This window comes from Periplaneta americana, chromosome 14, assembly GCF_040183065.1.
Source record: "Periplaneta americana isolate PAMFEO1 chromosome 14, P.americana_PAMFEO1_priV1, whole genome shotgun sequence".
NCBI lineage: Eukaryota > Metazoa > Arthropoda > Insecta > Blattodea > Blattidae > Periplaneta > Periplaneta americana.
Genome location: NC_091130.1, coordinates 111,548,853 through 111,693,031, shown reverse-complemented (window position 1 = coordinate 111,693,031; position 144,179 = coordinate 111,548,853). Strand labels below are relative to the sequence as shown.

General features: G+C 35.4%; 4 protein-coding genes and 1 non-coding gene across 8 annotated transcripts; 4 read left to right on the top strand and 1 right to left on the bottom strand.

Annotated features, from left to right (window-relative positions):
- Window positions 1-40,702: 40,702 nt before the first annotated feature.
- LOC138713676 (insulin-like growth factor-binding protein complex acid labile subunit) lies at window positions 40,703-65,049 on the top strand. 3 transcript variants are annotated; one of them, XM_069845946.1, is made up of 3 exons: window positions 40,703-40,850; window positions 53,708-53,810; window positions 59,688-65,049. In XM_069845946.1, the coding sequence occupies exon 3, from the start codon at window positions 59,692-59,694 to the stop codon at window positions 61,888-61,890; it is 2,199 nt and encodes a 732-aa protein (XP_069702047.1). In that variant the 5' UTR covers window positions 40,703-40,850; window positions 53,708-53,810; window positions 59,688-59,691; the 3' UTR covers window positions 61,891-65,049. The 3 variants fall into 3 exon arrangements, with proteins under 3 accessions (XP_069702047.1, XP_069702046.1, XP_069702049.1); XM_069845945.1 differs by having other exon boundaries at window positions 53,708-53,849; XM_069845948.1 differs by lacking the exon at window positions 53,708-53,810 and having other exon boundaries at window positions 40,714-40,850.
- Window positions 50,832-50,903, top strand: TRNAY-AUA (transfer RNA tyrosine (anticodon AUA)). Its single transcript has one exon. It is a non-coding gene; the product is annotated as a tRNA-Tyr (tRNA).
- An 8,880-nt stretch (window positions 65,050-73,929) lies between the features above and the next one.
- Window positions 73,930-102,915, top strand: LOC138712960 (gamma-glutamyl hydrolase-like). The gene is made up of 7 exons (XM_069844644.1): window positions 73,930-74,340; window positions 85,171-85,318; window positions 85,857-85,907; window positions 88,786-89,015; window positions 95,315-95,421; window positions 97,641-97,869; window positions 102,652-102,915. Exons 1-7 carry the CDS (start codon window positions 74,175-74,177, stop codon window positions 102,771-102,773), a joined length of 1,053 nt encoding a protein of 350 aa, XP_069700745.1. The 5' UTR covers window positions 73,930-74,174; the 3' UTR covers window positions 102,774-102,915.
- An 8,119-nt stretch (window positions 102,916-111,034) lies between these two features.
- mRpS34 (mitochondrial ribosomal protein S34) lies at window positions 111,035-120,200 on the top strand. 2 transcript variants are annotated; one of them, XM_069845944.1, is made up of 4 exons: window positions 111,124-111,265; window positions 112,171-112,280; window positions 114,889-115,098; window positions 119,863-120,200. In XM_069845944.1, exons 2-4 carry the CDS (start codon window positions 112,188-112,190, stop codon window positions 120,055-120,057), a joined length of 498 nt encoding a protein of 165 aa, XP_069702045.1. In that variant the 5' UTR covers window positions 111,124-111,265; window positions 112,171-112,187; the 3' UTR covers window positions 120,058-120,200. The 2 variants fall into 2 exon arrangements, with proteins under 2 accessions (XP_069702044.1, XP_069702045.1); XM_069845943.1 differs by lacking the exon at window positions 112,171-112,280 and having other exon boundaries at window positions 111,035-111,265.
- A 7,303-nt stretch (window positions 120,201-127,503) lies between these two features.
- Window positions 127,504-140,588, bottom strand: LOC138713673 (IQ domain-containing protein K-like). Its single transcript, XM_069845942.1, has 4 exons — window positions 140,298-140,588; window positions 130,775-130,911; window positions 129,336-129,465; window positions 127,504-128,076 (listed from the first exon to the last, which is right to left on the bottom strand). Exons 1-4 carry the CDS (start codon window positions 140,409-140,411, stop codon window positions 127,831-127,833), a joined length of 627 nt encoding a protein of 208 aa, XP_069702043.1. The 5' UTR covers window positions 140,412-140,588; the 3' UTR covers window positions 127,504-127,830.
- Window positions 140,589-144,179: the final 3,591 nt, after the last annotated feature.

Below are 144,179 nucleotides of genomic sequence, written 5' to 3'. Positions count from 1 at the left end.
AAATGTTTTAAATATATTATGTTTAATTTTACTTACTTTCCATATGAAGAGTATACTCCCATCAAATCTTTCCGTTTGACTGGCCCACCTTGTACTGTATATTCCACTCTTCATTTCTTAATCCTTTCCTATTCATTGTATTCTTCACTCCGTCATTCCAGAAGCGACGAGGTCTTCCTCCTTTCTTAAGTAATTTTGGCTGTTATTTCCAAATTTTCTGATTCACTTCTCTTCAGTCATTCTCCATCTCAATCTTATGGCTTCGATTCTGTCAAGCATTGTCACATGGGCCTCTACTTATTTCATATTTCCTCGTTCCGCACTCTGTCCACTATTGGTAGACCACAACTTCTCCGCCAATAATCAATTTTCGGTACGAACTTCTTATCTCTGGTAACAACAATGTACTACTGTGCCTCATACAAGAATTAAGTATGAAAATAAACTATTTAATGCCCAGTTAATGAAAAGACAGTTACCTGTACATACAGAGTTATCTATGATTTAACGTGCTTATATATTTAAAATGAGTTTCCGAAACAGCAGTTATCGTCATCTTTACAGTTATCTCTGCTTCAACTGGTAACTATGCTTCGGCCTGTAGTTACCTGGCTGTTAGTACTGATTCGTACAAATACCGATATGCAACGCTACTGCATTACTGTTTTGTAAACTATAATAACCGATATTAAATAATATAGATCACAATAAATTGATTCACTATATTACCTGTATAGTTAAAAAAATTTGGCGTTTTATTTACGTAACTTACTGTAAATGTTTAACTTTCTATGACATATTAGGATAATAATGTGTGTTTGTAAACACAATTTTGAACATCACAAGTTTAATTTTCGTCACCGGCTAAAGATTCTATGTCGTCAGTCGAGGAATATTTTATTCTTGGATGTTCTACCAATGCCAATAGTATTTCGGACTCTGAAAAGTCAATTTGAGTACATGAAAGCATTCATATGGACGAATGTAAAATATTTTGATATGTTTATCAGTATGGCTGCCATAGCCACTACAGCTGAATATGGTTGCAGTTTTGAAGCAGAAGTTCAATCTAGCCCTCTTCATTAGTATTATTTACCTCGATGATCACGACAAATACCAACAATTATTGCTTTTTTAATCATATTATGATTGAGATAAAAGTGTGCATGTACACTATGGTTTATCACAAGATTCTTTAATTAAAAAGCCTTGCCCTACTAGTACAGAGCTCACTGTGTATCTATCAGCCATGTTACTGCTGAAAACTGCTGCAAACAAAAGTAACTATAAATATCTAAAAAATCACTAACAAAATACTAATGGAGTCATCTATGGACGACAATAGATACTGAACTTGAAGTTACCTCAACTGTTAGTTACAAGCACTGGTAAATCTATATTTAACTTTCCAGAAACTCATGAAAGTTATCAGTGCAGTTAAATTTCTAAGAGCAGTTAAGCAACTGAGAGTTAACTGAGGTGTATCAGAAACCGGGCATAAGATTCCTCTAAATTGCAAATTGATTAAAGTTCTTTTACTGCAGCTGTTGCGAATTGGATAGGAATTTAATTTCTGCTTGGTTCCTATTTGTAACCTAGTTCTAAAAGTTGCGGTGGCCAAACCAAACTCTCCTTGGAATCGCTTAGTGTGGTAGTAGAGTGTGACAGTGCGTTGCAAAGGATGGGAAGGGTTGAAAATGTCGATGGGTGCCAAAGGGAAGTAATTTCCAGCAATGATTTTTTCTTGCTCTCTCTTTTTAACCGTATAGAATCGTGCGAATAATCTCACCTGAACTTCTTCCTTCTATTTTATTTTCTCTACTCACTCCAAACGCTCATACCTTACAAACCTTTGTACTGTCGAACAAAAACTGAACCTCCTCGTAACTTTAACGTGTTTCATATTGTACTGTGCTGTAAAATCAAGGCAACACATCAGAAATTCTTTACAAAGTCTATTTAATAAATTAAAACTTTGAAAGATATTTAAACAAATAATTTCTAGTTTAATAGCAATAACTAGGGACCGTACTTTGCCCCAGGAGGACACAAGATTATCACTGTAGTTTTTTTTGCCGCGGACGACGTGCGTGCATTTAGCAAGCGAAGTACTTCTGTCTGCTCTCGCGACTCTTATTGGTAAATTTACATGGAACAAAACATAAACAACTTTAACAATCTATACTAATAATAAATCTGTAGCAGAAATTTTTCTGGTAATTTTCGATTTTCCAAAAATAATTGGTCCTAACATATATAATTAATCACCCTGAAACCGAAAATCGCTTTTTTGAAATTTTTGTTTGTATGTCTGTCTGTATGTTTGTTACCTTTTCACGCGATAATGGCTGAACGGATTTCGATGAAAATTGGAATATAAATTAAGTTCGTTGTAACTTAGATTTTAGGCTATATGGCATTCAAAATACATTATATAAAAGGGGGGCTATAAGGGGGCCTGAATTAAATAAATCGAAATATCTCGCTTATTATTGATTTTTTGTGAAAAATGTTACATAACAAAAGTTTCTTTAAAAATAATTTCCGATAAGTTTTATTCCTTGAAAAATGTTATAGGACTGATATTTATTGAGATAAATGAGTTTTTAAATTAAAATAATTGCCATCTAAGGCCGTGTAATGAATTAAAAAACAAATGACTTCGTCTATAAGGGGCCTTGGACAGCAACAATCGAAAGCTATGAAAGATAACCTACAGATAATGTTTCTGTGTTTGTATGAAGTAATATCGGAAGCTAAATTAACCGATTTGTATAATTAATTATTAATTCACCATTGGAAAGTGTAGTTTCTCTAGATGGACATAATGCTATAATGTTATTACAATAACTTCTGAGTGAATCGAGACAGGTAAGATTAAAATAGCTTCTTATGCACAAAAAACTTGATAGCCTATTCTGTACATTCGTTTCCTGTATTTCCTAAAATAATTTTTATGACCAAATGAGTGGTCTCTGAATCAAAATGATGGCATTTTAATTATGCAAATACAATTTAAATTAAGTAACATAATAAACGATTTATCTTTATATCAAACACGAATGTTCCCTGGATCAAATATCCTATTTTAATTATGTAATTACTTTATATTTATTTCTAACGGGTGCAGCGGAGCGCACGGGTACGGCTAGTTACATAATATTTACAATTTATTTACACTTTGTACACTAGAATACGCTATTTTTTATATTTACACTATGATAAAGAATGTAGCCATACTGTACAGTAGTGGCAAAAAAAACCGAACCGACCCTTGTAGCTGATACAAAAGAATCCTGTGCTGTGTATTGTGTCAAACTGTGGTAATTTCAATATGGATAGTGAAGCCAGAGGTATGTACTGCTATTTAATGTAAAAATGCGCAGTTATCTTTGCCGAATAGAGGTAGAAATGTAATATTGATGCCAGATGAAAATAAAACTCTCAAAGTTTTTTCGTATGTAAGTTTGAAGAAAACAAAAGACGGTAAGAATCGAACAAATGCAATAAATTTCATTGTTACAATTAATTATACAAGATGGATGTGTTTTGTGACTGCAAAATTTGAATCTGTGACTCTGAAATCAGCTACAAGTCGGTCCGGTTTTTTTTTTGCCACCACTGTACATTGATCAAACATTATTAACACTATTATGTACAGTGTTGTGTATTTGATTGCAAGGTATTGTATTTCATAATGGAATGGAATTTGACTGGAATAAAATTTACGGGAGGGGGACACTATGGTCCAGCATTGCGACCTGTTTCCATCTATTGCGCTAACCCTCAAGCTAGACGCATTCCTAAACTCACACCGGGTGACTATACTAAAGTTCGCTGCGTACCCAGGTTTCGAGCAGACAATCCCCCCACGTCCCTAGTCCAGATCCCTCCGTGCGTCCATAGTGATCGGGGAATGGTACGGAATGATGACGAAATTTAGAAAAAGTGACAGAATTATGTATATGTTTACAATACTGTAATTATGTTCAGGAAATAGTGTTGTCACTTCAGACCAACATGTGACTGGTTGCAGGAAATGGGACCTAAAGTCGGATTTATTTTTTTTTTTTTCAAAAAGAGGATGAAATACTGAGGATTAGAAAAAATTCATGGTTCTAGGTGCTATAGTTTTAATATATTACTTACTGAATGTTGATATTACATTATGTACTTTTCGAGAAAAATGCAAATTAAAACTTTCATTTGTTTCCTTAGCAACTATAAGAAAGATTTACGTATTTAAGAATCGCTGTGTAAAACTACGTTCTAGTTTAGTATGTAAAAAGCCTAAGGTAGCGCAAGATGTCAAAACATAGAAATGCAGTTTTTACACCGCAAATTCGTTATTTTGTTCTCCTGTAAAATTTCCTTTCACGACTTTAAGTCCCTTTTCGCGCAACGGGTCACATACACTGTACTTATGTTAATTCAGTCACAGAAGACGGTGATATTATGTTAGTCCTACAGAGAATTAAATTCATGACCGTAAAAAATGCTGCTTGAAAGAACATCATATAAGTAGCAAATTTGATTTAATTTGTTATATTGAATTATTCAACGTTACAATTCCTTGTTTATTAAAATGTGTATGTAGGCCTAATAAAGTTATGCAATTTGTGTTCCTTTGTTTTGTATGTTTTTGGAAAATATAATTTCAATTAATGCCCCGCCATAAATGTTGTAAGTAAAACCTTGTGCATCCCTCGTTTTTATCGTACAGCTCGTCCTCCCCCACACGTTACCAGCACTTTGTTTACGTTTTCACTGTGCCTAAACGAGACGCTCTACTGTAACTAACTCTCTCTTTATTTAATTTATTTATTTTATGTCGCTTTAACTTAGGAAGTCATATCGCGACAAGATAACTCGCTTTAAATTACTTTGAACAATGGAGGAAACTGGTTCTCTGGAAGTACTCGCAGTGGGCAGGGCATAGTTGCACCACAATCTACTATATACAGTCGCGAAGCTCAATATGTAGTAAAAATGCAAACATGGATAGTTGCCCACCACTAGGATCGCTACTATCGCCTCATCATCGCAGATCTCTATCCTAGCAGCCGACAAAATATGTTACACTTTCGTTGTGTTCTTTTGGGAAAATTAACACCTTCCTTCCATTATTTAAATATTAAATGCATAAAGTTAATCTATTATTTTAATGAAGTATATTAAATTCCACCATAAACTCGAAGATACCTGCATATTATTTTTGTTTGTGCAAAACGAACTGAAATTTACTATAATCGCTTCACTCATTCAAGATTATAGCGCTAATTAACTATGAAACCAATAAATATTAATTTGCATTTCCCTTTACAACAATAATAATGGAAATATGAATTAATGGATTAACTTACGTGTACCATTACTTGTAATATAGATTACGTAGTTGAGGTTAAGCAATAATAATCACACCAGAATTGGAAATAAAACTTGATTAATAAATTTGATTGTAACAGAGTTTTTTTACGTCTCTAGCAAAGTAACAAATAAAAATAACAACAAACTTAACAGCTATAATTAAAAACATATCCTTTGAAAAAAAAAAAGTAGGCCTAAGCAATAATAATCCCACCAGAATTGAAAATAAAACGTGATCAATAAATTTCATTAAAACAAACTTAATTTTTCTACGTCTCTAGTAAAATATTATTATTCCAATTATTGTATTTTAGCCATTAACATTTTCATTACAACCAATAACAAGCATTTCACAAGCATCAATGTGAAATACGCAACGAGCTAGCACTCGATGGAAATACGATTCAGTCCAAAGTCGACCGTGGACAGTCTATTGTTTCTAGTTGCCAACCGCTTGGAGCGCTTTATCACGAGCTTTGCAAAAAATCACCTCAAGCTTCGCGACTGTATATAGTAGATTGTGGTTGCACCCCACGGTCAGGTAAGATGCAGCAGATAAAAAAGGGTCCCTGTTTTGTGGGCATAGTTGCGCCTCGTTCCCATCAGGTAGAGAAAAGGGGCATGGCATAGTTGCGCCCCGATGAAATAGGTAGAGAAAAAGACATTACGGGAACTCGAGCCTCGTAATCAACCAACCTTATTGATTTCTTATCGATTTAATATTCATTATCGTTACCGTTAAAATGAACACCATGAAGTTGGCAGTACTTTATTAACTGTTTTTCTACTGTTGATGCAGTGATTATCGATAGCCTACCGTTAAAATGAACACCATGAAGTTGGCAGTATTACTTTATTAACTGTTTTTCTACTGTTCATGTAGTGATTATCGATAGCCTAGCATAAAAGTGAACACCATGAAGTTGGCAGTACTTTATTAACTGTTTTTCTACTGTTCATGTAGTGATTATCGATAGCCTAGCATAAAAGTGAACACCATGAAGTTGGCAGTACTTTATTAACTGTTTTTCTACTGTTCATGTAGTGATTATCGATAGCCTAGCATAAAAGTGAACACCATGAAGTTGGCAGTACTTTATTAACTGTTTTTCTACTGTTTATGCAGCGATTATCGATAGCCTACCGTAAAAATGAACACCATGAAATTGGCAGTACTTTATTAACTGACATATTCAAATGAGTGAGCCGTTGGAATATGGGGCCTTAGCAGTCTTGACATTTTATTAGTAATTTTCACACCGTCTGTGGCGTATAGTGAGGTTAATTTAAAATGAATGTTAAGTTTAGTGAAAACAGTAACGAGTTAATAATTCACAATGGTTCTAAGTTTCAATTTTCGAAATCCTGTATCGTAGGGTTAAGATATCGGTGTCAAACAAAAAATTTCAGTTCATTTATTGTGTGTGATCGATAATAAAGTGTTATTTTAAATAGCAAAATTGATCATATGCTAGACCTATCTGATTTCAATGCAGCTACCATTATATTTTTAAGTAATTTCTTTATTTTATGACAATCACTTTTGTGTGTACTATGCCCTTCGGAGCGCAACTACGCCATGTCCATTCTGCTACCTGATTCCTTCGGAGCGCAACTATGCCATGTCCATTCTGCTACCTGATTTCTTCGGGGCGCAACTATGCCATGTCCATTCTGCTACCTGATTTCTTCGGGGCGCAACTATGCCATGTCCATTCTGCAACCTGATTTCTTCGGGGCGCAACTATGCCATGTCCATTCTGCTATCTGATTTCTTCGGGGCGCAACTATGCCATGTCCATCCTGCTATCTGATTCTTCGGGGCGCAACTATGCCATGTCCATTCTGCTGCCTGATTTTTTTATAGGCGCAACTATGCCATGCCGCTCGCAGTTTCCTTCATAGACACCGCACACTCTTTCGTCTCGATTCTTCCCCAATCAACAGTATGCCTGGAATGATCTAAAAGTCCCTTTATGATTCTGGTCTCATGATACGTTACTGTTAGCAATGAGTTATACTACCACTCAAATCACAACGCCACACTACTCCACTTTTGACGGCTGCAAGTTTGGTAAAAATGAGACCATTATAATTTATAAGTTTACGGCGTCCTCGTTCGGTTTGTGTGTGTCTAATTTCATCACTCACAATTTTTAAAATACTGCGGAACTTACAGTGGGAGAATTAGTGAAAATACTTCGGATTTGGAAAATTGTAGAAACTATAGAAACACAATAAATTATTGTGGAAAAGAAAAAGTTTAAAATACTATAAAAAACACAATACAATTATTGTGCAAAGAAAAAAGTTAAAAATACGTTATATAAGATTTTCTTCCCCCTCCCCTTCCCTCCCCAATGCCACCAGGTTATTTGACATTTCTGGTTTCTCCTGGCAATGGCTTATTTGTAACCCACTTCTGAGGTTGGGGCGCCTGAAAGGCGGAGTTACGCTGCCCCTTTGATATTGTGATAGGATGATTATGAAGTGCCAGGAGAGGTCTTAAACCAGTGGTGACCAAACTGGGTATCGTGACTACATCGTGTAATCAAAGACATTCATACTGGTAAGGGAAGTTTCCTGTACATTGCTTTCTGTCTCGCTCACGTACTGAAGGTAAGCAGTGTCGATACCATGACGCTCTACAAACCCTCTGTCTCTACCAGCAGGAACAGAAGGTTTCGTACAGAATGGGAAGAGGAATTTATTCGCTGTTCTGTCGGAGAAAATGTAATATGTTGCTTTGCTCAACGGTTCAATTAGTAGTAGTATATAGAAGCGACATTACAGTGCATTACGCTCATAGGCGGAGTTATGGGGGACATGGGGGGCACAACCCCCCATAATTATTTGAACTCTTTTTTTTATATTAACGTTAGAAAATATTGAATTCAAAAGATCTATTTTTCTTTTGTTTATGATTAACTTTCTGTGCTTAAATTGACGAATTAATGTCCTCAGATCATGTGTCTGAACTATAATATTTATTTTAAATTTCTGAATGTATAATAATTCCTATACCTCATTTGAGGAATGGAAGCACTGTAATGTTTCTTTTTGTAACAGACTGCACTCATGTGTTAGAAGTCTGCAGGTGTTTAGGCCGTCACTTGGAGATGTATGAATAATATACTGCACAACAATGCCGAAAAAAGAAAAGTGATCCCGGTATAATGTGTAAACTTAAAGACGAGATTAAATAAAATAATTAGAATTTACATTTCATATGGTATCTTCAGGAAGGTAAGCTTCATATAAAAAAGTTTCTGTTAGCACTGCTACGTAGTTTTATTGATGCATGCATGTGTTTCTGTACGAGAGAGAAAAAGGACATTGTTTCAAGTTATACCCTATTATAATTTGAAGTAGACCTACAGTACAAGCACTATACAACTCAGTCCGAAACATCGCGGATATGGATGTAACCCTGTAAGAAACATGCCCCCCGAAAATACCTTTATTAAATGATCATATTCTGATATATTGTACCACGGTTAAGCTATAACGGGAGGAGGAGGTAAATGATGTCTCCTATAACCCCGTTAAATGGGGATTCTATGGTTTTGCTTTGCCCCCCCCCCCCAAGGAAACCGTTCTCTCTCCGCCTGTGATTACGCTGAACACACAGGCATAACAGGTATTATTATTATTATTATTATTATTACTTGTCAGCAACTGTTACCATAATTCTTATATACGTGCCTGAATATATAGACCTACATCTTCCCTTGAAGGATAAAATAATTACTAGACTACGCTATATGTCCATTTTATTATCTTTTTTTTTAATCTTTTGATGACTATTATCAGTTATTTACTAGTTATTGATTTATTATTAATAATAATAATAATAATAATAATAATAATAATAATAATAATAAAATAATAATAACAATAACAATACTGATAGCATTACCAGTGGCAGCAGTAGTAATAATAATAATAACAATAATAATAGTAATAATAATAATAATAATAATAAATAATAATATAAATAAACTGATTGAATATTATGTGCTAGTGTAGTAATGAAACGAGCTATTACACTCCAAGAACTGAAATCAGCCATAAATCACCGTCATGAAGAGAAAGATGACATAAATAAATGTAAGGAAGCAGCTATCTAGTGGCGAACGAAATAGCTCGTTCTCTTAAGCCTTCCAACGGAGGAGAGTTTTATACAAGCGTAATGATCAAGGTGGCTGAAATAATTTGTCCAATGAAAGTTGTTAATTAATTTTGAAAAACTGCGCTTTCTCGACTAAATATCCAGAAGAGAATTCAGGAGATTTCTGATTGTGTTCATGAGGAATATTAAAAAAAAAAAGAAAGAAAACATAGGCTATATATTTTTTTATATTTTTTTATTGTTTTTCACTTCTTGGCAACTTTCTTTTAACAAACTAATCCTATTTTTCTCATATTTTCAATAGGTTCTTCCACATCTATATATTTATATTTAAGTTTTTGGCAAGTTTCTTTTAACTTCCTTTAACAAACCAGGCTCATTTTTCTCATATACCCAATAGGTTCTTCTACAACTGTAAATTTGTTTTAACTTCTTGGCAACTTTCTCTCAACTTCTTTTAAAAATCTGAGCCTAATTTTATCACATTCCCAATAGGTTCTTTCACATCTGTAAATCTGTTTCTAACTTCTTGGCAACTTTCTCTTAACTTCTTGTAACAAACTAGCCCTACTTTTCCCATTTCTGAATAGATTTTTCCACATCTGTAAATTGTTTTTCAACTTCTTGGCAACTTTCTTTCAACTTGTTTTAATAAGCTAGGTCTATTTTTTTTTCATATTCTCAATAGGTTCTGCCATTGCTTTTCACTTCTTGGCAATTTTCTTTGAACTTCTTTTAACAATTTAGGCCTATTTTTCTCATATTTACAATAGGTTCTTCCACATCTTTAAATTTATATTTAACTTTTTGTAGGCTGACCAGACGTCCCCAATTTCCGGGGACAGTTCCCGGTTTTGAGTTCCTGTCCCCGGAGAGCAAATGTCCCCGTTTTTGTCCCCGGAAATTAATTTCGTCCCTAGAAGTTTTAATTTTGTTTCAATAACATTTTACACGTAACTATTTAAGTATCGTGATCAAACTGCTGCGATTCATGCACATTTCTGAACGGTTCTCAGTATAAGACAGAAAAACCATAGATCACAGTATGAGAAATTCTGCACACTTTGAGAAGAACATAGCATCTTTGTCTTAATTTGCATTGCGCGGAAGTGTCACAACTGCCGCAGTGTCCATTTTTAAGTAGTTAAAAAAATTAGGAGTTTCGTGACAAACCAACAGGTGAAAAGTGGTCTGATATTTTTCAACATTTCAAAAAAAATTCCATTCCATTTGAAAATCTTCTCAAAATAGTGTCATTAATCATATGCCTTTGTCAGTAATTCATCATTTGAAAGACTTTTTTTCTACACAGTGAACTCAATGTGGACTGACGAAAAGCCAAGAATAAAAATTGAAACAGTTAAAGCTTTGTTATATATGAAAACAAACTTTCATTTCTCATGTGAAGAACTTAGTGTGAAGCTGTATGGGAATGAACAGATCCTTAAAAAGATACATTCTTCAGACAAGTACTTGTAAAATGTTTGTTAGAGTTCAATGTGTACAATATTATGTGAAAGACTTCCATGCATGCGTCAGTACTGAAACTGAATTCTTAGTGGCTATAATTATGTATAGGAGCTACGTGTGTTCATGCATTTAATTTAAAAAGTTAAGATATTCTACAAATATAGTGCGCGAAGTTATATTATTGTATCTACTGTTACATATATTTTGTGCAACATTTCAACGGAGAGTGACTAGATAAGCGTTTGTGGTTTTTCGTGAAATTGCCGATGTCCCCTGCTGGACTATAAAAAATCTGGTCAGTCTAACTTTTTGGCAAGTCTCTTTTAACTTCTTTTAACAAACTAGGCCTATTTTTCTCATATTTCCGATAGGTTCTTCCACATCTGTAAATTTGTAAACATATTTTCATAATCGATATCAAAGACTGGCTCTTCACCTCTTACATAATATCTCTGTCATCTAAATTGTTACTATCCAAATTGAGTAGAAAATTTTAGTACACCCTGTGTATCACTTGAAGCTATATTAATCACATCGAACTGACGTCACAAAAGCAACGACGACTCGCAAACCTTTTACGGGTATCAACAATGCGCTCCGGCATGTCGGGCGATTCGTTACCTCATTCACTCGACCCTGCCATCCATACTTCCCGCAGCCGTCCTCATCCCTCGTCCCAAAATACTCTTCCTCCATTTTTGACAGAAATTTTCCTGACATTGATTAAAATTCTCGCATAACAACTTTCGTGTTACGACAAGGATCAGGGCTGTACATCTGAAATGTGTATTCAGCCATATAAACAACAAAATTTATTATAACTTCTGACTATTTCAACGTTCTTACTAAACGGATTTTTAAATTAAAACTACTCGTATTTTTTTTAAAAGATGTAATGTGGATTTTCAATACATGTATATAGAAAACTATTAAGGTACTTGGACAAGTAACTTTAACAAGAGAAACACTTAAAACTTCGTAAACAGTCTAACAATTGTAAATCTGGTTTTCAGGTGTGGTTTCAGGTGTGTTTTCTCCCTGTGAAGTTGATTTGAATAATTTCAAGGGAAAAATCATTCTAGGGACGGGTATTGAACCAGGGACCTTTGGCTTAGCGCGCCAACGCTCTACCGACTGAGCTACCCAGGAACTACACCAGACTTGGGTCTCTGGCGGCCTGTCAGCCCACTTGAGGTATGTGGACATAAAGGGAAAAATTGAGCCGGTGCGTGGCTAACGAGAAATTCAGGCTACGGCATGGCGTCACATTCTTAGTCATAACATGACCAACACTGAATAAGTTTATATATAAATGCACGTTTAACATGAGTTTAATATAGCAATTCCTTTGTGTTTTAGAACTTTGAACATGTATTTATATTAGGCAATTGTCAAGATGGCCATGACTAGACCATGATAATCACGTGACTCCAATTCCTGCTGGCGCCTGTCTTTCTCGTTAGCCGCGGCCGGTATCTGGTGTAGTTCCAGACTTGGGTCTCTAGCGGCCTGTTAGCCCACTTGAGGTACGTGGATATAAAAGAAAAAATTGAGCCAGTGTCTGGTGTAGTTCCTGGGTAGCTCAGTCGGTACAGCGTTGGCGCGCTAACTCAACCGATACCCGGACCCGGAACGATTTTTCCCTTGAAATTATTCAAATTAGCATAACAATAATTGTTCAAATCAGCTTCACAGGGAGCTATAGCTGAAGGCCAGAGTTGTATAATACACGTCACTGTTCGGTAACAGAAAACCACAAAATTTAAGTCACATAGAGCTTGGTGTTGACTCAATGCCGGGTTCCTATCCTGAGCAAGATTAATCTTCACCTTGCTTTTACTGTTATTATTATTTACTTCCTTACAAATGGCTTTTAAGGAACCCGAAGGTTCATTGCCGCCCTCACATTAGCCCGCCATCGGTCCCTATCCTGTGCAAGATTGATCCAGTCTCTATCATCACACCCCACCTCCCTCAAATTAATTTTAATATTATCCTCCCATCTACGTCTCGGCCTCCCCAAAGGTCTTTTTCCCTCCGGTCTCCCAACTAACACTGTTATTATTATTATTATTATTATTATTATTATTATTATTATTATTATTATTATTATTATTATTATTAGCGTATTGTTCCTGCATTGCTATTATTTTTATATTTTTTATGTGTTGTTATATTGGTTCAGTGGAAGAGAAGGCCTCGACAGTAGTAGGTTATTTTACGACGCTTTATCTTTGGTTATTTAGCGTCTGAATGAGATGAAGGTGATAATGCCGGTGAAATGAGTCCGGGGTCCAGTACCGAGAGTTACCCAGCATTTGCTCATATTGGGCTGAGGGAATACCCTGGAAAAAAACCTCAACCAGGTAACTTGCCCCGACCGGGAATCGAACCCGGGCCACCTGGTTTCGCAGCCAGACGCGCTGACCGTTACTCCACAGGTGTGGACGGCCTCGCCAGTAGAAGTAAATCTATTAAATAAGTAAATATTTCATGCTGGCTGCTGACACTCTCTTATATCAATGTGTTAGGCTACTGCTTGTGTTGAATCACCACAAAAACTGAACTCTAAAATCAAAATATCTGTTTATGACTAGATGTCTCATATTTCCAATAGATTCTTCGACATCTCAAAATTTGTTTTAACTTCCTGGCAACTTTCTCTTAACTTGTTTTAACAAATTAGGCCCTTACACAAGTTATTTGTTCTTATTCAGTGTTCCATATTTCCTCTTCAAAGATCCATCATTTTACTCAGCCTCCGTGCTTTTCTCTAGAATTGATTGTTTTCTTTTTTTTTTCAGGACAAAGTCAATTATTTATCAAACTAATCATCATACTTTGTTGACTGAAATTTTCACAACCACTGACAGATCGCATTCGAGGATAATAGCAGGTATGCATGGTATCAGCACAGTCTAGTATATACAGTCACGAAGCTTGAGTTGTGAGGGTGCTAGAAACAATAGACTGTGCCGGTACTATTTCGCGTTATCTGTAATGAGGTGATAGTAGCGATCCTAGTGGTTAGCAACTATCTACGGATGCATATTTACTACGTATTGAGCTTCGTGACTGTATGTACTAGACTGTGGTATCAGTAACTAGACGGTTGCGAACTTTTGTTTTCGTCAGCTTAATTTTAGAAAATACACGTTCGTATGTAGCACGTGAATGACGGTGGACAATAAAATTATCGTTTATAGGAGATAATCCTATGGACATTATCGTAAATCGTAAGGGAGTCAAAACTATCGTTCAAAACGATAATTATCGTACGAGGTGGCAACATTGCGTCTTGGGTTAGGGATTCAGAAATGAAACAATGGTTAAATTCAGTAACTGCATTTAATTGTTGCCAAAGTTACAGAGTCAGGATGACTTCTGTTGAGTACAGGCCTGAAAAATATGATGCAAAGGGCATACAAACTACGCTGACAGTGTTCCTCGATTTGAGGAAATTTCCTCAAGTTAGGGAACTTTTGCAAATAAGAGGGAAATTTTGAGGATTTGAAGAAAACGTCAGACTTTTGAGAAATTTTCGGTTTTAATTTAAATTTATGGGAGAAATGTGCAATAAAAACTGAACACTATATATTTTCGATGTTTGATATACAAGTTTTGTAAATATCCATACTTCTAATTATACCATTTGAATTAATAAGCTATGTTATTCATGAGCTCTACATTTTTCCTACTCCCCATTGCTGGTCTTTCAGTCTAACCAGAGCCATCTTCAGTTACAAGCCGGAGCATGCGTATGTTTGGCAACGCTGAGCGGAGGCTAAGGCGGACGCGAAATATAATACGAGGTTTGACAGTCCGCCGAGTTAGCTCTATGGTAGCATGTCTGCTTCCAGACTAGCCGGCCCAGGTTCGATTCCCGGCGGGGTTAGAAATAAAATTTCTACCTCGGACAGACGGCGGTGCACAACTTCTAATCACTAAATTGTGCACCAAAATGCCTGGGTTAAGTCCCAAATCTCTCCGCAGTGCATATGAAGGGAAGGCATATGTCACTGTTGACAGTGAATCGTCCGTAGGAGGGGGACGTTAAGTCTGGCGGTCCCCTTGGTGCTATTCGGCAGGAGTAGGCTACGTGCCGGCACCGGGTTTCCCCTTCTCCCTTCCTCACTTTCATCATCATCCTTACCCATTCCCAACACTACACTTACACGAACACTTAACATACACTCACGACATAACTCTTCACAGATACACATCATTCATAACGTGGCCGCCGAAGTGGTGTACAATTTGAAAATGGGTCACAGACCTGTCATCTATCCGCAGTATGCGGAACACGGATCACGCAAAGTGAAGTGGGTAGGCATTAAACACACAGACATACATTATAGTGCTTTGGTTTCGTTCTCAAGTGTATATTTTCGACATTAATTTATACAAAATAAGTGGATATGATCAAGATTCAGAGTACGGATGTACGTAATTTATTACGGAATCCGAAATGGTACTTTATTTTAGTTTCAGAATATCGCGTGTACTTACATACGAAGACTGTACCACTCAAAATAACTTAGAAAAATTGAAAGCATATGTGTTTTTATTGATGGTACAAGGGTAAATAAATGAATAAATATATAAACAAATGTTATTTGTACCAAAAAATATATAATTCAAAAAAGCAATAACGACGTACTTTCGCAATACCCTAGTCCAATCTAACCTATTCTCTCAAATTTGCTTTCCTTGTTCACCCCTGGAGGCAGAAGAATAGCGGAGACCCGTTGCACCTTGTGGCTAATTTCCCATCATCAGACTAAATGACGTTACGCATTGTTACAGAGCATTGTCACGCATGTAATGAGGCGCCGTTCTCTGAAACAAAAGAAGAAATGATTCATGGACGGGGTTGAAAAGATGTTTACTAAAAGACGAGATGAAAAGATATACTTAATGCTCTCATTTTTCTTCTGTTAGTCCTAATTGTTTTCTTTTCTGTACACGCGTTTTAGAATCTAAATAATTACTGTAATCGGTTGGAGAACACAGTATAGGAAATGTTGCTCTGCTTCATTGTTACATCCGCCTCATCTATTAAAATTTATGTTTTCGTTATGTAATAAATGTCCGACCGTTTCCACAGCGGGAAAAGATAACTGAACTTACCAGGAGGCAGAACTTAGGAAAAGTACTACGACGTATTGAATGAAGGAGAGGAAAAATATTTTGTATTCTTCTTCGAAGAAATAGACATCCGTCATTTTAATGTAAGCCCATGTTATTCTGAAAATGGATACATTATTTCTCTTTTCAGAGAAACATCAAGGGCTAAAAAATGCGTATATTTTAAATACAATAATTTTAAACTATAAAATACGTTTTTAGATAAGCAGACATTTATTCATTTAATTCTGATACTCAACTACATGCGTACATCGAATTTGTTACGCAATACATTTACCTTGGCCAGACCATATCATTTCTGAACAGCATGGATAAAGAAATCGATAGACGAATAACATCAGCATGGAAAAAGTTTTGAAGTCTGTCCTTCGTCCTAATGGAAAAGAGCCAGAAATTGCAGAACAAGAAGCAGATCTTCAACAGCTGCATTGCACCTGTATGGTACGCAATCCTGGTCACTCACCAAGAAACAGGCATTAAAATTAGGAAGATGCCAAAGAAGAATGGAAAGGAAAATACTCGGAATAATCCTGAAGGACAGAGTTAGAAACGAAGAAGTACGGCGAAGAAGCGGCATAGAGGACGTGGTCACACTAGTTAATAGGATGAAATGGCATTGGGGAGAATACTAGGTAAGAATGCAACCTACCAGATGGGCACACACGGCGACACTGTGGGATCCAAGAATTGGCTGGAGAAACCGTGGACGACCGAGAACCAGATGAGGGGACGAGTTCAAGTTGCAGCTAGGGGGACTGTGGACCAGAATAGGACGCCAAAGAACACGATGGAAGGACGCAGTCAACCAACTTTGAGCGGCAGCAACAACCAGTACTAGTGTAATTGTAGACAATAAAACTAGGGATGTAAATATAGACCACCAGGTCTGTTCTTCTGATGGTCAAAACTCGAGCCACCTCTGTCCAAGCAGGAGGCCTTGTATTATTATTATTATTATTATTATTATTATTATTATTATTAAATAATCTTTGGCGACCAGCCGGCTGCTTGCCTCACGCCCACATGCCGAAGCAGAGGTGGACGATCATCCAACCAAAATGGAGGTATCGTGTAGTTAGCACGATGATCCCCCCAGCAGTTATAACTGGTATTCGCAACCGGATTTCGCTACCTATCGTAGCTCCCCAAGTGCATCACGATGCTGGGTGGGCACCAGTCCCATACACTGGCCGAAATTTCATGAGAAAATTTCTTCCCCCATGAGGACTCGAACCAGCGCGCATTCCGTCTAGGGCATCCCGTCCTAGGCGGGATGCCTTAGACCGCGACGCCACGGCGCGGGACATTATTATTATTATTATTATTATTATTATTATTATTATTAAACTACAGCCATTATATCAAATCGTTGGGATGAAAATTTCAATATACAGAAAGAGTCAAGAGGAAAGGTACATGGTGTGAGGTGTGATAATATTGGTGATTCTGAACAAAAAAGTTTCTATGAGCATATGTCCTGTTCTTAACAGAATCGGACATACAGCTGTTTGAAAATCACGGGCGTCAGTCTCATGTCGTTCAATAGCACTCACATGCGGACATAACCAAAACGACATTAGGTTGTAGTAGGCTCAATGAAACGTATCTTGGGTGTTGGATCGGTCGCAGTGGAGTCATTTCTTAGCCACCGAGGTCACCCGACATTATTACTGTGCGTGGAGTTGGCTCAAGCGCAAAGTGGAAACTTCTCGCTCGCATTTTACATGCTTATGCTGAAGTAAAGGAATGTTCGGATCAGCTCAGATCAGCAACATAGCAGCTGCCTACAAGAACTGCAAAGTGCATTGAAGTTAACGGTAGACTTTTTGTACATGTCCTATAAAGAAAAGTACACAATTAAACAGAACATAAGGTAACAATGTTTTAATTTACTATCACCTGCACTTTTCATGTTCCTCATTGTTTCCATTAGTTTTCTCCGAAACCGTTAAGAACAGAACATAATTCATATAAACTTTTTTGTTCAGAATCACCACTATTACCACCAGGGACGACACTTTGTCCCAGCATGGACGGATTTTAGGTTGGTTGTTGCTTGCCTGTATTGACGTCACGGAGGCCATGGGTTCGAAGGTACTGCACTGTGACAGGAAAGGGCAACCTGTGTATGCTGCGCCGGGGAACGAACGTACGTACGTTTAATTTGTTTCGAACCTATGCTGCTCTCCGCCGCTGCCTGCTTCTTATTTTTCATTGTAGTGGCTTACCTACAGTTCCTACAGCACTCCTGGTGCCGTTGTCACTTAATGGCAAGGTGGTTGTGATCGTAACTCTGTGTGCAGTAGTGTAAACATAATACAACGTAGTAGTCAGACAAGAGCTCTGAACTGAATGCTATTGCAACTGCGTTTGGAAGTGAGTATATTAGTGTGGAGGGCGATAATATAAGCTGTAATGTGTGCAACACAGAACTAAAGGTAAATGTTTGTAAAGTTTTTCTAAAGCGTTGTCAAACGAAAAAGCATAGTCAACGTTTGCCGTTATTTCTCTCACAAACTTTGAGTTTTATAATGATTTGTGCGAGATGATGGTATCGGCGAATAGTCCAATACGCAAGCTCGGTAATCCACATTTTCATCGGTTTATGCAAAAATACACGTCTAGAAATCTGCCTAGTATAACATCAATGCATACAATCTATTTATCGTCTGTATATGAAAAAACTCTGAACCCATTCGAACAGCTATAGGTAGTAATAAAATATTTGTATCTATAGATGAAACATCGGGTGCTGTGGGACGGTAAGTAGCTCACGTTGTTGTAGGAGTGGTGTTCTCCAATGGAACAGGAAATAAATTTTTGTTGGCATCGGAAATAGTAGAAAAAGTAAACAGTGCAACTATTGTTAATCTTTTTGAGATGCACTTATGTATAACATCGTGCGATGTTGAGCGAGCTTTCTCGCAGTACAAGCATATTTTTATTGAAAACAGAAGGAATTTCTCTTTTTCACACTTAAAAATGCACATTGTTGTACAGCATACTGTAACGGACTACAGTTTGTATCAGACTAATGTACGTAACTCGATTGCAAATAGTGTGTGTAATATAACTAACTCGTAGTTGTTGTCAATATGTGTAAGTAATATTGTAAAGCTGTAAATAATAAAGGCATATGCTACGCGCATACATACTATATAGCAGTGATAACCTGTACAAACGTTGCATTTTCGTTCCGCCGCTCTGTACCAGCAAAGAGTCGCGTGCTATCGCTGGACTGCTCGTATCAACTAGTAAACACAGGTACTCTATACACCAGTACCAGTGAAGCTCGTGGCGAACTGGGACAAAGTGTCGTCCCTAATTATCACCCCTCAAACCATGTATCTTCCCTTCTGACTCACCCTGTATAATAGCCTTCCTCTACCATTATAATTTGCTATTTCTGCTATACTATGAACAATAATTCAACTAGTACTATTACAAAAGGTTTCTATTATACAATTTTTTCGAAGATTAGGATTTCGAAATTACATGTGGGAGGAACTGATATTTGGGACTAGTGAAAATGTAAGAATGTTTATGAACAGCAGCACATAGTATCTCGACGGAACTCCTGCTCGAGGAAGGAGACAGTATATCTCCACTGTTCCCTCCACCTTTATGGAATTACTATGATTCCGTACTACAAGATCTTAGTCGAATCAATAACTTATCTGAAAGCTGACATAAGTTGTTGTAGGGAGTTACCATCCAGGTTTTTTTCGTGAGCTCCATAAAAAATAAGCAGATACAGAAGTTATGATCCAACAACAAAAACTTGGTCAGAAATTCATAAAATTGAGAAATCCCCCCCCCCCCAAAAAAAGAAGAAATTCTAGAGCAATTCTTATGCAACATCATGCTGAAGTATGAAGAATATGTTCAAATTATTTCTAATTATTTACGGAGAATTTGGTTACAATTTTTTAATTATTTGTTATTATTTATTAATAAATAGGCTTGTAATATTGGGGACCGATAGGATGGGTTACAGTGGTTTCAAGTTGATCATCCGTTCGCCAGTCACTACCGAGCATGCGTAAACAGTGTACCTGCTGAATAATAATGCCGAAGTTAAAGGTTCTCAGGCGGATATTTTGCAGCGGAATTGGGTGAGTGTTTTGAAGTGAATGAAGGGAACATTTCATGTTAATTATGTAATACAAACATACGAGGTGACAAGCGATATTATATACAGAGACATTGTAGCACAAGAAAATAAAGGAGGAAACTCAAACCCACGAATAATTCTATGACAATTCTTCTGCACATAAAGAAATATACGTAAAAACATATCTTTGTAAAGCTATGTAGCGTATATTTATTTTAGAGCTGTCCGGATTTGTTTATATTCACCTTGTTATTCGTGTAATCGACCGCAGAACTAAGTGAATGTCCTCGTACTTTCTCATTTCCGACAGCCAATCACGTTGCAAGTCGGTTACATTTAAACGTGTGCGTTTTGCCATTCGCTGCTGATGACGTTATGCACTTCCTAAGGCTCGATAAATACTTAATATAATCGCCCGTCATTTTAGTTCTTTCGTTGGCGTTCGCAGAAAGCATACGAAGACGTTATTTGCCGCTCAATTATTTGCTCAATTACAGTGCGTTTGATTTATTATCATACGAGCTACCACATGATAATGTTTAACTATGCGGCAAATAGATTCCTCGTCTGGTAGCTAGGCTACGAAAGAATAGAAATGGCGAACGATACTACCTGCCTAGACTTTATAGAGCCTTACTTCCTAAGACTTAAGCAAAGAGGAGGAGTCACGCCGGGAATAACAGCGTCGCGACTATAGTTGCAAGTATGTACATACTGTAGTTATTCATTGTAACGCAAACTGCTTCAACGTCGCTAAGGGACATGAAAACTTGTGAGGTAGGCTATGTATCCTACTTCATTTTTCACGGTCACTAGATTGTACTATTATCAGTAGAATATAACGTAGCACATTGACGTCGTTGTTTACATTCACAGTATGTCTGTCTGCTATGTTCAAGGAACTCTCTAGTCAAGTTATGGGTGGATACATTGCTTGCTAAAGTGTCCCGGATCCTAAGCCTGCTGATAAGACATTTTCCCTCAAACTATCTTCCCTCTGAAAACAAAGCTATTTATCAACTTTTTCGCAAAAAAAAAACTTCACTGTCGCAAGCTATAGAAAACTCAATACAAGTATGGTCCACACATGTGGAGTAACGGTCAGCGCGTCTGGACGCGAAACCAGGTGGCCCGGGTTCGATTCCCGGTCGGGGCAAGTTACCTGATTGAGGTTTCTTCCGGGGTTTTCCCTCAACCCAATATGAGCAAATGCTAGGTAACTTTCGGTGTTGGAGCCCGGACTCATTTCACCGGCATTATCACCTTCATCTCATTGAGACGCTAAATAACCTTAGATGTTGATAAAGCGTCGTAAAATAACCTACTAAAATAAAAAAACCTACTCAATACAAGTATGCATAATATTAGGAAGGGTATACCAGAAGAGACATTAACAACTACGTTTTTTAAAGAAGGTCGATTCCCTTAGTTTGACAAAAAAGTACTAACTCTAATTTGGAACTAATTAAATAATTTTGATTACCTCTACCACAAGAGCGCTTATAAATTTTAACCACACGTATTGCTACTTACGTACAACGTATGTATTGCTATTGTAGGCCTACGTAGGTAAGTAATAATGGAATGGAATATCAGGAGTTGCATTACGATCCAGTACTGCGACTTTCAAGATCAATTGCGCTAATTTCAAGTTAGACTTACTCCCAAACCCACACCGGCTGACTACATTAAGGTTCGCTGCGTATCCAGTTTTCGAGCAAGCACCCCCACTCATCTCTAGACCAGCCCCCTCCGTGCGTCGCCAGCCGGCGCGTTCCGAGGAATGCTATGGAATGTTGATGAAATGGAGAAATGTTGACGGAATAGTGCGGATGACTAATATGGAAAAACTGAGAACCCCAAGAAAAACCCAACTACGATCTTGTCCGCCACCAAAGTCACAATGGATATCTCAATATTTCCTTAATATTGGATGTGTGAAAAGGTTTTTCAGTTCCATTTCTGATTATAGTGTTCATCAAATATGCACATTACATCTTTTTTCAATTAAAAGCACACAAACCCGGATGGCCTGTGTGACAAGCTGAAGATCTGACCACCACAGAAGGAAGTAGCAGTAGACATTCCTAAGTCTGTTACAAGTATGAACAAAATTTTCTGTGCTCTTTCCATTTAATCTGAGTTGCACTTTATAACGTATATTTGGCTTTTGTGACTGTAAGTGTAAACTGAAAACTTTTGTTTTTGGCGTTTTTTTTTCAAACGTTCTGTTCAAATCATCAGTATCAATTGCTTCTTAGTAATTATTTGTAATGTAGGCTTACATATATTAAATGTAAAATATTGTAAGGGCACGTGTTCCTCTTTATAACATATAGAATTATTATAAAATGGTATTAGGTATTTTTATTCATATCTACAAACTGTGTTCAAAATCAAATTGAAATTCGAATAATCAGTCGATTAAAGGCATCCTACTAATCGATCAAAATTTTTAGTCGATCATCATCTTTAATAAATACTTATCCGAACGACTAAAAAAGTAGTCTACACCAAAATCCGTATCAAATTTCCAGCGAATCAAACGGGAATTTATAATATATAGAAACGGTTCTATAAAAAGCCTTCTCGAACTCTTCAAGTAAAAGAGTGGTGGTCATCATTCATTCCACTGCAATACACGACAATATAACTGGTTCAGAAATGAAATGGGAAACTATTGAAGCCTGTTATCTTCCAGGAGATTATTTCAATAGGATATCTAATAAATATTCCAGGAACAAAGAATCGTAGGTATCCTCGAGATTTATCAAGTAAAATTATGAACACAACATGTTCGTCCTTGTGTGATGAATTTAAGTATAATCATTAACCATTAACCAAATACAGTAATTTATATAATTTCGAAGGAAATATTGCCAAAAAAATAGATAATTTTAGCCGGTTATACAGAGTGTTTCCGGGCTAGTGTTACAAACTTTCAGGGATGATGGGGAAGGGCACATGTATTAATTTGAGATGAGGAAATCTGATCCGGAAATGACTGAGTCGAAAGTTACAAGAAAAATAGTTGTGTGGAAATGAAATAATTTTATTCCTCTGTATACCTTATTTATGTGTATTTATCTGTACATCTTACACATACTGTATTCATCTGACGTTGTTTACGTTGTCTACTTACAGTATTCCTTTCAGTGCGCTGTCTTAGAGATGGGAACAGGAAACTACACTAAAGCAATGAAGATAGAGTAATGTGTAACGGACATGGTCGGTCCTGATATGCACATCTGTAGACAGCAGTGTATGTGTACAAGTAGCAGTGTTCAGTCGATCAGTCCTAGTGAAATGGAGTACACGAGAGCGGAATATGCAAACCTGATTTTCGAATACGGATAAGCCAATGGGAACAGTAGACAAGCTCACAGATTGTATTGGGCAAGTATCCACGTAGGAGACATCCAGCCCATACCATCTTTCCATGACTTTTCCAAAGGTTAAGGGAAGGAGGGCACGTGGTGCGAAATTACAATTCCATTTTCACACAACTATTTTTGCTTATAACTTTCGACTCAGTCATTTCCGGACCAGGGTTCCTTATCTCAAATTGATACATGTGCCCTTCCCCATCATCCCTGAAAGTTTGTAACACCAGCCCGGAAACACCCTGTATAACGAATCTGTATCAAGTACTAGGATATTAAGTGTAAATGTAACTAGAGTAGAACTCCAATTATCCGGACTAATAGGGGGTAGTATGATCCGGATATGCAAGAATACGGATAATTGGTTCGGAAATGAAAAAGTCTAGAAACAACAGTAATAAGCTACTGCATGTATTAAAAGTTTATAATGAACAAAGTTACACATATGCAAAAAAAATCATATTTTGAATGGATTAAAATTATAAGAATTTTCATATTCCATACTAAACAGATATGTATGCTAGTACAGTACACGAAATAAAAAAACCTAAACATATGCAACTTTGTCTGAATAGACAATTTCAAACTGTTCTGAAACGTGATCTGGATAATTGCCGATCCGGATATTTGTAGTTCGGATAATTGGAGTTTTGCTGTAATTAATTATTACGGATGGAAGTTCATACACCGAACCCATGAAGTTAACTACATCGTGTATTATACAAGTCATGTTGTTTACATTAACTCAGGGTGGTACAGGGACTTGTACAGAGCATGCTTAAATCAAAATATTGCTCGGTATAGCCAGGTAACTAAAACTAACAAAGTATAACACACATTTAGGAAAGCGACTAGTATCATAGGCCTAGTATTCTTTGTAGAAAATGGTGACACATTTTTGTTGCAATGTACAACTGTGTACACTCATAAAATCTCTAATATAAACCTGTTTCGATTGTCACTTAAATAAGGAAATGTCCTTTCAAATTATTGCACTATATTATGGGTGCGACATTTTGAAATAATTTGCATTTATTATCAAAGCTCGGAACTTGGGGACTTGTGTGTCGTGTGCATGAGTAAGGTTACAGGTACAACGTACACAAAGCTCACCCTGCAAGTGCTCAGGGACAGTCGTGTGTACTAAGAAAGTGGTCACATCGAATGACAGGAAGACGGACGAGGAAACTGTGTCGTGTCGAAGCCAGTGACATTCAGATAATTAATTAGAGGTAAACGGTCTGTTTGAAAATAAGAAAATACGTATTATTCGAATGGGTATTGTATACGTTTGAAAATATATTTCTTAAAATTTAGGTACAGAATTTCGTGGAGGAATTCTGAGGAGATACATTATTTTCTTCGAATGGAGAATTTATATTTTGTAACTTGTGTCAAACACAAACTAGTGATTGGAAACGGGCATTCATTGAAATACATTGCAGTCCCTTAAATCGGTGGAAAATTTGTCCATAGCCATGGATCAAGTCGTAGTGGAACCTTCCCTAGTAGTGACATAGAAATTGAAAACTATTTTCGAGACAAATTTAGGATACTTATCTTTCTCAGATACGAGATCAGCTAGCAACTGCTGAAAATCGAACAGAAAACAGTGACAGTGAAAACATTCAATACTTTATTTCGGCCTAAGACTTTATAATAAAATTACAAACCATTTTCCAAATTTGAATTTTTTTTAAATTGAAGCTTTTAAAAAATAAATTTGTAAAATTATCCACGATATAATATAATATTAACAAATGTATTTTTTTTACCTTTTATTTCTGTCTACTATATTCTTGTTTTTATTGAATATCACTGGCTTCTGTCGAATTGTCAATTTATATTAAATGTGTATTTTTCTCTCTTTTTCTCTTTCTTCTTTATTCTTGCTCTTGTGTTGTATTTATTGGTTTGAATTAAGTTACTTACTGTATTTAGTAAAGTGTCCTTGTAAATTTTATGTTATATTATTGACTAAGACCGCACCGTACACGAGCCTGGCTATTACGGTAGTGGCTAGAAAATTTTTGTTTTATAAATGTAATTTGTATTCAGTAGGTAGCTAGTTAAAATAAATAAAATAAAAAAATTAATTTTGCTCCCGTCACTTCATGCGATGTGGAAATAAGTTTCTTTCGTTTCAAATCATGTTTAACTAACAGACGAAGAAGGTATGGGTTCGAAAAATCTTCGAATGCATGTAGTCATACACTGTAATAAAATATACAGAGCAGAACTGTAAATTTGATGTATTTTGCATGTTTATTTATATATATGCTATAAAATTACGTGTTTCAACCTATCATAATATTATCAATATGTTGTTCCAGCCAGGAACCACTTTTATAGCAGACCTGACAGTACCTCTGTGCTGGAAGCGGGAGTTTGTTGGCATTGAAGTCCGGTCGCTTAGCCACGTTCAAAGACACAAGTCCCCAAGTTCCGAGCTTTGTTTATTATAATGTTGTAGTATATTATCTTGTGCCTGTTCACTATTTAACTCATATTGCACTTCACAGAGTTTCAAAAATACCCTTTCTTTTTTGTTAACAACAGCTGATCGTATAGAATTTAAAGTTATTTCTTAACACGAGATTAAGTATTGCGTACTCGAGGTTGTTGGAGTCCGAAATTTCCAGATGTATATTTTTCAATGAAGTGTTTAAAATGGGGAGTCTCAAGTTTATGAAACGGAATATTCGCACATATCAGCATCAGACACAAGTCGTAATAAAAAGTGAGCTGATGAAATCGAATTACTAAACAATTTTCAGATGTTCGATGTGTCTTTTATAGTCACTATGGTTTTCTAAATCAAGACACTTACTAACTTACAAATTTTAAACATATAATATATTTTTCTCCTTTATTGATCTTTCCTATTTTCTGCCTTCTTCTTAGTCTCCGCATATGATTAATGTATCTTAATGTCGTATATCCTATGATATCTTCTTCTGCCCCTAATTCTTTTCCCGTTCACCATTCCTTCCAGTGCACCCTTTAGTAGGCAGCATCTTCTCAGCCAGTGATCCAGCCAATTCCTTTTTCTCTTCCTGATCAATTTCAACATCATTCTTTCTTCCCCCACTCTTTCCAACATAGCTTCGTTTCTTATTCTGTCTGTCCATTTCACACGCTCCATTCTTCTCCATATCTATATTTCAAATGCTTTTATACCCAATGCATTTCGAACTGGCGGATCAAGGTCAAGTACAAACGTACAAACGCATACAAACCACGCACGAGTCACTGAACTGAACTGTGAACTGAAGCACTGGTATTGTCGGACCATCGGATCTGTGCCCCTTCAGCGCTGTCGTCGTTCTTGAAAAAGTTAACGCTTGTGCTCACTCCATTCCACCCGCTTTCCTCCCACCACGTCAAACAACAGACCACGAACCTTGCCGAATAGGGATGTTGCCAAACTTCCGTTAAACGGTGTCATAAATAACTGGTCCTCAATGCTACAATAACATTTCTTTCAATCAAAATACATCTTGTATTTCTACAATTTTTAAACCTAAACCCCATGTCTCGAATCACTTTCCGTAGCGTTTCTCTCCAACCTTGGAAATTATTGCTTCTCTCGCAACCTTCAGTAATTTCTTCAATGTCGGAACTCCTTTCTGCACGGTATAAAATTCTTGTATCTTCCTTCTTAAAATATACATCGGTTCATATCATCTACAAGAATTAAAGGTTCCCTTGGTCTGTTCTTCCCTGGTGATTCTAGCTTTTCATCTCCTGCACAGACTCCCTCTCTCCTGATTTTCTTTATTAGGCGCTCTGACCTGCCTATAGAAATAATAATAATAATAATAATAATAATAATAATAATAATAATAACAACAATAATAATAATGGCTTTATTTAACCTGGCAGATTTAAGGCCGTAAGGCCTTCTCTTACACTCAACCAGGATTAAAACTTGTTTACATAGTTGAACATAAAACTGAAAAAAGAAATTACATAACATGTTGTATTAGTTAAGTAAGTAATTTTAATACGTAATCAATTGAAATAAAATAAGTCTCACCTGTGATCGCAGCTGCTTTTTCGTTGCCTTATTTATAGGAAAGAGATATTGACCTGTTTGTTTCTCGTCATCGCAAAATGCTATTACTTACTTGCTTAATAATATTTATTTCGCCACTCCGTGCTACAGTATTCATGTTGAATTGACAACACTGGACTTCAAGTGCAAATAAACTGTCCCGCAAGAAGGCTCAAAATTGTGAGTAGTGGGGGACAGAAAGGGAGAGAGATAGAAAAGAGAGAGATAGGAATGCAGGGAGAGAAATGAATTACCGAGGCTGAGTAGGAATTAGGGTTCAGTTCGCATATCTTACGGGGGCACAGATCCGATGGTCCGATAATAATCCCGGCTGTTCCAGCTGACTTTAGTTGAGGAAAATGGTCCAGGATTGGGAGTAAGCACACATGGCAAATGCAGTTCATTGTTTGACCTTGATCAGCCAGTTCGAAATACACTGACAATAGTCGCTTCTTTTCACTTCGTCGTAATGTCCATGTTACTGTCTCATACAATGTCATACTCCACATAAAGTACTTCGCTAGTCTCTTCCTTAGTTATTTTTCCAAAGGCCCGCAGTAGATGCTCATTTTTCTATTATAATTAAAATAATTAACCTGTTCAATAGCCTAGTTATCAATTACTACATTAGATTTCATTGGTTGTTTTCCCTAAAATACCGTAACTTTCGATTTTTAACGAATATCTTCAAGTAGCAATAAACTCTGAACTACTTTATGTAACAGACTAATGCAACATGTAACATAGAGTGAGGTTGAGTTATGGGCTGCCTGAATGCAGCTGCGTACTGGGATAAACCAGTCGTCAAGGCCGAATGCATGTGCACAGAGCCGCTTGCAATATTTTGTCAGCGAATTGTGCATTCATGTGTTACTCGGTGCCTTCATTGTGTGTAAATTTCGTGCTAATTGTTCTAGTTTTTCGTTAGTTATGCCACTACATAAATATATTCTTGAAGAACGGGTTTTTATTTACAACACATAAAATATGTCAAAACGAATTCTTGCAGAGAAGTAGTAAGGCGATCCGAAAGAAAATATCCCAACAATTCAGAGAGATAAACTGTTCGCCAACTTGTCATAAAGTTAAAAGAAGCAGGAGCTCGTAATGATAAGAAACGTATTCCGAAACGTCTTGTTCTTACAGAAGAAAAGTTGTGTGAAATAGGTGAATGACTCGAATACTCTCAAAAAGATCTCTCTGTCGGCTTGCTCAGAACACAGGAGTTTCAAAATCCTCAGCACGAAATGCCGCTAAATTACTTCCAATTAAAACCAGCGAATAGGGATTATATAGAATGGACACTCAGCGAATTTTCCTGTTTTGTTTCTCTGTGCGCCGACGTTTAGTTCCACTTTCAAGCGCTAGAGGTTAGTGTAATCGAGCGCACGCTAAGATAATAACTGAATATAGGAGTTGAGACATAGGATCCAAACATCGCCTACCGTATTGCATAATGCAGTAACGCTTTGCTTCAAATGAATTCAAGTTAACAGCTTTTCCTTAGTTCTCAGTGATAAACTAGTTGTAATAATATTTTTTTATGTTTTGTATATAATAAATCATATTATAAAATATAATACATTATAAAATTATGTATAAAATTCGTTTAATATTTATATACAATATGTAGGCTAGACATATGGCTTTACTTCTCTTGGGAGTATTGTTTTTCCAATTTCAGCGCTATCAAATCATTACATACTAGGTACATCCAGAAAGTAAGTTTCCCGATTTTTTCCCCTTGAAAGTAAACGTAATTAGCCGTGTCAATTGCGCATGCGTAACACATCTATGACGTATCAATCATATGCCAGCCGGACAGGTCCCGCCTGGTGCCAGTAGAGTGGCAGCAGTGCTCCGAAATGGAAGCTCTTATTCCTTCTCCCGCCGCCTGCGAAGTTCGATCGGTGATAAAGTTCTTTAATGCACAAAGCATTGCGCCAATTGAAATTCATCGGCAGCTCTGTCAGGTCTATGGGCCTAACATCATGAGTAAGCAGATGGTGCATCGCTGGTGTAGGCAGTTTTCCGAAGGTCGTCAAAGTGTCCATGATGAAGAGCGCAGTGGGCGACCGTCCCTCATCAATGATGATCATGTTAAGCTGGTGCGGCAGTGCATCATGGAGAACCGTCGCTTCACGATTACGGAGCTGAGCAGCCACTTTCCGTAGATATCGCGATCCTTGTTGCATGAGATTGTCACTAAGCATCTGCTGTTCAAAAAAGTGTGTGCCAGGTGGGTGCCGAAAAACCTGACACCCGAACACAAAATGCAACGTTTAGGAGCAGCACTGACATTTCTGCAACGGTATCACGATGACGGCGACGAGTTCCTCGACAGGATCGTCACGGGCGATGAGACTTGGATTTCTCACTTCACCCCGGAAATCAAGCAGCTGTCAATGCATTGGCGGCATAGTGGATCTCCGGTCAGGAAGAAATTCAAACAGATGCTGTCGGTACGGAAAGTGATGTGCACGGTGTTCTGGGACAGGAAGGGCATTCTGCTCATTGACTTCCTTCCAAGAGGTGAAACGGTGAAAGCTGACCGTTACTGTGAAACACTGCGAAAATTGCGACGTGCCATTCAAAATAAGAGGCGTGGAATGCTTACTGCAGGTGTTGTGCTCCTCAATGACAATGCTCGTCCACATATGGCTCGGAGCACAGCAGCTGTTTTGACGGAATTTGGCTGGGAGTTGTTTGATCACCCACCCTACAGTCCTGATCTTGCTCCCAGCGATTTTCACGTTTTCTCGCACCTCAAGAAATTCCTGTCCTCCGGTGAGCGTTTTGGCAACGACGAAGAGCTGAAGACGTCTGTCACACGCTGGTTCCATTCACAGGCGGCAGAGTTCTACGACAGAGGGATACAAAAGTTGATCCCACGATACGACAAGTGTCTCAATTCTGATGGTGGCTATGTTGAAAAATAGCTGAAACATTGCTGTACCTGTTGCCAATAAATGTTTTTCTGAAAGTGTATGTTCTTTAAAAAAAATAGGGAAACTTACTTTCTGGATGCGCCTCGTATTTTAATTGTTGATGGGGTCAACGTCTCAACTCTCATTATAAAAGAACTCTAGAGTCTAGACATTACAGATAATGACGGATTTATTATTTCATCTGTCCAATTTATTTTGAGTACATAATGTACCTAGATGTATTAAATGTATGTCTGTTATATTCCGCTATGTCGACTGCTAACTGGTTTGACGTCAGCGCCAACTCTAGGGAAAAAGCAGAATCTCACGCTGGAGCTGGTTTGAAGGTCATTGAAATCAGTCCTGTTACATCAAAGGTACCGACGCGAAGTGACCATACTTGTAATTCCCTATACGCAGATGCCTCCATTACATTTTAATATAACACTATATGCCTACTGCTGCACATAATAATTAATTTCTATAATACTCATAGGCCTATATGCAAAATAAAGCTTCCTTTGATTATATTTTGTGTTACGTAATCCAAATACATGAACAGTATTCTATTTTAAGTTTCATGTACTAAAATTGCATAAAATGTTGTATTTACAGTAAGTTGTTTTTTTCCTTTCATAAGCGGTTTTTTATAAACATTTTCAGTTATATTTTATTGCAGAGGACATTTCAGTAAGTAATAAAATGTAGTCTAATATTTTTAGTCGTTTCCTGTATTGATTAATATAATATGAAGTCGTGAATTTGAACATATAACAGTCGCTCTGAGTGGTGCAGTGCTGACCTTCTGTTCCCGAGGTTCCGGGTTCAACCCCGGGCCAGGTCGATAGCATTTAAGTGTGCTTAAGGGTACTCCGAAGGGAAATTTCAATTTTCTAAACTAATCAAACTAGAAATCTCAAATTTTGCACAATTATTATGCTGTATATAAATAATGTGTAAAATATGTGAGTTATTAACATTTTTGTAAAAATTAAATTACTTTTCAAAAAATCGCTATTTCTCCTACAAATTTTAACATTTTCGCTGAAATTCCATTTTTGTAACTTTTAACCTTTCCAAACAAAACTTACCATCCAGCTTTTTCATTAGTTTGACCCAAAATTAATTTTTAAAAATATTTTGTATTCTCAATCCTAAAAACAGTAAAAAATGTTCCAAAAAAATTAATATATTTAAAAATGTGTTAATTAAAGTAATCCTAATAGTAAGTTCTGTTACACGCATATTAAAAAAACTCTTACAAAAAATCATTCATGTAGTACAACATTTGTAAGAGAAATAGGATTTTTAGTACAGCAAAATGTGAAAAAATTAAAAACCGAAAAAAAAATAGTTTTAAATTTTAAATACCTACCTAGAGCGCGTAGCCTTTTGAAAATGGTCCCCTTAACATGCAATGAGAGAAGCATAACGCCATGAAAATTGGCCCAGAGCTTCCTTAGACCATAAACAATTGTTTAATGCTAATAACAAAAAAGTGATTTCTTAACCAAAAATGACAAATTTTCACCTCGGTGTATCCTTTAATGCGACAAGTTCATGTCAGCAGATTTACTGGCATCTAAAAGAACTTCTGCGGGACACAATTCCGGCACACCGGTGACGCTGATATAACCTCGGCAGTTGCGATCGTCGTTAAATAAAACATAATTTAAAACATATAGGCCTAACTGGAATAATTTCTTATTTTCAACTTAAGATTTCGACGCTGAATGTGTCCTGTTTTTACACGTGTTCATGAAGGTCACACAGCACTTGCATAGTACTCCCGGTCGGGGCAAGTTATTTGGTTGAGGTTTTTTCCGGAGTTTTCCCTCAACCCAATTTGAGAAAATGTTGGGTAACTATCAATGCTGGACCCCAGACTCATTTCACAGACATTATCACTAGGGACCGGATTTTTATATAATTACATATTATATTCCTTTCAACTTAACAGTATATAAATAACAAATCTTTGCGAATCTCGTAATTACAATTAATATATTAAAATTTGATACTACATATTTTTACATATTTACCCCACATTACATGTTATGGCTTGGTATTACATAAATCTATATATTTAGGGGTTTTATTAATTTTTACTTCTCTAAAAAGAAAAAAAAAACTTCTGCTCGGGAAGTTTACAATTTGAAATACACAGATTTAAAAAGCCTTTTTACCTACCCAAGAAAGGATATATTTCGGGACGAAACATAACGTCCGTAGTTCCAGGAAGTAATAGAGGTACTCACCCCATACCGCCCACTGTAAATAAGAGTGAGTGAACAAAAGGCAATCTTTCTCATACAACTACCTTGCATTGTGAAAATCACTCAGAAAGTAGCGGTGGATGGGACGAGGACGACATGATTTGTCTCGAACTATAATTGTTCTGCACACGTCTTAACAAGTCGTTCGCATGCAATTTGCAACCTTACTCACCCTCTTCCTAATTCTTCCGGTCAAGTCTCACATGAGACTTTCAGGTTATTGCTTGACCTCTTTATTTTAAATTTAGTAGACCTATACGGAAATGGGATTTTCCGAGCAATTAGAAAGTATGGTTCTCGGCTGGAATAATCCTATCCTTCTGAATGAGACAGGAATGTCACTTTTCAAACAACAGTTTGTAAATGCCTATAGTTTGACGTTTTAGTAGGTACTTTGTTTCTTACAGGGAGGAGCTAAAATACATTTGTCCCACTTCTGCTCTTATTTTCTCCTAATCCAGTAAAGCGAAACAGTGCTTGCAGTTCTGTTGTATCATTCATTTCACTCAGTTCTCTAGTTTTAGTACTTACAGTAAAAAGTGCAAGTGAGTTTATCTACCGCTTTTAACTAACTAAAATGGCCCCTGTATCTTCAACCCTAACGAGAAAAATAAAATCATGGATTGCGATGGACAAGCTTTCACTACAGATGAAAAAATAGCAATGCGTCAAGTGTACTGTAAAAAGTCGGGTGTTCTATGAAATCACAACTGGAGAGTCTTAACTATCCTATACCTGCCAGATATTGATATTAAATATTTTCATGATTTTACATATTTTGGTACATATTCAGCTTATTTTTCTTACATAAATATGTACATATTTCACACCCTGATATTACATAAAAATCCGGTCCCTAATTATCACCTTCATTCCATTCAGACGCTAAATAGCGTAAGATGTTGATACAGTGTCGTAAAATAACCCACTAAAAAGCTATGAATGAATGAATACGGATGCAGTGCGCCCACAGCCTTCACAAGTTTCCTCTTTGAGAGTTAATAAACTGGCATAAGCCTGTTCCTATAGCACGGGTATTTCTGTTGTGATAAGCAATCTATTCCAACGTGCAGTCACCGTTACTCCGCCCACTGAGTCATGGTTACAATCTACATAAAAATAATAGCTCTGCTATAGGTCGACCAAGTTACAATGGTTCGACTTGTTGCCTAACAATGGCCTATGGCTCTTTTAATTTGATTAACGACTAGCCGTATCCGTGCGCTCCGCTGCACCCGTTAGAAATAGATATAAAGTAATTACATAATTAAAATAGGACATTTGATCCAGGGAACATTCGTGTTTGATAGAAGGATAAATCGTTTAATATGTTACTTAATTTAAATTGCACCCAAATAATTAAAATGCGATCATTTTGGTCCAGAGACCACTCATTGGTGCAATGACAATTCCTTTAACATGTTTCTAATTTTTATTACATGCAACCATAGTTTAATGAACATTGACATCATTTAGATTTAATGTGTATACTTTATTTTACTTGTTATAGGTTTCCATTGAATTATGGTAATAACTTAATTTTAACCCTTGTTTTCTACGTATTTAGTAAATGGCGCTTGGCCCACTATGGTTCTGAACCTTTCAAATAACTTAAATAACTTAAATTATATTATATATTACATTACATATATTATATTATATTATATTATATTATATTATATTATATTATATTATATTATATTATATTATATTATATTATATTATATTATATCAGAAGTTACTGTAATAACATTATAGCATTATGTCCATCTAAAGAAACTACACTTTCCAATGGTGAAATAATAATTAATTATACAAATCGGTTAATTTAGCTTCCGATATTACTTCATACAAAAACGGAAACATTCTCTGTAGCCTATGTTTAATAGCTTTCGATTGTTGCTGTCCAAGGCCCCTTATAGATGAAGTCATTTGTTTTTTATTTCATTATACGGTATAGATGGCAGTTATTTTAAATTTAAAACTCATTTATCTCATTAAATATCAGTCCTATCAAAATGTTTCAAGGAATAAAACTTATCGAAAATTATTTTTAAAGAAATTTTTGTTATGTAACATTTTTCACAAAAATCAATAATAAGCGATATATTTCGATTTATTTAATTCAGGCCCCCTTATAACCCCCCTTTTAAATAATGTATTTTGAATGCCATATATCCTAAAATCTAAGTTACAACGAACATAATTTATATTCCAATTTTCATCGAAATCCGTTCATCCATTATCGCGTGAAAAGGTAACAAACAGACAGACAGACAGACAGACATACAAACAAAAATGTCAAAAAAGCGATTTTCGGTTTCAGGACGGTTAATTATATATGTTAGGACCAATTATTTTTGGAAAATCGAAAATTACCAGAAAAATTTCGGCTACAGATTTATTATTAGTATAGATGTTCAATTATTAGGAATTTCAACGATACCCAATGCAGAATCAAACATATCAAATTCATGCTGAAAGAGTAGGCCTATTATAAATTATCAAGAGCTTATACGAATGCTGTAATACAATAAAGCAGTACTGACAGTGAAGAATCGGTAGAAAGGAGAAAAACTCTCTCTGACACCAGGACTCGAATCTGGTTTCCAGCTTTACGTGCTGGCGCTTTATCCACTAAGGCACACCGGATTCAAGTTCCAATGTCGGATTGAATCCCTCTCATTTTAAGTTCTATCACAGTCTAGTATACACAGTCACGAAGCTCAATACGTAGGGTATATGCATCCATAGATAGTTGCTAACCACTAGGATCGTTACTATCGCCTCATCACAGACAATGCGAAATAGTACCGACATAGTCTATTGTTCCTAAAGGCTGTGTAATGTATCTTGTCTCACTGTGAAAAGAGAGAGAAAGGAGGTATGTCTTACTTCGTCTGTGTTGTTATGGTAATGGGAGAGTGGAGCGATGCCGTCCATCCATCCAGTGGCGGAAGGGACTAGTTAATACATTCTATAGCGCAAAATAAAATAACAAAATATCTCTCTTCGTACTATATAGTTCCGTCACTGAGCTTGTCTTTTAAGAAACTGAGTTCCGGAAGCCTGTACAATACGATTTTGAAAGGAATCCTGAAAATTTACCACCCTCCTACAATCTCCACCCTCATTTGAAGGGACTTGGTTTTATTGCTACTGAGACAAGATAAACCTTACCATTTATACTACTCTCAACAACTCACGCTTCGTGACTGTATACACTAGACTGTGGTTCTACGTACTGTCATAACCGTAACATAAACACAGAAGTTTGCGCCCAGGCTACCAAATGGGATCATTCACAATGATTCACATAAGCATTGACATAAACATTAGACTACAGTAAGACGTTAACATGAAAGTTTGCAAACTCCAAACTTTCATGCTTATGCTTACATGATTTGCAAACAGAACACAATCGTGGACCGCTGAAGTATACGACAGAATATGAGGAAATGGCGTCGTTGTTATGTTTCCATGGTTACCAAGTATGTTTGCTGTTATGTTTATGTCCCCATCGTGAATGATGGTATGACTTCTTGATTTTACCGCAACGTTTATATTCTTAAGTTAACGCTTACGTTATGTTTAATTTTCATTGTCAATGAGCCTTCACAGTATGTGTGACAGTAGGCACAACGTCCAACCACAGAGATGCACTCATTACGAGTGACTAAGTGGCCGGGGTCCGACGGAACATGGCACCGTCTTGAATCACGAAATGATTACTGTGGCTTAGTGGATAAAGCGCCAGCACGTGAAGCTGGAAACCCGGTTTCGAGTCCCGGTGCCGGAGAGAATTTTTCTCTTAACCACATGGAAACGCAGAATTACTTACTTACTTACTGCTTTTAAGGAACCCGGAGGTTCATTGCCGCCCTCACATAAGCCCGCCATTGGTCCCTAACCTGAGCAAGATTAATCCAGTCTCTGCCATCATATCCCACCTCCCTCAAATCCATTTTAATATTATCTTCCCACCTACGTCTCGGCCTCCCTAAAGGTCTTTTTCCCTCCGGCCTCCCAACTAACACTCTATATGCATTTCTAGATTCGCCCATACGTGCTACATGTCCTGCCCATCTCAAACGTCTGGATTTTATGTTCCTAATTATGTCAGGTGAAGAATACAATGCGTACAGCTCTGCGTTGTGTAACTTTCTCCATTCTCCTGTAACTTCATTCCTCTTAGCCACAAATATTTTCCTAAGAACCTTATTCTCAAACGCTCTTAATCTCTGTTCCTCTCTCAAAGTAGGAGTCCATGTTTCACAACCATACAGAACAACCGGTAATTGTTATATAAATTCTAACTTTCAGATTTTTTGACAGAAGACTGGATGACAAAAGCTTTTGAACCGAATAATAACAAGCATTTCCCATATTTATTCTGCGTTTAATTTCCTCCCGAGTGTCATTTATATTTGTTACTGTTGCTCCAAGATATTTGAATTTTTCCACCTCTTCGAAAGATAAATCTCCAATTTTTATATTTCCATTTTGTATTATATTCTGGTCACGAGACATAATCATATACTTAGTCTTTTCGGGATTTACTTCCAACCCTATCGCTTTACTTGCTTCAACTAGAATTTCCGCGTTTTCGCTAATCGTTTGTGCATTTTCTCCTAGCATATTCACGTCATCCGCATAGACAAGAAGCTGATGTAACCCATTCAACTCCAAACCCTGTCTATTATCCTGAACTTTCCTAATGGCATATTCTAGAGCGAAGTTAAAAAGTAACGGTGATAGTGCATCTCCCTGCTTTAGCCCGCAGTGAATTGGAAAAGCATCAGATAGAAACTGGGCTATACGGAGTCTGCTGTCAGTTTCACTAAGACACATTTTAATTAATCGAACTAGTTTCTTGGGAATACCAAATTCAATAAGAATATTATTGCAGAATTACTGCACTGAAAACTCCATATCGTCGGCTTAGAGTGTAAACCTGCTAACCGCCAAAAAGAAAATTTTACGAGGGAAGCAAAAAATTAAGTTTAAATTAACTCTGAAATTTTAAGACCAAATCCAAAGTACAGTTGGCATTTGTACCTGTACTCTGGATTTGGTCCTAAAGTTTCAGAGTTAATTTAAACTCAGTGTTTAGCTTCCCTTATAAAATTTTCTTTTTGGCGGTTAGCAGGTTTGCACTCTAAGCCGACGATATGTAAACCACTTTGGTGCATCATAGTAGTACCGACAGTGCCGACAATACCGTTCTCAGTATTTTTAACGATTTAATTCACGCTTAAATAAAAAATGTATATTGAAGTATCATATCTAATTATTAATATCAAATTGAAACAAACCGGAACGGACCGTTAACTTTTCTTACGAGAAGGAACGGAAAGATTTCTGATATTCACGAACCGGAACGGCGTTCCCGTCCACTTCGGTCCATTTCGAGTCCTACAAGTAACTAATTTATCTGAATAACATCACATCTATAGTCTAATAAAAACGTGCACTTATATTCTATGACATCAAGGAACTTGGGACATCGTGTCAAAATTGTCTTTTAAATACACAAAATAAAGTAGTGAGGTTTGAAGGAAATAATTATGTTATTGTTCAAATTTAAAAGTCCTTGATTAATCGCTACCTACTTATTATAATCGCAGTGGATTCCTAATCCATCCAACAGTCCCTTAATATCATTACAAAAGTATATGAATCGTGAATTACAGAAACCCTACAAGTCACATTTTTCTCAAATTCAGTTTTTCATATGGTTGTAATATTCAAGTGGTGCAGAAATTCCATACGTCCAGTGCTCAGTGTACATTTCACAGCGGCAATAAGTAAAAAGATTGGTATCAAAGACGGACATTCGCCATTTTTGTCTCACCGTGAAAAGAGAGAGAAAGGAGATATGTCTTACTTCGTCTGTGTTGTTCTGGGGATGGGGGAGTGGAGCGATGCCGTCCATCCATCCAGTGGCGGAAGGGACTAGTTGATAATTTCTGTAGCGCAAAATAAAATAACAAAATATCTCTTCGTACCATGTAGTTCTGTCACTGACCTTGTCTTTCAAGAAACTGAGTTCCGGTAGCCTGCACAATAACAGGGTTTTGAAAGGAATCCTGAAAATTTACAACCCTCCTATAATCTCCACCCTCATTTGAAGGGACATGGTTTTATTGCTACTGAGACAAGACAAACCTTACCAGGTACAGTTAAGGAATGGTTCTTAGAGTACTTTTCGAGCTGGCGCAGCATCTTCACCGCTTCGGTATTTATCGAAATCCAACCTACACCCTTTGCGACCTTCAAGAAGCGATGAATAGGGATCATCTCCAACGCTGCCAGCTTTAAAATCACTGACAGAATGTGCCAGATACTGGGAAGCGAGAAGCCTCTTGCTTTTATTTAGTTCTTAGTTCTTTAAGAATTTTGATTAGTTACTTTTTCAGTTTTAATTTTAAGTTGTATCAAGTTTTATTGTTTTAATTATGAGGTTGTGATTATGTCAAAGATAAGTTATCTATGTAACTGTCATTCGAATAAATAAATAAATAAATAAACAAATAAATAAATAAATAGGTAAATAAATAAATAAGTCAGTAAGTAACTAATAAATAAATAGATAAATAAATAAATGAATACATAAATAATTAAACAGATGAATAAATAAATAAATAGATGAATAAATGAATAAATAGATAAATAAATACATAAATAAATAAATAGATTAATGAATGAATAAATAAATAAATAAATAAATAAGTAAATAAATAAATGAATGAATGAATTAATCAATTAATTAATTAATTAATTAATTAACAAATAAATACATAAATAAATTAATAAATGAATGAATAAATAATAAATAAATATATAAGAAGACATAAAAATAAATAAAGACGTAAATAAATAAATACTAAAATAAATCAATTACATTAATAAATTAATTAACATTTAAATAAACAAGTAAATAAATCAACAGATGAATAAATCAATAAATAGATGAATAAATGAATAAATAGATAAATACATACATAAATAAATAGATAAATGAATGAATAAATGAATAAATAAATAAGTGAATAAATGAATGACTAAATTAATAAATGAATAAATAAATAAATGAATAGATAAATGAATGAATAAATGAATAAGTAAATAAATAAATGAATATATAAATGAATGAATAAATGAATAAGTAAATAAATAAATACATAAATAAATTAATGAATAAATGAATAAATAAATAAAGACATAAATAAATAACTAATTTAATTAATTAATAAGTAAATAAATAATTAATTAATTAAATTCTTAAATAACAGATTAATTAAATTAATTAATAAATAAATAATTAACTGATTAATTAATTTAATCAGTTAATAATTAAATAATTAATTGATTAATTAAATTCTTAAATAACTGATTAATTAATTTAATTAATTAATAATTAAATAAATAATTAAATAAATAAAACTGTAGTATTTGATACAACAGCAGCTGAATTTTCACAGTATATCTGTGGGTATCAAAAACTTGGTTGACCTATAGCAATCAGTGTCCTTCTGAGGTGCTCACGCCAACTGAAAGCGACGAGTTACCAGCATAAGTATAATACGTCATCAAATTCCGTCATGAATAGAATCGCATATCTGTATGGCTTCACCTATTAGGCATCAATGTAATATTAAAAGCGCAATTAAATTATTTTAATATTACTACATTCCTACTGAAAGTTTCATATACAACAGACATAAATAAAATTATTATAAACTTGTTTACGAGCTTAGTCATAATCCACGGCATTCTATTCCACAAAACAGTTTGCAGTTATCTATTAGCTTCTTATCTGCTTAATTTTCATTCCACTTTCCTACGTTTCTGTACAAACGCGTCAGTTAACTAAGGACAGCTATTAGAAACCAACGTTTTTTGTCTTTTTATGTAGGTACTTAACTCACCGTCGAAAAACTACAGGAGCACCGCTGAAGAAATAATCACTTATGGTAAGAGGCTTTTCGTCCGTTTTATTGCATATTTGTCTTTTTCCATTTATTACTATTTACATTTTCACAATTAAATTATTTACTCTTAATTTATTTGAACACTATTTATATGAAATAATGTGTGTTCATTTTATATTAAATGTATTGTGAAACTCGTTAATTTATAAAACATGTATTAATTACGTACACAAGTAATAAGTTATGTAATAAAAACAAGAAAGGGTTGGAGTGAAATTATTATTATTATTATTATTATTATTATTATTATTATTATTATTATTATTATTATTATTATTATTATTATTATTATTATTTGATTGATACACGCTTTAACAAATGTAAACATATCGCGTGTGTGGGACCTTCGGATACAACATTAGCCCGTTTTTTTATTATTGCTGAGTTCCAGTTCCTATTGTCGTGTGTCATGGATGATTTGTGTTCATGTAACTGATTTTAATTTTGATTAATGTTTATAATATTGGTGATCAAGGCGGTATGTAAATTTCCAATCCGGCATTTGCCTTTGTGGCAGAGAAATCATGAAAAAGTCCAGATAGATTGGGCGACCACGGGATTTGAACCCGGTATCTCCCGAATGCAAGTCTCAAATGTTACCATTTCTGCCAACTCTCTCGACTAAACTGAAATTATTATCTTGATGTATAAAATATTTTTAAGTAAACAACATTTGCAAAACAAATCTAATTTATCGTGCTAATAAAAGAGTAAGTCTTTCCGTAAAAACATATTTTAAAATATGAAATCTACTCGGAGACAGTCTTCAATAATATTAACTATTAAAAACTGTGTAGTAACCATGTGTTTTATGGTTAAAATTGATGGACTAGGTGCAAGAAGAACACTTTGGAGGAAGTGCCCTGTTTGAGTAAAACTTTGTATTGTGTTTTCTGATCTGTAATACATATGATCACCAAGTTTTAGTTCAATACTTTGATCACAGAGATTAGGAGTAGCCGAAATGTAAAAGCGTGAATTTTCTCTAGCTGTCGAAAAAATCCATTTGAAGTTCGAAAAAACTCATCTCTCATCAAAGACTGGATACAGGTCTGAACACACTATTCAGAGCTCAGTCAAGAAGCAAAATTAGGAAGTTTCAGACCCAAAATTATGTTCGGATACACTATTTTCGTTTCGGCATAATGTCTAAGCAAAATCGTAAACAGTTGTCTTTGAGCCCTTCAAATACTGACAAGCCCATAAACCGGAACTTCTTAACTTTGGAGAACTTCAAGAACCGTCTATCAAAAATGGCGATCTTGACGACTGGAAAGATCTAATGAAGAAAGGGACTAGTATGATAGAAACATTTTAATTTGAAGTGCTCAAAATTAAGATGATGAAAAGGTCAAAATGAGGTTTATTCAGAGAGTGACTATCAAGATGAACATCTTGTAACATTTGAACATACTGGCACTTAAGTAACATACACGTCATTTTTTCTCACTTACTCACGGCTAGAGTACTTGTATTTATTTCGTTTCATATGGCCACAAATTGTTATAGGAATTCAATACTTTAATTTAGTATAATGTATTGAAAGCTAAAATTATTATTTTGTTTGAATTTTTTTCACAACCCTTGGTTTTAAAGTGTTCTCTGCAAGAAGAACTCATACAGTTTTTCATGCTACTCTTTTCAGCACTTATTTCTTATTTGAGTTATAGAAACACTTTTATGCTCGACCATGCCGAAATGTAGTAATTATACACCTGGTAGCAGACCTTTAATGTATGTCATTAAAGTACACCTACTCATTAAAGGTCAGGTCTTTCAGCCAATGACGACTCAGATTACAACTGTTCAGCCAATGACAGGTCAGATTTCTACCGTTATAAAACCGCAAGTATCGATTATTCTCGGATATGCAATCGAAAGAGAATTAGCGAAAAGTCACGGAGGCTGGAAATCCAATACTGTCGCAGAAGGTTATGTTCTGTTACTATAATAATTAGCGTTAATTGTAAATAATATTCAAATAAATTCAATTTGTCATCTCGTTTTTCAATGTCTAATTTAATTTCAATGTTATCTCTGTGGGTCCTTATGGCCTAGCAAGGTCAATGTGGACATCTGTTCCTCGGAAAAAATCAATACTTTCGCGTCTGCGCACATCTCACAACATACGGGACATTGATCCAGGTCAGATACAATAAAATTAATAATATCAAGTTAGAAATATGGTCGAGCATAAAAAGTCGTATGAAACTCGCCTATAATGGTAATTAAGAAGCTCGTATGAAAATTATGAAACTCGCTTGCGCTCGTTTCATAAATATCCATACTCACTTCTTAATTACCTTCATTATAGGCTCGTTGCTTAATGTACTATTATGGTTGTTACTAAATTCAGTATGACATAAACCTCTTTATTATCAAAGATGATTCAATAAAATTATTACGGTTTGAACATTCTATATCAATTTTCTCAAAACTTGTATCTTAGAGAAGTGCCTTTCTTGCACCCAACCCCTCAATTATTATTTATTTCTGGTTTTAAAATATTGTGAAGTTCTAGGAAAAGTTATTTCATCTTTTCGTCTGAGATTATTGTGTCAAATTTCTGGCCCTTGAGTAAAGTGAGCAGCCATAGGACTTGCTATTCGTACTAAGTTACAAACGAATATAGATAATACTAGTGGCTTGTGCAGCAAATACTGCTGCAAACTAAGTTCGTTAGACGTTCAAATAAAAATTTTTCAGATTTATTTTCAATGAAGAATACTTGTCTTTTTGATAGTTATTTGCTTCCATAATAATGAAACATACTCCCTCTCAATGGATTTTTTTAGGCCAAATACTTTTTCTTGAACCTATCCAACTTCAGTTTTTGAGTTTCAACGCGAAAACGCAAGTATCAATGTCAGGACGATAGCAGTAGCTATTTCAGGTCATTGTGGATTGTAGGCAAAAGTTAAAAAAATGTCAGGTTTGCTAAGCTTTCGAACAATAGCATTTTTGTATAGCTGCTGCATGTAGAACTTGAAGTGTAGAGCGTAAAATCATTTTATCCTACTAAGATATCTTGCTGAAATGATCTGGAGACTACAAAATTTTCTAGGCCTCTTATTTTTTCAGTAAGTAATACCTTTTGCTCTTTCCTTAGGAACTGTAATTTTTGCGCTCTCTCGAGCCAATACTGAAGACAATGACACATATCAATATCTACACTACACCGCCATTAAGTATATGAAAAAGACCCAACCCCACTGGGTTAATAAGTATAAAAATATGTTATTTTTAATAATAATATTATTATTTTACTTAAGTTTTGTAGTTATATTATAGCAGCCACTCAGTAAATTATAGAAATGAAGATCTAAATTAAGATATTCCCTACATTTACTTACATAACCACAAAACGTTTCACTTTCATGTCATCAATATAGCATCAATATTATGTACAATTAATGAAAAATAGATGCATCATGATAGTAACTATAATAATATTTAATTTCTAATGGTAGTAATGTCATCAAACCACCTAAGTTTCGTAGGTTTGAATATCCTATACACAGCTGTACTCAGAAAATTATACACTGCAGAATCAGTTTTTAATAAATTGAATTGAGCTCTAAATATGTCGGCAATCCTGCAGGTCATGGCCTTCGTGTAATAGCCTATTGTTTATTGTAGTGTGTGTTTTGTTCTGAAATTCAATCAAGTCGGCCGTGATTGAATAAAATTAGTTCTCAAAACTGACAACAGATGGATTTTGGAAAATAGGAAAATTATGGAGGAAAATTGACATTTCACTGAAAACTACTATTTTTCCGAAAAACTTTGGATGCCAGGCATGAAAATGAGGGGTCACTCATTAAAATCCGTTCAGCCGTTTTCCCGTAATTTCCATTACCAGTTCAAATTATATATATGGATTTTCATATACTATGTTTGAAAAATTTTAGTACATTATGTTGATATTTTCGTGTATACAAGGTTCATCCCTTTCGCAAATTACGTTGCCTTTGCAAATTTGTTTAGATCAAAACAGCGATATTTTATTATCAGCATCTGAATGTTCCCTCTGATTGAGATACAACTATTATCAGTAAAGTCTGCAGCATTACGTAGCCTATGTTTACTGCTGCCTCGTGCATCAGGACAGCTTGATTCAGGGATTTTGGCCTTTGTAAAAAGTAAGTAGATAGACTAAGAGCGAGTTACTCATCACTATTGGTTGACTGAGTCACAAAGGTCAGGCTGCACAGTCATAACACCTAACACTTCCTTCTTATCATGTCGCGGTACACTCCGTCTTAAAACACAATATTCTTCCACACGTCCCGTTACTAATCATTACGTTTGTTGACTAAAAAATGTTATGTTGACATAGTTTCTTGACACGAGTGTCTCTCAGCTACGAGCATAGGTATTACAGTGAAACCTCTCATTTACGGACATCGAAGGGACGTAACAATCTGTCCGCATCTGGGAGGTGTCCTTTATTGAAAGGGAGGCTCCCCAATCTAACAGTAAATTTATAATATCCATTATATATCCCTTCACGCTTTAAATGAAATGTATTACTGTAGTTTAGTTCTAAATACAGTCTACTGTACTACAGTAAATTCTTTGCAACTCTGAACTACAGTAGATAAGACCGAAAAAGGAAAATACAGTACTGTGCCATGCAATTTTATTCTACAGTTATGCAGTACTGTAATTTACAGTTTTCAACTGAACCTTTACGTTCAGGTGCCTTGTCTCTCGAAACAAGAGAGTGAAGAGAATAATCCTACTAACTCTAACATGTTTCGAATACAATTTCACGATCGCGGAAACCTTGGACCCCATCAGACAGGTTAAATTTTATGATTTTGTTTATCTACCCGCTTCCAGCTAACAAGGGGTAGCCGGCTAGGCTAGTGGTGGCCTACGAGACTCTTATTGTCTTCTTTCATGTTAAGGAATTTCTGTTCAGGTCTCAAAACTTAATTTTTCACTTTTGTAACACATTGGGTCTTGAAATCCAAGTTCTGTCCGCAGTCAGGAGGTAAAGCAAGCTTTAGGACTGTGAAACAGCTGTCCATGTCCTTGTCTGAGAGTGTCCGTAAACAAGAGTTAAATTTATCATTATTTCTATATTATTTTAGTTAGGACATAAAAATCTGTCCATATATGAGGAGTGTCCGTATCTTGGGGATGTCCGTAACGAGAGGTTTCACTGTATTTTCATTCTTCCTCTTACCTCTTATTCTCCTATGCACATTTGTGATTAAATTTCTTTCTTATGACGCAACACACAGCTCGCTCACTAGCCAAACAACTAAGGACAAGGGTCAATAACGTTGAATCGAGCTGTACGTACAGTCAACTCATAACACTCACACAACAGAACCTCAAGCTCCAGTCAACCCGGTCAGTTTTGCTTAATTGCCTGTGCTTAATAATCACAGTGCCTAAAGCAAAAAATTAAAGCCATAAGTTATGGAAGTTAGTGCAAGAATTTGGAAGTGAATATTTCACAACAAACGACAAACATATTGCGTACATAGTATATAAAGTACAGGTAAGAGGAAGTAAAAGAAAGTGTATGTAACAATGCAGCACAAAAAATATAAAATATATATGAAATTGTATTTTAATGAAAAATGATAACGAGATTTCATTACGCGAGGACTCTCCTTCAAGCACCAGATATTCTTAGTTTGTAATGGATTTGTGTAAAATATTTTACACTAATATAACATTTAATATGGCAAACAAAAGGTACTTTAAACAATCTTGAAAAAACACTTGGCAATACCTTCTGCGCACAACCTATTTAGTATTCAGTATTTATTTATTTAACCTGGTAGAGATAAGGCCGTCAGCCCTTCTCTGCCCCTCTACCAGGGGATTACAACTATAACATGAACAATAAAATTACAATTAATATTAAATTTACAATTACAATTTCAATAACAATTAAAGTACGACAAGAATACCTGATTAATGAAAGCTAGTCATTTTATCATAGACGTTAAGAACAAAGAATATTTTTGTATTTACTGAATTACAAATTAAACCTACAATAACAAAATTCTATAGTGATGAAATTACCGGATATTGAAATATTTTGTGATAGATTAAGAGAACTATTTACAAGAAACCATGTCTGAACGAGTCTCAATTACTGATCAAGTGCCTAGTGAGTTTGCGTTTGAATTGAATTTTATTTCGACAGTCCCTTATGCTAGCAGGTAAAGAATTCCAGAGTCTTGGCAGGGCTATTGTGAAAGAGGATGAGTGTGAGGAGGTGCAATGGGATGGTATTGTTAGTATTGTTTCATGGCGAGAGCGTGTGTTCAGATTGTGGTGGGAAGAAAGGTAAATGAAGCGTGACGACAGGTACGAAGGAATAGAAGAGTTCAAGATTTCGAAGAGAAGGAGAAGTGAATGTAAATTTCTTTTCTTATCTAGTTTAAGCCAACCTATTGCTTCCAGGGATGGGGTAATGTGATCATATTTACGAACATTGCTTACAAAACATACACACAAATTATGAGCACGTTGAAGTTTCGTTTTGTTGTCGCTGGAAAGGTCAGTCAGTAAAATGTCAGCATAGTCAAAATAGGGAAATACAAGGGTCTGCACAAGGGACTTTTTTAAGCAAGAGGGAAGATGAACATTTATCCTTTTTAGCACATGGATAATAGAATATACTTTTCTGCAGGTTTCTGTGATTTGCATGTCCCAGTTGAGATTATTATCCATGTGAATGCCAAGATTTTTTACTGAAGAACTGAAAGGGATATGCACTGTACTTACTTTAACGGGGGAAATGTCGAGTTGCTTTACAGCGTCGGTTTGCCGTTTGTTTCCTAATATAATTGCTTGTGTCTTTCCAGGATTGATATTAAGATGGAATTTCTTTGTCCATGTCACAATCGAGTCAATGTCTTCGTTCAATTTATCTATAGCGTCATTTATTCGATCTAAGCGGGAAGAGATGAAGCATTGAAGGTCGCCAGCATACAAGTGATAGTTACAATGCCTTACATGAGATGTAATATCATTGATATATATTGTGAACAACAATGGTCCGAGTACCGAACCCTGTGGTATACCTGATGTTATGTTAAGCCAGGAAGAGCTTCGATTCCCGGATACAACACATTGTTGTCTTTCCCGTAAGTAGGATTCGAACCAACTCACAGCAGTCTCTGACAAATGCAGATTTCTCTATTTATGGGTGAGCATGTCAAAATTTACAGAGTTGAAAGCTTTGCTAAGGTCAAGAAGTGTTAGTATTGTTACTTTATTAGAGTCGATTGCTTCACGAATGTCTTCTGTCACTTTAAGTAGAGCAGTGCTTGTGTTGTGTCCAGCTCTGAAACCTGACTGATACTTGTCGAATAGTTTGTGTTCGTTCACGTAGTTAGTAATTTGTCTGTGTACTATTCTTTCCAGTGCTTTTGATATGGCTGGCAGGATACTGATTGGTCTATAGTCGTTCGGGTCGGTGGGAACTTTGACTTTTGGAAGAGGAAGAACGAAAGCTTGCTTCCATATTTTAGGGAAAGTTGAAGTGATTAAGGAACTATTGAATATGTGTGCAATTGTAGGTATTACTATGTCTTGTATTTTCTGTATGAGTAATATGCTAATCTTGTCTGGCCCTTGAGCTTTCGTCTTGATGCGTCGGATGGCTTTCATTACATCAATAGGAGTGACGTCAGTAAAATAGAATTTGTCTCGAGTTGGGGTAGCTGAGTCAGGCAAAACTGTGTCTTGTTTCGTTGTGTTGTTTAAGGTCGGGTCCTTTACAAAGTGTTCGTTCAATCGGTCAAGTGGGATGGGAATGTCTGCTTGTTCACTAGCCCTTCCAAGTCCAATAACCTTCAGATTTTTCCATAACTCGGAAGGGGTTGTGTTGGGCTCTATAAGTTTGTAGGAGTATTTAGTTTAGCGTTTCTTATTAGTTGAGTCGTTCTGTTTCTTAGGTGTTTATATAAGTTAAAATATTTGTCGTTTTTATTGTGGGTGTATTTCCTATAGGCTAAGTCGCGTTCGGACATCAGGCTATGTATTTCAGTCGTCATCCAAGGGGCTGGGGTCTTTCTAATACGTTTGGTCTTTAATGGTGCGTGTTTGTCATAAAGTTGAAGTATTAACGTATTTAATAAGTCTGCTTTCTCGTCTACAGTTCGTAATGTCCAGATCATGTGCCATGGAAGTTGTGCAGCGTCTTCTTTCAGTGCAATATCATCTATTGTTTTAATACCCCTGTAAGTAATTACTCTAGGAGTCGATTTAGGACACTGCAGATTAATTGATAGATAAATGATATCATACCCTGATAGTCCTGGTGCAGGCAACTATCCATGCGTCAGTATTTTGTCGGCATTGTTAGTAATTATCAAGTCCAGTAATGTGTCTGTACCTTCCGTATGATGTGTGGGAGCTAGGGGTAAGATTACCATATCAAGGCACTGAAAGAATGATTGAAGTCTTTTAGTCGTACTAGAATGTAAGTCAAGTAAGTTTGAATTGAAGTCACCCATTATTATAGCGTTCTCATATTGCGGCGTTACGTTTAGTAAGGAGGTTTCGAAATCATCTACGTCATATATATGTGGGGGTTTATATACGACACACACTAGACATTTTGTAAATAAGGTGCAAATTTCAATGAACATAAATTCGGGTTTGGCAGAGTACTGGCTTGGAGAATGATGAATAATTTTAGGTCGCAAATCGGATCTAATATAACCAGCCACCCCTCCTCCTCTCTTGCCCTCTCTGTCATTACGGCAAAGCGTATGGCCAGGAAGGTTTACGAGAGAGGAAGGAAGATTAGGATGTAACCAAGATTCGGAGATAAGAATAACGTGAATATCTAAAGGTAAGAAGATAGAAGAAAATTCGTCAAAATGACACAACAGACTTTGAGCATTCACGTGAACAACATTAAGTGACAAAGGAGATGAAGAAAGCGCAGCCTTGAGTACGTCTGCGGTACAAGGCAGTGGACAGGTAGGTTGCTATTGTTCGTGTTATTACAGGGGACCGGTCTCTGTACACTGACCTCAGGGACTGTCGGGTGAACATGCTGCTTTTTGTTCTCAATGGTATCAACTTATATGCAATGCACATGCTATGAAAAGGTTTAACTACTATCAGAGCGATGTAGCTGAGAATAAAATTTGGGTGTCTGTAGATGAAACCACTGATGCCTGTGGTAGAACACGTGATTGTAAGAACTCTGTTCCAGAATAGTCCAGGAAAAGCCGAAATTTCATGAGAAAATTCCTTCCCCATGATAAGTCGAACCAGAGCTCATAACGCAAAACCAAGGCATGATGCCTTAGACCTCGACGCTAATGCAGAGGACACTCTTGAGAATAACAATAATAAAAGAATCAGATAGTTATACAAAGGTGAGAAGACCATCAGACCAACACTCGTATGGTTATTGAGTTGATTCCGGGTAAACAGAAAAAATTCAAACAATTTAATAAGTTTTTAGTATGAGACATCATTGACTTTAAAATGAGAAATTATTTCTACCCCGCATTCTACCTGGTGTAGTTCTTTCAGAACTTAAAATAATCAAAATTTCTGATGATGAAGGATTGGTGGAGCGCAGAAAAATTCTCTCTGGCACCGGGATTCAAACCCGGGTTTTCAGCTCTACGTGCTGACGCTCTATCCACTAAGCCACACCGGATTCCAATTCCGATGCTGGATTGAATCCCCTCAGTTTAAGCTCCACCTCTTAGTTTCTCTTTAGTGGCCGACCCTCACGCACTGTGTCACAGATGTGACAGTGGCACAATGTCCAACACACGGCGCTCATTCCGTCGGATCCCGGCCACTTAGTCACTCGTAATGAGTGCACCTCTGCACATTAGTGTGTTGGACATTGTGCAGTGTCACACATCTGTGACAACAATGCATGAGGGTTGGTCACTAAAGGGAAACTAAGAGGTGGAGCTTAAAGTGAGAGAATTCAATCCGGCGTCAGAATTGGAATCCGGTGTAGCTTAGTGGATAGAGCGTCAGCACATAGAGCTGAAAACCCGGGTTCGAATCCCGGTGCCGGAGAGAATTTTTCTTCCCTCCACCGATCCTTCATTATATTATAACGCAGAATTTCTGCACGGAAATATCATAATATGTACTGTTGTCACGCCAGGAGAAGTCGCCTGAAGTACTTAGACGGGGCGGAGGGGAAACAGTCGCGCATGCGCATCGCGCTGTTCACTGCAATATTCCTGTTTCACAAACATCTACTAAACGTGTCTATGAGTCTTTGCGACTTTGTGAAAATAATAGTGGGTTTTTTATTGTAGTGTTTTATTAGTTTCAACAAGACAATTGTTTTCAGTATACCGCAAATCTTTGTACTGCTTTAGTTATCCTTTGCTTTTCGTGTTAATAGTGTTGATAATAATATTGTTAATAGAATTTATGTTATTGTATACTGTTATTTAAGTTTATAGCAGTTTTTTTGTTTATTGTAAATATGTTGACAAAGAGGAAACAAGGATTGACAATCTATAGCGAAGAAAGAAATATTATTAGAAGTGCAAAATAATTCTGTGATGAAGAAAAAGAACAGTGCCCTTGCATTCCTCTTACGAAACCTACAGCAAAGGTAGAAAAGTATTCTAATCTATCCGCAAGAACAATAAGGAATGAAATGAAAGACAGCACAGAAGAAAGTGCGTTGTCGTCACCTGAGGGAGGAAAAAAAACGGAAACCTTCGACGGGAAATTGACAAAAAAGATATAATTGAGAACTTTTATTAGAAAAATAAAGAGGACCACCGGCGTAGCTCAGGAGGTAGCGCGTTTGCCTGCTGATCTGCAGTTGCGCTCGGGAGTGAGTTCGATTCCCGCTTGAGCTGACTACCTGGCTGGGTTTTTTTCCGAGGTTTTCCCAAGCGGAAGACGAATGTCAGGTAATCTATGGCGAATCCTTGGTTTCATTTCGCCAAATACCATCCCGCTATCATCAATTCAATCGACACTGAAGAAGCTAGTAGTTATTACAGTGTCGTTAAATGACAAGTAAAAAAAAATAGTACCAAGCTGCAACAAACTTCTACCCTTTTACAAGAGAAAATTGATTTGAAAAGAAAGACAACATTAAGACGAATATTGAAGAAAAAGGATTTCAGGTGGAAGAAGTGTGCAGCAAAAAAAAAAAAATGAGGAAAACACTGTAAATTAGAATACGTGAAGAAAACACTGTAAATTAGAATACGTGAAGATATCTACAGCAAATAAGAAAGCTTAGGAAGTGGAAAAACCGATTTTGTATCTGGACGAAATGCGGATAGATAGGCCTACCAATTTAACGTTCCCCAAGTGCTGGCATGATAAAAATGTTACGGGAGTTTTGACTACCATAAATGTCTCCAGAACACTCATTGTTGTCCATCAGGATGGGGGCGGTGGGGCTAATGGCTTTGTTGAGAGATTCGAATTAATATACACTGCTGTAACATAAACAGACGATTATCATGGACAGATCATACTCCAGCAATTTTGAAAAATGTGATAATGATAGTCATAGCGACAACACCGAAGATGCGGAATCTTTTATGTCTGACTCCGTTCTCTTATAGCCAAGTAAGTTTTCAGGTCAGAGTGTAGTGTAAAGTTCCCCCGTCCCGCCTATCTACTCCCCGCGCCAACTCGTAGCGCGAAGACAGTACTCCGGTATATCGCAATATTAAAATTTCTGATGTCACGTATTGTTTTACAATTACATATTCGTCGTGTAGAGGAATAATGAAAAAGGTAACATTTCATTCATTCATTTATTCATTCATGCATTCATTCATTTATAGTGTTCTGCCCAAGGTCAGGTATTTCACTACAAACCCAGTATTCTCCAGTCTTTCCTATTTTCTGTCTTCCTCTTTGTACCTGCATATGATCTTAATGTCGTCTATCATCTGATATCTTCTTCTGCCACGAACTCTTCTCCCGTTCACAATTCCTTCCAGTGCATCTTTCAGCAGGCAGATTCTTCTCAACCAGTGACCCAGCCAATTCTTTTTCCTCTTCCTGATCAGTTTCAGGATCATTCTTTCTTCATCCACTCTTTCCAATACACCTTCGTTTCTTACCCTGTCCATTTCACACGCTCCATCCTTCTCCATATCCACATTTCAAATCCTTCTATTCGCTTCTCTTCACTTCGTCATAATGTCCATATTTCTGCCCCATACAATGCTACATTCCATACAAAGCACTTTACTAGTCTCTTCCTTAGTTATTTCTCCAGAAGTCCGCAGAAGATGCTCCTTTTTCTATTAAAAGCTTCCTTTGCCATTGCTATTCTCCTTTTGACTTCCTGGCAGCAGCTCATGTTACTACTTATAGTACATCCCAAGTACTTGAAGCTGTCCACTTGCTCTACTGCCTCGTTTAGAATTCGCAAGTTTACCTTCTCTACTTTTCTTCCTTTGACCATGGTCTTCGCCTTGTTGACATTCTCGTAAAAATCTTTGGTCTTCTGTATTTCTTCCGAGCAGAGTATCCCCTTAAGTGTAGTCCGGCCAAAATATTTGAAATTTATAAAGGGCTCTACCCACTTAAGTATTCAACTTCAGTTTTGTAGAATGTGTAAAATATTATTTAAAATTTGTAACTTCTGAAGCATGGCCATTTCTTTCCAACTTACCAAGTACCGTTCTGACAGCTGACGTAATAAAGCACTCTTACTTTTAGAAACCAAATTTATTCTTAAATCATGTAACATAGAAATTATGTAAAAAAAATCGTAACTGTGTTCAATTCCATTTTTAATCACTGAATGAAAAGTTGTTAGAAGTAGTATAAAAAATGTTGGCTTTTTGCATTCTATTCCTAACATTTTCTTCTGCATTTTACAGTTTGTGTTGTATCAACATCTGTAGAGTCTCTCTATAGTATCTAAGAGAAGAGCTGAAATAATGAAACCAGACATGGCCTAAGCTTACCTTAAGGCATAATCCAGTAAGCACTTACAATGGCTTTACTCCTAGTAAATACAAGGTAACAGGTTTTCCTTATCCGTCAGTGATAAAGAAGCTGTAAGAAATTTTTCATCACACACACATATAGGCCTATATATTAAATTTTATTATAGCATAATATACAGAGTGTATCGAAAGGTAAGGTCAATCGTTAAGGAGGTGATAGAGGACCTGATTTGGTGCAAAATATCTTCATACAATTTTTTCGAATTCATCCTCGTTTTCGAGTTGCACGATAATAAACTGTGATATTTTATTTCGCTAATTAATCATGCCAAGTACTTGAATAAGCACAACCTGTTCCGGTATGTCACTAAAGTCTATAGCACCAGGTGTCCAAAATATTTCCCTCTCCAACGTACACACAAGTCAAATCTCGCGTTGCAAGTTCCACAACCCTGATGTCGTATCTCTCCTGCAGCTACGTGAACCTTGAGTAGATCATCTTCATTTGCTACCTCAGAACTGTAGACAGGTTCCTTCATAAAGCCCATAGATAAAAAAATACAGTGATGTCAGGTCTGGAGAATGCGCTGGCCAGGAAACTGGACTATCCCTAATCACTACAAGTCAGAGAAACCGAATGAAGGCTATAAAAATAAAGTACACTCATCACAACAGTGCATACTTAGCAATGGGTCCACAGAGAATGATAATAATCAAAGGAACGGTTAGCATTATGCAAATCAAAAACTGGGACGAATTCGGCAAAATGGTATTTACATTTTCTGCAGCAAATCAGCTCTTATTATTATCTTCTTAACGACTGACCTTACCTTTTGATACATCCTGTATATTATATAAAACAATGTATCAAATTTGTTTAATACATGAGGCGCTCAGAATACAAGTGGTGCAAGTCCAAAAATCAAACATTTGTTCATTTAAGGTTTAATAGATACATCAGTGTAAGGTCTTTCTAAATGAATAATAAAATGAATCTATTGTTTAATGGTTTGGCCATAGATGGTGGCACTTTACCAGAACACTGAAACAGATTGTTATTTTGTCAGAAGACAAATGAAGCAATTTCACATCATTTAGCAACATGTGCTGATTACTTTGTGGTTGTTCTTTTGTTCAGTAATTAATGTTATTTTCATTTGTGCGATTAATTGAAAAAATTATTTCAATCAAACTAAATGGATAGTGAATAGTGGTCGGTACCTGATACAACTGGAAGCAAGTGAGATCTTACTGAAAATGAAGGTAAAAAACAACAATTCAAGTATGATTAGTTATGTATTAGTTACGTTATGGCTATAACTGTGATTCATTTTGTTTTAAGCAACTCCTCTGATAAACTGTTGTTCTTATGTGTGCAGATTATTAGGTGGTATGCATAAAGTTGTAGTATTACCTTTTGCTTTCATTGTTGAAGATACTTGAAGTAGAAGTATACACTTCGTTTTGTATGCATAAACCTGATTCCACTACTACTTAGTATTTACTACGCGACGGTAGTATAAACTATCAAGAATATTCGATTATATCGTAACGATAGTACTTCGTTCGTTTTCGCCTTCCATGCATTTATGTTAATTTCTTGTTGGGAAAATTGATTGTTGACCTCAAAATTTAGTTGGTTTAACAAGAAAATGGACAATTACGACGAAGTAGGAAGTGTAGAAGAAAGAGAGAATGAGAACAACTCCTGTTTGTTAATTTACTAAAAGAATACCCAGCACTATTAAACAAATCGCAAACTCTTGCCGCTGGAAGTTATAAAGAAAAAGCCATCCAGGCTATGAAAGTTGAAGTGGAAGTTTACAGCAGGAAACAAATTGACGAAAAGCAAATTATGAAGAAAATAAATAACATGAAAAGTAAAGTAAAGTCCAAATCAGACATAAATCAGACAGGCCCAAAATGTTAGTCATACAATTTACACGTAACCTAAAATATTGTACGCACACGGAGATTTTTCACGTAAATTAAATTTATTACAAACACATCATAGAATCATTTTGCTAAAAATATAAATAACAATAACAAAAATCGACTAACAGATAGAATTATATGTATCTCAAAATCAACATTTGGGTAGTCCATTACAAAAATTGATCATATAACATTTTTTATTTATAAAACCTATATAGCTTCTTATAATCACGTTCTGATGGTTCTCATTTGTTTGTAGGATTTTCTAGCGCGAATTTTCATAAATTATGTCATTTTAAACTGTACAAATGCTTATGCTGAGCTAATGAAGTCTCAAACAGGGCAGACCAGGATTTTTCTTAGTTTACACTTAGAAGTAGAAGTATATATTTCTTGTTATGCATATAAATAGCAGTTTCTACTACGAATTCTAGCATTAACTAAACACGGCCTTCCAGATCAACTTTCTGCTACGCAGGAAAGAATTTACTATGGGTTTTTATACATAAAGAGCGTAGTATATATTACGAAAACCTTAGCAATAACATTTACTTCAACTTTATACATACCAGCCATTATATGATTATTAATAAAATATCATACAAACGTAACTTACATGAAAACAGAATAGAATATAAACTTATGTCTTTTTTTCAGTACATTGTTGTATTTATTTATAATTTTATTAATACTGACAGAAAATTATTAAAATTGTATAACAAGTGGAAGTTATATGAGCAAGTGACAATTTTAATATATACTCACAACATTTCCATGTGAAATATTCTAACATTTTCATTGTACAAGTGAAGCAAGTCAATGGCTTATTTGTCATTAGGCCTATTTGAAGGGTTAAAGTTAAGCAAATACCATAATTTAATGAAGATTTACATATCATTTAATTTTAATGTGCATACTTTATATTACTTACTATATGTTTCGTTAAATTATGGTAATCACTTAATTTTAACTCTTGTTTTCTCCGTTCTTAATAAATGGCGCTTGGCCCACTACGGCTCTGAACCTTTCATTTACTTTCAGCCATAAATTTTTTTACCGAGTATTTATATTCCTATGGCAAGCTTATATGTAAAAGGATATTTTGTGTCTATAAATAAATGTACAGTGATTGAAAAATTGTGCTACTGATTTTTATATTTGATTTTTCCTGAAACAATGAATATTTCAGTATCAGTTTCTGTGGACTTGCAACACTTATATTTTGAGTGCCTCATATGTATACGATTCTATAATTTTGCTTCTCGTAGGTGATTGGTTTTTCCACTTTCTAGTCATTCAATGCTATGAAATCATTACATATTTTAATTGATGAAGCGATCTGATAAAAATTTCAAGGTTTTTAATACAAAATAGACAACATTTCGTTAGAGAAAAAAAAAAGATTAATAATTTCAAAAGACCCAGTCATTAGTATTATTAGATTTATTTATTAATAAATTAATGGAAGTCTTGATAATAGGTTCTAGCCAATCAGAAAGATATCATCCAATGTATCGACTATCATTACAAAGTAACTCTACGTCTTTATAAATAATTTTTCCTGCAGTGTCTGCCAATGAACAGTTTTTCAAACAGGAATTCAGTCTGGTGTTATGCAAAAGTTCCCTTGTGAGCCTGATTGTGGTAACCAGTAAGCCTATTCATTGTCCTTGGAACCGAAAACTAATAGCCGCAAGGTAGAAATCGAGTTATCTCAATTACTTTTCAAATTCTACTTACGTAAATGCCTTTCAAATTCCTTCCTAATAGTTGGACATAATTCAGCAAAAATAACCATCTCACAGAGTACTGGAACTGAGAAACACAGAATTAAATTTTAATGTCAGTTTAAAAGAAAAGGAAAAAAAATACATTTTTTGGAATCTGTTTTCCTATCAATCACTCTTATAAAACCCTTTCATTCTGAAACACATGATGCAATAATAGCCTACACTATACTACCGGTAACAAAATTATTTTAAAAATTAGCTCAGGTTTTCTAACTTCAAGTATGGGTTCTTTCGAGGAAAATGTCACCCTGTTCCTAATTCCAATTTCTGTATTGCTGTCAAATGAACTCGTAATTCTTGGAATTTAAGGGAGTCGAGATTCGATTTCTGAGGACGTCAATTCTGACTGAAAATTTTCGTTGTTTCCCTCAAATAGCTCAGGAAATTTACCAGAATAGCATTTCAAAATACTATATTTCATAACAGACTCTTAAAGGAATTGTTTCTTTAATTAAAAATCATTGTATCATTCGACCAAATCTCAAATAAAAATATTTTCTGTACAGACTTTCTAAGGTGTATTTTCAATACACGCTCTCTAAAACGGTACTTTAGCTGACTGAATCCTTTAAAATCGCCACATGTAGCAACAATTTAGCGGACTGAATCTTTGAAAAAAAAATAATAAAATCCACATTCGTTTTGGGAGAGCACAAAGCCCGCCTGTCCATCTATTCATTCATTAATTTATTTATCCATTCGTTCATTACTTATTTTTCTATCTGTCTATGTGTCTGTCTGTCTATTTATGTGTCTGTCTGTCCGTCCGTTCGTCCGTCCGTCCGTTTTGTTTGCTTATCTGTCTGTCCATCCGTCCGTCTGTCCATCTGTCCATCGTTCGTTCATGTATTTATTTATTTATTAATTTATTTATTTATTTATTTATTCATTCATTCATTTATTTGTCTGTATGTCTGTGTGTCTGTCTTTCCGTCCGTTTGTTTTGTTTGTTTGTCTGTTTGTCTGTCCGTCCATCCGTCCATTTGTTTGTTTGTTCGTTCATTTATTTATTTATGTGTCTGTGTGTCTGTCTGCCCGTCCGTTTGTTTTGTTTGTTTGTCGGGCTGTCTGTCCGCCCATCCATCCGTCTGTCAATCTGTGTGTCCCTCTGTTCGTTCATTTATTCATTTATTTCATATGTGTATATTTATTTATTTGTCTGTATGTACATTTATCTGTTCGTTTGTTTTATTTCTTTGTCTGTCTGTCTCTCCGTCCGTCCATCTGTCCGTCTGTTCTTCGTTCATTAATTCATTTATTTTATATTTATGTATTTATTTATTTATTTACTTATTTTTGTGCCAGTTCATTGCTTACATATATGGGGAAGCTCTAGTGAAATATTATAAAAATTAATCAACAAATGACGTCAGTATGTGCCGAACAAATTATGATACCGTACCTAATAGTATTGACTCTAAACTTTAATACGCTCTCCTATAAAATTTTGTCTGTGTGGCTTAGGACTATTACATTCTGACCCCTTTATTAGTCTGTCTGTCTGTTTATCTGTCCGCCCGTCCGCCTGTTTGTTTATTTAATTTGTTATATTCGTTTATTCATTCATTCATTCATTCATTCATTCATTCATTCATTCTCTTGTTGATATTATTTGTAATTGGTATCCAATTTTATTTCTAGTTAAATATAATTTCATACTTTTTCTCCTAAAATAACCAATTTATATGAAAAAGTGAAAATATGAATTTTTACAATACTTTTAACTGTATTATGTAGCACGGATTATGATCGCCTTCCTTTATTCCAGAGGTTATAAAAGCTATTTCTTACTTTTACTTTCAGACTTGCAGTTACTTTATCAATTCTTAATAGTTATTAATTTCTATTGAATTCCAAACTTTTTCACGTTCTTTTAGAAATACTCTCTATGAAATTTGCCAAAAGCCTTTTTTAAATCAAGAAATAGCGTAGGTATGTTTCTAGGAGAGTAAGTAAATATCCTGTGGACCTGAATAAATTGTCACTTAGGCTTATTATAAAATAGAATTAGGATAAAAATTGTAATTATTTAATTATATATCATGTTTAGTCAATATTTCATTATATGTAAGCTCTTTAATGTGCACAATAAAGATTATAAATGAATTAATAAATTAATAAACAAATGAATAACCTCTGTAGTCAAAAGTAAAGTCAAAATCTTACATTATGTATTTTGTCTACAGGAACATGCCACGTCTTGCAGTGTGTGTTCTACTTTTTCTGTGTCACCTGCTCCCGGATGCTGATTCTAGGATGATCGAATGTCCAGAAGAGTGCACATGTCATCAAATAAACGACGCAGCAACATCAGACTGTTCTTCATCTTCTTTGACAAGTTTGCCAGAAGATTTAGACAATTTCACTCTTGTCCTCGATATCTCCAACAACTTCATTTCCACCCTTCCAGATAATGCTTTCATTGAACTGGGTGTTCATCTTTTGCAAAGTATTGATCTCAACAACAACGAGCTGAAGGACATAAGTCCATTATCATTCCATGGACTTCAACACTTGCGTGAATTATCCTTGCAGGGAAATTCGATAAGATATCTAAGTGCAATAAATTTTACAGATAATTACAATTTCAAACTTCTTGATATCAGTATAAATGAATTGTCATCCTTACCTAATGTTACATCAGAAACTCTTGAAGAACTTTACTTGCATAATAATGAAATTACCTCTGTTGATTTTTCTATTTTATTTAGTCTATTTCCAAGTTTGATTAAATTAGATTTGAGCATGAATAGAATAGGCGATCTCAGTGATTCGCGTGACTATAACGGAACTTATTTTTCTAGTCTGAAAGTTCTTGATTTAAGCAATAACAAAATTTATAAATTTGATAAAGGTGTGTTCCGTAGATTCACAAATCTCGTTTCACTGAATATGAGTCATAATGGATTGAAATTTTTTAATGATATACCACATTTCAAAGACATGATTAAACTCGAAACTTTAGATTTGAGCTTTAATAGAATTAGATATCTTCATCAAAATTTATTTGAAAACATTTTCGAATTAGAATACCTAATTCTAAATTCAAATAACATCTCGTTCCTTCATCAAGACACATTCAAAACGCTCTTCCGTCTCAGAATTTTAGAAATGCAACATAACGACCTAACTTACATTCATAAAGATATATTAACTAACAAGCCATATTTACAGGAAGTGAATTTTGGTTACAATGGACTAAATATAATATCAAACGATACATTTTCTGGAAATCCAATACTTGTAAAACTTAATCTCTGTGGATGTGAATCGTGCTCTAGAGGAATTAAATATATTATTCCTGGGACTTTATTTGGTAAATATAATTTAGTAGAACTAGATTTGAGCAAAAATAAACTAAGTAAATTAGATCCAGAAACATTTCATGGAAATCCCTCACTTGAAACTTTACATCTCAATCATAACAGACTCAAAGCTCTGCCCGAAGAAATTTTCGAAACAAACTTAAGACTGTACAGTTTATACATACAAAATAATTTAATTGAGACATTGCACCCAAATACTTTTACCAGAAATAATGAACTTCGTCATATTGATATCAGTTCAAATCTCATTTCAACATTAGATCCAAATATGTTTTCCAACAAGAAATTTCTCCATAGCTTGATTCTCAATCACAATAAGCTTATTTTCAATAATTCTATTTTAAATTCTGACTCTCTTGAAATTCTTGACATTAGCTTCTGCAACATTTCATCATTACCGACTGAATCCTTCATAAATTTACCTAACCTTCAAAAATTGTTGTTAAACAACAACGAACTGAAGTACGTTAGGAATGATGTCTTTAACGTAATACAAAATCCGGAAGATGATGATAATGAAGATTTGCAAGTTAGAAAACCGTTAAAGAATCTCCAACTATTAGATCTCTCACGTAATCACATAGAAAGTATGGACGTTGGTGTTTTATGTGATAAAACATACTTAGTCGAACTTTACATTGCTGGAAATCCATTAATATGCAACTGCATGCTAGCAAATGTCTGGAAATGGAGCCAGAAGCATCATTTAGAAATAATGGCAACCTGCAATAATTCATATACTGACTGGGGTAATGTAAAGTCACTGAACTGTATTGACGTTAAATATCCGTGTTTGGACGTAAAAGACAACTCTCAGATCACTATCCCCCACCCAAGAAAATCAATGCACTTCATTCTAACACATTTTTATTCATATGTCATTACGTATGTTTTACTAAGTTCAGTTGTTATTCTTATTGTTATTGGCTGGATCTTTCCTTTACTTTGTAGAAAAAAAGAAACCAGTAAAACTGCTAGACTTGATGGTACATTCCATATGGAAGAAGATAATACAATAAATCATGATGAATTTCTGCTTTATCCACAAGTATATGGAAAATGACGCAATTGTTTCTGTCAGACATCTAAGTTTTTTTTTCCTTCGCAATTCACATCGAACTCAAAGCAAGATTTGTCAAATTTGATAAAGTAGTAGGCCTATTTGTCTACGATATTTTAATAAACGAAATTAAAAACAAAAGATAGTTAAATTTTACACAATATCTTAAAACTGTTTTGTTTAACTATTACAACTGTGATAATGTAAAATGACGAATTTTCGAGAAATTTCATGGTGAAACGATGAATATTACGTTCCACGAAACATTTAACGTTGCTTCGATTTTTCTCAAAGTGTATATTATTGACCTATATGGTACAAATTAACTTCTTATTATCTAGATACTAAGAATATTGTAGTCTATCAAATTTGATATTTATTTAGACTAAATTAATTATACAAAGCAAAAAAAAACCAGGAACATCCGTATGAGCAAAGCTCGTGTTCGGGTGCAGTTCCATTGTAATACAGAAATACAAAAATTAATGCCCATAAATCACATTATAAGTGAGGTGGAAAGCGAAAAGGGACCTCTTGTCGGAGAAGTAAAATTTTCAGTACAAGCAAAATGGATAGTTAGGGTCGAAAATATCGAATTCGGTATTTCGTCGAGTATTATTGCTTAGTTTGTCCTGTTCAAGCTCATATCGATTTAAAAATTTCTTAAATATGTAAAATTATATTGTTGGTGACAATTTAAAACTTTAATGCTTGTTTTCTCAAAACAACTCATTTCCGTAGGTAACAAATATTCAAACTGCCATAACTCACTCAATTTATTAATTAGAAATCTAAATTTGGTATCACATTTTTCAGAATTTGATACTGAATTTGAAAATAACATAAACTCTAAATCTTAAATTTCCGACAAGAGGCCTCTTTTCGCTTTCCGCCTCACATATACAAAACAAAACAAAAATAACATGAAAAAAACTTTGTAGTTATATGAATCAATTTAAGTATCATTGATAAGTAGATGCTTATTTTTTTATTGAAACTAAAAACAGATACTGTAGAAAATTCAGGATGCATTTTAATTATGGAATTATAATATTTTGGACATATACTAATACTGTGTTTTAAACCTACCGTTGTGAAAAATGTTTGCTATTTTAAGGATAAGTTAGCAGTCCGTGTAGTACTGTAAATACAGGGTGATTCACGAGGAAAGGTAAAAAATTTAGGATACGATATCTTAGGCCATTTTGAGTGAAAAAGTTCATATGAACATAGATCCGTTTTGAACGATGGCGGTGCATTTTTTTGGTAAAACATCTCGCCCCAATGTGAATCAGACGTTACCATATGATGCTGACGTGAGACAAGATCACCGATGAATGACGTAACATTGGAATCTGCATTGTGAGCGATGTAAATAAGAGAAGAGAAACAAACCGGGTGGTGGGGCATTACAAATGTCAAAACAAATACGCTATCACTTATCGGTTCACAGCAGTTCAGTCAGCTACCTACAGTACAGTAGTTATACAGGTACAGTTATCGGAAGTGTTAAGTTGTGTTTTTCAAGATGCCTTATAAATTTTCGACTGCAGAATACGCCGATATTGCGTATGTTTATGTTTTGTGCGATGAAAGTACCTTGCATGCCGTCGCTGAATATGAACGACGCTTTCCGAACAGAAGGGTACCATATCGAAGAGTATTTATTTACTGTCTATGGGGTTGGATGAAAGGCTTGGTATAGCAAAGGAACGGGGAAACGAGAGAAGCGCTAATCGACCGTATTTTGGATGCGGCATAAAGACAGCCACGTGCAACTCTCCCGAGCGACCAGCGCGATTCACGCCCGAGCGCAACAGTGCATTGAAGCAGGAGGAGGCACCTTTGAAAATGTGCGAAAACATCGACCCTGACTTCTAGAATATTAGGTATGTATGCATACGTGAATATGAGCTTTAAATTTGTCCGTTATCTGTCTCTAAATGCGAGTTAGTACTATGGAATCCCAGAAGTTTTAGTTAAATCAAAGAGCCATATCTCCGTAACCGTTCGAAAACGGACCTATATTCATATGAACGTTTTCACTCAAAATGACTTCAGAATTCACATCCTAAATGTTTTATCTTTCCTCGTGAATCACCCTGTATAAGAAAATGGTATATAATCTTTACGATTTTTGTGATAATACTTCAATAATGTGCATTTGCATAATTGCTCAATTTTAAAGACTTCAAATTCAGAAAAGATTAATGTAGAAGGGTAATCAATAGCTTTTTAAGCAAATTTTAACTCTTACTTTTTTTTGTAAAAAATACAGAGGACCTAAAGAAATTTTTGAAGTTCCATCCCACGCAATAATGTCAAATTGGATGGTGGATTTAGAGGAGCTAAATAAACTGTACTGATTGGTAAAATACGGCGAATAATGACAAATTTATAAATTATTTTACGTAATCTGCTGCATAGATAAGAAACATGAGAATACCATTTCAAATGCTGATCAGTGATGATGCTCAGATACTTCACAAAAGCAGCTTCTTTCAAAGGAAGACATTTACAATTAAAAATAGAAGAACTGCAATTATATATTTCTAAATTAATGTTTCAGATACAATCCTAGTCTGTATTCCCACAGAAAATTCAAACCACATGATGCTAGACAGACAAGTTAATATTTTATTTCACACTAACCTAACTAGAGAGCTTCGCTATTTCAAAGCAAAACTTAAGGTCACAATTTTTTGGATGAATCTATACTTTCAATTGATGCTATAAATTTTATACTTGCTCCTTCATACTTGCTACACTTAACTCTGCCTGTCAACTTATCTTGCAAAGATTAAGAGGTGAGACATAATCTATTTATATTTTTCAATACGGAAGAATCGAATTTGTAAACATGTCAATAACTTTTGAAAAAATCAATAATATTTACAACAAAATGTTAAAAATTTAATAATTTTTTAATGTATAAAATTATAAGATGAATTATACCAGACAATTAAAGAGTGGAAGTATCTACAAAAGGTGGTAAGTGTAGAGGTATATGTTTTAAGACAGCCATTAAAAAATACTTTGTGAGAAAATATTACCTGAAAACAAAAACAATGTATTGAATACAAAGAATTATTATTCAATTTATCTATTGTACTGACATGTTCAACATAAAATATTTTAAAGGAATAAAATTAATATACAATTAGGAAAGAGTTATGTTTAATAAGCATTTCCTGCAGAAAAGTGTTATGTTCCAATCTGTCATGCATTTTACCATCCTTTGCATCATCTAGCATTAAGATATATCTAATGAATAGTTCAGGAGTAAAAGATTATAAGATGGTAAAGATGATAGCAGTTTTGAGAAAAGTACAAAATAAGTGTCCTACATTTTTATATTGAAACAGAAAGAAGTACACATTGAATATAGAAAGCAGACAACATAGATTATTGAAGTAAGGTACCTACATGTTAAGCACTTGAAGTATGTTCTTCCTTGAGATATGGAAGCACAGTCAACAAATCACTTCTCTTTCTCACAGCACAGTCTCTCTAGATCACTTTTAGTGGGTACAAAATCAACATTATTTATATCCTCAAACTTCTTTCCTTTCTTTAAATCCCTGAAGAACTTCCACATTTCTGCATCATTGAAAGTTTCACGAACCTTAACCATTTTCTTAGCCTAAGAACCAACTCTAATCGAACTTATTTCTGAAATGTTCAAATTTTTTGTTGATGGCTTCGTCAGATGATCTTTGAAAATAAGAAATGGCATTTCATTTATATTGAACACCGGAGTCGACAAGGAGGGGAAGTAAATAAGATTTGGGTAGTCCATCTACTTGTGAGGGGAAGAAAGGAGGATATAAGGAACCGCAAAACTACAGTCTACGAAGTTGGTGCTTAAGGGGAGGGGGGTGAGAAAAGAGTAGAAAAAGACATAGAAACAATTAAGTGAGTGTTTAATGAGTAAGAGTAACTATCAAAATAATCGGAGGTAAAATGTATGAACGAATAAGTCAATTAGTGTCCAGAGAAACAATAGATGATAAAGGAGGTGAATAGAGGAAATTGTAAATGTTTGTTAACAGGAATTGGTAGTGAAATGTTACTAATATTGGAAGTGTGGACTAAGTTAGCGTACAATCAGAGAAACTGAAATGATAGAAAGAGAGGAAGTATTTCAATGTAAGTTTACAAATGAAGGTTGAGTTAACTTACAAAATTAGTGCCTAATGGTAAATTTATCGGGGTGAAAGCGAACAAATAAACATGTGATTCAGTGACTAATGGAGAAACAGGGGCTAAGAGTGATGACAGAAGTGAGGAGAGGTAGAAGTGATTGTAAATTGGAGATGAAAGTGAATGATTATGATTAAGTAGTGTTAGTAAAACTTAGTTTAAAATTAGGGAACTTTTAGACGATAGGAAGTACTTCAATATAAGTAAACAATAAAAGTGGTGAGATGTTCATTAGATAGAAGAGAAAATTTTAAGGATAGAGCTTAGAGAGCAAATTGAGGGAATGTATTACAGTAATAGGGGTAACAAAGGTAAAAGAAGATAACTGCACACGTCGATGAAAGTTTGTATGTGTTATTGTAATTAGAAGGTGATGGGGAGCACGAATACAGAGATGTGGTGGCGATCCATCTATACTATTAATAAATCTTTAGCCGAAATTTTTCTGGTAATTTTCGATTTTCCAAAAATAATTGGTCCTAACATATATAATTAACCACCCTGAAACCGAAAATCGCTTTTTTTTTTTAATTTTTGTTTGTATGTCTGTCTGTCTTGTCTGTCTGTCTGTCTGTCTGTTTGTTACCTTTTCACGCGATAATGGATGAACGGATTTCGATGAAAATTGGAATATAAATTATGTTCGTTGTAACTTAGATTTTAGGCTATATGGCATTCAAAATACATTATTTAAAAGGGGGGTTATAAGGGGGCCTGAATTAAATAAATCGAAATATCTCGCTTATTATTGATTTTGTGAAAAATGTTACATACCAAAAGTTTCTTTAAAAATAATTTGCAATAAGTTTTATTCCTTGAAAAATTGTGATAGGACTGATATTTAATGAGGAAATGAGTTTTAAAATTAAAATAACTGCCATCTAAGGTCGTATAATAAAATAAAAAACAATTTACTTCGTCTATAAGGGGCCTTGGACAGCAACAATCGAAAGCTATAAAAGATAGCCTACAGAGAATGTTTCTGTGTTTGTACGAAGTAATATCGGAAGCTAAATTAACCGATTTGTATAATTAATTATTATTTCACCATTGGAAAGTGTAGTTTCTCTAGATGGATATAATGCTGTAATGTTATTACAGTAACTTCTGATATAGTATAATGTAATGTAATATTATATTATACTATATTATATTATATTATATTATATTATATTATATTATATTATATTATATTATATTATATTATATTATATTATATTATATATGTAATGTAATATTATATAATATAATTTAAGTTATTTGAAGGGTTCAGAACCATAGTGGGCCAAACGCCATTTACTGAATACGTAGAAAACAAGGGTTAAAATTAAGTTATTACCATAATTCAATGGAAACCTATAACAAGTAAAATAAAGTATACACATTAAATCTAAATGATGTCAATCTTCATTAAACTATGGTTGCATGTAATAAAAATTAAGAAACATGTTAAAGGAATTGTCATTGTACCAATGAGTGGTCTCTGGACCAAAATGATCGCATTTTAATTATTTGGATGCAATTTAAATTAAGTAACATATTGAACGATTTATCCTTCTATCAAACACGAATGTTCCCTGGATCAAACGTCCTATTTTAATTATGTAATTACTTTATATTTATTTCTAATGGGTGCAGCGGAGCGCACGGGTACGGCTAGTTACTAAATAAGAGCTGTAGAAATAAATATGTCATATCATATATTGATCATATTAAACTTACTGTGAAGTTTAGCTGATGTAATAATTTCAAGAAGATCTGTGGGAACAAAAGCCTTACATACATTTATTTTATATCACAAGCCATAAAGCTACCATGGTCAATGACTAAAAGCTTGTGTTCAACTATTTCACAAAGACTTTTTGGTAAACACAAAAAAAATAAGTAAAAATGAACATGTGATTATTATGTTGTTCTGCACATGTATTACTCCAGATGTCTAAGCCTTTCTTCTATATCATATCGTACATTTAGAACTGTTAAAAACATGTAGAATATATATGATGCTATTTGGTTTCCACGTCTTCCAGCTGATGTTTCATTTCGAATGAAACCCCTTCCCCAGTGTTGTTATTACTGGCACAAAAGTTATAACATGGAAGTTATCTCCTGTAGAACCTTTTCAAGTGCGTGAGTGTTAATGTAAACAATACTTGCTATAAAGTTTATACAACACACACAGTTTGCTTCACTCTTAATTCTCTGCCTTCATAAATAAGATATTGTTTCATGTATCCTATGGGTTTTTTCTGCTTTTCTTTGATTTATATTTTCAACAATGTTTCTCAGTAGAATTCGTCGCAAAAGCATATTTTTCACGAAGTTTACAAGTAAGTGAACTTGGAATTGGAAAGAATATGTTCGGAAGGCCCTTAATGAAGACGCTCCTGTAGTATTTGCATGGAAAATTCATTTCATGGTGAATTCTGTTGAATTTGTTCACCAATTATGAATGTTTAAATCTGAGCTGTCCGCTGAGATATCTTTTGTTACTACTTTTTATTCTGGAACTAGCCGTACCCGTGCTCTCCGCTGCACCCGTTAGAAACAAATATAAAGTAATTACATAATTAAAATAGGACATTTGATCCAGGGAACATTCGTGTTTGACAGAAGGATAAATCGTTTAATAATATGTTACTTAATTTAAATTGCATCCAAATAATTAAAATGCGATCATTTTGGTCCAGAGACACTCATTTGGTGCAATGACAATTCCTTTAACATGTTTCTTAATTTTTATTACATGCAACCATAGTTTAATGAAGATTGACATCATTTAGATTTAATGTGTATATTTTATTTTACTTGTTATAGGTTTCCATTGAATTATGGTAATAACTTAATTTTAACCCTTGTTTTCTACGTATTCAGTAAATGGCGCTTGGCCCACTATGGTTCTGAACCCTTCAAATAACTTATAAATTATATTATAGGGTAAACATTGGTAATTTCGTGGCAGTGGTTATTTCGTGATACTTTTTCTTTGCTCTTTTGTGAACTAACCAATGGTGTTACGAGATCCAAATTTCCGCCAAGGGATTGCATATGTTGTCCAGTTTCCAGAAACATACAGCTACGCTTTGTGTGACTATTGTAGTTACTTCAGTGAGCTTTTATGTTTGGAGAGAGCAAGTTTGCGTCGACTTCTCAGGCGTACAAATTTTGTGGATGTTTGTAATTACATTACAGGCTTATTACCAGGGAACGGATTTATATGGACTAAAAATATATGAAATATGTAAATATATATGTAGTTATTTTTACCAAAATATGGAATTAAATATGGATTTTTACCAAAATATGGAATTAAATATGGACTTAAAATTATAAAAAAATGACTATGTACGTTAAATATTGGTACATTTTAATCAAACTAAACAAAAAATATAATGGACGTACCTTATCTTCCAATGTAGTTTCAACAAAACACAATTTTTATTGTCTGTTACCATAACAATAGGTTACAAACATTTCTTTCAAGTGCTGAAAAGTGAATCTTCTTCTATTGTCTCTGAGGATAGATTTATACTGACTAAAAGAGCGTTCGACGTCACAAGAAGTAACTGGTACATAATTCAATTTCACAATGTCTGCTGGGGATAAGTCCAAGTTAATCTTCACTGTTGATTCACCACTCATCACAGCAACAACCTTTTGTAGTTCTTCATATCCAGGGTTTTTTGAAAGTACAGTGTCCACCTTAGCTCTTACTGCATCTGCAACTTTACCTCTACCACGATTCAGTTGTTCCACAGTACTATTTATAATTTCAAAACTTTCAGATAGTGAAAGGTGCCTATTTTGGAGACTTTTGAGCGTTTTTATGATGCATGAAAATGTATGCTGAATGTGAGCTAAGTCATTCTTCACACTTATGTCACAGGTAACTGTTTTCGCAGTATCAATTGAGACTGCATCTTCAGAGTCCAATGCAAGGAGAACATTGTTAATAGAGTCTATATGTTCGGCATAATATTCAACTGCTTCCAGCCATGTACCCCATCTAGTTAAAATTGGCTTTGGTGGCAATGGAATTTCAGGGTACATTTCTTTCAACACGTTAACTCTACTGGGAGCTTTGAGAAATACTTTTTTCACTGATGAAATCAACAAATCTACTTTAGGGAAATTGTCTCTGACCACTTCTGCCACACGATGAAATGCATGCGCCACACAAGTAAAATGAGTCAATTTAGGATATACAACAGATAATGCTTGTCCAGCTTTGACCATATAAGGGGCAGCATCGCTAATAAAGAATAACACATTATCGTACATAATACCCTTTGGCCACAGGATACCCATAGCTTCGTTGAACAGTTTAACTATAGTTTTGTTATTGCACTTTTCTAGAACATCACAATGTAAAAGAATTCGTTCAGAATATTGTTCACTTAACAAACCGATAACTACATTACCAACAAGTCTACCTTCTTTGTCGGGAGTCTCATCAATGGAAACCCAAATTGAACTATCTTTAATTTCATCTCTTATCTTCTGTATTGTCTCATCGTAGATGGATGGAGCATACGTCTTCCTAAGTGTTGACTCATCCGGGATTGTATGTTGAGTATATTTTTCAAGGAATTCCCTGAAGACCTTATTCTTTAGTTTGTAGAGAGGAATATCAGCAGAGATGAGAGAACGGCACAGGTCGATGTTAAACTCAGATCTTACATTCGATGTTGTTGGTTGTGTTAAAAACAATTGTCTCTGCTTGGAATTTAGTTGTTTGTTGGCCTCATGTTTACTAGTTGTAATGTGTTGTTGCACCAGGAACTTTTGTGTAGATGATACTGCACACTGACACAAATTACAAAATAATATTTTATTGTCAGTTGATAAACCATCTTCTTTAAATTCTGAAATGTAACTTGTTAGTTTTGATTTTAAATTGACTGAATGACGTACTTTTGGCATATTTACCGTCTTTATAGTATGATTTACAAAACTGAACCTATGTGTACTCTGACTGGCATTTAACTGTTGAGCTGCACAACTGAAGTCTGTTAAAAATTTTAAATTAAATTAATACAGTTTTGTAACTTACTTTCCCATTGTTGATAGGACTGCTAATTTTCAAATAACTCTGATGTTAAAGGGATTACTGAACATGTGTTTAAATCTCTATTGTTGAAATGTATTTTTAAAAGTTAATGGAATTTTGTTTTGTTTTATTGTTAAACCTAATATAATATGGACTGTTTTATATGAAATATGGAAAATATATGGAAATTAACGAAAATATGTACTAAACTCTAAAATATGGAAAAATATGGAAAATAAAAGTAGGATTTTTCAACCCTACACATTGTGAAACATAAAGATAATGCAAAATATAAATTATATTAGCTTTATAAGTAAATATGTATTTACATATAAATCCTTTCCCTGCTTATTACTAAAGGTAAGCATATGATATTTGGTACAAAGATTCATTGTATCTTCATGAAATTTTAGGTAACGTTTTTGGAATTTTAGATACATCTGTAGTCGCCATATAGGCTTAGCTTTACTGATAGAAATCTTAGCTGTTTGAGGCGAAATTTTGTTGAGCATTAAGTGTTACAATTTTTAAAATAGTATAAAATGTATTACAATAGGAATTTTAGAAATCTGAAGACAAGATGTGATAACAAAAAGAAAATGGAGACGCAATGGGTTCAGTATAGCTTCTGTTTGATTTGTTATCATGCTAAGTGTCAATGATAAGTGCTAGATGACTTGCAAGAATTGTGACAGAAGATGGAACATGGCTCCACCATTTTGGACCGGAGACAGAGGCAGACAATGGAGTGGCATCATGCAAATTCACCAAAGAAATAGAAATTCAAAAGTACACCTTCGGCAGGAAACGTTATGGCTACTGTGTTTTTCGATTCGGAAGGACTCTTGCTTGTGGACATCATGCCACACGGAACCACCATTAATTCTGACGGGTATGTTGCAACTCTCAAGAAACTTCAAGTTCGACTGAGTCGTGTTTGACGACATCGGGAGAAGCAGGATGTTCTGCTATTACACGACAACGCACAGCCATATGTCAGTCACAAGACCACAGACCAGGTCAGAAAATTCGGATAGACAACACTGAAACACCCGCCTTATAGTCCTGAACTGGCACCGTGCGATTACCATCTCTTTGGTAAACTGAAGGATCCCTTCGCGGAACGAGGTTAGAAGATGACTCCCTTGTGCACGCTGCTAAAGAGTGGCTCAGACATGTTGGTCCAGACTTTTACCGTGCTGGTCTACAGGCCCTCGTTCCTAGGTTACGTAAGGCAGTTGAAAGGGACAGGGATTATGTGGAAAAGTGACATTTTGTTCCTTAATGATGCATCTACATTCTGTGAAAATAGCAAAGCTGTAGGATAAAAATATAATTTTTAAACAAACGTTATGCATTACTTTTGGAGTTACCCTAGTAATATAGGCTATAGTAAAGTCCGTAATAAAAGTGTTCACCCTTTCAGGGCAAAGAAGATCCCTTTTCAATTTCAATTTTTACTTTGATTTCATTCTTATTATGTGTTGATATGTATTTCTATGTTTTCTTGCTATGAATATTAGACGGAATTACTATGTTTGAAGTCTTGTAACAATAAATGAGAATTTCATTTGACTTTAATGAATTTTTCCACAATTCTTCTACCTCTCACGAAATTATCAATGCAATATCACGAAATAACCAACCTTTCAGCTTAAGTTGTAAAAGTGGTTTTTGGCACATATTCAAGAACGTATCCAATCCTTTACGTCTCCAGATTTGTACAGCAAGTCATCGTCTTTTAGATGAAACAATCGGAATAAGGATATATTTACACATTTACATTTTAAATTAGTTTTCATGAAATTATCACGAAATTACCAATGTTTACCCTATAATATTACATTATATTACATATTATATTATATTATATTATATTATATTATATGATATTATATTATATTATATTATATTATATTATATTATATTATATTATATTATATTATATCAGAAGTTACTGTAATAACATTATAGCATTATGTCCATCTAGAGAAACTACACTTTCCAATGGTGAAATAATAATTAATTATACAAATCGGTTAATTTAGCTTCCGATATTACTTCATACAAACACAGAAACAAACACAGAAACATTCTCTGTATGCTATCGTTCCTAGCTTTCGATTGTTGCTGTCCAAGGCCCCTTCAATTTGAGAGACTCTGATGACAAAGTAAAAGTTCAGATTACGATGTTTGGAGTCCAAAAATTGCATTAGGTGTCAGTTAGATTGTTTAAAGGTCTAGTATCACACTTACTTCACTAGTTGATAAATATAAGACAAAAGTAAACCAAGAATCAGTATTACATGAATGGAATCTTTTACCCAATTACTTTTCTTCTGAAGAGACAACTGCTTATCTAAATTTGCCTGTACTAGAATTTTGGAAGCGAATAGAAGAATGTCACAGTTTCAATTCTGAATTTTTATTTAAAAAATTTAGGAAAACTAGCCAAAATTTGCCTTTCTTTGCCCCATTCTAATGCAGCTGTAGAGCCCATATTCAATGATTAGTGATATAAAAACGAAGAAAAGAAATAAACTATCAGCAAAAACAGTGTCGTCTCTAGTGCGGGTGAAACTTGGCATGAGCAACATGAACAAAAAAAAAAGTATTACAACTATCCAATCACCGAAGAAATGTTGAAACTGTTCAATACAATAAGGATACCTGAGACAACAAAATAGCTGGGCTGCTGGTCGCGGAAGAAGAAGAATGTGAACAGGATCATCAATAATATGCCGATCTGAGGATGAGTACTCTGCTGCACTGTGATATTTATTAGGAACATTGTCTTGTTCTAATTTATTATTTTAATTCGTTTTTAAAATGTGTAGTTTGGAGTTTAGACCATACCATCCCAAGACGAATTTTTTTTCTAAATTTGGGGGATTTTCAACCCATCTGAGGGATTTTCTTTCGTAAACACCTGGCAACACCGATGGCTGTTTCGACAGTGGTAAAAATATTTTTCCATTGTTATAATATAAAGGCAAGATTATTTTTTGCTCGAGATAAAGAGTGATATTTTGATATGATTCGTCGTATGTATTTGAAAAATGCATTTGCCATTACCAGTACACATTTTCTTATGGCGATATTATGGTTTAAATTAATTTTCGTTATATGTAGTTTGACGTATGGATATACGAGTAAATATGGTTATTTCAAGCAGCCTAAAAATAACAGACCAATTATAGGTGAGATATTTATTATATTTCAAGAATCGGCAAAAATTATTGGATCCGTGTTGGTGATTTATATTATTATTATTATTATTATTATTATTATTATTATTATTATTATTATTATTACTACTACTATTGTTATGTGCCGAAGAGAGGGGAAGGTTTGGAGTTCACGAAGAAATCCATTGCCTCTTTGTTGGTGAAATTATGAGAAAGATAGACATTATTGCTACCAACAGATCCAAGTCTTCAGCTGAGATCATCGACCCGACTATTGGTTTGAGTTAAGCAAAGAATCTAAATAATTAATTTGCTATCAACAAAAAAAATCTATCAGCCAACAGTACCAGTAGGTACCCTATTTTTTTTAATGCTTATCGGCTTAAGAATATTCAGTGACAGGTCTCCTCTCAGGTTCAAGAAGTACAATCTCAAAATTGTTTGTGAACTGACAAATAAATACAAAATTTCTAAAACTGTGAAGGGCGAAATAGTAGACTATTATCAAATATTCGGTGGAAATTTTTAAAAATCAATTTATAACATTTGCAGCACATAATCTCTTTAAGGAAATCGTATTTCTTTAATTAAATGTACGGGAATAAAAAAAAGTTGTAAAATTTTACTAAAACCATAATTCTTTTCAAAAAATCGTAGTATTTTGACTACTTGTATTGAAACTACTTCATTATTGTCCAGTATTATATCTGCTAGAAATTTTTAACATTTTAATGTATGTATTCTTATTTTAAATGTTATTCTGTGTTATGCGAATCAGAGTTAATTAAAAATTCTCCATATCACTCACTGTACATAATTTTTATGACCATATTCTTATATCCTCGTCAATCTGCCCCACATACTGGTACCGTCCACACTTCCATTATTTCTTACACTACTTTGTTACGCCCGATCGTGAAAACAAACCTCTCATTCTTTACATCTGAGATGCCAATAATGTTACGGACCCCAACTTATGAAATTAGAATTACGCTAGAGAAGTCAATGAATATGGTTTAATATAAATAGTACTGGTATTATGTAAAATGTTTCGGGATAATGTAGTTTAGGTTAATCTGCATCGATTTAACCTCATATACCTTTGTCCGAAATGTTGTTGTTGTTGTTGTTGTTGTTGTTGTCGTCGTCGTCGTCGTTGTTTTCTAATGCCAGGCGTTTGACAATAAAGTCATTTGACCTCTTGCACCCCAATATTTAAAAAAAAATATTGTCATGGTCAGCCACTGAAGCACATATTTTGAGGTGATCCGAATTCATTTCTTGATTTGAATTGCACAATGGGCAGTTAGGGGACTCATATATATTCCAATTCTATGCAGTGTTTGGCCAAACAATCATGGCCTGTTGCCAATCTAAATGCAGCTACAGACGATTTGCGTGGTAAATCGGGAATTAACTTTTGTCCGAATGTAACACTTGGGAAGTTATTGATGGGCGAAATTTTAAATGGAGATATTATAGACGTATTTGTGATATGATACATAATTGAAAATGCTACATCTTGTGTTGTTACAATAAGTTTATTTCATAATTAAGTACAAACTCAGTGAGAAAATAATTACACAAGACAAATTACTAAGGTTGCCCTTCTTATGGTACTGGTACCGCTTCTCTTTCTGATCTCAATCAAACATTTACGTTAGTTGCCACTTTCAGATAATATCCGATAAACATGTGAACACACACAGCTAGATGGAACCCTTCGATTGGAGAAACGTCGTCTACAATCCTCAACAGCAGCCAATGCATCACAATATCAATAAACAAAAAGCATGTCGGCATATTCACTATGAGAATACGTAAATTACATATCAAATGAATGTATATTCAGTTGTGAGTGTGTTATGCTGGTGCTGCCGTGTGCAGAAGATCTGGTGTAACACGTCAAGTATAGTACACGGAACCGCAAGACGTTCCAATATTTCTACCTTAATTTCTACCCAACCTTTAGACTTCGGATATAGGTATGTCAGGTTAAATCGATAGGCCTATACGTTGACCCAAACTACATTATCCTGAAGTATTTTATATTCCTTGAGACACACTGTAATATGTATATGTGTTTTTTTCTACAGGAAATGGTGGTGAAACTCTGTGTAAAATTTATTGGAGTGAACAGAGAAATGATTACTGCTCAGTGCACTGGGAATTCAAGGGCTAAACGGAGTTTAAAAAAAATCATGTTTAAATATAAATTAACCTTTTTCGTTTTCACGTCTTAATACACCTTTCAGAAGATCACAAAACAAATTCATAGTAGTATAAACTGACTCAATTTGGATTATCAAATAATACACTGGTTTGCAACAAAGGCATTTACTAAACTACATATCAGTACCCCATATCAGTATTTTCTTTTTTCCTGTTATACTCTTTCCTGTGACATCTGTTGCACCATAACAGTCTTTAAGCAAAGGATCAAAGGATGTCCAACAATTCTAATAAGAAGCAGACTCTTCACGATGTTAACTAGCAGAGATGATCTCAGTGGACAGACTATGAAACTGATTAGAGAGAAGCCTCACAATATATAGCCGGCGCGAAATTCGAACATTTCCCGGTCCTGTAATGAAAAATGTAACAAAACATGGGAATAGGCTGTATCGAAGACATAGCCACAGGTTTTATGCGTGAATACGTCTCTGGTAGAATTGCTATTAAAATAAACATCTGCAGTGATAATCAAGATCTCTTTTTCTGTCGGCTTGGTTGGCGCAGCCGGTATAGCGCTGGCCTTCTATGGGGGTTCGATCCCGGGCCAGGTCGATGGCATTTAAGTGTGCTTAAATGCGACAGGCTCATGTCAGTAGATTTACTGGCATGTAAAAGAACTCCTGCGGGACAAAATTCCGACACACCGGCGACGCTATATAACCTCGGCAGTTGCGAGCGTCGTTAACTAAAACGTAACATTTTTTTCTCTTCTTTCCTGATACTCTGAAAACTCGATAGGCTTATATCTTCGCAGTGCTGGGACTCTCGGAGTAATCATCTCGTATGCATTGAGAGTAAACGTGTTGGTTGCTATAGTAGCCACTGTGCTCTATACTGTTGTTTATATGCCTGCTCCCATCTGTGCTGCATACTTCTCGACATTATAAATTTTCTCTCTTCATTCAACTCCACTCGCGATTTTTTTCAATTTAAGTTCTCGACTGCTGATTGTTGCTCAATTGAGATTACAGTCTGGTTAGTTACGAATCGTTTTACACCACTGCGAACGTTTTATCGCTTCACATTCTCAAGTTACACTACATCGGCTGCCCTGTGACCTGCCAATTCGTGCCTCAATTTCCTCCCCTTCCACGTATTGATAAATGACGTCATCTGCTCCAACTCGTAGCTCGTTAGCCACGCTCCAACTCAAGGTCATGTTGGATACCTGTATCCTTAATCTGTGGACAGCTGTTTGCTTCATTGGAATATGACGTTTTGTAGCTTATAAATCATAGGCGTGACAAAACTGACCTGAAAATGTGTTGATCGCCTTTCTGGGATGCCACCATAGTATGGATCGAACTTAGTAGACGTTTTTACATCAAAAAGGTGCCGAAAAGGCGTTCGGGCGCGTTTCACCAGAAAAAAAATCACTGTATGTATGTATGTATGTATGTATGTATGTATGTATGTATGTATGTATGTATGTATGTCCTGCTTCAGATCTTCTATATATATATATATATATATATATATATATATATATATATATATATACCTCATGTATACTGCCTAATAATTCATTTTGTATAGTGTGTGAAGTACGAGTATATTTAAAAACAGAAGTACCGGTACTGTTTAAGTGTTCATCCAATACATTATCAAGACTGGCAAGTAAAGAATCAAGTCTAACAAATTTCCCCGATTTGCAGATCCCTGATTTTCGTTCTGAACCCTCAGTGATAATTCGTGAGTTCCGCAAAATACTAAAGAATCAATTACGGTACTCGTCCTAGTATGCCTGTTTTTGTGACCTGTTCATTGTGTTTCTGGATTGAAATTTTAACCGCGGAATCAATTTGTGCTGCGATATTTACTGTCCCAAATAGTTTAAACTTACAAGTATTTTCTAAATGTATTGCACTTTCTTCACTCACTTAAATGTTTTTATGTACTCACTTAAATGTTTTAGATATTTGCAACCTGTCGACGTCCACAGTCCCTCGCCACCAAACAACAGACAATAGAAACAAAATAAACTTTGTTTTTCGTCACTTACAGTTAGCCAGGCCATCTTTGTAAACCACGAATTGCAGAAAGTACTCCTTTTATTGCCATCCGCCTGTGTAAAACTGAAGTCATCAGGTTGATGTGTGCCTAGTCGTTTAACTTCAAGTTTATCTTCTAATTTTAACGAATAAAACGATGTTTTAATAGGTAATCCACTTCATTCATGTTCACATACTTTGCACGCATGCACTATTCAAAGTTCACACGGACACTTCTAGAATTAACCCACTGCTCAGAGGCACTACGACTCACAGAACAACGAATAACTACGACTGTTGCTTCCGTCCTGCAGGCGGGCCAGCCTCGTCGGGCCCCAATGCGAAGCATTAAGGTACGGTCACACGTCGCTACTTTTACAGCGCTGCAGTACAAAAAACTGCGCAACTCTCATACTTTGATGTGTGAACAACGGTGCAACCCGAAAAGTAGCGGCTGCCGAACCTGCTGCCCGCTACTTTTTCATACTGCGCGCAGCTTAGAAGTAGCGACGTGTGAACAGGGTTCTCAGGGTTGCAGCCGCAGAATTTTTTATATCGGTTTTGTTGAAACTTTTGCTGCGGTTGCCACCCAAATGTGCCAATGATACTTTTATTGTTTCGCTATATTTTAATGTAAGATGTGATGAAAAAAAAATTATTTGGAACAGTTACTAAATGCACAACAAAGTCTGAGTTTATTTGCTGACGATATAATTCATGTTTTAAATTTTCCATAGCGTAGTTTCAAACAGGAGGGTTGCGAACATTGATTATGTGAATATGCTGTTGGTTATCATTTAATTATATAGGCGTTTTTAAAAGCTTTATAGTAAAAATAATGCCAATTTCTGAATACTAGTTAGGACAGAAACGCAAATAATAGATAAGTAAGCTTTCGCATGAGTTTCTTGATAATTCGAACATAACCACAAAATGTATATTGAGAAGTCAACACGGAGATGGCAAGCTGCAGCTAGGCTGCGGCTGCAAAAGTGGCGCCTTGTGTGTGAACAGACTCGCAACCTCCAGTTGCAACTTTTGCAACGCTCGGGTTGCGCAGCACGAAAAGTAGTGTGCAGCGCGCTACTTTTGGCTTACGTGTGAACACGACATACAACTTTTGCAGCTGCAGTACAAAAGTTGCGCAGCAAAAGTAGTGACGTGTGACCGTACCTTTATACTCGCACTGGTAACTTCGTAACATTTCGTGAATTTCCGTCAGTAGCGAACATTGCATACGATACTTCGCACCATGGCAGTTGAGCGCTAAAGTGATTCAAGTTGTGGGTCCCTTTGACGCGGGTCCAAGCTCACAATATTTAGTGTAATACAAACTTTGACGTTTTACTGACATGCATCGCGTCATGTGACGAAATTTACTGAAACAATTATGAATCCAGTACACTGTCCTGAACAAAATTTAAGCATTTTAAATGCGAAAGGAAAATTTCTGGGGAACGAAATATTGGTGGGGCACGGCCACTGTGGCCCCTTAGGACCGGCCGTCCTGGTCGATCTCCTATCTTTGTAAGCACACATTCTGTTTCATACGTCCAACTTGAAAAAGGTTTCTCTTTTAATTCTACAAATAATGATATCAATGTCCTCTCAATATGAGCCATTTTACATTAAATTAATATGTAACACACACACACAAATGCACTTTTGATTAACACTCAACAACGCAGGGCATTCAAAGAACATCAATGTAGCATCATATATTATTGCTGAGACTAGACATATTTCGTACTGAGATGTAGCGAATCGATACCCCTTCCCTTGTCCCCCCTCAACTTGAGAGTCAAGGTCGTAGCTTCTGCCACAAGCCTCTCACACTGAACTCACCATCCTGAAATAACTGCCAACAGTGAACTTAATGCATGGAAAGATTGGAGTGAAACCAAGCGTTACGATACATCATTATCAGACATCGGATTCTAGGGCAAATGCCTATTTTGTTTTTTTAGGAGAAAAGTAAAAATAATTATTAATATTTGTGTTTCATGGAAATTGAAAGGTATTCAAAGAGTTTTATAGTGCCCTAAAATGCCCTAAAACGGTTATTAGAGCCTAATTTGTTAATATTCGCCTAAAAATGCCTAACTCACTGTAAAGTTTCGCATTTTACTCTTACTTTTTATAATTTATACATGCATTCACTGCGAAATTTAAGGCATTTAAAAAGTGGAAAGTTTGCTTCACACCGACCATGAAACCATTGATAAAGGAAACAAAATGTTTTGAATCTCACGACACTCGCAATAGATTTCACCGAATTTAACATGTTTGGAGGCATAAATGCCGACAAAGAACCAATCTTAGTTTTGAAGCAGGCAACAATCACAACATGTGCTGCTACCGATTCAGAGATATACTATACTATGAAAATGACTGTTTTCGGTCTGAAACCGATTAGCTGTACTGCCCTTCAGAGTGTCATAAAATCATAATTTTTGGAGAAAGAGTGTTTTTGAAATATTTATGAAAAGTCGTAAAACTGCGAATTAGTAGGGTAAACCGTTACAAAATATTTAAAAGAATGGCCCTCCTAGTGTTAACACTACCAGGAAATGCAACAATAAGTGGAACTTTGTATTTTTGTCCAATTGAATCTCAATAACAACGGTTCATTTGAATGCTCGTTAGCAGTTGCTCTTTCCCTCACCTTATTTGTGTTGAGAAGTTTTGAGAGGTAGGACGTTTTCCTGTGAAGTTTAACGCGATAATGCCGAAAAATATAAGTGCAAAATCTACATTGATCCGGCAATGGCTAACAGAATATTCAGAATTCACTTATGATGGAAAAATAATATTCTGCAAGATTTGTAGCAAACAGGTATGTAACAATAGTTGAAATATATAAATTCTATTAATTTTAATGAGTAGGCCTATAATATTTATACATTGACTGAGCTATCCTGAGGTATAATTCTTTTTAAGACCACTGCACTTTAACCTTTTAAATTCCGATAGTTAAAGTATTTGCAGGTCATTAAAATTTTGATTGTTCGAACCCACTAACTTTGTGATAGAAATACGGCAATACAACAATTAGGATTTTATTTTAATTCAGTTTACTTTACATTTTTAGATTTCGCAAGAAAAGAAGTGCCACCTAAAGCAGCATGTGCAAGGAGCGGCTCATAAGGCTAAAGCTCAGCAGAAAAATCAACTGCAACAAACTTTACTAACACAGCCTACTTCATCCAATCTCAGCAGCAATTTCTATGCTGATTTAACCAGAGCGTTTGTTGCTGCTAACATTCCCTGGAATGCAATTGAAAATCCGGTTTTAAGACAGTTTTTACAAAAATACTGCAAACAAAATATCCCATCTGAGTCGACCCTAAGAAAAAATTACTTAGACAGAATATACAATGAAACTTTAGCTTCCATTCGGGAGGATATAGGTGATTCTTACATATGGGTCTCTGTGGATGAAACCTCAGATCCTATGAATAGGTATATAGCAAATATGGTAGTAGGAAAACTTAGTCCTGATGGACCTTCGATTCCACACCTCGTATGTGTTAAGGAACTTTCGAAAGTGAATAGCCAAGCCATTGCTTATTTTGTAACTAAAGGCCTACAGTCTTTATACTCAGGTAATATAGACGATTCTAAAGTTCTGTTGTTTTGTACTGATGCTGCCTCATACATGGTTGCTGCAGCTCCACTTCTTAAAACATTTTATCCTAACCTCACGCATGTAACCTGTCTAGCACATGGCCTTCACAGGGTTTCTGAAACAATCCGGAATGAATTTCCTCTTGTCAATTCGTTTATTTCTAACACAAAAAAATGTTTTTGTAAAGCCCCATCCAGGATTTCAATATTCAGAGAGAACTTTCCAGATATCCCACTCCCACCTCAGCCGGTTGTTACACGATGGGGGATCCTGGATTCAGTCAGTGGTGTATTATTCTAAGTATTTTAAAGAAGTGGTCACAGTTATTGATAAATTACCTGAAACTGATAGTGCAGCGTGTGTGAAAGCAGTGAAAGATTGTCTGAATGAATCATGAGTGAAAAACGATATTGCCTACATACCTGCAAGCATTGAACAATTAGAACGTGAAAAACAATCTCTTTGTAGCCAAATAGCAATAGTAAAGGAAGCTCAAGTGAACATACATTCTGCTTTGGGCGAAACTGGGAAAAAAGTTAAAAATAAGTGGGACAACGTATTAAATAAGAATGTAGGATTTTCATTGTTGGAAAAAGTATCAAGAGTGATATCGGGGGAAAGTGTAAATGTTCCAGTAAGTATTGATGTTTCTATTGTACCTAATTTAAAATTTGCGCCTCTCACAACAGTTTCGGATGAAAGAAGTTTTTCTGCTTTCAAAATGATTCTCAGTGACAAAAGGCAAAGGTTAACTGTGGTGAATTTAGAAAAAATTCTGGTGGTGTACTGTGCAGATAATTATAATAAAGTCTGAGCATGGAACTGAATTTCAATAACTTAAAATGAGTAATCTTGATATCAATAATCATTATTTCATTAGTTTCAATATATTAAATTTGTGCAGCTCTGTTTATAAATATAATATAGTATTCTTTTTTAATGTTTAAACATACTTTTTTGTGCGTATTTTAGTGTATAACTAAAAATTTCAGTGAAAGAAATAAGTATGATACTTTGATGTGCCTAAAATGCCTACTTTCATTAAAATAGAGCCTAATTTTACAAATTTTGAGCTTATTTTAGGCGCCTAAAACTGCAATTTTTAGTGCCTAAAAATCCGATGTCTAATCATTATTACTAACTTACAAGTCTACTGTTACTACTATATATAGGTCCCTCTGCCTGCCTGCCTCTCTATCTGTCTGTCCGTCTGTCTGTCCGCCTGTCCATCCATCTGTCTGTCTGTCGGTCCGCCCACCTATCTGTCTAGCCATCTATTTATCTATCTTCATATATGGTACTTGTCATGTTTCATAATCAACATTCATATAATAATAATAATAATAATAATAATAATAATAATAATAATAATAGTAATAGTAATAGTGTGCTGTATAGGCCTACATACAAGAGCGCGACTGTTAGGCGACAAATCTCATTCGCAGGAATGTTAAGCACAATAAGCCTCAGTTTGTGGCGTAAACCTTCAGGTCCCTTCTATGTGCAAAAAAAATGAAATAAATAGTTTTACCTATGTACCTTTGATAAATTTATGACTGTGAAGTACCGGTACTAATTTGTTTCTAATAGCCAAGATAATAGTTTAATATGCAATTAAGTTAAGCTGTTACAACATAATAATTATTATAATTTAGGTTTTTATAATTGATGGTTGTTACCAAATCCCGATGGTTAGGTGCAAACATTAAATACAGATGAATTTCTTTCAGCTAAAATAAATGTACTGGTTTACCTTTTTCTTAATATTTGCTGTTAAATGGTGGCAAATAAATTACAGTACAGTAATAGATACAATTCATTATTATCACATTCATGCTTCATTTGATGATAAAAAAGGTAAAAAGGTAAAGGTATCCCCGTAACATGCCATGAAGGCACTTGGGGGGCATGGAGGTAGAGCCCCATGCTTTCCATGACTTCGGCACTAGAATGAGGTGGTGTGGTCAGCACCACGCTCTGACTGCCTTTTACCCCCGGGAAAGACCCGGTACTCAATTTTATAGGAGGCTGAGTGAACCTCGGGGCCGTTCTGAAAGTTTGGCAACAAGAAAAAATCCTGTCACCACCTGGGATCGAACCCCGGACCTTCCAGTCCGTAGCCAGCTGCTCTAATATAATGATAATGATTATAATGTTGTGACTCAAAGCTCTAGTACCTATTACTGCAGAACTTGTTTATACTGCCATCTTTAAACAGACAGTTTACAATAAAAAATAACAAAAACCTATTATGTGTTTTTCTCGTGTTAAATTTTACATTACCTCGTTAACTGGTTGTTGCTGGTCTTCGCGCCTTTTGTTTATGTTTCCTGTGGGGATATGTTTGTGTAGTGTAAAGTGGAGTCAAAGAGTGTGTGTGTTCTGAAACTGAGTTGTGTGTTGAGAATTTCATTTGGATGTGTTTTTGTGTGTCTATATATTTCGTATTGTTCTAGTGTGTTTAGTTTCTGGCTTTTTGGTTGACTCCACTTTACACTACATAAACATCCCCACAGGAAACACAAGCACAAGGCGCCAATACTAGCAACAATCAATTTTGAAGATGGCCGATAACAGGCTGAAACATGTTAACGAGGTAATGTAAAATTTAACACGAGAAAGACACATAATACGTTTTCCGAAGTGATATAATGTTAAAAGTTGCGTAATCAAGATGTACAAAATAAGGTTCAATTGCTCATATGTAAGAATACATTTTATTTTAAATATATTATACTGTAAACAATTTCTATTTCTTTTCACAAGATTTCCAGGCTAAAACTACTGTAAGAAGGAAAAGTTTAGCAATTACTATGTAGATATATTCTGTATTTCACCTAAATCTCATAGCGAAAATCAGTCTTAAATATGCCAGTGACTTCCTCAGAAATTAAAACAACTAGAGCTTTGCACAACTTTGTATACTTCGAGATATTTGTATTAAAAAAATTGTTAATTCTATAAACAAGTAACTTGATTCTTCCTTAGGTATCCTCACTCATGAATTATCATACAGATATCCTCTTGACTCATTGGAACCTATGGAACGAAGTTACAGTAACAAACACAGAAGCTACATTGCTGCATCATATGTTAAGTTCATGGAAGCTGCAGGAGCGAGGGTGGTGCCAATATGGTAATTTTCAACGTGTGAAATTAACTCATAATTATTATAATATAGACTTAAAAATTCCGTATTACTTCAAATCGAATTCGTAAATAATAAACATACATTTTATGTTTCTTGAAAATGTCAAAAAAAAAGTAACGGAGTCTATGCTCATCTTACAGTTATACAATGGTATACAATGAATTAAATGAAATGAAAGTTCGCTTGCACATATAGAAGTATGATTTGTTTTCCAAAGATTTAGTATTTATTGCAAAATTATTAAAATTCACGACTGCAATGATCCATGTTCTAAAAGTGTAAAAATACTACTGTAATTTCCAGAAGTTAAAATAAATTAACCAAATACGCAATACAGTATGTACTATTTCTGATGCATTTGGCAGTGAACAATGTATGATAACAGCTAACACACTTGAGACAGATAAATTTAATTTCAACTCATGTATAGGCCTATTTTATCATGAAATTTATATTTTATTTCTCTCTTGACCAATCACATTTTAAACATTAAATATAATTTATACATGTATTATGCTTTCAGGCTCAACATGAGTGTTTCTTACTACAAGCAGATGATATCTTCAATTAATGGGTAATATATTCTGAACAAATACCTTAGTATCTCCACTAAATTACACGAAATTCTAAGAGAATTATTTTGAGAACTCAATATTTCACATTTGTACAATAAAAATAATTGAAAACTCCTTTTCTTACTTTCCTTAAAATCGAGAGGTATATTATTACCAAGGAATAGGTTTTTAGGTGCTAAAAATTTTAAAATATTTATTTTTATACTAAAAACAGAAAATTATTTATCAAAAATTAAAAAATATTTTGATTCAATATTACATAATCAAACTAATTTATGTAAAATAATAATTATTAACCAATTATGACGACATATGGATGGGTAAAAATACTGTGTTGTTGCAGTGGACAATGAATACATTCTCAAAATTCTCCATCACAAACAATGTTGGTTATCATGGAACAATGCATGATACCTGGTGAAGGACCTCTTTATGTCACAAGAAGACAGTCTTGCATATTTTAGCAAAGGAAGATTATTGACATTCTCAATTTCGCTAGAGTCTTTCCAAAACTTAGGCACCTTCACACATTGAATTTGTTTTTTATAACTTCTGGTTTGGAGTCTGTGAGTGAATTAATTTTTCAGTCATTGTCATGAACTTCTTTAACTACCTCAGTCAACAAGTTTGTCGATGTTTCTAATTTCAATACTGAGCGACACGAAAAAACTCAAGACCACACATATTATGTAAGATAAATCACTTTTTAATGAAGCGTCTTTAAGCAAGATTTGAAGAATTTCAATTGATGAAACGTCGTTCTTATTCAGCTTGCCTACAGCTGATATGAAACTTTCAAAATTTTCTGCATAATACATGTTACTACCTTATGTTATGTTACTACTTTAACCATGTTGCCTAATGAGTGACATAAGTGGAGGTGGAAATACAATCAATCAAACTCCTGTATCTCCTCATGAGGAGCATAGGGCATTCACAAAGTGCCTCCATCGGACCCTATTTGTAGCCAACTTCTTCACTTCACTCCATGTTTTCCCCTCCCTAGCAATTCCCTCCAAAACTGTTCTCTTCCATGTATTTTTTGGCCCTCCTGTTCTACTACCCTGGGGGTTCCAATCCAAAGCCATTCTTTCTACTGCTCCATCTTCTTTCCTGATCGTATGCCCTATCCAATTTCACTTTCGTCTTTTGATTCCTATTGTGATTTATTTCTGATTTGTTATCTTCCATAGTTCTGAGTTTGTGATTATATCTGGCCATCTAATTTTTTTAATTCTTCTTAAACATCTATTAACGAATGTTTGCAGTTTATTTTGTATGATTTTACTTGTTTTCCATGTCTCACAGCCATATAATAAGACTAATTTCACATTACTGTTAAAGATTTTCATTTTTGTAGATCTAGATCAGTAGTGTCAGAGTTGTAAGCTCCAAAATCGGTTGTGTAGCTAGAGTCGGAGCGTGAACTTGCTTATGTATGTGAAAACACCAGAGCACACAACAAGTCTAGTGGAGCACTCCGCTCCGTTTAGTCTCTGTTTGACAACGCTGATCCAGATATAATAAAAATTTCCATATTGGGTACAACTGGACAAATGCACTATTTGCATTTTTATTCGGTTCTTTACATCCTCAAAGGCTCCACCATCCTTGTCAATTATACTACCCAAATATTTAAATTCTTGAACAGTATCAAAGGAAATACAAGAACAGAATTTTTTTATTTAAACAAATCAATTCTTGTTGAGGATTTCACGAACACTTTTTTGCTCTTCATCTTACGATGTTTGGTGACGTATACACGTCCGTTGATGTGACATATTAATGAATTTAAATACTATTATAGTCACAATCATGCCATGGTATGAAAGAAAAATTTCACAACCTAGAGCCATAAGCAGTGCTGACTAGATCAGACGCTATGGACAGTACTCTATAACAGAGTCGCCAGTATAAAAGGATAATTCCAAGCCTTTGGCGTGAGACGAACTCGATAGCTCAGTGGTAGAGCGCCTGACCAGAGAACAGGAAGTCGCAGGTTTGATTCCCGCTCTAGGTTGAGAAATTTTTCTTTCATACCATGGCATGATTGTGACTATAATAGTATTTAAATTCATTAATATGTCACATCAACGGACGTGTATACGTCACCAAACATCGTAAGATGAAGATTACATTTGTAAAGTTTCTTTCAAACCATAAGCAGTGCTGACTAGATCAGATGCTATGGACAGTACTCTACAACAGAGTCGCCAGTATGAAAGGATAATTCCAAGCCTTTGGCGTGAGACGAACTCGATAGCTCAGTGGTAGAGCGCCTGACCGAAGAACAGTAAGTCGCAGGTTCGATTCCCGCTCTAGGTTGTGAAACTTTTTTGCTGTTTGAAACTAATTTGTCCATTTCAGGATACAAGGTACGTCTGATATGGGGAGTCCTGTAGTTGGAAACAAATTTTAGGAGGTACTGTTGATACTTCTTCGTCATGTAGCCACCTCTGCAGGTCTTCTTCCAGATCGCAGTCACAATTGCATATCGATATAAGGCAAGAAATTAAACGCTGACACTGGTGGCCCAACACTTTTTAGGGACAAAAGCCTAGGAACTCTTTTACTAAAAAAATATTCCTTTTCTTAGTGCAGATATCGTTCATTGCAGTAATGCTCATTCACATTCTTTAGTTGAAATTGTAATAGAATCTATAATATGTAACTGGACTCAAGATTCATGAACACACGAAAAGTAACAATATTTCCCTCCTCCAGCAATCTGCTAGCATTACGCCTGAACGAGTTTTAAAATTAGTGAATCAGTGCAGCACAATTATATCGAAGCATTTGTTATACCAGTAATGTATGCATGCTTAATTATTACATTTCTGTGTTATTTACTTGCAAATGTCTGCTTTTTCTGAACAGAATATTACTACCAGGTGGAGCAGCAGACTTCGATACACCAGATGGATATGCTGCTGCAGGAGTAACCATTTACCATCTTGCTCTTGAGATGAATAAAAAAGGAGATTATTTTCCTATATGGGGTACTTGTCTAGGATTTGAGCTTCTCACATATGCAGCTGCGCATGAAAGAGAACATCGATGTGACTGTGTTTCATATAATGATGCCCTACCATTAGAATTCACAAAAGGTATATATGCTGTCACTTAATACAAGTTACATTGAGATATAAGAAGGCTAATAGACCTAATGTATGCTGAATTTTAAATAAAAATACATTTTTCTAGTAACAATGAATTAATCGGCCCTTATATGAAATCCATGTATTGTTTTATAGTCAAATAAGTACATACTGCAATGCCGTTTTTAAAGTGCTGAGGCATTATAAAGCATAGTACTGTTGACAGAGAGGGCATCACCATCATCATCATCATCATCATCATCATCATTATCATCATCATCCAGGTTATAATATCCAATTCAGAAGATAACCTATAAAATACAACATTATGTAGGCCTACACTTACAAAAATAATACAAGAATACCATTTAACAATAGCCTAACTATATAGAAAACAAAGGCAATGGCATTTAAAGGTCAGTCACCGATAAGAAGCGAAATTGTCATAAATAACTAAATTATCGAACAGGTAAATCAGTTTAAATATATTAGGTATGGTACCGGCGTAATATTGTTTCATTGTTGTTTAGTCAACTGTCTGAAGACAGGTTTGAACCTCATAAGTAGAGACGAGAATCCCATGCAAATGCATGTTTCTATAGGAACATAGAACATTGCTCAAACTTAGTACAGTACTTATCCAGTTCATTATTTTCTGGTTCCAAATACGTGTACTTTCTCCGTGCATATTTGCATGTTTTGGCCTTTTTGGAGATAAAAACATGCATAATGCATATTTAAGCAATTTTTATGCTTAATCACGCATATAATACGCTTTACATTCTGTTTAAATGCATGTTTTAATGGTTTTGAGTGAAAACTTCGGTTTCTCGATTTTTATGTCCATTATTTTACCTTCAGGAATCAGAATTAAAGAAGGAAAAGAAAAAAAAAAACTTAATATCAGAAAAAGGTTCATTCAAGTTTGCACTCATAACTTCTTGCGATGTAGAAAGGTTGTTGTTGTTTTCTAATGCCAGGCGTTTGACAATAAAGTCATTTGACCTCTTGCACTCCAATATACGAAAATGGCAAGTTGTAGCCGATTTAAGTGAACACCATATTTTAACGTTTTGGTGGCTACTTCAATCACACACAACCCCCAGAATGTCTGGAGGACCACACCTACTGTTGGTCGACGGGTCCACTGGACCTAGCTGGGGTATCTTGTTGATCACCAGCTTTCCCTCCTTAAGCCACTGAAGGACGATTTTAGTGGCATAGCAGGTCAGCACTAGGAACAGAAAAGTAGAAAGAGGAGGAAAGAAAGGGAAATGAACCCCTAGGCTCGAATGTTCTAATGCCATCGGGGTTGAAGAAAGTAAGAGTTCAGTCAGAGGACTGGATAGGAAAGGGTAAAGAGGGAATTAGGTATTGAATAGAGGAAAATTATGCCAAATTCAGTCATTAACTCATCAAGCTGACTAGTGCTAATTGATGAGTAGCCCCTCCCTTTAGTTCAGCTCGTAAAATTATGCTTACTAACAGCTGCACCACGGGAAGGTAGGGATAGGACATTGGGTATTTGTCCAGGTTGGTTCCCTTCAATGGGAAGGATTAATGGCTCTCCCCCCTGTATTCGACAGATACCCTTTTGCAGCCGCAATGTAGAAAGGTAATTTTCTGCCTACAAAAACATATTCACTGAGAAGCATAGGAACCTCACAGAAACCAATTTAGAAATGTTGTTAGTTGTAAACTGTGCAAAAAAATGAAGTGAATTTGGAACAAAAATGAAAATGCATATTTTAATGTATTTCTCACTTGATCGTGCATGTTGCATAGTTTGATAGTGCATGAATGCATGCATATTTTGGGATTTTAAAGTGCATGAAATTCTCGTCTCTACTCATAAGCAACACCAATAAGGCATCACTCATGAGGGAACTAGGCCAGGAGATAATGGGGTAGGGTGGCCTGTTCCTTTCCCCTTCCAATGCATACATCGCCGATTGGCTACATATTCCACTAATCAGACTTCATATGCATTAGATAATACATCGGGTATTATTAAGAGTGTAGCCAAGAAGGTTTGTTACGTGGAAAAGTGTGATGTGAGTGTGGTACATAGTTCTTGTAACGAGAAAAATATTCAATAGAACTGAAATGGACAAAGAACAAAATAGCCAATTGTGTCTATATTGCTTTAAAGTAGTCTAGTATGGAGGAATTTGAATCTTTTTGTAAAATTTTCTCATTTTTTTTTTTTAGTGCAGTAAACCATAGCCAGTAGTCCATTCAAGAATTTTATTTCAGCTATGATAATTTGATGTTCATCTTGTTTCCTAATACTCCATGGCTCACTTCCATAAGTGAATAGGCCTTCTATTCTACCTGTAATTTTATATGTTTCTAATCTTGCATCTATTTGTACTTTGTTTGGCCTGAAGATGTGATTAATCAGTCTGAGAGTTCAATTAAATTTTTTGTTTAATATCTTGTTCTCTGCACGCATTGTATTTTTCACCTGACATAATTAGGAACATTAAATCCAGACGTTTGAGATGGGCAGGGCATGTAGCACATATGGGCGAATCCAAAAATGCATATGCTATAGAGTGTTAGTTGGGAGGCCGGAGGGAAAAAGACATTTGGGGAGGCCGAGATGTAGATGGGAAGATAATATTAAAATGGATTTGAGGGAGGTGGGATATGATGGTAGAGACTGGATTAATCTTGCACAGGATAGGGACCAATGGCGGGCTTATGTGAGGGCGGCAATGAACCACCGAGTTTCTTAAAAGCCAGTGAGTAAGTAAGTAATATCTTGTTCTAAATGGGAGCGGTTATATCCCAGGCAATTAAAAGAATTTACCTGTTCCATAAATTTGATTAACATACACCTTCCTGTGGATTTTTTTCATGAGATGTCATGACTTTTGTTTTCTCAGTTTCCCTAATATTTCCATGTGTTTTGTTGTCAATAAATAAATTATTTAAAAAAAAAAAAAACGAAAAATTCGTACACTTTCCAGCAAAATCAGAAAACCTGAGATTTTGTATAAAATCCCTTCATTTACGTGAGACAAAAAAAAAGAATAATGCACAACATATTTAAGCTATTACAATTCACGACCTCTCACTGAACCCTGCTGCAAGTTCATAATTAGCCGCACACAATTCTGTAGAAGTAATGTAATGTAATATGTTTATTGTCATTAACCTCTATATAGCTAACAGACAGTGTTAAATAAACAAACTTAACTTACATACTACATAACATAACGCTACATATTTATAATCTTCATATTTAAAAATTAATTGATTAACTAGTGAACTTACTCGTGTTAATTATGTGAGATATGTCCGTCTTATAGCTGTTTCAGTGCTTCACGCACCATCCTCAGAGCCTACTAGATCATGGCATCATCTCGGGGTGTGTTTTAGTGTGTTTGTATATTTCGTATTGTTCTAGTGTGTTGAGTTTTTGATTCTTGGGTTGTATGTGTAGGATTTCCATGTCCGTATTTATGTTATTGTATGTATGGTTAGCATTGGTTATGTGATCGGCGTATGTAGAAGTATTGTCCTCTGGTTATTGCTTTAATGTGTTCTTTGTAGCATGTTTGGAATGATCTGCTTGTCTGTCCTATGTAGAACTTATCGCAATTATTACATGTGAGTTTGTATACACCTATGTGGTCGTATTTATTTGTTTGTTTTTTTTGTGTTGAGATGTCTTTGTAGTGTGTTTTCTGTTCTGTATGTTATATTGTATTTCTGCTTTCTGAATGAAGATGCGATCTTATGTGTGCTTTTGTTTTCATATGTTAGTGTAATGTATTTCTTGTGTTCTTGTGTTTGTGTTGTTTTTTGTGTGTTTTTGTGTTTGTTAAGTTTTTGTTTTGTCTTTCTTATGATGTTGTCTATTATGTTTGGATTCTATCCGTTTTCTTGTGCTATGTATTTGATTGTGTTCACTTCTTCATTGTAGTGTTGTTGGCTCATGGGTATGTTGAGTAATCTGTGTACCATTGTCCTGAATGCAGCATGTTTGTAGGCTCTGAGGATGGTGCGTGAAGCACTGAAACAGCTGTAAGCCGGAAAAATCTCACATAATTAACACGAGTAAGTCCACTAGTTAATCAATTAATTATATTCAAGTGTTAAAAGTAGTGTACGCAAGATTCAAAATGGATTTAAAAATTCGTCAGGAGAGAATGCATTTATAACTAACCATTTATACAATCTTGTTTTAAAACATTTAAAATTCAAGTTTTCAACATCATAAAAAACATATTGTATTATAATAAAAACTCATTATTAAGGCTGGTTCACAATAAACCGGAAACGAGAATCGGAACGAAAACGAAAACGGTAAAATTGTTAAAATGTGTACATTTAAATGTGAGCATTCACAATTAACGAAAAGCTTGCCGGAGCCCGGGATCGGGAACGGAGAGTTGGCCAAGTTTCAACTTTGGCGTTCACGTTTCCGATCACAGCCCACTAGATTCATTCTATTGCCATCTAAAAGCTATTTTGTCGTCGTATATTTTGTAGAAAGAAGACCGTGACATAACCTATGCATTATTTGTTCTGTGCTGTGCATCATGGAGCAAGTTTTATTTGATGAGATTCTAATATTGAGTGTTGAGGAAAATCCTCACGTTTACGATAAGCCTCGTATAAAGATGAGAAAATGAAGGAGAATACGTGGCTTTCAATAGCTGCATCTTTGAACACCAATCGTAAGTGAATCATATTTTATTACTGTATTGGTTGTATTACACACTACATATTCATGCTTCAATTCAATAACTGCTGTTGTGTTCATTTTTGTTCTATTACAAATGTTTCTTGTCTAATTATTTTACGTTATGGTAGACTTAAAATAGGCTGTGATAATAAAGATGCATGCACATATTTATAGTACCGGTACCGTACCTAATGAAATGTTTCAGTTGAAATTTCGAAGTTGGTTAACCTGTTTATGTTGGCTGCCTTGTACTCATGAGAGAATGCCATTGGTCAATTATACACAAATAACATCAGAATGGGTAATATCGACTTTACATATCGTTATTGACATGCATATCGATGCATAGTCGTCTACGTTCTCGGTTTATTGTGAATAAAAAATTTTCATATTCACGACCTCTGCTTCTCGTTTTCATTCTGGTTCTCGTTCCTGGTTTATTGTGAACCAGCCTTTAGCCTATATATGATTTTTTTTTTCAAATCTAAAAACTCATCAATTGAATATAAACGATTTAAAACTAACCATTTATGAACTTTTTATTTAAATGCAACAGTATTTAATAATTTTAAGTTAACAGGCACCTCGTACCTCTCAGCACCAACAAGTTAACTTCACACTCTCTTCTCACTTACTATACATTATACACAGTGCTGTCATGGAGGCCATACATCATATGGGAACCTACAATTTTTGTAATGAATCGTATGGAGAAAAGAAAATTTTCCCTGTGTGAAGCCATACGGCATATGGGTGCCTAAGTTTTGTATGCGGAGAACTGTACATGTACAGATCTTAGTTCATCTCTTGCTGTTCCTAATGTATTTTGTTTGATGTTCATAAACAAAAATTGTCCACTTCTGTAGCACCGAAATTCAGAAATATGTAAAATAATGGTTAAGAAGTGCTGCAAATACACACTCTAAGATTCATCGAGACAAGTGTGCATCTACAGTGGTTCTACATGGTGTATTCTTTAAATAAAACTTGTTGTACAATTAAAATGTAAAGCAAAACAATTTCTTTACTTCTTTAATATTAAAAAAATCATTAAATGACAGTTGGAGAGATAGAGAGAGGAGAGTAAAATATATTTCAACGGAGAAAACAGGGGGTGGGGCGTATGACCAAGAAAAAAATTACCATGACAGCACTGGTTATACAGTAGGTTAAGAAACTGAATCACATGCACCTCATAGAGAACTGAGGAAGAGTCTTATATACCTAAATACTGGACCTGTGTCAACTTCCATCAATTTTCATCTTTACTCAGTCACTTTGTGTTTTTTCCCTGTTATTTAAGAGAACTATTTGAAGGAAACTTTATTATGGCATGTGATGATGGTATGTCAATAATTACCTAGATAATATTTAAAAATTGGTGTACCGGTACAACGAAAAGTTTTAGAAATGTAGAAATAGTCCAAAGCCTAGGCTTTGAAAAATGAAGAACTACACTTCGAAACTAGTCAACCAGGTAATTTCCTCATATTAACACAGCGAAGAGTTATAAAGTTAATCAGTGATTAATATTTCATTTAAGCCATTTAATGAATAACAAGATCTATCATGCTTGGAAAGTAAAATTCAATGTATTACTGTGTTACAGACTATTCAAAGAGTAAATTGTTTGGAGCAGCTCCTGACAACATCAGAAACATTTTGTCCACGCAGAAAGTGACAGTTAATTTTCATCACTACTGTGTAACGGAAAAGGTGCTTTTTCACTTACTTTGTTATAAATTTACGTTAATTTTATAATATTTCGATAGCTCTGTTTGTTGGTAGTCTGTTTGCATGATAAGATGTAAAATTACTGTAATCTGGGTCTAATAGTTTGGCAAATTAGGCTACAAGATTTTTTTTATGCCCGTTCAAGAAATTGATTATGGTATTGTGTTTGAATATAAAAACGGGCATATTCATAAACAATTCATTCATTCATAGTGTTCTGCCAAATGGCAGGTCTTTCACTGCAAACCCAGCATTCTCCAGTCTTTCCTATTTTCTGCCTTCCTCTTTGTCTCTGCATATGTATGTGTATGTATTTATTAACACTACAATTGGGGGTATACACCCGGTGGCAGCATATATAATATACAACAATATCATTATACAATAATACCATTTTACAAGAATTATTCAATAATTACAGCAATAAAAGAAAAATAAAAAAAAATGAAATAAAATAAGATAAACCTAAATTTATTTCGCTCTGTACGTACCCAGGTCACAACCCATTGTCCCGTAGCAGGTAGAAAACAGGTCTTAACTCTACCGAGATCCGACTGCGATATATCTTCCATATATCTTAATGTCGTCTATCATCTGGTATCTTTTTATGCCCTGAACTTTTCTTCCATTTACATTCCTTCCAGTGCATCCTTCAGTAGGTAGTTTTTTCTTAACCAGTGACCCAGCCAATTCATTTTTCTCTTCCTGGTCAGTTTCAGCATCATTCCTTCTTCACCCACTCTTTCCAACACAGCTTCATTTCTTATTCTGTCTGTCCATTTCACACGCTCCATTCTTTTCCATATCCACATTTCAAATGCTTTTAGTCGCTTCTTTTCACTTTGTCGTAATGTCCATGTTTCTTCCCCATACAATGCTACACTCCACTCAAAGCACTTCAGTATTCTCTTCCTTAGTTCTTTCTCCAGAAGTCCGCAGAAGATGCTCCTTTTTCTATTGTCCATTGCTATCCTCCTTTTGTCTTCCTGGCAGCAGCTCATGTTACTGCTTATAGTACACCCCAAGTATTTGAAGCTCTCCACTTGCTCTACTGGTCTACTGCCTCATTTAGAATTCGTAAATTTACCTTCTTTATTTTTCTTCCTATGACTATGTTTGCATTTATCTTTAACGCACACTGCTCACAGCTGTCATTTAGCTCAAGTAGCATATTCCTCAGTATCATATCTTTTTCTGCTAACAACGCCATATCATCAGCAAATAACAATAAATAAATATATATATATATATATATATATATATATATATATATATATATATATATATACACATACAACCAAGTTCCTATTTGAAATTTTTCATATATTCTTGAGATTTTACAGAGATCAATAATGAGTGTTAAATTATTAAATTCTTCTAAATTAACGGTATTTAGCAATATAGACTACATAAATTAGCAACATATTTAATCAAAACATTTCAAAGTTTCACATCACGAGCAGGGATAAGTTTAGGTTTATCTTTCTTCTGCAAATTGAACTGACATACTGCTGCCATGTCTTTTTATCAACAATAGTGATTAGCAGTGCAAGTATACTAAAAACAGAACACACTCTGACCTGTGTTACCATACCATGATGTGTCTCAAGAATGTTTATGAAAGTGAGTCATTATAGCTTCAGTATCAAAGAGTTGCCTTCGATAGCCTCTAGAGTGGGATGATAATTAATTAGATCCCAGATATGTTGTCCTTCAAGTTATTCTGACTTACAGTTTTCTGGAGCTGTCATAAATATACTGTACATCGGTTATCATCGCCATGAATCACGTATCGATTGGAGATGGCGATTTCTTGGAGCTGTGATTTTGGAACTATAATCACAGTCGAAACTAGTGACAAACCTATCACAGTGACAAAATCACAGATCTTCAAATCACACCCATCACCACTTTTAAATAAGACTATGGTTATTTGACTATCAGTATATACTGCAGCCATTCTCTCTGTGATGCTATTTTCCGGATTTTCTTCCAGTGTCTGAAGAGCTTGTAGAATTGTGATTTGTTCCGCTTGATTATTGGAACAATATTGTTTAGTTTAATTTTCAGTTTGTGAAGTAAAACTGTTACTTTGAAAACTACTTTTTCAATGCTGCATCTTACAATTTATGTAAGAGTAATTTTAAAATATTGTAAAATACTGAGTTACACTTAACATTTACATTATGTTATCCTTGCAGAATCTAACATCATTCGGCCTGCTCAGAGAATGGCATATTCTCTCAAACAACAGAGACTCAAACAATCTTTTGTTTATATCTACCATTGAACATCGCACATACCCATTTTATGGGGTCATGTTTCACCCAGAGAAGAATGCTTATGAATGGAAGGTCAATAAAAATCATCCCCATTTTGCAGAAGCTATTTCCGCAGCACAGTATTTTGCAGAATTTTTTATCAACGAAGGTGAATATATACAAATAAATATACACCTACAAACATACCTTAAAGGCAGAACAAACAGCTTCTTGAATTGAATATTTGTTTTCATATCACAAACATGCAACTGAACACACTACTATGTAGACCTATGCTACGTTATTAAGGGGTTAGGTACAGCTTACAGCAGTAAAATTTTTGAAAATATTTAACTTTTTTTTTCCTCCATTACTGTATCTTGTACAATAATGAAAATTGGTATGTGTAAAACTCTGTCCTTCTGCTATATTAAAAAAAATATTTTTACGACTTAAAACATTTTTTTTTCAAAATTCAAAATGGTGGCAGTTTACTGTGCAGTGATGAAGCATTTCTCTCATAACTCATAAAGTTATTAAGTTTTTTATGTTCTCTCTCTTTTATTTCATTGCTGAAACCTCATGTTTACAATATCATGCTCTTTCAACTACATTCCTTAATAAATAATATTTTTTTTCATTTTGTGTTGGAAGAAAATATTGACATTTGACCACTTTTTAAAATGAATTTATTTTTTATCAGACAACCTATCAAAGATAAAGAAGTGATCTTGTATCATATTGTAGATATGACATGCATAAATACACACAAAAAATTTCATGGATAGTTTTTGAGTTATGTGGGAAACGCTTCATCACTGCAAAATGAACTGAATTTTGAAAAAAAAAAAATTGTAAATAATTTTTTTTAATCGTAAAATTTTTTTTTTTTTCATATAGCAGAATGACAGTGTTTTACATATATACTAGTTTTCATTATTGTACAAGATACAGTAATGGAGAAAAAAAATGTTAAATATTTTCAAAATTTTACTGCTGTAAGCTGTACCTAACCCCTTAAAGATCTGTGTGTTTTCCGAACATTACATTATTTTATTTAATGTTAAGACAATGGTAAAGTTTACTGCATTCATACAGTACCTTCTGTGTGTGCGTTTTTGTGTATGTGATCAAGCTCTCTATGTTCATACCTTCTACCTATGTGTGTATGCGAGTGCGTGCACTTGCAAGTAAACATGAGTGCATGCGATCTTCGCTCTTTGACTAGAAATTTTATTCTAATGTTACTATGACTTGGTCACATATGTGACGGCTTCTCTACAAAGCTACTGGGGTTTGATGCTGGACAGATTATACAAAATGTATCGTGACAGAGCATCTGTAGGGCAGGTTTTCTCCTTGTATATACTACTGCTTCATTTCTTCCCATATTTCTTCTTATCATCATCTTACCATCTCTAGCTAAAAAAGCATTAAATGATGAATTATTATAATTACAAGTTATAGTTTGAATAAAGCATCAAAATATCTGTCATCAAGCTTAAAACTTTGAGAAATAGTTGAACTTCCTATCTTTTTATTGCTACGAGGGGTGTTCCGAAAGTAAGTTTTGTAATTTTTTTTTAATGTGAAGATGGTACAGCAGGTGAAACAAACAATAACTATAAGAAACTACACATGTTGCTGGTTCAACGACGGAATATTCCATCAGTGGAGGGGGAATGACGCATGCACAGATCGCCGAGAAAGAGAGCATAGCAGTTGAACGGAGTGCCCAAGTTTATTCGAGTAAAAATCACGATGGCAGACAGACGTGTTCTGACAACATGGTCGCCAATGGAAGTGCGTGCTGTTATCCGGTATGAATGGGCACGTGAGAGTAGTGTGTCCGTCATCCATGAAAGCCTACAGACCGTGCATGGTAAAGAGGTCATGTCTCGTCAAATGGTTGGTCGCTGGTGTTGCATATTCAGTGAAGGAAGGCAGAGTGTGGAGAATGAAGGTCGAAGTGGGCGTCCCTCCACATCCACAAATGAAAACAACATTGCTAAAGTATAGGACATGGTGTTAGTGGACAGGCGCATAACGGTATCAGAGGTGGCGTCCACATTGCATATTGGTCATGCTCAGGCCCTTCACATGCTCCATGATGGTTGCCAAGAAACCTGACCCTGGATCACAAGAGTGCAAGAATGGGAATCAGCCTCGATCACACGATGCAGTACGTGCGAGAGGGAAATGAGTTCCTGTTCAGAGTCGTCACAGGCGATGAGACATGGATGCACCACTTTACCCCAGAAACCAATGCCGCCTCAATGACGCGGAAGCATCCCACTTCACCAGTGAAGAAAAAATTCAAAGTGACATCATCCTCCGCAGGAAATGTTATGACCACAGTGTTCTGGGACGCAAAAGGTGTCATTCTCCTGGATTTCCTTATTGAAGGGACCATCAATGCCGCACGCTACTGCAACACCCTCACCAAACTCAGGTCCGCCATTCGACGAAAGAAACTGGGGCTCGCCACCGACATTGAGACATTTGTCGTAGCGCGCAATCAGTTTGAAGAAACAATTCTCGTACTCGTAAAACTTGGTACCCTGCAATGCAAGGAATTGTCGCACAGCCTGCTCCACCTCATCATTGTTTTGGAAGTGACGTCCCGAAAGTGCGGCTTTCAATGCAGGGAACAGGTGAAAGTCCGATAGGGCAAGATTGGGGCTGTAGGCCGGGTGATCAAATGTCTCCCATCCGAAGTGACGAATTTGATCTTGTGTGAGCCTTGCTGTGTGTGGTCTTGCGTTGTTGTCCAAGAGCACAACTCAAGAGCCCCGGTCTCTTTCGTCGAATGGCGGACCTGAGTTTGGTGAGGGTGTTGCAGTAGCGTGCGGCATTGATGGTCCCTTCATGAAGGAAATCCAGGAGAATGACACCTTTTGCGTCCCAGAACACTGTGGTCATAACCTTTCCTGTGGAGGATGATGTTACTTTGAATTTTTTCTTCACTGGTGAAGTTGAATGCTTCCACGTCATTGAGGCGGCCTCGGTTTCTGGGGTAAAGTGGTGCACCAATGTCTCATTGCCTGTGACAAATCTGAACAGGAATTCATTTCCCTCTCGCGCGTACCGCATCGTGTGAGCGAGGCTGATTCCCATTCTTGCACTCTTGTGATCCGGGGTCAGGTTTCTCGGCAACCATCTTGCAGAGACTTTTCGGTAACCCAACACATCACGGAGCATGTGATGGGCCTGAGCACGACCAATATGCAATGTGGATGCCACCTCTAATATCGTTATGCGCCTGTCCACTAACACCATGTCCTATACTCTAGCAATGCTGTTATCATTTGTGGATGTGGAGGGACGCCCCTTCGACCTTCATTCTCCACACTCTGCCTTCCTTCACTGAACATGCAACACCAGCAACCAACCATTGGACGAGACCTGACCTCTTCACCATACACGGTCTGTAGGCTTTCATGGATGACGGACACACTACTCCCACGTGCCCATTCATACCGGATAACAGCACGCACTTCCATTGGCGACCATGTTGTCAGAACACGTCTGTCTGTCATCGTGATTTTTACTCGAATAAACTTGGGCACGCCGTTCAACTGCTATGCTCTCTTTCTCGGCAATCTGTGCATGCGTCATTCCCCCTCCACTGACGGAATATTCTGTTGTTAAACCAGCAACATGTGTAGTTTCTTGTAGTTATTGTTTGTTTCACCTGCTGTACCATCTTCACATTAAAAAAAAAAAAAATACGAAACTTACTTTCGGAACACCCCTCGTATGTCGCTATGTTTGTAGTTTAGTCAATTGTCCAAAGGTAGGTGGCATGAGACAACTAAGCCGAAGATAATAAGGTAGGATGGCCAGTTTCTTTCCTTCTCCATTTCATAGGCCTACATTGCTGACTAGTAACAAATTTTACTAATCAGACTTAAGATTTGCCTACAGTAAATAAAAACGATTATTTTCCATGAACAAAGAGTATAATGAAGTTTTGTGTAAATAAAGAGAAGTATTTTCTCTGGACCAAAAGGGTAGGAGGCGAAGATAGTGACAAGATTAGATTGGGTTAGTCCCTTCATTAACAATGCTGCAACTTGTGTTGTTATATTATTTATAATAAAATATTCTATTGTATTTATACTTTATAAACATTGTTAAAATTTATTTCTGCAGTATTTAGGCTTCATGTAATGGTACTTGCTCAGTGGCACTTAAAGTGTTTGAATAAAATAGTTGCACGTACGGTAATATTAAAATATCAGTACCTACTGAAATGCTTGTGTTTAATCAGTAACACTTATGTGTTTTATTAAAGGTGAATGGATACTTACCTAATATATTTTAATTAACGATGTCTTTTCATATTTTGATTGTCTTAGGAATTAATTTAAAGCCAATCGCAGTATCCAAAACGATTGCCAGATATAATGTTCATGACTATGATGTCCATACGACAGAATATCAATGAAATTAAGTCCATACCCAAAATGTCCATGGTCTTAATGTCTAGTCTCAAAAAATGTCCATGTTATAATGTTCATTCTCAAAAAATCCTTATAAAATGTGCGGAATATTCCATATACTTACGGTATTTATGCATTAGCTTAAAGCTGTAGTTACGATTTGTTGTGATGGATGTTTGACGACAGTTTCCGTGAAATTTGGCTAAAAGTTTTAAACTGTGAGTAAAATGGCAAAACGGCCAGAAATTATACTGTCCCAAAAGAGTACATCCTTTCTTTCTTATAGTGGTTTTTGTTACCACCATAACTTTAATAAGTACAGATCTAAATATGTAAATATGTTATCTTGTTTTTTTCTTAAGTGTAGTGTAGATCGTGCTGACCTTATGTCTGTTTAGTGTCCAATTGAAAAACCCAAAAAAGGAATGCCAAGACTTTCCAAGAGTCATAACACCAAGAAGTTAGTTCTTCTACATAAATAATTAAGTTTACATTTTCTGTTGCAGCACGCAAGAATGAGCACAAGTTTCCTTCTGTGCCTCAAGAATCAGTATCACTTATCTACAATTATCCGGTAACATACACTGGCAATCGCTGGGTGTTTGAACAGTGCTATTTCTTCAATTAGTCACATCTCGATGACATTATGTTGAATTCTATTACAATTTGTAAGTTAAATACGTATTCTCAGTTATGTTTTCTGTTAACTTTATCAAGGATTCAAAGTGATTAAACTTAACTTTACGAATGAATATTAATATTAAACTGAACTTTACGAATGAATATTAATATTAAACTGAACTTTACGAATGAATATTAATAAAACAGCTGATCTGATCATGCTCTGCAATCTTACTTTCAATCGTAATATTAAATCATTAGAAAGCCTTTGCTTTCAACTACAGTATTATTCATCATTACACTATAAAGACAGCACAAAGATCATACATATTAAAGTCCTCTCCAACTATGTTACTGGTACATAGGATGTGATGTATGACACACATAAACAAACTTGGTCGAATTTACAGTCTGATAACTAACATTCAGAAATTAAATCAGTAGGTCACATAATAATAAAAGGAAATATATTTTATTGAAACAACAAAAATCAACATACAAATTAACAATATTTACATTTTACAGGATGTCTGAACTAGTATTTACAATAGAAACACTGCATTTAATCAGAATTGGGTTGTTGGTGAGCCATTACTGTGAGTTGAAATATGATAATAGGAATAAATTGAAGGGTTCAGAGCCATAGTGGGCCAAGCACCATTTATTAAAAATGGAGAAAGCAAGGGTTAAAGTTAAGTGAATACCATAGTTTAATGAAGATTGATATATCATTTAGTTTTAATGTATATACTTTATATTAATTGCTATATGTTTCCATTGAATTATGGTAATAACTTCATTTTAATCCTTGTTTTCTACAGTTCTAGTAAATGGCACTTGGCCCACTATGGTTCTGAACCCTTCAATTATAGAATACTGTGTAAGAGGAAGGAATTATATGAGAAAGATCTCATCCATCGAAATGGAGTTAGAAATGATCCCAGGATTCCCTTGCTGAACCGCAATTCCGAAGGAAATTGATACATCTAGGATCGCCGGTGCAGGACAGTAGACATTTGCCAATTTAGGTCAGTAGATCTTTAGTGTCTCTACACCATGAACTAAAGGTCTCTATTGCAAAAGCAACGAAGATGTAGTTTGATGTAAAATGTTCATATTTACGTCGTTTAAAATGATAAGTGGATTCAGCAGCAGATCCAGCACAATTGAGTGAAGATTTTAAATGGGAAAGGGCTAATGTGTTTATACATGTAAAATCCCAGATGAGTGATTTACCAAGGAATTAATGTGAAGCCGTCAGGTCATTTACCATTCAACCAACTAATATCAGATGGTTCAAGAAGAGTTGGAATGTCACAAGAGGTTAAAGATCTACTGATGATGTTATTAATAGCAGAATGTCTAGGAATACGACCTTTACTTCTGGCATAGCTTAAGGCATGATGTCCAAAAGAATCCACGATCCCTCCACATATACACTGGTGTACATGGCAAATTTTGCAGCCCAGATGCAATGCAATAGCGATTTGGAAAGATTTACTGTCCGTCAAGGTACCAACACAGGAAGAAGGCATGGCATGGAGCCAAGATCCAGATTCCTTCTCTTGGAGAGCTTGAATATGAGCGATGTCTTTGTCAGATGTGAAAGAGGAAGTAAGGAAATCAAGTATTTGACCTACAATAATCTCATCCCAGGCTTTTTGAATAGCTGGATTCTAGGTAGGAGCAAAGTTACCAGTTTCTTGGGACCACTTATTTAAAGCTTCATGAACATGGCAAATGTTGACAGCATCACTGTAATTAGGGAAAATAAATTTGATAAAGTCAACAACGCCAAAGACTGAAGATAAAAAAAAAAACTAGTATACCTACAAATATCAGTAAGTCTATGAATTTCAAAGTCTCCTAATTTAATTGTGAGAGAAGCTCAGGGTGCGAATTAATGAATTAATGAGGGAGATTTCCCCTCTGTTGGAAAGTTATCCCTCTCTAATAAATTCATATTAATATCCATGCCAGGGATAACTTCTATCCCCCCCCTCACAAAATATAATTGTTTCAATACAAGTATACTATGTACTTTATAAAGTATAAAGTAAGCAAAGAAAATAATATTCGGAATATGTATGATAAGAACTTTCTTGTGTTAAATTTTAACGTACCTTGTTAACATGTTTCGACCTATTTTCGGTCATCTTCAGAACTGGTCGTTGTTGGTCTTGGCACCTCTTGTTTCCTGTGTGGGTGCGTTCGGAGTGTAGAGTCAAAGAGTGTATGTGTTTTGAAATTGAGTTGTGTGTTGAGAATATCGTTGGGGTGTGTTTTCGTGTGTCTATATATTTCATATTGTTCTAGTGTGTTTAGTTTCTGGATTTTTGGTTGGATGTGCAGTATTTCCATGTCTGTGTTGATGTCTTTGTAGGTGTGGTTGGCATTTGTGATGTGTTCTGCATATGTGGAGGTGTTTTGTAATTTTGTTATGGCTGTGATGTGTTCTTCGTAACGTGTTTGAAATGATCTGCCTGTCTGTCCTATGTAGAAGTGGTTGCAGGTGCTACATTTGAGTTTGTATATGCCTGTGTGGTTATATTTGTTTGTTTGTGTTGTTTGTGTGTTGAGATGTTTTTGTAGAATGTTATTTGTTCTGTATTTGATGTTGTAGTTTAATTTCTTGAATGAGGTTGCAATTTTATGTGTGTTTTTGTTTTCGTATGTTAGTGTGATGTATTTTTGTGTTCTTGTGTTTGTGTTGTATTCTTCTGTTTTTTGTGGTTTTGTTTTGTCTTACGTATTATGTTGTCTATTATGTTGGGGTTGTATCCGTTTTCTTTTGCTATGTATTTGATTGTGTTTAGTTCTTCATTGTAATCTTGTTGGTTCATTGGTATGTTGAGTAATGTGTGTACCATTGTTCGGAATGCAGCTTGTTTGTGTTGTGTGGGGTGGTTGGATGTGTTATGTAACTGTGTTGTTGTTGTGGGTTTTCTGTATACTTTGAATGTGTGTTTGTTGTCTACTTTTGTTATTGTGATGTCTAGAAAATTTATGGATTAACATAGGCTATATCATGACTAAACGACATTTCATACAAGTTGAGAGGATGCAAAGGCATTTCTTTCCCCTTCTACTTGCCCTGAGTTTGTCGGCGACAGAGCCAGTAGCTCTTACCTCTTATACCTGCACCCCCAGGTAGTACACACAAGAAAAAAAAAATTAAATAAAGTACCTAAGTGAATATAAAATAAATACAGCCACACAGATGTTTGAGAATTACATATTTAAATATATTTTAGTGCCGTTCTTGCAATATTTTCAACTAATAATAAATTAAATTAAGAAATGTTAGTTTGTATTATGAAGTCAGGGGGGAGTGATACAGTGCAGATTGTCCCTTTGTGTATGCTTAGAGTAGCAACTATCGGTGAAGAAAACATTTATCTTCTGCACTCAGTAGCTTTTTAACGTGCCAGTTGATATAAATACCAATAAAAATTAATTAAAACGCTTAGTTTAGACTTTCGAAATAAAGATTACTGGTAAAAATTTTCAATAATAAAATTTCTGATTATGTTGAAAGTCAATAACTCGAACGTTTGTGAGATAGACAGTAGCATCTTCCCCTTCACTGATGGTAGAGAGTGTGAGTAGAGGGGAAACGCCTATCAACCAAACTGAAATGGGGATTGACTACCAGATGTTAGTAAGAGATTACAGTTAAAATTATACATTTCATGTTTGTTCAAGTGATTAATTATTTAATTGTTATCTTTCTTAGCGGTTGAGAAGCTTCTGTCATTCCAATCTGTTCTCAAGAAAGCTGGAAGTTAGAATTTATAAAACAATAAATATTACTGGTTGTTCTATATGTTTGTGAAACTTGGACTCTCACTTTGTGAGAGGAACAGAGGTTAAGAGTGTTTGAGAATAATGTGCTTAGGAAAATATCTGGGGCTAAGAGGGATGAAAGCCACCGGCATGGCTCAGTCGGTTAAGATGCCTGCATGCCAGTCTGAAGTTGCGCTCTGGCGCAGGTTCGATCCCCACTTCAGCTGATTACCTGGTTGCGTTTTTTCCAAGGTTTTCCCAACCGTAAGGTGAATGCCAGGTAATCTATGGCGAATCCTAGACCTCATCTCGCTAGATATCATCTCGCTATCACCAATCTTATCGATGCTAAATAACCCCATAGTTGATACAGAGTCATTAAATAACCAACTAAAAAAAAAAAAAAAAGGAGGGATGAAGTTACAGGAGAATTGAGAAAGTTACACAATGCAGAACTGCACGCATTGTATTCTTCACCTGACATAATTAGGAACATTAAATCCAGACATTTGAGATGGGCAGGGCATGTAGCATGTATGGGTGGGTCTAGAAATGCATATAGAATGAATGTTAGTTGGAAGGTCAGAGGCCGAGATGTAGATGGGAGGATAATATTAAAATGGATTTGAGGGAGGTGGGATATGATGATAGAGACTGGATTAATCTTGCTCAGGATAGGGACCAATGGCGGGCTTATGTGAGGGCTGCAATGAACCTCCAAGTTTCTTAAAAGCCATAAGTAAGTAACTTAGTTAGTTAGTTAGTTAGTTAGTTAGTTTTTTTTCAGAAAAATGATTTATTTACATTTTGCTGTGATATATATGTAAAGTAAAATCTCGACAATGTTTTCTTAGAACTAAATTTTTGTTTCAGTCGTTTCAAGTATGAATTTTTAATTACATATTATATAGATGAAATTTGTTTTTGTATCTTGGGCTATGTATTTAAGAAATAAAATACAATTTAACTTGATATGTTCATAGGTTACTTGCCTTTCCCCGCATTGAAATTACCAATCTAACCAATTCTACCAGGTATTAAACAGTTTAAAACAAAGGTTTTCGAATTTTACTAAATATACACAACCGGTTTTAAACATCGGCACAACTCTAATAATAAATAAACCAGTGAAATAAAAAAGAGGGTAAAATCCAATAATCATTCGCTGTTTTTCCAGACCAATAGGGGATCGATGACATACGACATCATGCATGATGGCAATACTTCAAAATATGAATTTAATCTGAGGTTATTGCCCCCGACACTCTCGCTACCACAGCTTTTCTTTCTCCTATTGTACACCATTTCACTGCTCTCTCTCTCCTCACATATTTTCCTCTACTTCTCTCTTCTTGCTCTACTTACTTCATTATACTAACTACTTTATATTAAATTGGAATACCTAACTTACCATTAAATATGTCAGGATTTGATCCTAGGACCTTTCGTTTAGTGAACCACTATCATAGCCATTACACTATGAATTTGTTGACGAACAAACCCTTAAAAATTATACATACGCACAATTAATATCAAATACTTCCAAAGGTACTAAACATTACTTTATTACTATGTAATAGAACTGAATTCATTAGTTTGCTAGTTAATATGGCAAATAGATCACGAATTAACTTAATATTGTACAAGAAACTAATATGATAAATATCCGAATGATGGCATACTACATTTATTCACCAGGCCAGCGTTTCTCAAACTATGTTCCGCAGACCACCTGTGGTCCTCGAGGTTTGCCCTTGTGGTCCTTCTAAAAAGGTAGAAGAAAAAATAAAATTCAAACGAATTGTGTATCACTCATAGCTGAAAATCTCAGAGTTTGGAAATGACACATGGCAATCGCCTTTCATTTTTTCTCCCAGTACTGACATTTTATGAAATTTATTACCCTATTCGTCTACCGACTTCCCACTCTACTCTCAACAACAAAAGAGAGATTTAAAGTATTATGAATGTGGTGTTTCTCGCCATCTTTTACCTGCACATCTGGCACCTGTAACTCGGCCAGGGACCACCCGAATTCGTAACAATAGACTGAACCTTTTCATGTATTTATGACTTTCTTAATAGCTTTGCCGACACCAGTCTGCACAATGAAATGGGCACCTACTGTACGTCGTACGCCAATAATACAACTCTGAGGTCACAATTTAAAACTTATTTTTCAAGTAAATATGACGAATTTTCATGATTTCGTGATCACTTTCATTGCGATATTGAAACTAACAAACTTTCATTGAGTGAAAGAGAACAGTTAATTGAACTCTTGAATGAGACCGGACTTAAAATTAAATTCCAAGCGGAAGGTATGGTTAATTTCTGGACCTCATCACAAATGAAAAGAGAATATATTGAACTGTACAATGGTGCTTTAGAGATTATAATTCAGTTTGCTTCTACGTATCTGTGTGAGAAAGGGTTTTCATCACTAACTCTAATAAAAACAAAGTAGGCTACCGAAATCGACTCGATGTAAGTGACGATCTTCGACTTAAGCTTACCAGCATACGTCCAAATATAGAACAACTGTGCAGGAATCGGCAGGCTCATCCATCTCATTAATGTGAGTACCAACATTTATTTATTTATTTTTTTTTTTTAGTTAATAACTTAAAAGTTATCCAAATTCTAATAGCCTTGAAATATTAAAGAAACAAAAATGAATTTTCTTCTATTAACATTTGCTTAATTAGTTAATACTAATATAAAATTAATTTATTTTAATTAATTCTATTTGAAATATAATATAAAATATAAATGTAATTAAGACAAAGACTTTTTTGCGAAAGTATTACAAATAAAAGTGTATTGTTCTGTACTGTACCTCATGACACAACTTACACACTCGGCACTCACTTCAGCACAAAACTGAAAACTGCTTTCTACAATATTTTGTTGCTCGGGATCTGGTAGTCCGAGAATATTCTCGCGATTGTTGCATACCGTACATATGAGTAAATTGGCGGCCTCATTATATTGAATTATTACTAGATTTCTGTTAATCATTCAATTACACCTTGCGAACTAATTCATATGTACTTTGCGCAGAATCTAGTCCCGAGAATAACAGAGCCATAAACCCGGGAGCAAGTAGTGGCACTCTGTCAACTAGTTTTCTGCAGTTTTGGTGGCGTTTCGTCTCGTCCATTCGGTATCAATCCAAAAACTATTCCTTGGTATTTAACAATACAGCAACCATGTCAGATTACAGGACAGCAATAGAAACAAAGAGACGTGAATGAACCACGGACAAAATATTGGTATATCAAAGAAATTTCTGAAATGATTAAATAATTAACCCATCTTAATAAACCCAATGTTACTGTAGTTCATTTCTGCACATGGTGAAGGTTATTATATAACTAGAGGTCTAGAGGGCGGAATACTTTCTAAATTCATATTGAAATTGGAATGTTAGGTACATATTTACAAATAAGGCACTGATGCAGTAAAGTTAGCCTATTGTTAGAAAAATTGATAAAAAAATACTGTACTCTAACCACGAGAAAGTCTCCAGGGAATGAGACGCAGCGGGGTGATGCTGTGAATGAATGTTGATGTCATAAGATGTCATAAGGTCACACACGTGGGTACTCGTATCTCTATTGGCTATCTCTCAAAGCACAAACAATAACACTGATATACACCTTTTTATACTACCCTAGTTACAAAATTAGATCACAGTTAATTTCCTGGTCTTTTAATCCCTCCATAAAAGAAGTAACATATGCAGGAGAGCGCATGGTTTTTAAACTGACGTTATATGGAGAACAGTACATAGTTTTTCCGTAGAGGTAGTAAGAGCAGGTAAAAGTATTACCACAGTCTACTATATACAGTCACGAAGCTTGAGTTTTGAGGGTGCTAGAAACAATAGACTGTGATGGTACTATTTTGCATTGCCTGTAATGAGGCGATAGTAGCGATCGTAGTGGTGAGCAACTATCTAATGTTTGCATATTTACTACGTATTGAGCTTCGCGACTGTATATACTAGATTGTGGTATTACTCCTTCCACGAGTTTTTCATTAAAAGAAAACACTTTCATATATAAAACCAATAAAGTTTCTATAAAAAAAACTTAAGAATAGCAAACTTCTCGAAGCGATTCTCAGCACTGAAAACAGGTGCCAGAGCCAGATTATGAATTTTATTGACAATTTCATCAATTTAGCGATTTCTGCATTGTTCTATAGCGTATTTGGCGACACTGACAGTGAGCGAGTCAGAGCAGCCAAATAGATGGCTTTATCGCTAAATCTGGCGATTTTTAGAAGTTTATCGGTGACTATTTTATTTAACTATTCTGTTACTTAAATAGGATTTAACGACTTTCTTAGCATCTTCTACCCACAAAAATATAACTTATATTATATATCTATGAACTTTTCTCTGTTTTTAATAAAGGATTTAGCAACTTTTGAACTACTGTTTGGCGACTTTCCAGTCACTCCCGTTGGCAACACTGTATAGAGTAATACACAAGCATGAAGTGGTTTTAATTTTGTTCACTGGTTTTAAAAATGCCTATAAAATATATTGGAAGAACCACTGATTTTAAAGGAAAAACCTTATGGGAAATTGTTGGGAACCTGAAGAATTTTGGTATAGGAAGAATAGTGGTTAGAAGTAGATTCGAACGTTATCCTGAACCGAGTTATCTTAAAATATGTAAAGTTGAAGCATTACCAAACACGGTAAGTTAGCTATGTTATGCTCATAATTATATTTGTCATTTCATAATAACGTAAATACGATTTTACATATTAGCATCAGCCTCCAAATCATTACGGTGATGAGAGCGTTTGTCTTTGTGAACATGTAAATGGGTCCTAGCCTACCCTCTCATCGTTTGGTCCATGTTCTTCCAGCTCCCCCTGATAGGGTTTACTTGACTGTTAATTCCATCGTTTGTAATGTAATTTCATAATGTGTAGTTTACTATGTTATGTGCCATGTTAGGATCAATTTTTATGTATCAGCAGTACATTCCCCATAATTTTATGTTGCATGGTAACTTAGACCTATAACCTAAGAGATTCGTTGTAGTCTAGCCATTTGGATGCATTTGTCATAACTCTACAAAATTCCAATGATTGCGTGAAATCTCAGTACTCAAAGTACGCGTATTAAAGTACAGTAAGTTGCCTAGGGAAAATTTTAGAACACGGATTGCACCTACCAAATTATGTCTTAAAATACTAAAAAGAATGTCGAATACGCATCATTATATTTACGAAAAGGCACTTTTCAGTGCCAATAATTTATTTTGTGTGCACAAGGTTGGAATTTCGAAGTAAGAGGGAAAGGGTGCAATCCATGTTCTGGAGCTTATCCATGACGGGACCACATTTCATTGTTTTTAAAAACGAAAATTAACTTATTGAAATACTGTAAGGTGGAAAAACAGTTTGAATTCCTAAAGGCAAAGGAAATCGCAGATAAATTTCAGAACATGATTGCTTTCATTTCCCAAAATCGCTAAAAAAAAATGATAATTTCTACAAAAAAAAAAAGCATGTCTTGTAAAGAATTTAAGGTCGAATTTTTCAACGATCTTGTGGTCTAAAGGTGCTTCTACATGGTTCAGCTTTTCTTTCAGCTCTACACATTCAAGCAATGCATGCAAGATTGAATGAAACGCATTCAATTGTGCAGCAAGATTATGGTAATTCCAGGAATTCAAAAGCGTCATGCTTTCATTCCCTCAAGGTATGGAACAAAAGTTTATGCTAAGTTGTTTACATTTGCCCCATTATCAACTAGCTAAACAGTCATCCTTTATGGAAATATGTTAGACTTTGGTGAACTGAATGGTTATATATAAAGGCAGGTGGTGGTTGAGCTATGTTTTAGGGAAAAATGGAGACGAAAATGAAGTGAAAGTTACATTTCTTCACTCATGAGGACCTTCTCATTCTTTTAATTTAGCCCTCCACACCTGATATGCTCTGGATACTTCTACTGATGTAATTTACAACCAATATCATACTGTTTAAAACTGCTGGTAATGTCGACTAGATTTGTCTAATGCTAGACTTTTGTCAAAGGCTAGATAGATATGCTGGCTATTTCTCCTTACATGTGAAACTTATACTCTTGTATCACCAATACGTAGTAAATATGCATCCATAGATAGTTGCTAACCACTAGGATTGCTAATATCATCTCATTACAGACAAAGCGAAATAATACCAGCACAGTCTATTGTTCCTAGCACCCTCACATCTCAAGCTTCGTGACTGTATATACTAGACTGTGGCAGTATTTAAAACTCCTTGAATCAGGAATAACAAAGATGGCACAATTCTGGTATGATTCTGGTTGAGGTACAGACGCAATGCATTTTGGGATATTAGACACATAAGATCCTCCACTAATGACATTGATACTTAATCTTTCACAGCCTTCACAATTGTGTCCATTATATATAGTCCCTCCATGTTTCCTTGTATTTTTCTGTCATGTCCTGGTTTCTCTCTCTCTCTCTCTCTCTCTCTCTCGTGTCTTGGTCTTTCTCTCTGTCAGTTATGTCTTAAATCTTTCTCCCTCTATATTTCATGACGAGGTGAGGCCGAGGATTCGCAATAGATTACCTGACATTCGCCTTATAATTGGGGAAAACCTCGGAATAACCTCATCCAGATAATTAGCTCAAGTGAGAGTCGAACCTGCACCCGAGCACAATTCCAGATCAGTAGGCTAGTGCCTCAGCCGACAGAGTTTTTCCAGTGGCTTAAATATACTCCTGTTGCTCCTACTACTGCTGCTGGTGCTGCTGCTGTTAGTTTGTCTTTGGTTTTCATGAAGGACATATTATTTCCTGGCCTGACATCCTTGCAATCACAGCCCTTTATGCCTTTTGTAATGCATTATGTAACATCCAACCCTCTGTTATAATCAATAGAAAACGCGACATTGCATAAAGTATAGTGCAGTTTGTCTTGTTCTTCCTTTAAAAAACGGAAATTCTTGTCTTAATGTGTCTGTGAATTTACACTTTGGTTTCGGCATTTTGAAATCACAAGTAGGTATGCAGCAAAAGAATATTTAGGTCTTCTAGTGCCAGTAGTATGATCAGAACATTTACACTACGTGGCTGCTTTACAGAAAGGATAATAAAATAGATAAACTGAAAACTCATAATACTTGCAGCTTAGCACTTTTCAGCTAGTATAGGCTAATACATCACAAGAACAGTACAGAGTACATATGAACCCAGTTCTGTATATATATAATGCAAGCTGTTAGCTGTATTGATGTTAACAAAAGAACGAAGCCATTAGGGAAATTAGATACAAAGACAACTTAGAAAAAGTGAAATTTTTGGTGTGCTGTTTGCATTTTGTTGAGACAACACGTCCAGTCATTGAAAAATGGCACACTCTCATTAAGAAAGGTATACCGGGGATAGAGCAACTAGAGGCTTCAGTGACATCACTACAGAGGAGCCCGCACACAGCAGAATTGTTTGTTGCATTAACTGAAAATGTTGACCACTTACTTTCACTGATCCAGTTGCGTTCTCACAATACGATAACTTCCGTTCAAAAAATGTTTTGCAGATGACTGGTACCATATCTACTAGTGCGGGAGGAGGGGTTTGTCGGACCGCTTAAAAGTAACGATCTCCAAGCCTCTAGATGTTCTGTCCCCAGTGTATGTCTGGTTATCTTAGTCTAAAACCAAATGATGAGAGGCAAAATGGAGATTGAAAATGATACATTTGAATTATGATGTTCATGTGACACACCGGATTAATAGTATTTAATTTCATAATGAATATTAATCAGCATTCGTTACATGTTTCAGTTTCTCCATTTTTATGCTCGACCATGTCGAAATGTAGTAATTATACACCTGGTAGCAGCCCTTTAATGGACCTCATTAAAGTTCAGGTGTTCCACCAATCAGAAAATACCATTGTAGCAATATGAAAACGCAAGTATCGAATTCTCGGATATGCAATCGAAAGACAACTAGCGCGAGATTAGACAAAGTAAAAATGGCGGACGCTAGTGATAATGAGCTGCAACTTACACTGCCGGAAATTTCGGCAAAAGCACTCGATGTGACTAATAACTTATTAACTTATGGTCGAGCATAAAAAGTTGTATGAAACTTGACTATAATGGTAATTAAGACACTTGTATGAAAATTATGAAACTCGCGCTTGTTTCATAAACATACTCGCATCTTAATTACTACCATTATAGTCTCGTTGCATAATGTACTATTATTAAATATACCCTCTCTTACCCTTTACTATCATCAGAATTTGAATCACCACAATATGACTATCAAAATCGTTTTCTTGCAGGAGGCTCGTAAAGTAAGAGTATGGGCAGAAAAAGTGTTTAGAGGTCGTAAATACCCTGGTCTTGTGAAAATAGAAAGTGCTTCTTACAAAGCAGATTATCGATTGCTTCATAAGGATGAAGAGGAAGATTATTGCAAGGAAGATGCTGTTATTTCATTGGAAAAAATAAAGCTGCTGCCTCACACTATACCGTATCCACCTTTGTTAAAGGTAAGAATGTTTAACACGGGACCACTCATGCCTATTGTTGTCACGCGATAACTCCTCTTTTAGATTCTATGTAAAAATTGATTTTTTTGTTTATTAGTTTATATTTCCATTAACAAATATGTTACACACACAAAGATTTTTTACATTATTGTATCTATGCTTGTAATTACGTGCATACAATAAATACAATTTTTTAAATGATTTTTTTTCACCAATAGAACTGTTTTATGAACAAAATAAAACTGAAATCTGTGTTTCCGTTGAAACAAATAATTATTTTAGAATTCAAGATATTTTTTCGTAAGTTATTTTACTGTTCTCAGTTCCTACATAAGTTACTTTATTTTATAATAAAAAGAACTGTTTTATAAATAAATTATACAATATTGGAAATCTGTATTTGAAATATTCGTGTAACAAGACTTTTCACTGAAACAAATAAATAATATTTTATAAATGTAATTATTTTTCAGTCCTTATTTTATTGATCTGACAATGAGTACAAATAATATTATTTAATATTTTATGATTTTATCATAAATAAATAATTATAAATAATTTTGTTTTATATATAAAATTCATTGAGATTGAATATATAATTTTTTTTTAATATAGGCTACTTCAATGAAATAAACTGTCAAAATTTGAAATTGGAATCCGGTGTGGCTTAGTGGATAGAGTGTCAGCACATAGAGCTGAAAACCCGGGTTCGAACCTTGGTGTTCGAGAGAATTTTTCTCCGCTCCACCGATCCTTCACCATATGAAACAATCTCGTTTAATGATACTGTTCTTGGCATCTTTTTTGCTTTACGAATGTGATGTGTTTGTATGGGATGAAATTCTCGTGTGTTGAATATTGTTTGAATTGGTGAAGAAAGTTCTATGTATATTGCTCAAAAATAATAGGGAAACATTTTGAAAATCATGAAGATATGAGAATTGAAGAAATGCTGAAGGTGCCAAAGATAGTAGAAAAAATATTAAAAATAAAAAACAAAAGAGGAAATTAAAAAATAAAAGGAAGCTAGAGTGGTCCCCTAATGTTTTGAACAGTCTATTTGCAACTGTGTGTGGCATCTTGACAGGCATCCTTCCACCAGGGAGAGGAATGTGGTAGAAAAATAGCCAAGAAATATTTAATTACATTGACTGCATCGCAGTATTTGAAAAATACTCACTTGTGTAGTCTGTGCTCTTATATTCGTGTTATTATGCTGTCCTTAAGCTCTTCCATTCTGTATTTGCCGTTGTCTCAAGATAAGAGAAAGGGGAAAGCAAGATTTGAAACGTGAAATCTTATTCATTACCATCAACAAAAAAAGTCCAAATTAATCATATTCTCAAGATGATGATGATGATGATGGATGGATGATCTATCCAGACAGGTACAGTCAACTCTGGATATAGTGAACCTCTGCGGACTTGCATATTTTGTTCACTATATCCGAAGTGTGTCTCCCCTAACCTTAAATGACAGAAATGAATGAAATTGTGAACAAGAAAATAAAATATTTCATTTTTGTGAAATCGATTACACTGTATACTGTTACTCACAGTTGATTTACTTAAACTATGCTGTCGACCCACGCCCGCTTGCAAAAGACCACATTCAATGTCACTTATAATGTTCGCCTTATCTTCCAAAGAAAACATTGACATTTTTATACAGTACATTCACTGTTGGAACACTAGAAACAGATGATCAGGTACAAATAACAAATGCTGTTATGGTGTGACTGCGCACTCAGCCTTGGAATTTCCAGGGTCACTTAATGGAAACTGGGAGAGGGTTGAAGGAGTTTGAAAGCCATCGAAATCTTACCTTCATTTATGCTCTTGGACATAATGTCTGTCCCCTTTTAATAAAAGAAGACAATTTCATTTTCCGTTGTTTTGATGCTATACATCATAATGGAAATGTTTCTGAGAACAAAAGGCAACCCTTTGACGGTGGAGGATTAGAAATAACAGTAGAATAGAGTGCCTGAGAACAGAATGTTAACCTTTCGACAGTGGAATGAGGCAAGGTCGTCACATGTTGCCTGAATTTACAGTACAGCTCATTGTCTAGGAATCACTAATCCTACCTTTGTCCTTTGACTAAAGGAGTAAGAAACTTAGAATGTTGTTCTCAACACATGAGGCTGTGATTATGCAAGTCATGACCAGCCCTAGGTTACTAGCCAGGGTGATACTGTTGTGGTTTACCATTACGTTCTTGAATATGGGAATGAAGGACAACACAGAACACCTGTCCCATGGATAGAAGATAAATTCCTCTATTGCCCATGCTGGGAATTGAAATTCTCAATATATAAGTGTAGAATCCACATAATTATTTATTTCCTTTCACATACTCTTGACACTGATCGAAGTATTACTGACCATTGAGATGATTGAGTGTGTAAATTTAATTGGTAACATCTTAATAGAGTAAGAACTACACTCTAAATGACTAGGATAGTTTATTAGTTACTTTCCTATTGTTATGCAGAAATACAAGGTGCGGCAGTGAATCAGGCGATTTTGCAACAGCTCTTATTTTGCTTTGGCTTGAGTGGGGGGAATGAGGGTAACACCATCTGGTAAAGCACCTCAAAGCATTTCAGTTACAATGGAGTTGTGGTCAGGAGAGCAACATGCTTATATTGTAAAAGCATTTTACAGAAACGGCGACAGTTACATGATCCCTCAGTGTGAATTTCGGAGAGAGTTCGGGATTCATCGCAATCATGCTGTTCCATCATCTCATGCCATCAAGACGTGGAGTCGTAACTTTGAGGCTACTGGTTCTACATTCATTAAGAAAGGTGATAGTGTTAAAACAGTGTGTAGACCCAAGAACATAGCGGTAGTAAGAGAGGCCATTGAACGGAGTCCACGCCAGTCTGCATGTCGTCATTCTGTGTCACTCAGGATTTCTGACCGTAGTGTTCGACGGATTTTACACAAAGATCTTCATTACCACCCTTATAAGATTCGAATTACGCGTGCACTACAGAAAAAGGACCATGGAAACAGGCTTCAATTCTGCCAGACTTTTCTGCAGTTGATTAATGGAAACCAGAATCTCGTGAACAACTTACTGATGAGTGATGAGGCCCATTTTCATTTATCAGGGTTTGTTAATAAACAAAATTGGCGTTATTGGGCTGCCACAAACCCAAAAGAAATTCATGAGCAACAACTTCACAGTTTGAAAGTGACAGTGTGGTGTGCGATATTAGCTTTTGCAGTTATCGGTCCGTACTTCTTTGAAGATGAGAGGGAAAGAGCTGCAACTGTGACAGGGCAATGCTGCGTTGACATGTTGGAGAACTTCTTAGCTCCTGCACTTGCTCGTCTTCCTGTGAACGAGGACACATTCTTTCAACAAGATGGAGCTACGAGCCACACCGCATGAATCTCCATGGCAGCTGTGAGGAATTTGTTTCCCAACCATGTTATCTCCAGACAAGGGGATGTCGGATGGCCGGCTAGGTCTCCTGATCTTTCAGCCTGTGACTTCTTTCTCTAGGAGTACTTGAAATCTCATGTTTTTAGTGCTCCAGCACCACACACGATTCAGGAGTTGAAACACCGAATTCAGGAAGAAATTGAACGAATTCCTGTGGAGATGCTGCAAAGAGTAATGGGTGATGTTAGGAAGCAACTTACCAAGTGTGTACAGAGGGATGGTGGTCATTTGCAAAATAAGGACTGTTCATTCAGTTAAATTGCTTGTAAACTAAATGCTTGTGTGAATACTTTGTGTTCATCTGTGATAAAGGTGAATAAATCTAGTCATTCACCCATGATAACGTTTTTAAAATTGCCCGATTCATTGCCGCACCCTGTATGTGCTTCAAATAATGGTTTAAGTGGTGGTGAGATGATTGAGAGTGTAAATTAAACTGAAAACTGTTTTAATGTGACATGCACCTATTTACCTAGTTCCTCGCTTCACACTTTTAGCATCCCACCACAACCGTGATACATGTTCACAGCATAACCTTGTTCTATCAATTCCATTTCATCAAACATCTCTCTACTCTGCTTCCTTCACAATACACACAGCCCGTTCCTGGAATTCCTTGTCACAGGAAATCAGGAGCAGTCTGAGTCTGAAATCTTTTAAGCACACTCTATTTAGAAATGTTTTTATTGAACAGAACTAGACTCTTGCGGAAGTTTCTAAATAGTCTTAAATGACCAAGTTGTTATTTTTTTTTTCTCCTCTCTCTGTATGCCATTTAGTACGACTTTGCTAATCAACATTTTATGTCTTGTAACCCACATGTATTCTCCTATTAGTATATTAACTGTATAATATATCTCAAGTGAATTAATCGTCGAATTTATCTCGAGCATTTTAGGTCTTATAAATTGTGTGTGTGTGCGTGCGTGTGTGTGTTTCCCCCCCCCCCCCGCCTTATGTTATGTAACTGATTTTGATTATGTGTAATTTTCTACTTTATTTTATATATTATGTAACCGATCTTGACTATTTGTAATTTTATATTATGTAACTGATCTTGACTGTTTGTAATTTTCTACTATATTTTATGTAATTTCTAAGGTATCTTCTTTTGTGGTCTAATTTTGTATTTCATGTATATTATTGAAACCTGGTTGAGTGGAAGAGAAGGTCTTATGGCCTTAACTCTGCCAGGCAAAATAAACCTACTACTTGCTGCTGCTGCTGTTAAATGTCTAGGATAGTTTGTTAGTTATTTTTGTATTATCGTGATAAAATATTTTCTTTCTTTTTTTTTAACTGCAGGAAATGATTCTCAATGAGTGTCGAGCTCGAGGGGAAGAAGTGACCAAGGAGCCTGAAATGGAGATGTCCTATACACGCTCTCGTGATGGACTTTCACGAAAAGCAAGGAAGGATGAAACTCCAACTGTAAAGTTCGAACCTGGAATTGGAACACCAATAAGTCCAGAACTGTATGCAAATGTTCAGCGACAATGATGGTGTTGTGACTAGTAGGCGTGTATAGAACTAGAAACATAGTAATGTGCACGAAATCGTAGTGTGACTATTATATACTTAACTGCAACATATTCAACCTGTGAAAAATGTTAACCTTTTTTTAACATTAAAATGTATGTTTACATTGTTGTAATGATTACATTAATACAAATGCTATAGTTATAACTAGGGACCAGTATTTTATGTTTTTAAAATGGTCAAAGGTTTTTGGAATAGGTGAAATAGTTTTTTTTTTTTTTTTTCTGTTATTTATACTCGCTTTAGCTTCTCTGGTCATATTGCGAGTTAATCTTTTGGGTGAAATCCGAAGGCCTGTGTACTATTGTTGAGTACTGGTTCTATTGTTGTGAACTAGATGGCATCTGTAGATGTTTACTGATTTCTTATAAATATGATTTTGGTGATGAATGAAGCTGTTGATATTCAGGGATGTTGTGGCCCGATTTTCCTGGCATTTGCCTTACAGTTAAGGGAAAACTCTGAAAAACCTCAACCAGGAAGTTCAACCCAACCGAGAATCGAACCTGGGCCCTCTGGGTAAGAGACCAGCATGCTGACCCCTACACCATAGAGGTGGTCTTTTAAGGTTTTATGACCAACCTGTGAAAGGTGTCACAAAAACTGCCAGATAGTTAAAAATGTATCCTTACAGTTATTCTTAAAAAATAAATATATAACTTACTGTATTTATTAAGGCAACATGGACCACGAAACTGATCTTTTCAAGAACCAAACTATGTGTTTATCAAAATTTGTAAGATTCGAAATTTTTGTTCCTTCTCCTTTAACATTATTTGTAATTTGAATAAATTATTGTAACAATATTTTCTCTAATATAATTTGCCTTGATATAACTACATAAATTTCAATTTTCAATAGATAAAAGGTACAGTACACACAAAACTTTTGAATTAAATTTGTTTAAACTTCATCAAGAATTATTTTAAAAAGTAACAAACAAACAAACAAAACATTTACTGATACTCTTCCTGGTTGCAATATATCACCAAATAGGTACTTTTGAAGATTCTCGACTGAGAAGTTTTTTTCTGTTGTCTCTCAAAATACATCTTAAGGACGAAATAGTTCTTTTGACAGCACATGACATCATAGGTGCAAATTTCATCACTGAACACTGCAGCAGGTACCGACGGTAACTGACAGTTGAACCTTTCCCCCTGGAGAATGGAGCACACATTTTTCATTTTTTCAAATCCTGGGTTCCTCTGCAATACTTTCTTCAGTTTTAATGTGACGGCTTCATCCATGGGTCCTGGTACTTGTTTCTGTAGAAGCAAGTCAGTGACACCAATTGAATCTTTCAGTTGTAACGACGAAGATTCCAAATACTCAATATATTTTGAAAGGTCACTGAAATGTGCCTTGAGGAAAGCAAGGGAGCCATAGAACTGCTAAGTACAGATTTTACCTTAGGGATTGAGACTGCCTCCTCCATGTCAAGAGTGTTCTTTCCTCTCTCGCTCGAAATGTATTGATATTTCTCTCAAAATAAAAAAGAAAAAAGGAATATATAACACAGTAAATACAGGCTAACACTTATCAACAATGATTTAGGTTATTTTAGGTATTAAGGTCCAATTTAGGTTTTTTAGGTTCAACAGAATTCACATACACGACTCCTATGATCATGATTCGGAAATGTATTGAAGAAATTAGGAGTTCAGAAGCAAGGTAGAAGGTAGGTAAAATCCTACAAATCTGGTCCCCAATTATAACTAGTGTTGAGAATGCAATACACTAAAAATCTTAAAATATGTATTAGAAATATCAAAATATGCAATTGCATAGTGGATGAAACAAAACACCACTGTGGTTCAAGGAAACCAGTTGGCTGTGAGTCTGTACTTGCTCTTGGGTTTTATGGCTCTGCTTATCTTCGAATTAGATCCTGTTTCCTCGGCTGTGGAATAACATATTTTTATTTTCATTACTTTAATGAAAAATCTTCCTGGAGGAATTATCGCCAAAAATTCAATCATTTTCCCAATTTTCTTGTGCTGGGTAAGACAACAATATACAGACTTGTAAAAAAACTTAATTAGATTTTGTTCTTAATAAGAAGCTTCAAATGAATAAATGAGTATTAACAGAGGAAAAAGGACACAAAATAAGTTTTAGATTAGAAAAAATCCTTCGAAAATGTTTGTGCTGATTAGTAGGGACTGGATTTTTATGTAATATCAAGGTGTGAAATATGTACATATTTATGTAAGAAAATTAAGGTGAATATGTACCAAAATATGTAAAATTATGAAAATATTTAATATCAATATCTGGCAGATATAGGCTAGGTGAGACTCTCCAGTTGTGATTTCATAGAGAACCCGACTTTTTTACCTCGCACTTGACACATTATTTTTCCATCTGTAGTGAAAGCTTCGTCCATTGCAATCCATTATTTTATTTTTGTCGTTAAGGTTGAAGTACAGGTGCCATTTTAGTTAGTTCAAAGCAGTAGATAAACTCACTTGCACTTTATACTGTAGGTACTAAAACTAGAAAACTGAGTGAAGTGAATGACACAACAGTAATACAAGCACTGTTTCGCTTTACTGTATGAGGAGAAAATAAGAGGAGATGCGGGACACATGCATTTTAGCTGCCCCCTGTAAGAAACAAAGTACCTACTAAAACGTCAGACTATAGGCATTTACAAACTGTTGTTTGAAAAGTGATATTCCTGTCTCAATCAGAAGGGTAGGATTATTCCAGCTGAGAACCATACTTTCTAATTGCTCGGAAAATCCCATTTCCGTATAGATCTACTAAATTTAAAGTAGAGGTCAAGGAATAATCTGAAAAGCTATTTATTTTAATCATTCCAGTTTGTTCCTTTACTCCAGCTTCTTTTCAAAAGTCGGCTACTTTATTGCAGCTCATGCCAGACTTGACATGGGTTTTCCGAGGGTGGGTAAGTTTGCAAATTGCATGGGAATGGCTTGTTAGACATGTGCAGAACAATTATAGTTCTAGACAATTCATGTCGTCTTCGTCCTACTCCACTGCATGAAGGCAACGCTACTTTCTGAGTGATCTTTGCAATACAAGGTAGTTGTATGAGAAAGGTTGCCTTTTCTTCAATCAAATTTACAGTGGGCAATATGGAGTGAGTTCTTTATTACTTCCTGGAACTAAAGACATTATGTTTCGTCCCGAAATATATTGCTTGGTTAGGTAAAAAGGCTTTTTAAATCTATGTATTTCAAATTGTAAGCTTCCCCAGCATAAGTCCCCCCCCCCTTAGAGAAGTAAAAATGAATAAAACCTCTAAATATGTAGATTTATGTAATACCAAGCCATAATATGTAATGTGGGGTAAATATGTAAAAATATGTAGTATCAAATTCGATCATGCCCACTAGTTTCACATTCAGACACACTTACCACTACTCCAAAGTGATGAACGTACTCTTACGCTGTATTATTTATGTTTCCTTCCTCTCGTTATCAATAGTAAATTATGTAACAGTTAACTTCAAGGTTCAAGATCGAAAATTGCCAGCTTTAGTTTCTATATTCTCCTTGCATTCCTCTCATATTCCTAGTCTTCGTCTGGTTCCTTGTGTTCCTATTATTTTTTTCATTTTTTATGCTTTTAGAACTTTGTTTTTTGTGTAGAATTATTTTAGCTTAGTGTTATGGAATTAAATATGTACCAAAGCAATACACATATAGAATTATTCCAATTCAGAAACAACTAAGTAAACTAGAAAAAACTCCAAAAGGAAAAAAACATTTCAATGGATATCTAGTCATTGTGGTATACCTGGAAACGAGAAAGTTGATAATATTGCAAAACAGGCAACATATTTGCAACCAAGAACTCTTCAAGTGATATCTCTATCCAGTGCTTTTGCTTCAGTAAAGTCTCATTTTATAAACCTATGGATCAACAATTGGCTCTCTTCTGACAAAGGAAAAATTTTACAGTTCGTACAAAAGAAACCAAATGACCTGGAATGTATAAAAACTTGCCCAGATATGTTCAAACATTTTTAACAAGACCCAGAACAGGTCACATTGTCACTCAATTGTATCTACACCGATTTCACATTTCTGATAATCCTACTTATCTGTGGTGTAATAATCATGATGAAGATCTGGAACACATTCTTCTATACTGTCCATCCATAAACCACAAAAGAAGTAAATTAAAATCACCAGTACCAGTTGCAGAAGACACAGCCCTGTAATATATATTGACTACACCCCAACTCTGGCTACTACTAACAGGCATTTATAATGAACACCATCAAAATACCCCTCATTTCTCATGAAAAACAAAAACTGAATAGACTACAGTGGACTATAGTGGACTTTATGTTGTCAACAAACAGCTGGATACATTAAGAAGATTGATTGATTGATTTATTATGGAATCAAATAAATTATATGATGTAGGTACGTTTCCTTTGTAGTATTATGAAGAAAAATTACTCACAGTAAGTTTGTTACCTGTATAGAACAAGGTTTTTTCTCAGTAAAATAATATATTTTAATGCTTTTTAACTCTTAATTTCAGAATTCCTTCCCAATATGTATCCAAAAATCGTCTGTCAGGTTCTTTGGCACCCAGCGGGCACTAACTTTATGAAATTTCAATGTGTCATGCACGATATCGTACACTGCACCGTATGAAATGTTGAACTGCTGAGATAAGATTCATAGTTGGATCCGCCGGTCGTTCAAAATTGCCGCCTCAATGCCTGTGACATTTCACTGGGTTGCAGCTGTTATCGGCCACCCAGAACGTGGCAAATCATAAAGGTTCTCATGGCCGTCTGCGAAGAATGCGCACCACCTGGAGATGTTGCTACCATTCATACAATCTTCCCCATACACGCCACAAGAACAAGGTTTTTTCCCAGTATAATAATATATTGTCTATAACATTGTAAAGAGAGGTGATTGAAATTCAAAAATTGAACAACAAAAGACTTCATTGTAAATTTATTAATGTAAGGGCCTGGATTCAAATCCTGCTCTACCCTGAATTTACAACTTTTGTTGGGTAAAGCCATGGTCCAGGCAATACGAGTTTTCCTTGTGTACTTCAATTTCCCTGTGACTGTGACATCCAACAATTCTCCATCATCATCATCATCATCATCATCATCATTGATTATAAGTATAATGTAGACACCACTTGTGATGCACTCTGACAAACTAAAGCCCAGTTCAGATGGTGCTTGTTTCTGTGATGGATTCTAAGGTGGCTGCACTGATGGCTAGCCTGCGTGCTCATTAGAAGTAATGCTCTCTGGTGGCTAGCTTGCTGGATTTCAAGGTTAGGTTCCTTGCTATTTTTCGTGTTGGTTTGCAGGCTGGAACCAATGATGATGATATAGTATCACCACTGAAACCATGTCGCCATGTTCGTTGTTTTCCAACTGAACCTGTTTTTTTCTCCATTTTGAATCTTGCGTACACTACTTTTAACACTTGAATATAAGTAATTGATTAACTAGCAGACTTACTCGTGTTAATTATGTAAGTCTGTGCGGCTTACAGCTGTTTCGGTGCTTCATCACACCATCCTCAGAGCCTACTAGATCTCGGCGTCATCTCGAACTTCTCTGCCTGTTATGTGAGTGTGTTTTATTGTTGAAAGGTGTTGAAGAGTGGAGTCAAATAGTGTGTGTGTGTACTGAAATTGATCTGTGTGTTGAGAATTTGATCGGGGTGTGTTTTAGTGTGTTTGTATATTTCGTATTGTTCTAGGTGTTGAGTTTTTGGGTCTTGGGTTGTATGTGTAGGATTTCCATGTCTGCATTTATGTTATTGTATGTATGGTTAGCATTGATTATGTGATGGGCGTATGTAGATGTATTGTGTCCTCTGGTTATAGCTTTAATGTGTTCTTTGTAGCGTGTTTGGAATGATCTGCCTGTCTGTCCAATGTAGAACTTGTCGCAACTATTACATGTGAGTTTGTATACACCTGTGTGGTCGTATTTATTTGTTTGTGTTTTTTGTGTGTTGAGATGTCTTTGTAGTGTGTTTTCTGTTCTGTATGCTATGTTGTATTTCTGCTTTCTGAATGAAGATGTGATCTTATGTGTGCTTTTGTTTTCATATGTTAGTGTGATGTATTTATTGTATTCTTGTGTTTGTGTTGTTTTTTGCGTGTTTTTGTGTTTGTTAAGTTTTTGTTTTGTCTTTCTTATGATGTTGTCTATTATGTTTGGATTGTAACCGTTTTCTTGTGCGGTGCTATGTATTTGATTGTGTTCACTTCTTCATTGTAGTGTTGTTGGCTCATGGGTATGTTGAGTAATCTGTGTACCATTGTCCTAAATGCAGCGTGTTTGTGTTGTATGGGGTGGTTAGAAAACTCAACACACTAGAACAATACGAAATATACAAACACACTAAAACACACCCCCATCAAATTCTCAACACACAGATCAATTTCAGTACACACACACTATTTGACTCCACATTTCAACACCTTTCAACAATCAAACGCACCTACATAACAGGCAGAGAAGTTCGAGATGACGCCGAGATCTAGTAGGCTCTGAGGATGGTGTGATGAAGCACCAAAACAGCTGTAAGCCGCACAGACTTACATAATTAACACGAGTAAGTCCGCTAGTTAATCAATTACTGTTTTTTTCTATATTCTTTAGTTTTTAAAAAATGACAATTAAATATCTAACTTTGGCTGTTTTGCACATAAGGCTTAATTACCTTATTACGACATTTACTATTGTTAATGTAGGACTTCAGTTGTTTTCCACTCACGGTTTAGTTTCTTTTTGACCATGAGTGTTGGCAACAGATGAAACAGCAGATGATTTTCCAATATGAACTGTGAAAAGGGCCAGCTCCGTGAGAACAACAACCATCACCATAGCCAACATGGGAGCCAGCATCGTACCCACCATGGCACTCAGCTTGCTAGCTAGCAAGGAAACACGCAAGAAAACAAGCACCTTGGGAACTGGGCTTAAGTTGTCTTTGCTTCTCAGCGCTAGTAACATCTATGAAATACTCACAGAGTTGGAGTGAAAAAGACATGTTAAGGAACCTGCCTCGGATCCCGGCCAACTAGTCACTCATAACGAGTGCACCTCAGCACATATGTGGACTTCAGTCCTACATTCATAGACATCTATGACGTAGTGCAGAGGGCGGCCACTAGAGGGAACCCAAGAGTTGGAACTTAAATTGAGACGATTCTGTCCGACGCCGGGGTGGTATCCGGTGTGGTTTAGTGGATAAAGCATCAGCACGTAGAGCTGAAAACCCGGGTTCAAATCCCAGCGCCGGAGAGAATTTTTTTCCGTTCCATTACTCTTTCATCATATGATGAAGCAGAATATCTGCATGGAAATATCATATATACTTCGGTACATTAAAATAATATAAAAGAAAAAAAGCTTTTACTAGCATGGAAATTTTATTTTTTGGACAAATTATTGACAACAAAATAACTCAAAACCATGGAAATACACAAAAATTATATGTAGAAACACCTTGTAATTTAGTCTTTGGGAACAGACTATGAAAGAGATCTAGCATCTTTAATGTACGGTATTTTAATGTAGGATCCATAACATTTGAAATGTTACTGAGATCATTTAAAGACTCTCCATTAAACAAGATTTCGAATCTGAATGATTCGAATTGGTCATGGGAGAACTGAAATATCTGAAGAAATAGCCTGTTTCTTCACTTTAGGAATACTTAATATACAATGCCTTAATCCTGCATTGGTCTTGTGATTTAATCTTGCATTGAATCCTCAGTCATATCATATATTGTCATCAATATTTCATCAAACTCTTCTTCTTGTTCTTTGAGTGCCATCTCTTCATTTTGTGACTTCACGGCTGCCTTATCCTGTCTCTGTTGGAGCTTTGCAGTTGCTTCTGCTTTACATTGTTGTTTTTCCTCCAGTAACATTTGGTGCCACTTCTGAACTTCTTCTCGTTTCCTTTGTTCTTCTTCTTTCCGCTCTGCTTCTAATGACTGGAGTAAAAGAAAACGGGAACAATTAATAGGACATAACAATGCAAGGGACAGTGAAGTGCATTCCATAACCTCTCCTATCCAAAACCCAACCTCATCCTGCCCGTGGTGAAACCTGCTTTTACAGATGAGGCTCTGGGGACCGAATATTGGCGGTATAACCACAACATCAGAAATAGAGGAAATGCTATTTCATCTCTTACACTGGCCTGCCACGGCATAGAAATGTTCTACAAGTGGTGCTTGTGAGAAAGGTCGGTGGACTCTAAAACTCCTCCCGGCCAGGTCCGATGGACCCATTAACCAACGATAGATGTGGCCCTCCAGTCATACTGGGGGTTTACGTGAGTGGGTGATGTAACCACCATTACAAACAAAAAATTGGTGCCCACTTAAAAAACGGTTACACTTATGCTAATTAACGAAATGACTGAAGTTCATCTCATAACCTGTGAAGTTCTACCTGATGGATCCACCACAGAGAAATATTGGAGAGCAAGAACGCTAATGGCTTCGTTGCCAAAGTCCGGCATTAGATAACAACAACAACAACAATGTAAATTATTATAGTTTTCGAAGGAAACAAATTTTATTTAAAACAGTGAAACTTAATGTAGTATACCATGCTGCATTGTTAGCTTATTTGTTAGTCTATAGCAGCAGTTCCCAATCTTTTCATCTCTGGGCCTCCCCTGACAAGAGAAAATACTGTCAGCTCTCCAACGCAGAAAAAAATTATTGTGCGTTACTTTCCAATCTACCCTCATAGACATTTTCTTTCCTTAAAGATGATGAAAATTATTCTGCTAGGGACCTCTTCATGAAGTCATTCAATTCAATGTTGTGATTGCATCAAAGAAATGGAGGGAAAATCATATGTGCTGCCAGCATTGTAGAAAAATTGTGCATTTCATTAACACTAAAGTCAATTTCACTTGAGTAATTAAGTTTTCTTCAATATCTGTCTCTATTGACATGGAATGGCCCATACTATGTTATAGGCTACACAGATTTTGAAAAAATATTTTAAGTTTTCCATGTGTTGCACTTTTAACATTAAGGACTTGTACTAAAGTCAGTACCAGTATCGCAAATAATTAAAAAAAAAAAATCCTTGAATGCGTCCATTTAAAATGTGAGATATAACATACTGTGTTTTCTTGGTGGTTCAATTTCACGAGCAGTCTATTTTGTCAGACAACTCCCCCTTCTCCATATTTTGTTTTGTAAGTATAAATGAGAGGTGGTGTACTTTTTACCTTCCAAAACTGACGCATTTCCTGAACATCAGGTTGACAACGCACTAAAAATCCTCTGACAGCTGCCTGAATGATTAATGCTGCTTCATTTTCTGTCAACAGCCAGGACAATGGATAATAAGGTCTCGGACTGAAAAGTAATGTAAAGTCATGTCACTGATCTGTCATAATTATATACTTCACCACTTAGTATATAAAAGGATTTTTAAGTAACCCACTTAAAATTTTATTTGAATTTATTATGACGATTTTCCTTAATCTGGAAAGGTAATTTTAGGAATGTTGTTTTCCTGGCAATGACCTTTCTTACTTAAATTAGTTTTCTTCTACGATTTGTTTACACATAAATTAAGTGTGTTAGTTTAATGTTTTGCTTTAAAATAATTTCAGCAAAGAAGAATTTACATAAAGATTAATTTTTGGTCCTACAGAATATATCTGTTATGGTAACAATGGTTATTAGAGGAGAAAAATTTCTCCGGCACCAGGGGTCGAACCCAGATTCTTGGTTCTACGTACCAAGCACTCTAACCACTGAGCTACACTGTAGTTCAATCCACACCACCAGATCGAATTCCTCTCCTCTAGTGTTTTTCCCTTTGTGGCCTGACTTCAAGTTTGACATACTGTATATGTTGATTTATGTCATATAAAAAATAAGGTATCCAGATGTTTTCAGCCTATGTGGTATTTACATCTTGTTACTGGTGATTATATATTATATATATATATATATATATATATATATTTTTTTTTAATTGTATATGTTGTACAAGTAAGATACATTATATATTTTTCTTCAAAAGAAATTTTCTTTAGTGATATCTTTGCTCTTGTGGGGTTAAAGTTTCTTATTTAATTTGAATATTGAATGAGTTGATTTTGAAACTAACAATAAGGAAAGGAGATAATATTAATTAAATCAGTATTACACCACAGTCTAGTATACATACAGTCGCGAAGCTCAATACGTAGTAAATATGCAAACATTAGGTAGTTGCTCACCACTAGGATCGCTAATATCGCCTCATTACAGGCAATGCAAAATAGTACCGTCACAGTCTATTGTTTCTAGCATCCTCAAAACTCAAGCTTCGTGACTGTGTGTAGTAGACTGTGATTACATTTTGTATTCCTTGAAGCACTGATACTTGGGTTCTGAATAACTTAAATTCTAATCTATGTTTATTAAGTACAACTCTTCGTTAAATATTGAACTAGTTCCTTATTTATAATTTGAGACATTTCTGGGTAATTCCATGTCAAATCAACGCAATAAAAACAATCCACCTCAACCGTTCACCACTGCATTACCAATAAGAATTCTAAATGTTATTAACATACAAGGAAGTGAGTCTGAAGCAATGCATGCAATTGACATGGAATAACTTTTAAATATTTCCTCAAATCAGTGAAGTAATAGGACTGGAATACTCAACTGATCTGCAAGCCAGTCCTTAACAAATGGTATATGGAAAATGTACTTCCAAGATAGAGTTCTTTCTGGATATCTTGGGTTACGATTCCATAATATCTCAGCCAAGTAGTCTAGACCATTAAATTTGCATTTCTGGACCTAATAAAAGAAAAATTAGTTTTCATAAAATCACATTATAAAATCTTTATTATGAGATCATAACAGGCCACATGGCATGAAACTTGTATGGGTGATGATGATGATGATGATGATGATATTGTATTTCTTCAGTACTGTATGTGTTCATAGTGCATTCCTTCGTTAAAGTAGTTTATGTGTCATGCTGTCAACATGAAGTAAGCCATGTTGAAACAAACATAAGGAAAGGATATACAGTATATACATATGCTGGTGTTCTTCTGAAAAAGACTGCAATGGAAGCTGTAAATGAATTTAGTCATGAAATATAAATTTATTATTGGACAAAAAAAAGTAATATTTTTGAGGATAAAAATTTCTCCTCAAATATTAATTGTTGCCATAACAGATATTATTATGTAGGATCAAAAAAATAATAAAATATTTAGTAAAAAAAAAGGACAGTCTATTGAGGAAAGAGGAAACAAAATATTTAATTCAAAGCAGTGCGTGCAGTAACTACAATTATATGATTTGTCTCGTTCTAGTACTTATTTTTAAATATAATAAATAAGCGTCTAACTTATTCTATTCCTATATTGTTAACCTCGAAATTTCGATTAACTTTCATGTTTCATGATCTGGGCAACAAAGTATGAGAATTTCATGGGAATATGTTATGCTAATTGTGGAGTATGATCATCTAGAGATTGAGAGGATACATACATTACCTCATTCTTATAACTGTGAATGAATAAATCAAATATTGTTTCTATAAAAATAGAAGAATAATTTACTGAGTGGTGCAAGGAGGTTACTGTACAGTGCAAATGAGCAATTGCTATCTTCTTCAAGTAAAACTTTAATAACAGTGGCCTAATGTACATCAACAACATAGTGAAATAAAAATAAATATGTTTGACATAATAAGAAAGTTCATTCTAGAGAATTTCGCGTCATATTATAGATAACTAAAAGAACTGACTTGTTCTAAAGCAATTTCTTTTCAGTCACTGCATGAAATATCTTTCACACTGATCAGCGAATGGGGTGTGACAGAAGTCCTGGACATAACGAAGAAACATAAATAAATATTCACTGAAAAAGGCTACAGCGATTAATACTTATTCATCATATCGTTCGTACCACTCCAGTTATTTACCGAATTACCTGATAGATGATAGAAAATAGTATGACAACTACTGAACTCGTCTCTCTTGCCCAGACGTAATGAGAGTTTGCACATAAAAATAATATGCTAATAAATAGATTTTATTGAACGTTCAGCACTGTAATACAATACAGATATATGAGAAAAGAAATAACATAACAATAAGTAAACAACAAGAAGGAGGCCAGCCAATGTACAGGTCCCTCTGTGACAGAAAAAAAAATCTTCGAAAATAATTATTTGGTAAATTTATAAAATTATATCTTCTTCATCAGATGAAGTGGATGAAGGGTCTAGTAGAATGTCCTGTGGAAGATGGTTCTTGATTCTTATGGGATGAATGGATCTTTACCCGAAAGAAAAGAAAGCTGCTCCTGAGTTATTGTTAAGGTGCGAGAAGAATGTTTTTGTCTGTCTAAGGATGAGTTCTTGTATAGTGTATACTGTGTAGTGTATACTGTTTTCTATGTACTTTTGATTTTCGAACAAACGATGGTACATTAACAGAAGTTTGTAGTACTTTGTTTTGAAAAGATTGTATTCTTGGAATTTTGTTTGGACATGCATAAATGATCAGAGGATGGAGTAACGAAGTGTATAACAGAAGTGTAATGCAGTAGCGGCCAGTGATCGAAATCCTCGGTGAGGCCAGATGCAACTAGTTTAATTGCCTCCGATAGGAAATGTTTATGATATTAATTTTTATTGTTATTATATTATTAATATCATTATTACTGTATTATTATTATTATTATTATTATTATTATTATTATTATTAGTCTATTCTTATTATTATCAATGAAAAATAATAATTTCACTCACCAAATAAGCTGTTATGCTCTGAGTTTCAGTGATTGTTTCAGTGTGATGAAGCAACCCATATGTGTTGAAATCCCTCCTTTCTTTCTTTTCTTTTTATTTTTTTCTTTGACAGCAACAAACAAGGCCAAGAGAAGTTTATTTTGCATCACATTACCACATAACCATTTATGTTGCCCATACCAGGATGCAATAGAAACTCGCGTTTTAAGATTATGTGTGAGAAAAATTATCAGCGATGTCGTAGGTATCTCGGTTGTCTCTCTCTTTATTTAAAACTTCCTTTGTTTCAATATTATTTCTTCTCAAAAAAGGACACTCTAACAATGAATTAACTGCACCAGCATTACTTCTCTCATTTGTTTCTGTTTATATTTTCCCGAAATACATAACAACATTGGCCCACATTCACTACTGTACAACACCCTCGCTTATATGTCATAAACTGAGACATAAGGGGAGAGAATCGAGTGAGTCTCTGCCTGCCAAAGAGCTGGAATTTTGTTATTTATGGCCTAGTTAGGAAGACAAGTCACCACTGCTATTCCCACCCCACTCTACCCTTGAGGCCTGGCTCATGGATGGGAGGAGTGAAATCTGACCAGGCCAGACGAATTGTGCCTCAGCTACAACGTTTTAAGCGCAAACTGAAAGCCCGCGAAAGGACATGAAATGCATTAAGCGAGCCCCGGCACGAATGATTCTGGCCTCAGGAATAAATTTTACTGCAAAATAGGTCTATATACATCACAAGCCAGACCTGGCATGAGCGATCCCGGCCTCAGGAACAAATTTTACTGAAAAACAGATTTATATACATCAAAGTTTTCAAATGCTTCTACAGCGATATATGCTTTCTTTCAAATAAATAATATATTATATGAAAACACAAAATTTGATTTCAGTTAAGCCAAGTGACTGAGGCCCGGCCTCACTTGCCTCAGTCAATCAGCCGCCACTGGTGTAATGTTACTTTGTAGAGATGACTTTCAATTAGTAAGATGGATAAAGTTTTAAGTCTCTTGAGTAGGCCAGATTACGTTTAGTGTTGATGGCTGACACAGTACTTCCAAGTTAGTCTTCAATCTAAATGAACTCCTAAGTATTTTACTGTCTGATCTGGAGACTTCCTTTGGATGGTAATATTGTCTAGTATAATTAGGGGTGGTAATATAGGACGGCATAAAGTAAAAATCATGGTTTCACATTTACTATGGTGGTTAAATTCCTTAGTCACAGATTCATTGCCACTAAATTCAATAACTCACTTTCTAGTTACAGACAAACATATCAAGGTCTACCTCAGGGCGCTGTCCTCAGCACAACTTTATTCAATATTTATATAAATGACTTACCCTCCCTATTAGAGGAATCGAACATGAAAACAGCACTATTTGCAGATGATATAGTTTTGTGGACTTCCGGATCTTACAGACATAGAGACACAATTCAAAATTCTGCTCTTAAAGCTCTAAATCACTACATGAATGGAATACATCAAATTTGATGACACTCAATTTAAGCAAAAGTAACTAATTTTCACTTGGTAAAAAAGAAAGAGAATTCAATATCCAATACAATGGCCAACACCTTCCTAGGACTTATGAATCCAAATATCTTGTAGTTATTTTCGATAGTAAGTTAACATGGAGCAACCATTTGAAATACATTTCTGAAAAAGCTCGTAAACGATTCTCTCTTCTAAAAAGACTAGCAGGAAAGAAATGGGGATGCTCTAGGAATACTTTGAATACTACATACAAAATGTTTATACAGCCAGTGCTGATATACTGCGGAGAAATTTTAATTACTTCACCTTTCATAAACGAAATAGAATATGTTCAAAACCAAGCTCTCAGACTCATTACTGGTGGAATCAAAACAACTCCAATAGATTCTATGAGATTCCTCACTAATATTAACAGCATCAAAATGACAATAGAAGAAAAAGCACTGATTCAATATGAAAAACTTATTAGATTACCAGGAAACAATTGGCATTCATACAGTCCTCTCTGTAGATTGAAAACTCAAAAAAGTTTCATATCCATTGTTCAAGAATTAAAACAGAAAATCAATATCCCGTATTTAAAAGAAAACCTACAAATTAAACCAAACCCTTTAACTCTATTAAATATAGAATATAATCTAAATTTAACAGAAGAAATACTAAAATCAGAAGTAAACATTGAAATACTAAAACAATTGTCTTTAGAGACAATTAATATTAGGTACCCTCTACAAAACTGGCTTCATTTACACACTGACGGATCCTTGATCTCCAGAAAACAAGGTGCCGGTGCAGATGTTACGTGCTGTCTCTTCTCACTTTATAGATCTCTTGGGTATGGAACAACAAGTTTGATGGATAAATCATTGCAATAAGTGAAAGTCTCAGGAATCTTCTATGCCACATCAATAAATTTAAAAATGCAGTTATATTGTCAGACTCCAAAGCAGCTATTCTATCAATAGTCTCTAAACACACACCTTCATCTCAAACAGCAGAAATAACTAAAATGCTCTCTCAATTAATATCACTCAATAAAAGAATTGTATTCCAATGGATACCATCCCATTGTGGAATCCTGGGAAACGAGAATGCGGATGCTTTAGCAAAGAAGGGCAGCACTGCTACTTACAGACCTGTTACTAAATCTATGTATTACTCTGTGAAAATATTTATTAAATCTACATACTTAGACTTCAACAAATAAAATTTGATAACACAATCCCAAGGGAAAAAATGGAACTCTCTGCATCAAAATCCACAGTTAATTCCCGATTTACCACGAAAATCGTCTGTAGCTGCATTTAGATTGGCAACAGGCCATGATTGTTTGGCCAAACACCTGTATAGAATTGGAATATATCAGTCCCCTAACTGCCCATTGTGCAACTCAAACGAAGAAATGGATTCGGAACACCTCAAAATCTGTGCTTTAGTGGCTGGCCATGATAATATCTTTGAAAAATATTGGAGTGCAATAGGTCAAATGACTTTATTGTCAAACGCCTGGCATTAGAAAACAACAACATTTACTATGGTTAAGAGATATACACTAACTAGCAATTAAAATGCAACATTTTATGAATATGCTAGTAGTAACTAAAATACAAGATTCTATGGAAGTTTGTTTTAATAGGAGTGAAGTTCTTTACACAAATTATATCCCGTAAGAAGGGCTAGTCTCTCTTGCCCAAACGTAATGAGAGTTTGCACATATAAATTATACTATGCTAGGCCTATTAGTAATTAAAATATAAGATTTAATGAAAATTTGTTAAATAGGAGTGAAGTTTTTTTTTACAATTATATCCCTTAAGAAGGGCTAGTCTTTCTTGCCCAAACGTAGTGAGAGTTTTCACATAAAAATAATATTATGCTAGACCTACTAATAATTAAAATACAAGACTTTATGAAACTGTTAAATAGGAGTGAAGCTTTTTTCCAATTATATCCCTTAAGAAGGGCTAGTCTCTCTGGCCCAAACGTAATAAGAATTTGCACATACAAATAATACTATGGTAGGCCTACTAGTAATTAAAATACAAGATTTTATGAAAGTTTGTTAAATAGAAGTGAAGTTTTCTTCCAATTCTAATGTATTACTAATGTATTTAATGAAGACTTCTATACAGGGGTTGTAGCTGGGACTTACTAGATAAAGTTTTGATGCAGAACTCATGTCTGGAAAAGGGTGAAACGAGGATTGAGCGGATTCCGACGATTTTGCAATAGAAAATGTTCGAATTACAAAGCGAATTTGATGGAATGTTCTGTGGAGATGCATTTTAAAACTTAAGGATTCCATTGGTAATTGTTACAAGTAAACTAATTCTAGAGATATGTGGCAAATTACCTGAGAAATGACACGTCCAACGTAATACGAGTGCGAACGTTCAGTTTTCTAGCCAGTGAAACGATTTTAGTGATATGAAACACACGATGCGATGTAATGTAAAGAACGCAGAACTCTTATTAATTCAATACCCACTGAAAAACACTCAACTAGAGCATATAATACTACAATAAACATAAATTTCACAACTGAAAACTTTCTTTCGAAGCCCGCCATTATGGTACACAATGACGCACTTCAACTGCCAACGTAAAAAAAAAAAATCACTACTTCACGACAGCCACACTCAATCGCTTTCTCCTTCTTCGAAACGGACACCTCCGGGATAGAGCAATTTTACATCTTCAAGCAGAGCCTCAAAAGGATCGCGCGCTAGCCTCGAACAATCCTTCCTCCATAAATATTCACAAAGGTGATCACTGAGGTCTTCCTTGCGCACGCCTCCCCGAGACAGACGTCCCCTAAGTCCACGCCATGCGTTTTCGATCAAATTCGTGCATGCACCACTTTCCGGATCAACAAAGTTGAGGCTGTGATTCACAGTCAAATGACGGAAATTAATTCGGAAAAATTATCATTTTTTTCATCATGAAACTTACCATAAATACTGTATAGGCCTACTGCATAACCGCAAAATGTCGCAAAATATAATAATTTCAACGAAAAGCTTCAGTCACGAAATTAGTACTAGGAACATTTTTTTTTTTCACGAAATATTCTATGTCAGCTGTAAACAACGATTCTACAACCGAAGAGTTTGCATATTACTTCTAATTGATAAGTTCTCTGAATCAGACGAGGATCACAACAATTTCGCTTCAACATGTCTTCGAGTGCTGTGTTTTTCTCTGAAACATTGATAGTGAGGGATGATTTTCGACATATGAGCCGTTCAGATCAAAAGTGGTGTAAGTCAAAATTGACTTACACCACTTCTGCTCTGAACGGCTCAATATTTCCCTCTCCTCTAGCAATCTGCTAGCATTATGCCTGAGCGAATTTAAAATTAACGAATCTCTGTAGCAGAATTCTTGAGGCGCCACATCATAAAATTAGTGTTATGCGAAGGCATCCACTCAAGTTTTGAAATGAGTGAAGTGTAGCAGATTTCTTGAGATACCATGCCATAAAGTTAGTGTTAATCACTTATAGAAATACCACGGCGTTATGCAAGCAAATTGAAATTAACAAATCACAACTAGCGGTACTCTTGAAGTGCCAGACCATGGTTTCCGATAAAACGAATGGACTAGCGTTTAAGGAAAAGATATGAGATGCCAGCCGCTACTTTTATGCTCGATATAAAAATCAAAATGTTTTTCAAATAGCTAAAATCCTCCATTTCAAAGTATATTAGCTAAAGTTTATTTAAACGTAATTAATATATTTTCGAGTCTATATTTCTTTTCGGCACGGTAACAGCGAGTTTTATTTTAGACGGTACAGCGTACCGGCCCGTTCCGGCTCAACTACAGTACGTCCCAGAAAAGAGCGGCCGGCCGGTCGGCCACGCCCTGCGTGGTTTCCGGCGCGCGCTAACCGTTTCTCTCGAGCTCGAGTAGCCATATGACATTCAGTGTGCTTAGAAGTCGTGTAATGAAAGTCTTAATTATTCAAGTGTACAACGTTAGTGTATAAAGTTTAGTGATTATTGTGTATTTAGGTAATGTCTAGCAACAAATTCCCACTGTGTGAAAGTGTGTGCATGTACAATACATACATAAACGGCAGAAGGTCGTGTGCGAAAACAAGACGAAAATTTCGAATAAAGTTTCCAAACAGACCTGTGTCTTCTGCCAAAGCAATAAAGATTTAAAGAAAGAGGCTCAGTGAAGAATCGAAAATCAAGCAGAAAACGTAGTGTTCTTACGCGAAACGACTGTCAGTTTATTTCCAACAAGATTCCGCCACAGCTGCCGTGTCAATGTGGGAATTGAGGCGTATTTTCGGTACCGGTACGAGACTAATCAGTAATAATTTGTGCCCTACACGAAGGCCAACTATAACACCTTGTGACTTTTATTTATGGGGAACACTAAAAAGTAGGGTTTATACGAAAAATCCTCAGTGTATAGATGAACTAAAAGACCATATACGAGAAGAACTTCAAGCTATCAATGATGTGGAACTTACAAGTGTTGTTCATTCGTTTATCAGAAGATGTGGGGGCAAACGGGGGCCACTTTCAGCAACGACTGTGAGCATGGTAAGTCCAAATTATTGAACATTTAACTTATTTTTAGTACTGTTATATTGGAGAAGCGCCGGAGAAATGGTTATGCGCTCGGCGGAAGCCACGCAAAGCGCGGCTGGCCGGGGACGTTTGATAATAATAGCTCTGTATTTATATATATTATTTTAATGTATTTATGTAATTTAATATCCATAATATTGAAACTATCAGGAAATGTGTAACAATTAAAATTACTGACCGGATTTATACATGTTGTACATAATACTGTACTTTGTATGCCATATCCTAACTCATATTTTCACGAGATATTAACCCAAATCTTCATATTTCGACGAAATATTCACCGAAATCATGATAAAATAAGCATCGAAATAGAGATAAACTAATCACTACAAAATCATACCCTTAGCTATAGGGGTGAAAAGGAGAGAGAGAAAGAGAGAGCAATCGAGTAGAAAGAGACTGAGAGTATGCCTGCCTCTGTCGCTACAATAACGTTGTAGAGACTTCCCTGTATATACAACATATAACACCCTCTGCTCCCTCACTGAAACCACTGGCCAGGGAGTTCAATCCTTCTTTTAGCAAGTAGCCTAACTTGCTTGTCGACTTAGGCACAACTCAGTCAAATTTTGGTATGCAGATTAACGCTGAAACATATAGCTACTCTCAGTTTTTACAAGTGAAAGAATAAAACTTTTAAGAAAGAAAATTATAAGGGGTTCAATGAACTATTGGACACATAGCACGAGCTTCACCTGATTTGGTGTGTGCTGAATCTCTTCTGTCACGGCCACAACTCATGCATGCAGATCTTCCTCTGTTTGTACAGGGGTCTCATAAACAAGACTCCCCATGTGACCCCACAAGAAAAGGTCAACAGGGGTTAAATCCGGAGATCGTGGCGGCCAAACAATTAGTCCACCTCAACCTAACCACATTTCCTCGGATGTTTAGTTGAGATGATGTTGGACTGCAAGTGAAAAGTGTTCTCGGCAAATATGTATGCAGTCATCTTGGAATGTACCGTATTCATCAACGATTGAATGACAAGTGAAGTGAAATTTGAGGCAGTATGTGAGATTGTAAACAGAAGACACGTGATATCAGGTGACTTCAGACGTCGCTTTCTGTCAGTTTTGGTTGTCTACTGTGAGGCGGGAGTTTTGAAATCTTCATTCTTGTCATCCTTGTAGCACTGAAACGGTATGTTTCTGGACATGTGTTCCGCATCAGAACTTTATCTACTAAGTTCCCTCTACAACCCTTAGAAGTGTGTAATAAGAATTATGAAACATTCTGTATAATTTCATCTAATTAGAACTATTTCAGCCTTATTAAATAAATGAGTATTTTTTACTTCTAAACATTTCCATTCTTGAGCTTTGTGCAACATCTGCTCTAAAGCTGGGAGAAGATACGGGAATACCTCAGCATCAAGGTAGCTTCGTGCAGAATCTGTAACAGTATACATAGAGATTTTTTAAACTATCAGGTGTAGTTACTCAAGTGAATTTAGCCATTTGTAATGACCCTAAGTAGCAGGAAACAGCTCTATCCTTTTTGTTCACCTGAAAACAAAGATAAAGCAAACCTTCGGAATGTTGTAATTTCAAAATTCATCACCAGTAATGGATACAGTCCAAGCAACAATTCTTTTGAATAATTTATTCAACACTGCTTTCTCCCTAATTCGAAACAAACTTCAGTAATTATTTCGGAGACAGAAAATGAGGGACAGGAAAACCATCAAAGCTTGTTAGTACATAATATTATTATACCAAGCTAGTTGGCTCAGACATAACGTTTGAGACTCGCATTTGGGAGATCCTGGATTCAAACCCCGTGGCTGATCAATCTGACTGGAGTTTTTCATGGTTTTCCTCAGTCTCGAAGGCAAATTTCGGATTGGAAATTTACATACCATGATTCATCACCGCCTCAATCACCAAATCATTCTAACTTATCTGGTGATATTTTTTTTTTCCCTTTCTTAACTGTAAATGAGCACAAACGTTACTTAGGTGTAAATTTTTCTGACATTTTGTATATTCGATTCCCTAACCGTTTCAAATGTAGGGTAGGTAGGCTATATCATTTTACCTTTCAGGTGTGTTTTCAAATTATATGTAATATGCTTTGTCAAATCTGGCAACCTTTTCATAAGGGAAGGTAAATTTATTATTATTATAAACATAAATCAAAATCTAAATATTCTGTCACCTCCAGTGAGCTCTATGCCTATACAAATCCAATGAGATTTGGAGAGGGGACTTTCCAGGACTACTTTTTTAAGGTCCATGAGTAAGTTCCTTCTCTTTTAAATGGAAATAAGTTACTGTAATTGGCACACTGCATTCCGTGACATGTTAGTTGCAGCAAGTGTGGACTTACATAGAATCTGGGGAATATCATTCATTGCAGTGATCATAAGCAGAGAACATGTCAACATGAATTATTGTCTTGTTTGTGGTAGCGTGTCTGCCTCCAGATTAGCCGACCTGGGTTCGATTCCTGGCGGGGTCAGAAATTTTCTTGAAAAATTTCTACCTCGAGACTAGGAGAGATGGCGGTGCACAACTTCTAATCACTAAATTGTGCACCAAATATGCCTGAGTTAAATCCCAAATCTCTCCACGGTGCATATGAAGGGAAGGCATATGTCACTGTTGATAGTGATTCGTCCGTCGGATGGGGACGTTAAGCCTGGCAGCCCCCTTGGTGCTATTCGACAGGAGTAGGCTATGTGCCGGCACTGGGTTTCCCCTTCTCCCTTCCTCACTTCATCATCATCCTCACTCATTCCCTACACTACATTTACACGAACACTTAACATACACTCACCCTAATACACGAAATAACTCTTCACACGGATACACATCATGCACAACGTGGCCTGCCGAAGTGGCAATTTGAAAATGGGTCACAGTTCTACCATCTATCTGCAGTGTGCGGAACCCAAGTCACGCAAGTGAAGTGGGTAGGCACTGGAAACACACATTTTCTTCTTGTAAAATTTCTCAATATTAATGGAATTGTCTATTCGTATGTTTTCTCCTTGAAAGAGTAGGAATTAATAAAAACTTTTCCTATGAAAGTTGTTTGTTTTGAAGAACTCTATCAAATGGTACTCTATTTGATCCCGACTTCCATTTGAAATTTTAAAGTGACACGCCATTGACCCTACTTCCTTTTGTGGCTGATTGATGAAATCCAGCTCAAGTGAAAGTTCATATGTGCTTTAGTTACAAATATTTTTGCCTCGAAAATTTTAATGCATTAGTTTCTGAAATAGCCTAAATGACTGTTACAGGTGGTCTGAATCACTCTGTACCTATATCAGATTGGCCATTCCCATGTTATGAAATGGCAACATAAAATGAGAACAACCACTAGAGCCTCTTTCACTGTCGAATAATTTATTTTGTAAAATAGGCTATTTCAGCACTTGGATAATTTTTTGGAATCTAAAATCATAGACAATTTGGTCTCCTGCTTTCTTGCCAGGTCTGAGAGACAGCACAACAGAATTGAAGGCATCATAATGTTTGAAGATGGAAAAATCATTCACAATAATTACATTGTATGATGTTCAGGCCAGGCTATTGTCATTGATTTTATGTAGTCCATTAGCGAATACATATCATTCTGATGATTATCTTTACTGATAGTTTGTAACTACAGCATATGTCGCACTGGTCTTTTCTTGGTGCATGTGTAGCTATATTTTCTTCATTGCTAATTTTAGAGAACGATCTTCCTCCGACATGTTGTTCATCATGGTCTGTGCTTGATGTCACATACATTTCGTACATGTGGGGGACTGAACGAAAAGATGATTCCACGTATGTCTTCTTAGTGCTGGCCCTGCTTGGAATTTTCAGTACATCAAACCACCATTTAATATCACTCACTCCCTTCATGAACATTTGTTTCCTTTCTGACAGGTTCATTATAGTTGTCCTCAATATCTATATTTTGACCCATTTCAAAGATTGAAAGGAACTGTCATCGTTCTTCATTCATCACTTGAACATGTCTTCATAAATTCTTAAAGAGATAGTGAACAGAGTTCGGCATACTATTTCACCTATTGGCTTATTTAAAAATAGTCATGCCATTGTTTTTCTTCGTTTCTTCATCACTTGATATCCTTCGTAAAATATATCACTTTATGACCTCAAGTTCCAGAATACTTACTTACTTACAAATGGCTTTTAAGGAACCCGAAGGTTCATTGCCGCCCTCACATAAGCCCGCCATCGGTCCCTATCCTGTGTACGATTAATCCACTCTCTATCATCATATCCCACCTCCCTCAAATCCATTTTTAATATTATCCTCCCATCTATGTCTCGGCCTCCCCAAAGGTCTTTTTCCCTCCGGCCTCCCAACTAACACTCTATATGCATTTCTGGATTCTCCCATACATCCTACATGCTCTGCCCATCTCAAACGTCTGGATTTAATGTTCCTAATTATGTCAGGTGAAGAATGCAATGTGTGAAGTTCTGCGTTGTGTAACTTTTTCCATTCTCCTGCAACTTCATCCCTTTTAGCCCCAAATATTATCCTAAGAACCTTATTCTCAATCACCCTTAATCTCTTTTCCTCTCTCAAAGTGAGAGTCCAAGTTTCACAACCATACAGAACAACCGGTATTATAACTGTTTTATGAATTCTAACTTTCAGATTTTTGACAGCAGACTAGATGACAAAAGCTTTTGAACCGAATAATAACAGGCATTTCCCATATTTATTCTGCGTTTAATTTCCTCCCGAGTGTCATTTATATTTGTTACTGTTGCTCCAAGATATTTGAATTTTTCCACCTCTACGAAGGATGAATCTCCAATTTTTGTATTTCCATTTCGTACAATATTCTGGTCACGAGACATAATCATATACTTTGTCTTTTCGGGATTTACTTCCAAACCTATCTCCTTACTTGCTTCAAGTAAAATTTCCGTGTTTTCCCTAATCGTTTGTGCATTTTCTCCTAACATATTCATGTCATCCGCATAGACAAGAAGCTGATGTAACCCATTCAATTCCAAACCCGTCTGTTATCCTGAATTTTCCTAATGACATATTCTAGAGTGAAGTTAAAAAGTAAAGGTGATAGTGCATCTCCTTGCTTTAGCCCACAGTGAATTGGAAAAGCATCAGATAGAAACTGGCCTGTACGGACTCGGCTGTATGTTTCACTGAGACACATTTTAATTAATCGAACTAGTTTTTT

Coding starts and splice junctions, on each gene's coding strand:
- LOC138713676 (XM_069845945.1), top strand. CDS start 53,824: ATGGCTTTACTCCTAGTAAATACAAG. Junction 53,850..59,687: donor TTACTCCTAGTAAATACAAG/GTAACAGGTTTT, acceptor TTTTGTCTACAG/GAACATGCCACGTCTTGCAG.
- LOC138712960 (XM_069844644.1), top strand. CDS start 74,175: ATGATTCGTCGTATGTATTTGAAAAATGCATTTGCCATTACCAGTACA. Junction 74,341..85,170: donor AAATAACAGACCAATTATAG/GTGAGATATTTA, acceptor ATTCTTCCTTAG/GTATCCTCACTCATGAATTA. Junction 95,422..97,640: donor ACTACTGTGTAACGGAAAAG/GTGCTTTTTCAC, acceptor TTATCCTTGCAG/AATCTAACATCATTCGGCCT.
- mRpS34 (XM_069845943.1), top strand. CDS start 111,092: ATGCCTATAAAATATATTGGAAGAACCACTGATTTTAAAGGAAAAACC. Junction 111,266..114,888: donor TTGAAGCATTACCAAACACG/GTAAGTTAGCTA, acceptor GTTTTCTTGCAG/GAGGCTCGTAAAGTAAGAGT. Junction 115,099..119,862: donor CGTATCCACCTTTGTTAAAG/GTAAGAATGTTT, acceptor TTTTAACTGCAG/GAAATGATTCTCAATGAGTG.
- LOC138713673 (XM_069845942.1), bottom strand. CDS start 140,411: ATGTATACTGTTACAGATTCTGCACGAAGCTACCTTGATGCTGAGGTA. Junction 129,466..130,774: donor AAGGACTGGCTTGCAGATCA/GTTGAGTATTCC, acceptor ATTACTTTTCAG/TCCGAGACCTTATTATCCAT. Junction 128,077..129,335: donor AAATGCGTCAGTTTTGGAAG/GTAAAAAGTACA, acceptor CTTTTACTCCAG/TCATTAGAAGCAGAGCGGAA.